General features: G+C 47.8%; 2 protein-coding genes across 3 annotated transcripts; both read right to left on the bottom strand.

Moving 5' to 3' along the window:
* Positions 1–9,931: 9,931 nt before the first annotated feature.
* On the bottom strand, positions 9,932–16,363 carry SOX7 (SRY-box transcription factor 7). The gene is made up of 2 exons (XM_079140497.1): positions 15,926–16,363; positions 9,932–12,551 (listed from the first exon to the last, which is right to left on the bottom strand). Exons 1-2 carry the CDS (start codon positions 16,161–16,163, stop codon positions 11,629–11,631), a joined length of 1,161 nt encoding a protein of 386 aa, XP_078996623.1. The 5' UTR covers positions 16,164–16,363; the 3' UTR covers positions 9,932–11,628.
* An 18,977-nt stretch (positions 16,364–35,340) lies between these two features.
* On the bottom strand, positions 35,341–101,488 carry PINX1 (PIN2 (TERF1) interacting telomerase inhibitor 1). Of its 2 annotated transcripts, none has more exons than XM_079139982.1 (7): positions 101,349–101,488; positions 95,919–96,028; positions 94,189–94,281; positions 93,060–93,138; positions 87,769–87,861; positions 81,970–82,046; positions 35,341–36,123 (listed from the first exon to the last, which is right to left on the bottom strand). In XM_079139982.1, the coding sequence occupies exons 1-7, from the start codon at positions 101,365–101,367 to the stop codon at positions 35,572–35,574; spliced, it is 1,023 nt and encodes a 340-aa protein (XP_078996108.1). In that variant the 5' UTR covers positions 101,368–101,488; the 3' UTR covers positions 35,341–35,571. The 2 variants fall into 2 exon arrangements, with proteins under 2 accessions (XP_078996108.1, XP_078996109.1); XM_079139983.1 differs by having other exon boundaries at positions 35,341–36,120.
* Positions 101,489–132,546: the final 31,058 nt, after the last annotated feature.

The following is a 132,546-nucleotide window of genomic DNA, read 5'->3' as shown; positions in this document are numbered from 1 at the left end:
GCTGGGAAGTGAGAAGGTCAGAATCACAGTGGTCCCCGGGCAGAGACACAGGACTCACTCTGTGGTAGGTGAGGGGTGTCTTCATTTGGGACACTGGGTTTCTCCCATAAACAGAGGTCTGGTGACATCGGGAGCCAAAAAGGGCCTAGTAGAGGGGCCACAGGCAAACGGCCAGATGCCACCACAAGGCACACAGGGACGCAGAAGGACATTCAGGCCACATGCTCACTCTTCTAAAACATAAGTTTACAAAACAATGTAATCCTAATTTTCTAAAAGAAATTTAAAATGGATGTTCTAAATATCTATGTGTACTATGTATCAGGGAGAAAGTTCTAGAAGCCACACAATGAAACATTAATAGAAGGTGGAATTAATAGAAAGGAATCTCCCTCTCCCTCCCTTTCTCTTTCTTTCTCTTGCCATGTCTCTGTACGTCCAAGTTTTCCACATTTATTTATATAACATATTTAAATAAAATAAACAATAAAAGATTTTTTAAGTGGGTCTGGAGAAGGCAACTCAGAACTTAGCATCCTATCATCAGCTCCATAGGGTGGTGAATCCTAATGCCAATCATTAGTGTCACCCCCAGGATCTGTTCCAAGGGGGTCAACAGGCCAGCAAGCTTCTGTGACATGTGAGTGTGCCAAACATGGCCCACATTTCCTTCCTCACAAAGCTCTGGTCAGGACGGTGTTACAAATCCTTCTCAGCTTGGGGGATGGATATAGCCTGGGTAGTGGCAGGGATCGGGAACAGAATTAAAGTTTTCTGGAATCATGGAGAAGGTACCATATTAGGACTTTAATCTCACCATTGACCAACTCCTGAGCTATTTCTGCTGCTTCTGTTTATGACATATATTGAAACCTCTGGCCGAAAACGAAGCCACTGGTCTAAGATTGAATCCTGAGCAGAGGGCACAAAAGTCCACACTGGAGCCCCGAGCAGCCATGCAGTCCTCCAGCAAGGTGATGGGACACCTACTATGTTCCCGCCACAGAACAAGCCCCATGGAACCAAGATCAATAAGATGCCTTTCTCAGATAAACATGTTCCCAGACTCGTGGGAGGAGAGAGACTTAAACCCAGAGAGATTACATCATCACATTAATAAATGCCTTGTGAGAATATGGTGGGAATACACAGAAAATGGGGTCCCAGTCAGCTTGGGGTGGGGACTGAGAGAGGGTAAGCTTGAGGGGGACACATGTGAGCTGGGTTCTTGGACATCATAGGAATTCACCAGGCGAGAATGTGCAAAGGTCCTGGACCAAGGGGGAAAGTCCTTTTTGCTATGGACACTGAGTCACATGAGGAGAAGTTGACCAGGTTGGTTGGGACTGGATCTAAAGACCCAACAGTATCTGTGAGAGGTTTGAGCATCACTTTGTTGATACCACGGGGTAAGCAAAACCTCAGGCAAAATCTGCCTTTTCAGATCCGTGGACCTATCTTTCTGGCTGGCTAGGCAGTGGAGAAGCCCAGGGTGGTGGAGAGCCAGGGAGTGACCAGGTGATGGCCCGGAGGCCCGACCCACAGGCCAGCAGCTCCAGTCACACAGGCCCTGCCTGGCAGGGAGGGCGCTCCTGGGTGCCAGGGTCAGGTGAGGATCTGCAGGCTGGGCTCAGATGACAGAGGCCTCTTGCTCCATCCTGTGCAGCCCAACTCCCGGGTGGGGAGCTGGTGGATCAGGCGATGTGGGCAAGGTGGGGCAGAGCTCCCGGGAGGTGGGGCTGGGGCTGCTGACGCACGGGAATGGGGCCAGGCCAGGTGTCCGGGGGCCTCATGCGCAGCCTGGTGACGGAAGGTTGGGCAGCAGCCCAGGGCAGCGGGGGCAGGAGGGGTGCTGCCATGGGAGGTGCTGGGTGTGGATGCAGCAGCAGCTGCTCCAGCCCAGCTGTGCACGGCTCCTGAGCCTCACCTGGCCGTGGCTCTGCCCGGCTCTCCAGGACCTCCGCCTCCTAGAGACCACCCACCCTGCTGGGGCGGACAGCAAGGCATCCCTCCCCATTCCTCACTCCCTTTTCAGGGCTCACCGAGCCAGGGTTCTGTCTCCTCATTTACCAAGGCCCAGAGTGGGAATATGACTGGTCCAAGGTCACACAGGGTACCAGTGGCTGAGCCAGCTGGAAAGAGCACTTGATATAAAGGCCTGGGCCCTTGTCTTCCTTCTTTTGTGGGCTTCTCCACACTCGGGGGACCCCAGGCAGCTCGCTGACCCTGTGCCACCAGCCCGATCTTACTGTGGGAATTCCCCGCCTTCCTCTCGCTGCCCACTGTCCAGGGCTCGCGGCTGGAGCAGGCCAGGAGAGCTGCTCTTCTAGTGCAGGGCCAGGAGTGGGGAGTGGGGCTCTGGCCTCCCACCCACCTGCTGTGAAGACCCCTGGAGCAAGGGCTGGCCTATGTTCTGCTCTGGACACGGTGTCCCCACCTATCCAGTGGTGTGCCCGCTGCCCCTAGGCCCCTCAGCGTCAGCTTTGTCCTGTGTCAGGAGGGCCATGCTGGGCACACGGAGCATCAGATGTGATGATGCTTAGGACAAACAGCGTTCCTGTGGCTTGGCTTCCCAAATGTGACCTCTGATAGTTGCTGAAGGGGACGCCAACGTGACCCCGGCGGGCCTGAGTGCATCTGTTCTGGGCAGCAAACAGCTCCTCGCAAACCTCTTATTACTAAGAGCTGGCGGCCTGCTGAGGGCCCCGGGCGGGGGTGGCTCTGCATGTAGGGAGGAGATGGGACCCTCCCGGGGTCTCGGGCATCACTCCAGCCAGCGGCCCTGGGAGAGCCGTCTGCAGGAAGTTGCCTGGGAACCAGCCTGGAGCCTCACGGTCCTGGTGGCAGTGGGCCTGTGGACATGACACTGAGTGCCCCTGCCCCCAGGGTCCTGTCCTTATTAACAAGAGGATGTCAACTGTTCTGAGCAGCACGGTCCCCTCCCACGGCAGCCCACCACCCTCCCTCTCTAGCTGTGCACAGCCACCCAGCCTGAAGCATGGCCTGGACCCTGGGGGTGGGAGACTGGCCTGTAGCAGAGAATTTTCCCAATGGGAAGAGGAGAGGGGAGGCCAGAGTGGGGTCAGTCCAAGATGGCTCCAACTCCAGTCACCTGCCCTTCCTTCTCCAGCAGGATGAGAATCCTGGGCTGCCCTTGGGAACAGCCCCCATCTCTGCTGACACTCAGCTCCAGTGGGGGCAGTGAATGAAGCTCAGTGGGGGCAGGAGCTCAGCCACACAGCCGTCAGAGGAGGCGGAGGTGGGATTGGAGCCTGTGGGTGACAGCCCTTGCCCTTCCCTCTGTGCCAGCCTCCTCCAAAGCCCCATCTCCTGGATGTCCCTCTGAGGTGGCCAGAGAGAGCACAGTAGGCAGGTGGGAAGAGGACGATCCACGGACTGACTGTGAACAAGGTGACCTGTTTCCCAAGCCCAACGGCAGTCACGGGCTGTGACAAACACGAAGAGTGGCAGTCCTGACATCCTTGGGAGGGAGAGGCTTCTGCTCCCCGGGGACTTGGAAGGTGGGGCCCTGAGACAGGCAGGAGCCCTGGGCTGGAGTCGGAGCGCGGCGACCGGACCTCTGGGCGTGCAGGCCTGGCCGTTTCCTGTGGGGAGGGAGGCGCAGCCTGGGCAGCTAATCTGGAGAAGTGATTTTCCTCCTCGGCCAGCCCTTCCCTGGGCAGGGCTCCCCCCGGCAGGCACGAAGGTGGGCCAGCCAGGGCTCCGTAGGGAGGGGCCGGCTTATCAGGCAGGAAACACTGGGCTCCGGCCACATCCTCCTGCTCCTGGTCACAGCAGCTCCCATGGCAGGAAAACGCTCAGCAGCAGACGGCTCCTCGCCCCCGGCCCCTCCTGAACTGGCCCTGCGTCCTGCCCTCCCCCACTGCAGGGGCCAGCGCTGTGTTCTGCCCCCCTGCTGGGGGCCCCCGGGGGTCTTTCCTAATCCTGCTCCCTGGTTACTGCGCCCCCAGCAAGGTGGGACCAATGGGATGCCGAAAACACAACCAAGGGGCATTGGCTGCCGGGTGTCAAAGCCGGCCCCTCGGGGCCAGCCCCCAGGTCTGCTCCTCTGACGGGCCTGCGTCCATGGTGGGCCTGAGGTACCCCTGGGGACTCGGGCTGCTTGGGAGTGTTGTTCCCAACCTTGGTCTCCTGAGCCAGCACCAGCCACACAAGCTGGACTCCAAGAGGCACAAGAAGACACCTCTTAAGAAGTCTCCCAAGACACTCGGGTCCTGTCTCCCCTCCCTCTGCACCTCCAGGCTCCTTCTTCCTGCTCCCCCTCCCTGTGCCTGAGCCACCAGCCCTGCCCACAGCCATCAGCTGAGACCCCTGAGGCAGCTGAGCTTGCAGAGGGCATCCCTGGGGGCTTCTCTCCACAGCCCTGTCCTCAGCTGCGGCCCTGAGGGGACCTGCCCCCACTCCCAAGGTCTCCACCCACAACCCTTCCCAGTTTTCATCTGCTCACTCTGAGCAGCAAGATCCCTTTGCTGCTCGGGACGTCCATTTCCTTTTTCAACCAACCTAAGGGTTGGCAGCGTAGTAACAATGACCTCTTCAAGCTCCACCGGTCAGGGATTCTTTTTCCTTTTTTTCACAGTTAGAGTTGGGCGGAGAATCACCTGGTTCCAAGCCACACACTCTGTTCAATAAAAATGCAACCCTCCTTCGCTGTGGATGTGACTGATCACAGACTGAAATATTTGGTGGAAAAATGTTACAGTGTTGCTGACGGGTGACCTGATTTAGGCCCAGGCCATGTGTCTGCACTGAACATGCATGGGCTTTGTTCTTGTCATTAGTCCTCAAAGGATACTGTTTAACAACTACTGACATAGCATTTACACCGTACTAGGTATGTGAAGTCATCTAGACATGATTTAAAGTATATGGGAGGATGTGCGCAGGTTCTGGGCCATTTTATAGAGGGGACTTGAGCATCCAGGGATTTGGGTGGCCACAGAGGTCCTGGAACCAACCACGCCATGGTGCCAAGGGACACCTGTGCTCCATCTACATTAGGACCCTCCAGCTGGACTGAGGGAGGGATGGTGGGGTGATCACCTCCCTCCTGCTCTTCCTGCTCATCTGGACATGTCGAACACATTCCCCCACCTGCCAGGCACTGAGATATGGGGTTGGTAGACAAAGGCCCAAAAGGAAAAGAAAGCCCTCCGACTTCCTGGGATTGGGATGGAGAAGGCTCAAGAGCCTCTGAGATACTCCCAGGGGAGAGACACAGTCAGGAACAAGCGGATGCCTCGGCCACCTGCCCTTGGCACAGCCTTGTGCCTGGGATGTGCCAGTCTCATCACAGGTCTCATCATGGCAACTCTAAGACCCAATGGGCGGCCTCCCTGAGCCCTTGGAGGCTGCAAAGACTATTCATGCTCAAGAAGCAGCCCCTTCTAGAAGGAATGCTTTCCAGGCGGTAAGGTCCCCCACTCATCTCATAGCCCCTGGGACAGAAGGAGATGAGTGACCTATGGAAGGGTAGTTAGCAGGGCTGGGGAAAGCTTAAATCTGACCCAATAGTGTGAACCTCTAAGAAATTACTATACCCAAGGCCATTCTGGAATGTTCCAGAAGAGGCCACAGAGAACACACTCCCCCCACTGGTGAAACCCTGCCTTCTCCCTGGTGGAGCCCTCTCTTGCAACGATAAGACCTTTCCCTCTTCCTGTTCCCATATCCACACAGCACCCCGGGTCTGGAGCAAACCACAGTCCCCATCCCAGTCTCCAACATGGTCCACCAAAGGGGAGGAGGGGAACACCACCCTTCAGGGATAGAGACCATTGGCCAAGATGGGGACACTTTTCTCTAAGTAGACATGGACTTAGACTGAAGCAGGAAAGATTTATATGAGGCAGAAGAAAGGAGTGTTTGATGATGGAGGACTAGTTTACAGATAGAAAAATCCCTTTTGGGGGGGAATTCTGAAATTGAACAAAACCCATCTGCCAAAAATGGTGAAGAGGCTGTCCTTCACAGAGGAAGAGAATGGACTAGAAAGGGATCCAATGGCCTCTTTTGATCCCAGCTCAGTGCCAAAAAAAGGAAAGCAGCACAGACCCTCCAGAACCTCCTTTCCCACACAGGCAGCCCCATCCTGAGGGTCACTGAACAAGTGGTCCCAGAGTTCCCACACTAGTATAGCCGTCAGGCCTAAAAGAACTCGAAATTGCCTGAAGAGCTCCAAAATAGACAAGAGCTCTTCTTCACACGCGCATGAAGCTTTGCAGGTTTTGAAGGACTCATGAGTCACTAACTGCCTCCTCAGGTGAGAAAGCAGGTGCAGAGATTTATCCAAGTACCCACCAAACTCCAGTGATAGGTAAGGCCCATCCCCAAGTGCTGCCTCTTCCAGATGCTGTCCCCAAGACAGACAGCTCCTTTGGGCCTGGAGTAGCTGGAGAACCCACTAGGTGTCCTGCTGATTGACAGGGCGGTTCCTCCCCACACAGGGAGTTGATGTTAAAGCTCCAGGTAAGAGTCACAGGTGTCCTGCTGCGAGTGGCCCTCACGGGCCAGACACCCATGCAGGAGCATCCTTCTCTGTGGGATGGGGGAAAGGATCACACCCGATGGGACAGTGGAAGCCACAAAGAATAGGTGAATCCTCAAGAAGAAGAAGGCACTGAGGAGCTGAGGTGCCTGAGCCTGGTCCAACTTGTCAGTAGCACATGGCCTGTGGCAGCTCTAGTCCATCCCAGCAAGAGTGAGCGAGTCCACCCTGGGAGGGAATCAAGTCCTTTTGTGCCTTGACCATCAACTGAGACCCCTGGGAAGCCAAGTGCACCAGGAAGCAAAGGCTGTAAACATACTGGTGTGCTTGGAACCCAGCCAAGGATGCAAACCAGGAAATGGCCACTGCACCATGATTTACAAATGCCAGAAAAGAAAACCAATCAGTTACCCAACAGCAAGAGGATGGGCAAGACAAATGAGCTACACCATTCACCAAAGTACCTCATGGTCATGGCAAAGCGTGAATGTAAAGAGAGACATCACCATGGTGCACTTTCCTCCTAGGACATGGAATGACCCAAGTTGATGACCTGCTGCATAAATGTCCACACTCCAGCAGTAGCATATGTGACTGTGAGCGTGTGGATGCGGGACAGGAGCCCAGCATTACAGAAATCAGTGTGTAATTTTTCTTAAAAAAAAAAAAAAAATTCACACTTGTTTTTCAAGTAGAAAGAAAACAACTTTAGCAGAAAAAATAAAGTTTAATGACATCAATAAAATGTTAATTTACTATAAATGAATAAAAATACGTATCATAAAAGACACATGAAAATGTATATCTAGTCCAAAAAATTTGATCAGTAGACTGGGGGTGCAGCTCAGTGGAAGAGCCTGTGCTGAGTGTGCACAAGGCTCAGGGTCTGATCCCCAGCACCAAAATCAAACAGACAAAAAGTCAGGATGGCAGATATTATTACCAGTAATATCTCTAAGTTGTGAACAAAAGATTACTTATTCTTTGCTTTATTTTTCCTAAGTTTTATTCAAAGATTATGTTTATATTGCAAATTAAAATTCAGCTAAGTAGAAAGAGGTACAGAGATAGGGGATGGATGGATGGATGAATGGATGGATGGATGGATGGATGGATGGATGGATGGATGGATGGATAGACGAAGAAAGAAAAAGAGAAAGGGAAGGAAAGAAGATAGACTGGATGGATGCACGGATGGAAAGACAGACAGATGAAGGACGGATGGCTGATAGATATCATCTCCCCTCCTTCTTCCCTTCCATCCAGTCTTTTGCACTGGGATGAAACGGGGAGCACAGCCTTCAGCCACAGCAGACCCTGCCACAGAGTCTGAGAAGGATACTGACAAAGGCTAGGGTCTTGGTTTCCAAAGAGATGGGAGGAAAATTAGGGGCCCAGAAAGGTTCAGCTTTACCAGCAAGCTGAACCCAACACCCACGGGACCCTTGGGTGCTCATTTATTGGTTCCTCCACTTACTTGTAGAGCAGCTGCTCGGGTCCTCCTGGCTGGAAGGGTGCACACGCTGGATGGTCCCAATGCCAGACAATCACTGCAGTCACCAAGGTGCACCCAAGTCCTGTGGGAGCCCAGGGAGGAGAGTGGCCAGGTCCTCTGCCAGGCAGGGTTGGAGATGTCTGAGCCCCACTTGGGCGGTAGGTGGGGTGTCACCAGACAGAATGGTAATGAGGTTCTCCAGGTCAGGAAATGGCATTGGCGCAGATGCTAAAGCATAGGAAAGAGGGGCATCTTCACAGGCCAACAGGCTTCCTTGGGGTGAGATGCAGTGAGGGACTCTATGCTAAACTTCTAGAAAGAAAAGGGTTAACCATAGGAAGCCACTCATATGGGGACCGAACCAGGGTTTATCAGCCTGAAGCTTGCATAGGACTTAAAAGAAAGAACAAAAAAGTCCCCTTCCTTTTGCAGAGTTTATGAAAACAGTGGTACAGCCTCTGCCCCTTGCGGGGAGTTCACCTCCGTACTGTGTGCTGCGGGGAACAAGCAGTTGCTGAAGGATCGAAAAGTAAGGACTGACGTGGGGACATCTGCACTTCAGAAAAATAACATTGCTGTGCATCGCCATCAAATCTCATTAGCCAAAGCAAAACAGTGCTCTGGTCCCCAGAGATACACCCTTCTGGGGTACTAAGCAGAGGCAGCTGAAAGTCTCAGAGACCCCTGGCTTTCAGGCACAGTTGTCTCACTGCTGTCTGCCCACCTCCTGTCCTCTCGGGAGGCAGGGAAAATGCCCACCCCATGGTGTGTCCTGGAATGAAATGTGTCATTTGGCAGTGCCAAGCAAGCACTGCAGGCAGCCAATCAACTTACACACTGCCATCATCAGCCGGTGGCAGGGACAGACCTTCAGTTTCATGACAGTCTGTCACCGAATTTCCTCTTGGTTCCTTCCCTGGGCTGAGATAGGTGGGGTCTGGAGGGCATATCATTCCATGCCATGGTGAAACGCTAAAATAAAGCCTGTTTGGTTCAAACGCTGCCAACTAACACGTCGAACAGATGCTGAAAACCTGGGGAACAGAGGGAGCCTCATGCCAGCTCCCACCCTGGACCTCGGTGTCCCTGGCTATGCCACGCGGGTGGGTGGATGATGGGCCCCACCTGGGGCTGTGGATGAGAAATGCCCATAAAACCTCCTGTAAAGCTCTGCACACCTATAAAGTGCTATTAAAGTAATGACTATAGCTCATGATCAAAACTGAAGGATGAACAGAGGCCCATTGGGGCCCTCCCAAGACCCACTCCTTGGCCCAGGGGGCCTGGGAAAGCACGAGGCTACCCTTGACTCGAACAAGTTACGACTGCTTTGCCATGGAGACAGGCCAGGCGGAGGTGACCTGCATGGCGCTGAGTAATCATCAGTGTTTCCAGGTACTTTTTGGCCAGAATCGTAGCCCTAAACCTCACCAGGTGCCACATCTGTGGACAGCCTTCTCCTCAGAGCGCCATGAGCCTCCAGAGCCCCGGGAGTGTGGCCATGTGGCCTCCACAATCAACAGAGGACAGGACAAGGGGGGTGCTTTTCAAGATTATTTCACAAAGAGGAAAATGGTGTGGGTGTCGCAAGGAAGCAAATAATCGGAGAAGACTCACTTTCTATCATCAGGTGGCCCCTAAGTGTGAAAGGTCCTCGCAAGGAGAAAACTCTTCTTCCTGTGGGCTGTGATTGGTACTTGCTGTCAATGTCACTGAGAGCACCATGGTTACCAGTGTGTGAATTGGGATTTCTCCCTTTGGTAGGATTCATGAAATAAAATAAACCACTCCGGCAAGATCCCAACCAAATAAAAGTTTGATGCAGAAAACTTCTTGACCAATGTTATGTAAGTAGCACTGGCAAAATATTCATGCCTCAATCTAAACCTTTTTCTTTTTGCAAAACTGTATTTCAAATGACAGAATGGTCACGGTACAAAAATGTTTATTTAAATTAAATATTTTCAGCAAACCAATATTCACAACTGTTGCAAGCATCTGTAGTTCTTACAAAAAATGGAACAGTTGAACTTAATGTCTGTGGTGCTATTTTACAGGATTATCAATACACATTCTCAACTGGGCTCCAGTCAATCATATCACCAATGATTTACTATTTATTACCAAATGGCATATACAGTCACAATATAAAGATTAATCTTATAAGTGATTTTACAATAAGATGTCTTGGAAGGAAGAAAAGCTGTCAGCAATACAAAATATAAGGTGAAAGTAATAGAAGAATATATAAAACACACTTCATACAGGCAATACGCTGCTGTCAAAAAACGAGCACGTGTCTGTCAGCTGACTGCTGGGTATGTTCCTTCAAGGAGGTCGGGCAGGGTGGGAACGTTTGGGTGGGCCCGGGCTCAGAGACATTTTCAGTCACAGTGAATTTCTGGTTTGGGAAGTGAACCTCAGGAAGGTGCCGCAAGGAAGCTGCTCCAAGACAAGCTGAGGAAGTGCATGTCTGGAACGTGAGGCAAACCAGTCCCTCACTGACAGAGGACTTGAGGACTCTCGCTTGGGCTTGTACTCAGGGGCTCTCTGAGTTAGGAACCAATTCAGGGGTGGAGGAAGAAACAGGGCGAGAGAAAGAAATGCCAGGAAGGGGAGAGAGGGAGCCCAGAGAGTGGGAAGTGCACGCCCAGAGGGGAAGGTGACGCCATGGTTTATTGCAACACTCTTTTAGGTCCCTGGCTCTCGGTCATTCAGAGCAGCCGGTGGGGACAAGCTGCCCTTGCTAAGAACATTGGAGTCAGGCTGTGCAGGTTTGTGTCTAAGGGTGTGCACAGGCGAGTCCCCCTCACACTGTACCTGGTCTTGAAGTGTGTGTAATAAAAAAGAATTTATCTAAAAAATAAAAAAAAAAAGTTTGAATTGAGTCTCATTTTCAGTGATGCAGTTAACCATACTGGTTAATTTCCCAAATCAGGATGAGTGGCTTCCTCAAATTGGAAGGCCCGTTGGGAGTCCTAGGGTGACTGAGAAAAGGAGCACGGGAAGCAGAGAGCCTGTGTCCTCGGGCTGGGCACGCTCAACGCTCCCAGGCTGCACATGAACGGGCTCGTGGAGGAGAAGCTTCCCTGCTTTCCTTCCATAAGCCTCGAGAAAATACTCAGAACACTGTGGAGCGGGGGACTTGTAATGAGGCCATCCTCACTTTCCAGGGGCAGAAGAGAGGCAAGAGAGGCAGGCTGCGTTTCACTGTGCAGCAGAACTGAGACGGAGCCAGGCTCTTCTCACCCTCATCTGGAGCACCTAGAGACCAGGCATGCTGTGTCAAAAACAGAGGGTCGAGCGCTGCCTGGATTCCCACCGTTGGTTGTAATGATGGGGATAGGAAGAGAGGGCAGGGAAATCCTACTGAAAGGGAGTCTCGGCAACTGGAGGCCCGCGCTCCTGGAATGTAGCCAATGAAGCTCATTTGAAGGAACAGAAGGGTCACTGAACCAGCAGAGCCTGTCCTGGCTTGGGAGAAAGCCGCTGGGGCCAGCAGTTCCGACCTCCTGGCAGCTGAGGGTCCAAGAGGAAAGCCAGTGGCACTGTGTGGTCTCTGCTCCACTTGGTGCACAGGAAGCACACAGGTGGCCAGGGCTGGGCCAGGCTCCTGCCTCTGACTCTAGGACACGCTGTAGCTGTTGTAGTAAGTGGCCGTTGCATCAGCCAGGACGGAGATGAGGCTGGTCTCTGTGGGGCCCGATGGGGTCACCTGGGAGAGTGGAGCATGGCCACTGAGGGCCCCAGCCCCAGCAGCAGAGTCCAGGTGACCAGGAGTGTTCAAATACTGGTCGAACTCATTGCGATCCATGTCCCCCAGAAGTTCCACCTGGCTCAGCTGATCCAGAGCATCGAAGCCAGGGTGCTCGGGAGGAGGGGAGAGTTGGCCCAGGTGGGCCTGGAGGTTGGAGTGGAGAGGGTGGTAGGTGGCAGGAGAGTAGTAGGCAGGAGATGGGGGGCAGCCAGGGACAGTGGACATCATAGAGACCCCGGAAGACTGGCCGAGGGCCAGAGGCCCCAGGGGGTGGCTGCAGTGGAGGGGACTGGGTGCCACCTCGGGGGAGTAAGGGGGCCCTGGCAGGTGGGGCAGGCGGTGGGGGTGGGCGTGCTCCTCCTGGCAGGGGGAGGAGAAGAAGGTCTGCTCCGGCTCCAGCACGTCCAGGGGAGACATCTCTGGGGGCGTGGGCAGCCCGTACGGATACGTGTCCACGCTGGCGGGGGCGCCGCCGCCAGCAGCCGGGCCCTCGTGGTAGCAGCCCCGGAGGCCGGGCAGGGCAGCGCCGGGGGAGTACTCACCCCTGCCCTCCTTCTCCCCCAGCGGCCCGCGGCTGCCGCTGCTCTTCTCCGGCAGGGCGTTCTGGTCTCGCGAGAGCGAGCTCAGGAGGAAGCCGGGGTCCACGCGCTTGCAGAGGCGCTTGGCCTGCTTCTTCCTGCGGGGCCGGTACTTGTAGTTGGGGTAGTCCTGCATGTGCTGCAGTCGCAGCCGCTCCGCCTCGTCCACGTAGGGCCTCTTCTGCGACAGCGTCAGTGCCTTCCACGACTTTCCTGCTCACACAAGCCAGAGAAGGCCACGCTCAGCATCTGCGCTGCTGGCGCTGCGGATGCACCTGCCCACACTCGCGCCTCCTCATCGCACATGCACGCGACCTCCGTCGCTCACTTGGCCGCCTTCTCTCGGCCTCTCTGCCTCTCCCTAGCCCGATCCCACACGCATCCGCGTCCGCGTCCGCCTGGTAAAGCCGAACTAAGCCCTCCTGCTTGTGTCCTGCAAAGCCACTTCACGCGGGTGCTCGCAAAGACCATCACCTCTCACACAAGACCAAACCTGACGACTGGAAAGTGTGGGATCACAGGGAAAGGGAAAGGCCCTCCGGACCATGTCACGGCAGGAAAAAAATCTAACGACCACTGTGACATGTATTGGGGCTCCTGTTACTCCTTGAGAGTCAATTCTAATCTTTTGTGCATTTTGATGAAAATTCCCAGTCTCTTAGAAAGTGACTTATGGCATAAATTTCTCAGCCCATATGTGAGGGAACCCAGGCTCAGCCAATGGTTTCACAGATGCAAGAAAATCCAGGTCTCACTAAGTTAACACATGGCTGTTCCTTACCTCTGAAGGTCAGTAGGACACTGCTGTACGAAGACCTGAGTGTGGCCAGAACGCTACATCTGCATGCAACACCACCAAGATGAAAGCTAGACTCTCAGCCAACCTTGACTCCCCTGAGTCTCTCCTGATGATAAAAATACTATGTGTACCCAACTCAAAACTGTGGTACCCAAACACTCGGCACTACCCAACACAGAGTTCTCTCTTTAAGAAACATCCCCCTCCTGTAACCCACTCACGCTTAAAAGCTGCCTGAACTTGTTTTCTATCTGTTGTTCCTTGCCTGTTGTTTTGCAAATCACTTTGTGTCTCTTCTCCATTTCTCAATGTACACTGTACACCCCTCTGGCTCCAGCCTTTTCTGAGGGTCTCTTCTAGACCCCTTGGATCCAATTCTCTCAGGGCTGGTTCAGAATTCTACAACTTTAACATGTTCCCCCACAACTCTAATATATTCTGAAGTCTGAGACCCACTAGCTGAGAGGTCAAGGTTCTGACTAAGCCCTGTAAGGAAAAAGACCTCGTCTTTCACCTGGCATAGTCAGCACAGGGCCAAGTACAGGGTCATGTGAATGGTAATCACCAGTGCCCAGGTTGGCTGCTCCCTGGGCCAGGCCCTCAAAGATTTTAGGCTGAGGGTTCAAGATGGGCAATTATTAAAGATGTTCTACCCCTTGGGTGAAAGTTTATAACTGTTACAGGGAGTTGTTAATTACTGTAATTAGCTGTCACTTAAAAAGGTGACCTGAAGAGTGTTATGAAGTCTAGATTCAGATCTAGACATTGGTTTCCAGCCTGCAGCTAAGGCCACAAAGCTCTTGCAAGAGGTCCATGATCCACACACAATCCAGACCCCATGATCTGAATATAAAATGCAACTCTAGTTTCTAAATGTACTTGAATGTTGTAGTATTAATAAAATACAGGTTTGTTTTTAAATGCTACAGATATCTAATTGTCATAACACACTAAAAATACTAGTGCTACTAGGTGATGTTTTTAAAAGTTTGGAAGGCCTAGATTGGAAAATGTTGGAACTCATGTTCAGGTCAGAAAAGGAAGGGCTGAGGAAGACCATAGTGTGGAAGGAGCTCATCCTGCTGCCCCTGGTTAACAAGTGCACAAAGACCCTATTTTAAAAAGCAACACTGTGCGGATTTCCCTCGCCCAGTTACACAGGCAGGAAGCTAAGCAGGAGTGAATTAGTGTCTTTCCTGCAAAATGAACTGTAACCTTTGGAAGCCTAGGTGCCAGTCCCAGACAGGGACCAGCTCACAGGAGGACTTCACCTCTTGCACCCCTTTGCTTGCCCCTTCTGGGGAGCAGGCGGTCTCAATCTGTAGGGCAGGTCTCCCCAGCCTTTTCTCTCCTCCCGTCTGCCTGCACCTGGTCACAACTAGGGGCTTTCTGTTGTAATTGGTCAATAGGACCCACAGGAGAAAAAAAAAAAAAATGCTTTCATTTATTTAAAAATATTTTAAAATATGAAGAAAATATAAAGTTTTAGGTCAAAGAAAAATTATCATATATATTAGTATATTTCTCATTTATGCTAACAGTACAAAATATACATTTTACTATCTATACAGAGAAAAGTGCACAGGAAGCACCCGCCCCACCGACACAATACCACACATCTAGCCTTAGTGCCAGGCCGTGGGCCAGGGCCTCCTGGAACCCAGCGCTCCACCAGCTGCAGGAGCATGGGACCCATCTTGCTGGCCTGCAACTTTGGCCAGCATAAAGCAGGGGTCAGTTCTTGCTCCACGGTTCTGCCAAAGGAAGGAGCCCGGCGTTCCTACGGAAAAAGGAAGGGCTACGTTCCAGGCGGGTGGGGTCGGGTGACCACTCATGTCCCTTCTCACAGGGCCTGACCCCACTGCAAGCACAATGTGCTTTGAAAGATTTTCATTGGTTAAAAGGAATAAAAACCAAGACGAAGGGCAAAGAGGTCAAGAGTAAGGTGGGGTTGGGAAGTGTTCATCTTTAGGCATATAAGAGAAAATAAATCCCAACACGAACACAGTTCTGTCCCCATATCCTCACTCGGTCCCAATATCTTCATGTCCTCCTATACTCATTCTGTGTTCCTCAGACCTGGACTCCAGGCCCCAGCCCCTGCCATGGCAGCACCGCAAGCAGAAACGGTGGGCTCCAGAACAGACCCTCACTAGCCGCCCTAAGCATCTGTTTCAAGTTACCTACACTCCTGCGACAGAAGCGTCACCAACCACGTCTATTTAGGTAGACCGTTTTTCCCTGCTGTTAGTTTAATAATTAAGTTAAAGCAGGGATTCGTCCCTGCTTAGCTTTATCCGTGACAATCTCCCTTTGATTGTCCCAATCCTACAGTGCAGGGAAAGATGGGTTTTCCCGCTTCGGTCTTCCCAGTAAATGCCGGTTCCACCCAACCTCGACGTTTCCGTTCTGGCAGTGTCTGTGCGCGCGGGTCCCTGTCGTTAGACTGCCCGGGCTTGGCCACTACCGTGTCGCTGCCTCCTATTGGGGCCCCGATCTCGACTCCAGTCCCAAGGATGGGCTTCCTCGGAAACCTGGGCTGGTCGCGCGGTTTCACTTTGGACCTCGCGGGCCAAGATGTCCAGGCTCCGATTCCCGGCACTACGCACACCCGGGCTGCACAGACGCCCAACCTCGCCGGCACAGCTAGCGCCTGAGTCCCCACGCGTCGGTGGTACGCACGCCCCGCGCGCCCGCACCGGCCAGACTCAGGCCTGCCGTTGCCCGCGCCCCTGGCCCGCTGACCTCCGGGTGCGCCCAGCCCGCGTGGGGCCGCACGATCACTCACCCAGCATCTTGCTGAGCTCGGCGTTGTGCAGGTCCGGGTTCTGCACCGCCAGCCGCTTCCTTTCGTCCTTGGCCCACACCATGAAGGCGTTCATGGGCCGCCGGATACGGCTCTCCGAGCCCTTGTCCCCTGGGGGGCGGGGGGCTGCCGGCGGCGACAGCCCATCAGACAGCTCAGCTTCCAGGGCGGGACACTCGAGCCCCTCGGGCCACGGGTAGGCTCCCAGCAGAGAGGCCATGGCCGCACGGGGGTTGCCTGACTTCTCCTTGCGGGACCGGCGCTGACCTGGCCCTCGCTCGGGCCGGGGCGTCCAACTTGGCCCGCTGCCTCCGCGCGGCCCCTTATTTATCAGCTTGGGCCGCCGGGTCCTCCAATGACTCTCCAAGGCGGCGCGGCCCCTCCCTCGGTCTTGGCGCGGCCCCCTCCCTGCGTCCCCGGCCGCCGCGTCCCGGCTCCGACCTGCCGGCGGGGTGTGGTGGAGGGAGGACCTCTCCCGCGCCCGCCCCCGGCCCGCCCCGCGGCCTCCCGCCCGTCCGGGGATCCGCGCCCCGCCTGCTCTCGGCCGCAGGTGCCTGGGCTCTAGAGGGAGTCAGGTCCAGCCCCCCACCCCGACGGACCGCGGCCTCAGAGGGCCAGACTCCACCAGCTCCTCCCGCAACGAAAACCGAACCCCAAAAGCTGTCACTGGATCTTCCAGGCGGCCGCGGGAGACGCTGGCCATGCAGCCCCACAGATCGGCCAGTGAGCCGTTCTTAAGCTTTTCTGAAATGACCGGGTTTTGGCCACCTCTCCCCAGACGCTGGCCTGGGCTGGGCTGGGGGCTGCTCCCGGCCTCACCACGCTGCGGGTGCCCGCTAGCTCTCGGGAGGTCATGTCTGTCGCCTCGGTTCCCTGCCGTCTGATTTTTTTCCTTCTTGTGCCCCACCTCAACCCCAACCCCGCCTCGGGGTGCGAGTCTCCAGCTCCCTCGCTTCTTCCTTCGCGGAATTCCGTTTTTTGTATTTTTTCTGACTCAGGCAAGATGCATCTCCTACGGCTTCAGTGTAACCCGTGAGCTTCCCGGGTTCCGCACGTCTCCTCATCTCATGGTAGAAGGGGTTGCAGGTTGGAAGCCCCTAGTGGTCTCTCCCTGGCAAGGACCACTACTCCCATGCCATGCTGCTGGGTTTGATAGGGCCGTTCCCACACCAGCAGTGCACACAGTAGGCGTTCAATAACTGCCAAATAAGGGAATGAATGAGTGAGCAAACATGGCTTAGTCACACCTTACTGTATAAAAAAAACCAGGGCAGGCGGACTAGATCCTGGAATTCAATCCACAAATATTTACGGAGCGCCACCCCTGTGCTGAATCTGCAGAGGTGACCCTGGAAGGAGGCAGCATTATCGTGGGAGGGTCGTGAAGTCTGGAGTCAGAACCAGCCTTAGTGTGTGGGTTACTGACTGCGTGACTCCGACGGAGGCATCTCCTGGCCCCCTTTCCTAATCCTGAAATGGGGATGGTAAGACTGACCTCACGGGACCAATGGTAAGGATTCTGCGAGATAAATACAGAGGAAGCTCACACTCTGCATGAGCAGGGATGTCCTGAAGTCCTTAGTCCCAGCGCACAGTGACAGAGTTCACAGAGGCCTCCCAGGCAACATGAACCGGGTCTTTGAATTGAGACTGTTCAAGGAGATGGAGAAGTGTAAATTCTCCGTTTTTCCGTCCTAATTTTAACCTCTAGAGCACCATATAATTCTCATCCGGGCACGCATTTTCGGAATAAAAAGATTGCTGGGGCTGCCCCTACCCTGGACCAGGATCCGGCGGCAGCGCGGTAAGCCCGCATGCCCAACCCGCTGCTCTCCAAGGCCTGGGTAAGGACTAGGCAAGGACTTGCGGCCCGGCGCGACAGTGTCTCACTGACCTGGAAGGGGCTGTCCCCAACCCGAAAAGCATCCTAAAACCTGACTCCCAGAAGTGCGTTGGCGGGTGTATCTGCCATCTAACCAATTGCCCTACCCCAGGAAGCCCAGGCCATTGTCAGTGCAATTCTTTGCAGTGAATTTGCAGGCTGCAAATTCTTCCAAGGAAACCACCTTAGGCCAGAATGCTTCTGGTCTGGATAGGGGGCTGCGCCTGCCAGGGAGGTTAGTTCTTTGAGCAGTGGGAACAGAGGGTCCCACCTGAGAATGGGAGCCACAAGGGAGCACCTTGGTCCCGACCCCTCTGACTCTACTGCCACGCTAGGATGCTGTCCCGCAAAGGCAGAGAACTCTTGGGAACAGCGCTGTCCTTCCATCTACCAGAATCCTCACTCAGGCCCAGGTCCCTGCCGCCCTTCCTGGGTAGCCCCTGAGCCGAGTGCGCATGCCCAGGGGTCTCGCCCAGACGCCAGGTTTGGGAGACACTCGCCCAGGGAGCGCAGAATACTCAAGTTGGACTCCAGAGATCGATGGTGAATACAGAGAAAACAACGGGGAGAGAGCAGAAGAAAACACACGCACGCACACAATCAAAAAACACAATCTGTGCTGTGAATGTTGTTTCCTTGTTCACGGTTTTGCACTGCTCTGGAGAGCGCTTGCAAGCCGGGGCTGTCCAGGAGCTGAGCCTTAGCCGCTCCCTCCGTCGCGCGGGCGCGGCCCGGAACCTGAGAGCTGCCTGCACGCCCAAACCCTGCTGGTTCGATCGCTCCATTCCTTTATTTTTGCATCAGTGCATTTATTCCCCTGGGCAACTGTGTCCAAGCGCGCCCTGCTGCGGACAGCGCCAAGGGACTCAGGGCCGCGAGAACCCCGCCGCCTCTGCAATCACTGCATCAGTCTTTACAGAGTTCCGCGGAAAGCGGGGGCTCCGAGGGCTGAGTTAGAGCACCTGAACTCGCGCCCTGAGTCAACCCGAGGCCTGTTATCGCCCGCGCCGGCCCAGGACAGACCACCGCTAAGCAGTTGAGGTTAGTGTGGTGAACCTTCAAGAACGAATCCTGGGCAACTGAACGCAGAAGAATCGAGGCTCAGGGGCTGCAGCGCCGGGTCCTGCGGGGGATCGGATAGCTTCGAGACACACTGGGCCAGCGTACCACGCTGGGGCATCATGCAGCTGACCTGTAGGTAGACTCCTACTCACCTGCGCGGAAATTAGCGTGATCGGCGCTTATCTCTTCAATGGCTTTCTTTTCTTTCCCTTTTTCTCATCCTTCCCTCCCCCTCCCCCTTCCTTCTTATTCACTCTCCCTCCCTCCCTCCCTCCCTCCTTTTTCTTCCTCCTGTCTCCCTCCTTCCTCCCCCACCCCTGCTTTGTTTATTTTTAGCTCTGTAGTTCTCTGAACTCTGGTTTATAGGAATGCAGGACCTGAAATCAGAAACCCCCAAGTCCAAGTTTGTTGCAACTTGCAGTGTGATAATTCATTTACCTGAATTCAGCCTCACTTGGTTTGCCACTAAAATGGGTATAATACAGGGTCACTGATAAGCCATCTGTGAAAACTCCTCACATGCTTAATAAACTGTGAAATGTAAAAATCATGAATGGGTGAATTTGAAAGTTAAAAGGGTCAGACCTTCAAAGCTTACCCCCCAGGAGCTTCCCTTATTCTGTTCCAAACAGGTATTTCAGTGGCTCCAGCAAGAGGAAAGGGAGAGGGAAAAAGGGGGGAATCTGGTACATTCCGCAGACTGCCCAGATGACCCTCCCCTCTGCTCAGAACGGCTATGGACTTAGCGCACTCAGCTTGCATCCAGTGTGGCCCTGATGAGGCTGTGGCATCACTGGCCAGGCCAAGGGACTGCCCTCAGGGTGGGGCCAGTGTCTGCTTTGGAGGACTGCAGCAGCACCCACACGGGCTGGAGGGAGTTGTTTCTTGTCTCTCCACCCAGGCTGGAGGTGGAAATCATGCTCGTCACCATCTCTGTTCACACTGGTTTGTCTGTGCTGATTGAGTCTTTTCAAAGCAAGTTCCTGCCTCCAAACAACCATCTGTGAAGGGGGCCAAGCAGAGACCCCGACTGGTATGTCAACCTCCAGACTTTGCAACTGGTTCCTGTGTGCCCAGGGGAAGGGAAGGGCTACTCACCAGCCACTGCCATTCCTCTTGCCCTTTGCCCCCTCCAATCTGGCCTCTAGGAGTTCCAGCAGCCCTTTCCCATCCTCATAATGAAGTCAGAGGCCACAGGTAGGTGCAGCTGGAGGATGGGGCACCTGGCCTCTCTCTCATCCCCTTAGTGATCCCTGCCCCTTGTGGCTAGTCTAGACTCAGCAGCCCTCATTTCCTTACAAGTCACTGCACTTGGAGTTCCTTATGTTAACCCACAGACATCTCTAAAGTCATTTAGGAGAATCCAGCAAAGCTCCTAATTTAGAGTAACTTTCCCGGGTGAAAACGAAGGGCAGGGACTTGAGTGCACCTGCAGGCCTCACTGAGCCGGTGAAGCAGGCAGAACTGGACAGAGCTCCTGAGGCTTTTGGGGTCCACAGCTCTTCAACATGGACCTAGGGGGAAAGCGGAAAGGAAGTGCGCTTGCGTACTAGACTGCTCCCGCACATGGCAGTGTGGATTCCTTATAACATCAGCATCCTTTGGTAAGAGTTGATTCATAGTAGCAAAATACTAAGTAGAGAAACCCAAGTTTTCTTGGGGTTCCCCAAATCAGACATCTGTGTCCCTGTAGCACAGGCCTGCCAGTTCTCCTGTCGTGTCTGACACATCCTGCCTCCCAGGGGGTGCCTGGAGACTCCTTGGTGGGAGGAAGCCTGACTGGGAGCCAGAACCCATGACCTGCCACTACTAGTGCACAAATCCTTCCAAGTCATTAAACGGTTAACTCCCAGGCCCAGAGCCTCGCGGAGGCCTTGTGAGGTGAAGGACTTGGCCTCTGCAGGGCAGACACGCCAACAGAGATCCTGTGCTATCAGCTCAGCGTTTGCTTCTCTGGAGCACGGAGGGGCAGGAGAGTTCCAAGTGAGCGACAAACTTTTTCTACCCTGATTTTCCTCCACTGCACCTGGAATGACTACCAGGTCCCCTCAAAGGGGTGTGGCCCAGATTACTGGACACCTATGATCTTTATTTAATTGGCCAGAAGCTAACCTTTCCAATTTCAATGACAAAATCAACAAAGGACAAGAAAATACAGTGGTTGGTTCCAAGGAGTGTATTTCTTTTTCTTGATCCCACTGCTTCCTTCACAATGCCTAGAGGAAGAAGGGCAAACGAGCAGGAAGCACCTATAATGATCCAAGTGGAAAAGAAGCTTTTGCCTCTGCAGTTGGTTCAGCCGTCCACCTATGGCTGAGGAGTGTCAGGGGGATGACAGGCCAGGAGACAGCCCTGCTGCAGTTTCAGAATCCTGTCTCCACTCACAACTCTCCTGTGAAAGGCGAGGACACTTCCTGTTTGTTTAGCTTATGAGATTGCTTTAAACTCGTGGTACTAGAACACTGGAGGTATGGTAGGGCCTACAGATCGGGAGCCAAAGGCCACTGAAAAGACAGGGTCCCTCACTGGGAAGGAGGCATGCTGCAGCAAGGGGTCAGGGGGAAGCCCTGGCGTCAGGCAGGAGGCCACGGGAGAAGCCGGCGGCAGGCAGGGCCTTGGCATGAAGGAATGGCCAGGCTCTGTAGAATGACTTCAGCAGGCCCTGGGGCCTTGGTGGTCTGGCATCTGGCCCTGGGGTGGTTAGGACAGGGGCACAGTGACCTGGAGAGAGCTCAACACAGGAGGCGGCTGAGGCTGGACTGGGGATCAGCTGGTTTGCATATGAAAGGTATGCTCACAGGTGAGTCCTTTCTTATCTTTAGGAATTGGCCAACTCCTCAGGGACAGTCCCCCAGGGTGTGCAAGGTCCCAGGGGTCAAAGCACCAGGATGCAGAAAATTGATGGCATAATACGCATCATCTTTGACCTAAGATAATGACTTGCACATCGAGGGCACTCAGAGAAAGGGGAAAGAAGGAAGGACAAAGGAAGCTACAGTGGGTGGCCAGCTGGGCAACAGGAGGGTGGCCTTGGATAGCCTCACTTCCCACCCGTGCTGTGATGAGGTGCCCAGTGCCCAGTGAGGAGTCAGAGAAATGGCTTCATTTTTTTCTTTTGTGCAGTGCTGGGGTCAAACCCAAGGTTTCCTGCATGCTAAGTAGGTGCTCTCTGGAGCTGCTGTATCCCCAGCCCAGATCAATGACTTATTTCAGTCCTGCTTGCTGGTGTGCAGGGACTGTCCAGCAGCTCCAGGATGAAGAGAGTCCGCTGTCTCCACGGTCCTCCATGGTGCCTTTCCCAGACTTCACGCTGAGAGACATGCCTTTCGTGCCACACGTCCATCCAGACCACCTGCCTCACCTGGTCCTTGAGCTGTGTGCTGCACCGTCCTTCTGTACCTGCCGGTGTTTTGGGAGCAGGCATGTCCCAGTTACCTGCTGCTGGGCAGCCCCCCCACCCCCACCCCTGTGCTGCAATCAGCCAGTATGCCCATTGGTTCCTGGGTCAGAAATTTGCATAGTGCCATTGGGGATAGCTTGTGGCTGTTTCCTGACATCAAAGGTCCCAGCTGGAAAGACATGAATGACTAGAAGTCACAAATGGCCATCTGGAGGCTTTTTCACCTACACATCTTGCACCGGGGCTGGGATGATGCCAGGCTGGGCTGAGCTAGAACCTCAGACTGCGGTGTCTGCTGCCTACACGCACCTTCTCCACGTGGGCTGCCTTCCTTATGGCATAGTGGCTTCAGAGTACATGGACTTCTTACATGTCAACTTGGGGCTCCAAGAATGTCCCCAAAGACAAGGCAAAAGTTGCAAGGCCTTTCATGAGGGCCCGGGAGGCGCCTAACAGCACCTACGGCCAGCATTCCATGGGTCAGAGTGGTCCCAGATGCTAGGTTCAGGGGAGAGAACACAGACCCCAACTCTCAGACAGCGAGTGTCCAGGAGCTGTGGACGCGTTTCAAAACCACCCTGAGCTGTGTGTAGAGGTAGAGTGAGGAAACCAGGGATATTTGCTGCACACAGCTTGGAAAGCAAAGTGCACTTTCTCACCTAAGGCCAGTTTAAGACAAAGACGCATGTCGCCCTCCTTCACCCTTCCTTTCACACATTGGTAAAAGAAATGCCACTCACTCGCTACTCCTTTAAAAGGGTTCTCAAAGTTCTTCTAAAACCTAATGAAAAGAGGACACGAGTAAGTTCATTTTAAGAAGGAAAACGTAAGGTACACAATGTCTTCAGAGCCAGAAGGCAACTTAAAGAACAGGCTGGGTCTGAGCACTGTTCAAAAACCCTGGACGAGTTATGGATATACGCTTGGTCTTGAAATTGATGGGACTTTACTGGAGGGCGTGTTGAGAGTATTTTGAAAACAACCTGAATGCAGGCAGAGGAAGCTTCCTAGGCCTCTCAGGTGGCTCTCAGCAGGAGCCACTCTGCGTGGCTGCTGACCTGAGCAGGTGCTCCTAACCATCCCCCCTTCTTGTTCTGAACGCTTCTAGAGTGAGCAGGAAGTGGACCTGAGCTGCATAGTCATGCAGATGAAAACCGGGGCATGGAAATCAGACAACAGTGAGCGAGAGGCAGAACTGCCGCCGTGCCTCCCTCAGGCCCGCTCCTGGACGTCACTCATGGCTGCTCCTTGCAGGACGTAGGGCCTGAATGAAATAACGCTGGAGTCAGAAGAACAGTGCCACATGTAAGGAAGAGACCCTTAAGTTAGAGAAGCAGCCCTCTGCCACGATGGATTGAGCCGCATTGCATTTACCGTCCTGCCTTAAATGACCATGAAACTGGACAGTGTGTCTGGCCCACGAGCTTCAGATGCTGTGCACCAGACAGTACAGGACAGCAATCCTGGAAGGGAAATGAGTGCGTGCCTCTGCCCACTGTGGAGGTTTCCAGGCCTCAGCACAGAGACCAGGGGCCTTACTGAGCTGCAGAGACAGAGTTCCAAGTCCAGGGAGGGCAAAGCAAGAGGAGGAGATGGCCCAGAGGGAGGGCATCAGAGATCTGGAGTGGGTGTCCTGGAAGTTTTGGCTGAGCTCTGATCCACACACACCAGGAGGAAAATACTAAGGCTCTGGAGAGAACCACTGGACAAGGCAGGTGGGACAGCCTCCAGAGCTCACGCAGGGCAGGGTTTCTGTGTCCCCCAGCCAGGCGGAAGGTCCTCCTAATACACAGGACATCAGGTAGTATCCTCGGAAGGCCACTGACTGGTGGAAAAAACAGGAACATACAACCCACAGCCAGGAAAACATCAATCACTAGAAACAACCCAAAATGACAGGGGTGATGGAACTGGAAGATAACATTAATAGTTATTTTAAATATACTCCACATGTTCTGGAAAGTACAAGAAAGCAAGAGCATGATGAAAGAGGAGGAAAAGCTCTAAAAAGGACCCAAGTAAAACTCTGAAAGACAGAATGTACAATATTGGAAATACAAAATACACGATACAGATTAACAGTAGATTAGAGGTTGTAGAAGAAAGTATTAGTGAACCTGAGACATGCCAATGTGACCTCTCCTAAGTGAAAAGCACTAGAAACAAACAAGAAGCAGCAGCCTGTGTGGCAACCTGAGCAGCCCAACTTTAAGTCTCAGGAAGAGCAATTAGAAAATTACACTTAAAGGAAATAGCTGGAGATTTTCCAAACTTAATGAAAACTATAAGCCCATAGACTAATAAGGCCCAACCATCCCCAACCAGAAGAAACACAAGAAGCCACACTAGGCACATCATAACAAAATGTGCCTGAAGAGAAACCAGGAGAAGGAAACATTAACACAAAGGAACAGAGATAAGAGTCATACTAGAACTTGTGTTTGAAACAATGTAATTCCGACGCCAATGGAATAACATTTTTAAGAGTCCTGAAAAGGAAAACAAAAAACCTCTTAACATAGAATTACATTCCCAGTGTCTCAGTGTCTCCTGGGTACTTGATTAAAAAAAAAAAAAAAAAAAAGAGGTCTATTCCAGTGGTCCAGAATAGAGACAAACCCACATAAGTACAGTTAAACTAGACAAAGCTGCCAAAAACATACAATGGAGAAAAGATAGCCTCTTCAACAAATGGTGCTGGAAATACTGAAAATTCATCTGTAGCAAAATGAAATTAGACCCCTAACTCTCACCATGCACAAAAATCAATTAAAAATGGATCAAGGACCTCAGCATTAGACCAGAGACCCTGCACCACTAGAATAAAAAGTAGACCCAGATCTTCATCATGTCAGCTTAGGAACCGACTTCCTCAACAAGACTCCTAAAGTGCAAATCAAGAATCAAGAAATGAGATGGTATCAACCAATAAGCTTCTTCACAGCAAAGAGAACAATTGAGAACGTGGAGAGCCTGCAGAATGGGAGAAAATCTTGGCTATCTGCACCTCAGATAGAGCGTTAATCTCCAGGATATACAAGGAACTAAAAAAACTTAACACCAAAAAACCAAACAACCCAATGAGTAATGGGCAAAGGAACTGAAGAGGCACTTCACAGAAGAAATACAAAATGATCAATAAATATATGAAACAATGTTCAACATCTCTAGCAATTAGAGAAATGCAAATTAAAACTACACTGAGATTTCATCACACGGGAGTCAGAATGGCAATTATCAAGAACACAAGTAACAATAAATGTTGGCGAGGATGTGGGGGAAAGTACACTCATACATTGCTGGTGGGACTGCAAATTGGTACAACCACTCTGGAAAGTGGTATGGAGATTCCTCAGAAAACTTGGAATGGAACCACCATTTGACCCAGTTATCCCACTCCTCAGTATATACCTGAGGGACTTAAAATCAGTATACCACAGTGAAACAACCACATCAATGTTTACAGAAGCTCAATTCACAATAGCTAAAGCTATGAAATCAACCTAGGTGCCCTCCAACATATGAAAGGATAAAGAAAATGTGGTACATATACATAATGGAATATTACTCAGCCATAAAGAAGAATGAAATTATGGCATTTGTTGGTAAATGGACGGAACTGGAGAACATCATGCTAAGTGAAATACACCAAAAACCAAAGACCAAATGTTCTCTCTGTAATGTGGATGCTAACTCACAATAAGACAGTAGGTAGGGAAGAACAGAAGTACTTTAGACAAAGGGGAATGAAGGGAAGGGAACGGGGATGGGAATGGGAAAGGCAGTAGAATGAATCGGACATCACTTTCCTATATATGAATACACCACCGGTGAAACTCCACGTCATGTACTACCAGAAGAATGGGAAGTTATACTCCATGCATGTATGAAATGTCAAAATACATTCTACTGTCATGTGTGTGAAACAAAAGAAAGAAAGAAAGAAAGAAAGAGAAAGAAGAAAGAAAGAAAGAAAGAAAGAAAGAAAGAAAGAAAGAAAGAAAGAAAGAAAGAAAGAAAGAAAGAAAGAAAGAAAAGAAAAGAGGTCTATTTGGGCTCATGGTTTTGAAGGCTGAAGAGTCAAGTTCAGGTAGCCACCTCTGGGAGGACCCCATGCTATGTCCTAACATGGCAGGTGGTATCACACAGTAGGTGTGCGTGAGAGTCACAAGCAACAGGTGCAGAGGAGGCCAAGCGCAGGGTGGCCTTAATCTGCGCCAGCTGGTTCTGGCAGTTATTGACACTCCGTGAGGGCACGAGGTGCCACCCCCACCATGTGATTACCTCCTGCAGGCCCTGCCCCCCCAGGTCCCATCACCTCTCAATACCTCATACTGGGGACAAATCACATTTGAACCATCACATCAGCAAGATCATCCCTTAAAATGAGCCCAGAGACAAGAGAGCGGGTGGACGGGGAGAGGCAGGCAGGCTTTGAAACAGAAAGGCTGCGTGAGTTCCTGGGCGGACCAGCATTATATTAAATGTGGAAGTCAGTCCCTCAGAGGAAGGCGCTGTGTTCTTTGGAAGGGAACGTGAATCAGTTGTAAAATGTACATCAGAAACTCGAGGGAAACCACTAAAAAAGTAAAAAAGAAGTGATTGATATGCTAAGAAAGAAGGAAAAAACGAATGAAAGCGTTCAGTTAAACCCATAGGAGGTAGAAAAAGAGTGGACGATAAAAACAGAAAAAAGAGAGGTCAGCAAATAGAGCGGTGGCGGACGCTGCCCACGCTCACCAGCTGCCAGGCCACCTTGCTGCATGGGGTGCTCCCGCCTGGGGGCCACTGTGAGCAGGCTGCCGTCAGCCTGGTCCTCACGGATCTGTCACGTCCTGCACTCACTGTACCCCTCATATTCCTAGAAGTGGCACTGGTAGGTCATGTGGCAAGGGCGTGAGATTTCTTAAGGAATTTCCTTACATTTCCACGGCTGCTCTGCCATGTCACTTCCCACCAAAGATACACAGGGTGACAGCTCTTCCTCACCCCAGCAACCCTCGCTGGGCATCTCTCCAGGAAGTCCCGGTGGGAACGCGTTTTCAGGTGCCTGCCGGCCCTCTGTGCTCGGGAGAGACGCCTCTGAAGCGGCGTGCCTCTTGGTCAGGCTTGGCGGTTGTTGATTAAGGGGTCTTTGTTCTTTCTGAGATGATGATACGTGCTTTCTCCTGGCCCGTGGGTCACTGCTGTCAATTTATTGCTCATGCTCTTTGATGCACAAAAGTGCTTTAATTTTGATGGATCCAAAATTCTTTTGTCACCTGTGCTTGTATTAACAAAGAAATCAGTGCCAAATCCATTGTCAAGAATTTTCCCCAGTTTTTGTCTAAGAGTTGTATAGTTTTAGAGGTTACATTTAGGTATTTCATCAATTCTGAGTTGATTTTTCATATGGTATAAGGCAAAAGTCAGACTTTTCTTCCCATTAATATCCAATTTCCCCAACACTGTTTGTTGAAAAGACTGTCTTTTTCTCATAGTATGGTCCCGTCATCCTTGTTGAACTTAATTTGACCACAGATGTGAGGGTTTTTATTTTTGGTCCCCAAACTGCTCTTTGGTCTAGGTATCTGTCTCCCTTTAAGCCAGTGGACATTGTTTTGGTTACCGTAGCTTTGCAGTAAGTTTTGAAAAGAGGAATTGGGAGACCTCAACCCTTGTTCTTCTTTTAAGATTGTTTTGGCTATTCAAGGACTCTTGACATTCCATATAAATTTTAAGGTGGATTTTTCTATTTCTGAAAAAAATAGTGTCATTGGGATTTTGATAGGGCTTACACTGCATCTATAGATCACTTTAGATAGTATGGACATGCTAACAATATTTTCTTCCAATCCATGAATATGTCTTTCTATTTAATAATTTTTTTAGGAACACTTTGTAGTTTTCAGGATACAATCTCCATCTTCTTGGTTAAATTCATTCCTATGAATCTTATTCTTTTGATGCTACTGTAAATGGAATTATTTTCTTAATTTCCTTCTAGGGTTGTCCATTGGTAGTGAACAGAATTGCAACTGATTTTTGTGTGACTTTGTATCCTGCAACTTTGCTAACGGTGGTTTTCTTATTGTGTGTAGAAAATTTTTATGGTCTCTCATATAGAAGATCATTTACCTGTAACCAGAGATAGCTCTTCTTCTTCCATTCCTATGTGGGTGCCTTTTCTTTTTCTTGCTTAATTGCTTTGGCTGCAAACTCGCAGTAATAGTAGTGAGAGTGAATAGCCTTGTCTTATTTCTCACCTTAGAGGAAAGCTTCCATTCTTTCACCATTTAATACTGATGCTGGCTACGGGGTTTTCACATGTGGCCTACAGTATATTGAGGCAGTTTCCCTCTATTCCTAGTTTGTCAAGGGCTTTATCATAAAAGAATATTAAATTTTATCAAATGCTTTTCTGTGTCAATTGAGATGATGATGTGCTTTTTCTCCTTCATCGTGTTTATGTGTTACATTGATTTTTATATGCTGATCTTTCCTTGTATTTCAGGAATAAATTCTATGTAGTCATGGCATCTAATCCTTTTAACAGCCCATTGAATTCAGTTTTCTAGCTGAGGATTCTGGCGTCCGTATTCATGAAGGATGCTAGTCTGTGGTTTCCTTTGTCTGCTTTTGGTATTGGGGTAATGTCAAACTTAAACAGAATGAGTTTGGAAATTTCTCTCCAGTTTTTAGAAGTTTGAGAAGGGCTGGTGTTAATTCTTTGAATTTTTGGTAATTCAATTTTCCTACTAATTACTTTATTCAGATTTTCTATTTCTTTGTGATTGAATCCTGGTAGGGCATGTTTTTCAGGATTTGTTCAGTTCATCTAGGTTATCCAATTTTTTGGTGTGCAATGATTTACAGTACTATCTTATATACTTTTATTTCTGTAAAATTCTCTTTTCTGTAAAATTCTCTTTCTGGTCATCTGAGCTTTTTTGCTTTTTTTCTTGGTCAATCTAGCTAAAAGGCATAGTAATTTTGTTGATTTTTTCTAAGAACCAATAATTAGTTTTTATTTTTCTACTGTTCTCCCTTATTTATTTGTTCTGAATCTTTTTTATTTCCTTCCATCTGCTTTCTTTGGTTTCAGTTTGTTCTTTTTCTAGGTTCATAAGGTATAGAATTAGATTACTGATTGGAGAATTTTCATTTTTTAATGTAACTGTTCACAGCTATTAATTTTCCTCTTAAAACTGCTTTTACTATATGGGATAAGTTTCAGTATGTTGGGTTTTCATTTTCATTTGTCTCAAGATATCTTATAATTTCCCTGATTTCTTCTTTCATCCACCAGTTGTTTATGAACATGCTATTAAAAGTGGAGTTCACATATTTGTAAAGTTTCTAGTCTTCCTTTTGTTTTGATTCATTCTATTGTGATAAAAAACTTGGCATGATTTTAATCTTTTAAAACTTATTAAGAATTATTATGTGACCTGAAACATGGTCTTTCCTGGAGAATGTTCCATGTGCACTTGAGAAAAATGCTCCCTCTGCCATTGTTGGGTTGAACAATCTGTATGTCTATTAGGACCTCTTGGTCCAGTGTCATTCAAGTTGTTTCCTTACCAATCTTCTGACCTAGTTGTTTTATCCATTATTAAAAGCAGGGCACAGAAATCTACTACGTACAGAGCTGTCTGCTTCTCCCTAATACTGTTTGCTTTCTATTTTGGGGCTCTGATGTTTGGTACACGGGTAAGTGTTGTGTCTTCTTGGTGAACCAACCTTTTATTATTATACTGTCCTTCTCTGTCTCCTATAAGGTGTTTGTAGGTCCACTACCTTTGATATTATTATCATCACCCTTACTCTCTTTTGGTACTATTTGCATGGGATATCTTTTTCTGGCCCTTCACTTTCAACCTGTGTGCCCAGTTCTAAAGCATGTCCCTTGCAGATAGCATATAACTGGAGTCTTTCTTTTAAAATCCATGTTGCCATTCTGCCTTTGAATTTACTCCATTTATATTTAAAGCAATTACTGATAAGGACTTAACTTCTGTCATTTTGTCATTTGTTTCTGTATGCCCCTTGTTTTCTTCATGACTGCTTTCCTTTGTGTTTAGTTGACTTTTTGTAGGGACATGTATTGATTATCTTCCCACTTCCTTTTGTGTATCCTATGGATATTTTCTTTGTAGTTATCCAAGGGAGATTAAATATAACATCCTAAAGCTAAGAAAGTCTATCTTAAATGGTTACCTACTTGATGTCAATCATACAAAAACAATTCCTTTTCAGCTCACATTGTTATTGGTGTCCTAACTCACATCTGTATGTACTACGTATCCATTAACATACACTTGTATCAATTTTAATGAATTTCTTTCAAATTCTGTAGAAAATTAAAAGTGGTATTACAAACCAAAATTAAAATAATATTCCTTTATACTGTCCATGAACTTACCTTTAAAGGAGAACTCTTTATCTCATACTGCTTTGAGTTGCCCTATGGCATTCTCATATTTCAGCGTGCAGGACTCTCTAGCATTTCTTGTGGGGCAGGTCTCAGGGTTGTGAACTAACACATGGCTCTCACAGGGCCGAAGTGCACAGGATCACACCTCAGCATGGATCGGAGGGATCTGGGCTCTTCCAGCTCTCTTCCAGCTCAGTTGACATCACTGGCTCATCTCAGATGGCAGTGCCTTGCCTCATCACGGCAGGGTTTTGCAACCTCTCCAGGCTAAATTGCAACAACTTGCTTGACTTGGGGCTGCCTAGGAGTCCCAGGCAAGGGCAGGATCCTGAAGCCTGTCACCTGAGAAGTCTGAGTCAATGTAAGCAAGCCTCAGCCCTGCCCCAGGGCCTGCTCACAGGTTACCATCTCTAGTGGCCAGCCCTAAGCCTTCCTGGGACTCTGTTGCCTTCAGGATGACCTGGCCACACCTTCCTGTGTGTCATCCTGAGCTCGTCAGTCCTGATACTCAGTGGCACACGCAGAGGAGGCTTGGGAGCCTTGGTGAGGCTCTGCAGCGCCCAGGACTGGCATGCCAGGCCCTCCTCACCTGAGGACGATGGTGGCCTTCCTATGATTGGTTTCCTAACTTCACGTCAGGAGCACTTTTTTAAAAAAAGGACTTCTCTTAAGAGTAGTTTTAACTTCACAGCAAAAATTACGAAGAAGGCACAAAAATCCCCCACATACTGCCTGCCCCACGCCCGTCTGGGTGAAGGCAGAAGGTAGCCGCAGAAGCCTCCGACAGCGGCCGTGGAGCATCTGGGTTGCTCACACTCCTTCCTCCAAGGTCTGATGGTGGAGTCGGGTCTTTACATAAATGTTCTAATACCTGTTTCTGTCCCCCCCAGGGGCACGTCAAGGGGAGTCCCTGGCAGGTGGGTGGAGTCAGGTCACTTCTCCGTTCCTCCCACACCCTCTCCCCTTGGTAGATGCTAGGGTGGGAGGCCTGGGAGCAGCGCTGTCTCAGGTGAAAGCCATTTCTCATGCACGGTGTGGTGGACTGCACACAGCACTTTCTGCCCATTGGTACCAGTCTGGGTTGCTGCTGATACAGGAGATTTTAGTGGGAAGTTGCTTCTCAGGTTGAAGTCAAATCAAGAGTTGGCAAAGACTTCTCACAGCTTACAGCACAGGTTGATGCCAAGGGAGAGGAGGCAAAGTCATACTGAGGTTGTTTCAGGTGGTCCATTCTAAATGACATGAATTATAGGACTTGGATGTGGGTAAATTCTGCAAAGGGTGATTCAATCTACCTTGGATTAGCCTATGACCCAAAGTTGGTGCTCAATGGACGTTTCTTAGAACAAACAACCACTTTTCAGTATGCATGTAGCTTTCTCAAAGGAAATCCGATACAGGAAATACAGAAAAATTCAGATTTAACTAATTACAAGATGCTTCCCTTAGCTTAAGAATTCAGTGAAGCTTTCCTAAAAAGTTCATTACTAACAAAAATTCAAGTCAGGGAGGAAGAAACAGCTGCCAGGCCTCTGCACTGGCCCACACGGTAACCATCCACTGTCCCCACCACTGCAGTGGCCCAAAAGCAACCCTGCCCCTGCCCACCCTCCTGTGAATGCTAGACCTTTCTCTCTGGTTTGTCCCTACTCTCATAGTTCCATGGAGGCTCTGTGTGCGTTCTTTGAGTATACTCGGTATTTCCTAAACAGAGTGTGTACTTTTATGCAAGGAGTTTAGTCACCCCCTTTATTAGGACACAGCGCTAATTTGCTCAATTAATAATTGAGCACCATAAAATTACAGAGCACCCGATCTGAACTCCTCAGCTCCACACGCCAGCACAACAGGCTCCGAACTGCAGTGGCTGCAGAAGCTGCCAGATAAACAGGGTGGCAGGTGGCGGGTAGCGAGGAGTTTCTTACTCAAATCTAAATCCAGCCGCTGCATGCCACCAAGGGCTGAGATCACTGAGCGAGATTGCGCCGAAACTCTTCTCTGATGCTGTTTCTTTATAAAAAAACAGGTCTCGGCCTGCTTCTGCCACTCGGAGCAGATGAGGAGGAGAGAAATGGGGAATGGCCCGTGCTAGGAAACAAATGCTCACTTGAGTCTTATCTTCCCAAAGCATCGATATTTCCTACAAATTACAAGGGTTCTTTCTTTCACAGACTTGCAAACAAGTTTTAAGAAGCTGACTTGCCTGATTTCCCACCAACCACTTGACCAAGTGAGGAAGGAGATTCCACTGAGAATGTCTAATATACAGGGCACCTGAAAACATTTTCCACCATGTGCATAATATCTGCACTAGAATTACTTGTAAAATCACCTCTGTGCAGTTTGCTAGCTGCTTCCAAACATTCCCATCTACAAGTAACACACGTGGAGGACACAAGCAACCAGAAACCTTGCCCAGGCGGGAGCAACTAATGTGGCAAGAGCAAGGGCCACAAGCAGAGCTGGGAGCTGTGACTGCAGTGGAGGGGACGTGGGGGGAGGGTCAGCGTCCAGGGTCCAAGGATCATCACAAATCTAGTTACAGAAATTGGAAGAGGTGCTTCTGTGAAGGGGATGAAAATAATGGTTGCCCACAGGGTTGTCTGGACTAAATGAGTTGATTTATTTAAGTGTCTGGAATAGGGCCAGGCACGTAAGACCTCATCTAGTAATTATAATCTATTAAAATTAATAGAAAAGGAAAGAAGGTTGCTGCAAGACAACATGGAGGAAGCTTTTCTTTCCTGGGAACCTACTTTTCCTCTTAAAACTGAAGAACACCAAGGAAAGCATTGATGAATATAAAAATTGTTTTTTTTTTTTTAACCTATGAGATGATTCAAGGTAAAAAACAGGATTTATATGCTGACTATTTAAAAAAAGTATCAGGGCTAAGAAATGCATTTCTCAGGGTTATTTATTTCATTGGTCTAACTCCCACTTAGATCTAGAAAACTAAGTGGCTTGAAAGAGGCACATGGAAAAAACAAAGCTGAGGACTTCTAGGGAAAGTGGTTTCTGTCTCTTCAAAGCAAATGGTCAAACTGTCCACTCCTTGCTAAGCACAGCCTTATCCTCAGGACACCGCTGACTGTGAAGTCATGCAGGAGTGCCTTCTGCACCTGTCAAGGTAATAACAACCTGTCCTATGTCCTCTCTGCAGAGCCACACATGTGGAAGTAGCCTCAACTGTGTGGACTTTCCGATCCCCAACAGGGCCTGCGCTCCAGCCCCTGCAGGTCCCTGGCCAGGTGGACCCAAGTGCCCCCCATCTGCCTCTCACACACACTCCCTACGTTGCATCCTCTTGCTGTTCCTGTGCATCTGTCAGGACAGTGCCTTTGGGTCTCCAACACCCCACTTCCTCCTGGGTCTACAGTTCACATATAAGACGGGACAAGCAGAGGTAACTTGTGAAGGAAGTAGGACTCTTGAAGGAAGGGAGAGATTCCAAAAAACAGACTGGTCCTCGTGGAGAGTCCACAGGAATCTGTGTGGCGGGGTGGGGGTGTCAGAGACCAACCTGAACACTCTCCGTGCATTTCCTCCGTTTCAGGGCAGGCTTCCTGTGTAACACTTGACCTTGAGAGCAGGGCACGCTCTCCTGGCTCTCAAGGGCAGGAGAGCGTGAGTTTTGGTTCTGCCACCAGCAGTGATCTGCAAATAAAGGGGAGAGGAACAGGAGCCCGAGCCTCCCTGCCACCCCCTTGGAAGCAGGGCCAGCAGCACGAGGCTGCCCTGGCAGGGCGGGAAGCAGGGCATGGGAAGGGGTTGGGAGAGCCTGGAGCCAAAACCAGAGGGCAAGAAAGAGGGAGCAAGAGCACACGAGGATGAAGAGGAGGAAGAGACAAGGAAACAGCAGGACTCCGGCCGGGGGAAAGGGCTGCGTCTTCACTGCCCACACCGGCACACTTTCTTCTGAGAGCCCACACAGGCGGAGATCAGCCAGGCACCCGGGAGCAGGCCAGCACGTGGCAGGAGGAAGGCAGACACACGGGGCACCCCCACAGTCTGCGCAGGGCTGAAGGTGGCTGACGGTGTACGAGACAGACACTCTGAAGAACTTCCACTTGGCAGTCCCAGCCTGGAGACACTGAAGGGACATCATTTCTTGGTCCTAGCCTCTCAGTCCTTTGACCCTTCTGAGGACCTCCTGATCGCTACACAGAGAGCAGAGTGATCCGTGCCCAAGGACACTGAGACAGACTGGTGGCTGACCCTACACTGAGCGTAGGAGTTGCCAGAGGCCTCCAATGAGAGCTGAAGGCTGGACTGTCTCAGTCAGTGTCACTGTGGGTGGAAGCCCTCAGCACACACAGCCATCACCATCAGAAGAGAGGAGCAGCTGCCCCACTAAAACCCAAGCCACAGCACAGCCAAACCCTCACTCGGGAATGCAGTCATGTCATTCCCACTTGGCAGAAATGTATGGCTGGCTACAGAACAGAAGGAGCTATCTGAATCCAAACCTCTGCTCTTAATCCCTTAATTAGACCAGGTCCTTCAGAAGGCAGCACTGGAGGAAATTGCTGGAGGAAATCAGAGCAAATGCAGACAGGACAGGGATGTGTGCACACGTGCACACATACACAACTGTGTGTGTTCATATGCATACACATAACCACTCATGGAAGGGCTCAGAGTTTAAAAACACGTTTATTTGTTGATGTAAAGAGCCATGATCTCGATCATGAAACAGCTCTCCCGGGAGGGACGATGACTTGGGGAATGTGGCGAAGGGCGAGACGCGGCAGTCCATAGGCATGTTAAAGATGTGCCCGAGCTGCGGTGCTCGCTGCTCTGACTGCAGGCCCGTCTGCCTGGCAGCATGACAGTGGAGTGGCCGGAAGGGCCCTGCTGGCGAGAGCTCACCTGGAAGCCACCTCCTCCTCCTCTTTCCTCCTCCTCTTCTTCTTCTGCCTTCTTCTTGCCACGGGTGCTTCGTTGTCCAGTGTGGCATCCGAAGCCACCTCTGCTGCTTTCTGCGGCCTGTCCTTTGCTCTCCTCTTTCGGGGTTTCGGGGCACCACCCTGGCCATCAGGAGGCTGCACGCAGCCCTCTGCGGCCTCGGCAGGGACCTTAGAACACTCGTCCCCACAGGGCCCTCTGGGCTGCCCCTCCGCGGGTACTCTCTTCTTGGCCACACGTCCCTGGCTCTCTTCCTCAGACTTCCCCTTTTTAGACCGCTTGGCCTTGGGGTGGGACCCTTCCTCGGGGTTGTCTGCTACCTCTTTCTCTTTCTTCTTCCCGCTTTTCCATTCCGCCCGGGTCTCCGGAAGGCTGGGCTGGGAAGCTGGGAGCCGCGGCCTGCTCTGGAGCTGGGCCATCCGCTGGGCAAAGTACTCCTGGATGGTGACGGTGCTGGTTGTGGTCATGGAGGCCTCGCTCCCATCTGGAGTGCAGGGGCTGGGACCGTCCTGCTGGGGAAGAGCGGAGAGGCGGTTAAGCTCAGCTGTTCACCCCGCACAGCAGCCAGGACTCCAAGGGAGCCATCACACTTGCACCTGGGGGGCGAGGCTGAGCAGGCTGCCTGTCTCCAGCTGCCTGCTGGACAGTGAGTGCAGGGCACAGCGCACACCAGGGGCAGGACGGACATGCTAACCTGCACACTGCCCACGCTTCCCCAGCAACAGTGCCACCATGGTGACTCAGCCCCCAGTCTCCCATAACACCAGGGACACTGCAGCTCTGGAGCTCTGGGATTTTGTTCGACAAGCTGACCTGTGTGCACATGAACCTCCTGAGGACAGGAGCCAACCTCAACCTGGACCGGCTTTTCGGGAACACCTTTCTTCTCCTGCCACGTAGAGCACGGCCACCTGGGGAGCACGTGCCAGTGTGGAGGCTGCCTGTGGCATGTCCTTCCCTTGGTGGGGTGGGGAGAGGGACACGCACCATCCCCACTCAGCCGCTCATGGCTGTCGTAGCCTCGTTCTTAAATTTGAGGAACTAGTCATAGCAGCTGAGATGAACTAAGGTTTACATTTCAATGTCAAATAAATCCACTTAGCAGGAAAGCTTGAGAAGGGAGAGAAAATGCCTAACACAAGAATTTGGGATAAGTAATAATCCCACACCATGTGGGCTCTGGCCAGCAGGCTGGCTGCTGGTGGTAGAAATCAATGTGTGAAAAGAAAAGTTAATATCTAGAAACTTCTGCCCATAGACACAGTTAAAATATCCAGTGATGAAACAGAAATGGAGTTGGCCCCTTCCTTCACTGCTGGGTGCCCTGCGAGGCAGAGGCAGGGCGGAGCTCTGAACAAAGGAAGCCATTTCCAGGCAGGACTCAACCCACTCCTCTGGTTGTGCTGTGACAGTCCCGCTCTGCCCGAATCATAAGCCAGCACACATAAACAGACCCCCTGTTTTTTTGCCATAATGGCTTCAAAAACCAGCTCAGTAGAATCAAAAATAATGTCCTTTGAAACTCCAGCAGGATCAATATTATATCCAGGGGAACGGGGCTCCAGTGGGACTGCCCCAAAGAGCCCTCACCAAGGGGTACCCCGGTTCTCACCACCACTTACCAAACCTACAGTAACCTCATTTTTTCTAGCCTCTGGACGAAAAAATTAAAATCATGTAGTCAGTTTTGAAATTTCACAAACAAAATGCAGAACAGTGGGGTAAATAACCAAGATTTGATCCATCAGCATTCACTTTTTTTTAGAAACGCACCAGGTACTTTTGAGAAAAATAAAACAGAGCTGCCCCAGGATACAAAACGAGGTCCTCGCCTTTCCGTGCCTTCATGCTGCTAGGGGCTGAAGTGCTGCGTGGCGCCACCCCACGCTGACAGAGGGGACCTCGTGGCCCATGGCAGTGCACACTCTGGGGCCACAGGTGGGTGCAGGAGGTGGCCGCTCAGGTGGCAGAGGCTCAGGATGGCCCGCTGCTCCAGGGCGGGTCTGTGAGTGACACACAGCTCACCTGCACACCAGACCCTCGGCTGCTGGTCCCGCCAGGCCATCACCCCTTCCTAATGCCTGGCTGAATAGGCTAGTGGGGACTGAGGGCTGGCATCAATCACGCCTAGAACATTCTGAGTCCATGTTGATGTCAGAGGGTCTCTGTAATCCCAGAACAGAGGTTCCTCCCTAAGCAGCTTCTTTGGTGACAGAGCTCCGGAGCGCTGGGCACTCACATCAGGCTCAGCGGGGCACAGGACGAGCTTCAGCGGTGCCAGCACAAGCTTTACGTGTCCCCGCATGTGGACAAATGACCTGCCGTGGATGCTGGTCAGTGCTGGGCAGTCATCTGCCTCCTACAGGGGTGGTAATGGCTTTCAAAACCCACAGACCCAAGTGAGGGGCACGCTGAACTCCAGCCCTGCAGGAGCCACATCCATGACCCACGCCACAGTCCTGAGCAGGACGCCCTTTCTCAGAGACCACACCTCAAGGTAACCGGTGGGAGGCGACAACCACTTTGGGAGCATTCTGAAACAGACAACTGGTGTCTTCACAAATGTTCATGAAACACACAACACAACCTCAAAAAACCATCTACTGTTTCAAAATGACTTCCTCGAGTTTGTTAACTTTGAGAATGTTCCAATTTGCTAATGGTGTTCTAAAAACTAGTGAAACATACTTCGAAAACATGAAAACCTCCAATTCCATTAAAAATACTACCAAGGGAGGTGCGTCTCACCAGTCACCTTGACAAACACTGACTTAAGTTGAGGGATTCATAAGAAAAATTCCAATTCCTGCTGTAAATTAATGTAAGTCCTTAAGATAAGTCCCACAACCTCTCTGGGCCTCAACTACTTCAAGAAAGGTTCAAAATAAGGTTAAATTAGGTGATTCCTGAGGTCCCTCGCAGGACTACAACACACTGGTCTCTGAAAAGACATGTGGGTGTGGCTCGATGGGGCCCAGAGGGAAGGTCTGGAGAGGCAGCGGCAGAGAAGAGCTCAGTCACAGAAATCGCCACCCAACGGCCAGGCCACACGAGAAGCGGCAGCAATGCAGCTGCACTGAAGCATGAGCAAACGTGTGCGCCGCTGGGAAGGGAGTGTTGGTCCAAACCTCACCTCCAGCACTAGTGCTCAGGAGAGCTCAGAGAACGAGACGCTATTTAGTATCAAATCAAAAGTAAGAATTCATTCCAAAGACCTGATACGAAGCAGAAGCTAAAATCAATAAAACAAAAAACTGAAGTAACTACTAACTAGAATCTATTTTAAACCTAAGTCCTAAGTCACAGAGCCTTGACCATTTAAAGCCAGAAGAACCACGTGGGACTGTATGCTCGATCACATGAGGAACTGCACCTGAAGTGGCCATCCCCAGGGGCCCTGAAGAAGGCAGCCACCTTCAAGGTGCCAGGCACTTAAAGGCATGTGGCCTCTTGAACAATTCACGGCAACCAGGAGAGGCATTCTTTCCACCTTAAAGGGTAGGAAGTGGGACTCAAGGAGCATCATTTGCAGGTCTTGCGGCCAGGGAGTGACAGGAGGGGGACTAGTCCCCAGGCTGCCAGGTGCAGTGCCCTGACTTTCAGCCCACATGGCAGAGACTCACCTGTCACCTTTCCTCCCTTCAGAAGCCATCCCAACACTAACATACATTACATCTGACTGTACAACCCAGGGACCAGCGTCCATGCTCAACTCTGAGGAGGAGAGGCTAAGAAAAAAGTTAACAGAGATACCACTTTTCAAGGAGACAAAAATAACTTATCTGTTTGTAATTCATAAAAATAAAAATATCCTCGAGTCAGGGTTAAGAGTGTCAAATTAGCATGTAGATTTACCTGAAAAAGTCTGACTGTTTTAAATCAGGAAGTAAAACCCAAGTCCAGCTTGCTGGGCAACTGCCACTTGGGAACTTCCAGTGCAGAGAGCTGGCTATGCGTGAGGTGGCTATTTTCGACCTAGTATACTCACTGGACATAGGTGATTCACGTGGTTCACGGTATAGAGGCAAGTGTCATGTCGAGAGCAGGAGAATCTTAAGGCCTGAGCCCGTCTCTGGCCACCTGGGACTGACAAAGACACATGAAAGCAAGCGGATGGCAGCAAAGGAAAGATAACCCTGCACAACAGGACCCCTGAGCCTGGACCACACACGTCGCGACCCTCTCGGGTCCCAGGAGGATATGTGAACCACAGATGCCAACTCTTCTCCAACATGTGCTTCTTCTAAGTGTTCCATCTGGAGGTGTGGGAGCTGGAAGCGTCGTCCGTAAAGGCTCTCTGGGCGGTAGAGCAATCTGCTCTTAATATGCAGACAGGGATGCTGAGATGGGTCAACAGTAACTGTCCAAATGGAGGAGACTCTCCTTATTCTCAGAAGAATGCTGTCAGTCTCTTCTGGGGCAAGGAAAGGACTCGACTGCACAGCGAGGCGCCGGGAGCAGATGCACCATACACAAAAGGCAAACCATTCACTGCAGCCATGTGGGTCCAGGGGCAGGTTTCAGAGGCAAGGCCTTTCTTAGCTGGCACTGCTGACCTGAAGGGGCAGGATGACACAAGCCTTCTGGTTTGCACAGTGAGACCCAGAGGGCTCACTGCAACAGTCATCCCTTCGATGAACTTCTCTCGATGAAAGAAACAAGTAGACGCCCAGAGCTCAAGGGTGGTGGACTGAGCAACTGGGCTACTGGCTCTGATGGTTACTGCCTGTGATGAGCAAATGCCTGCTTCCACTGCAGCCTGTCGTCACCAGCACTGGATCAGTCTGTGAAAAGTTAAGACAGCCTGGCAAGGGAGTAGCTTGCAAAAATGTTCTGAAAGTTTTCCAGCAGAACAGTTCTGACAGACCCAAATTACAGCTGGAAGGCAGAAATGGCACCCATCCATTTTAGGCAGATAAATCCAGGCATGAGGTGACCTTGTGACTCCCCAGGATGAAGGTGATGCAAAGACCACTAAGCGTGTGCTCTATACCCTTCTCCAACAGACGGGGCAGAATGTACTGATTCAACCACTCACTATGTTGGCCTAGAATGTTCTTTCAGGTCCCTCATTCACAGCCATGTAGATCACTTCTTGAAGTTTGACCACTTCCTTCACCAAGTCTGATCCCTTGTGGAGCGATCTCTCTTGTTTACTTCCCATGACTAGCAATTAGTTGCTCCTATCTTCTGTTTTGAATAATTTGCTTTGCAAGCATCTTCCAGAGGAAATAAGTTCCATGAGCAGGGAAATTATTCATTTATATCCAGGACTATTTCATGAGAGCACCATAATCAGACCCGACTGGATCAGGGCTGGAAAGAGCCCCTGCCACCACCCACTGAACCAGATGCTTTGTGTTTGTCATCACGGATCTGTCTGCACGTTAGGCAGGTTCAACGTCAAGAAGGGGTGTGGAGGGTAGGAAGTGAAGAGGAATCAGCAATTTGTAGAACCATCTTCCGAACCAGAGAAACCACTTACTTCTAATTGGAACCTTGCCTCAAGATGCAAACTGCTTCTCTCACTCTGTAAGGAATGCGTGAGTTCCACTTGGTGTGTCTACCAGTTTACTTCCCGGGGCCCTTAGCAGTACGTAAGAACTAGGCCAAATGATCTGTGTCTCCCTCTGGTCTATTATTCCACAAGTTACCATGGTCACCTTCTAGGGAACAAACCAACTGGGAAACAGTAAGGTGGCATGGGAACTGCCGTACTCCCATGGGATGGGCTGAACACAGCCAGTGCCAGCGTGGACTGGAGAGCAAGGGAGCTCCAGGGCAGGGGACAGCGGCAGTGGCAGCTCACCTGGAGAAGTCAAACAGCGGGAGGAAGCTCCACCAAAGCCCCTGACAGCAACCTGGGAAAAGCAGCCTACTTTGTGTCTTGGTCTGAAAATCCGAGCTCTGGTGGGAGGGAGTCATCGCAGACGTCCTGCTGCCGAAAGGCGGGTCGGCAGCGGGTCAGGGCTGGTGGCGGGAAGCAGGGATTGTGCTGCTACGTGCCCACTTCTTTTCCTGCTTTCCGTGTCACCTTCCTTTCATGGATTTCCTTCATGGTTTCCAAATCAGTGAAAACTCTCAGTGTTTTACTGAAAAAGAGCTACTTTTGCACTCCAGATATGAAAGCATGTACTTTTTTTTTTTTTTGAGTTGCCCCAGTCTTCACTGTTTTTCTTACCACTACTCAAGAATCCAGTTAAGTAACCTTGCTTACTTTTTAAAAACATTTTTAAAATTTGTTTCAATTAGTAAAACAAAAGACATGACAGTAAAATATACTTTGACACACACATAACGAGTATAATTTCTCATTCTTCTGGTTGTACTTGATGTAGAATCCCACCCGTCGTAGAGTTACATATGTACACGGGGTAATAATGTCTGATTCACTCCACTATCCTTCCTACCCCAACCCCTCCAATCCCTTCACACTCCCCTCTACCTAAAGTAACTATTCACCTAGCCACCCCCACTTTGTGAATTAGCATCTGCATATCAGAGAAAGTATTAGGCTTTTGGTTTTTTGGGACTGGCTTATTTGGCTTAGCATGACATTCCTCACTGACAACACAGTAAAAAAAAAGGTCAGAGAAGGAGTTTAGAATGTACATAGTTAAACTGATCTGTGAAGTGAAGGACAGTGTAAGGAGTGATGAAAATGAACGCGTGTAGACGCCCATCACTCACATCTGGAATTAGGTTAAAAACACCAAGTCTTAGTAACACCTAGCCTCTGGGAATGTGCCTGGGAAACACAATCACTTTTAGCATTAGCAAGTGTAGAGTCTAAATAAATAAGCAAATAAATCTCCACCAACTAAAGAGCAGTTTTGGTTTAAAGCCATATTAAAAATCAAAACCCCAACAACAGAATGAGAACAATGCTGCAACTGAACTGGGAAATGCAGCAGGACTGTGCGCATGCCCACATGCGAACAGGTGAGGACCACAGCACAGGCCAGACGACCACTCCCTGGAGGCCAGGAAGCCTCTCCCCCGAGCAGGACTGACGAACCACGGCTATGGGCTTTCTCTGGACACCCACGCACGAAGAGTAAGAGCCACAGGCTCCCGTGCCAACGCCCGCCCGGGCAATCCCTTCGTACTTCTTTCCTGATGGGTGTATTCATCAAAAGCTACATATTTTGCTTCAACCGGCTTTTTCTTCTCCTCCTATAAACTCCTGTCGATACCCTACTTTACTTGGAGAGTAATGGAGATGGTCTGTCACTTTCAGTCTATAAATTTGCTTAAGGTATGGTCAATAAAGCATTGATCATCATTTATTGGAAGCTAGTTTATACTCTGTAGAGTACAATGCACCTGTTTATTGGTTTTATTAGTTGAAGAATACAGGTATTATTTATGCAGATGGTTATCCTTTATAAATAAAAATTTAAAACTAAAATAAGAATTATTTTTACATTTCTAAATGGTTGGGGGAGGGATCAAAAGAATATTTTGTGACATATGAATATAATATGAATTAAGTTACCAGTGTCCCTAGTTTTGAATTTCATCAGTTAAAAAAAAATTGCAGAAATTTGTTTTCTATCTAATACAAGTACACCTAACAGGTACTAACACTAAATACTTGCTAAATAAATATATGTATTATAAAATGAAACACATCTGATTCTACAACCAGTTGGCTGAATAGCCACATAGTAAGAATTCCAAATCATTTTAAAATAGTTGTACACACCCAAAAAGATGTGTACAAAAAGAACTGGCCTCCTAACATCCTGAATCCATTTTATAATGATCAAGTTAATGATGTTTCTGTGACTACTTGTACACAGTGGGAAATAGGTAAATTTATTACAAAATATGATCTGCTTTTGTGAGAATTCGTATAGCTGACTTTGAACAGTGATGCTGGCAATTCAGATATGCAAAAAAAAAAAAAAAAAAAAAAAGCTGTAAGTGCATCCTTTGAGTGAAAAGGTAGAAGTTCTTGACTTAATAAGTAAGGAAAACAAGTCAGACGCTGAGGGTGCAAAGATGCAAAGCTCTACAGTGAAAATGAGCCTTGTACTGATGAATCATGGAGAAGAAAAAAGAAATTCATGCTAGTTTAACTGGAACACCTGAAACCGTATGTGGCAAGTACAGTATGTGGCAAGTACTTAGGGCAGGAAAGGCTTCAGGCGTCCACTGGGAGTCCCGGAACACACGTGCCTCTGTGAGGGGGCTACTGGAGGGCTTTGGGCTGGGACCAAGTCCTCATCTGCACCTCTTGCAGTGACAGAATGCCTCCTTGCTGAATAATGTCTCAGAACAGCAGAGGCTGCTGACTGCTGGTTTTCAAGAAGCAAGGGATAGGAGTCAAGGAAAGCGTTAGGTCACAAAGTGACCTGATACCAACTGGAACTCTCAGCGACCTGCTGGAGTATGCAGAGGTCCTTCTAATAATTAAGCATCAGAACTCTGCCTGGAATTCAAACTCAGACAGAGAAACCAGACATCTCCAGGAAGAGAATGGGAACCAGGAAGCACAGAACGTCTAGCTTCTCACTGGCCTTTGGGAGAGAAATAGGAGCAATGCCAGCTCCTCACAGGAACGCCAGGGTTATCAGAGCTCATCATCCTATTTCTTCTTCCCATCTGCCCAGTCAGCTGCCCCGCTCAGCACTCGCGACATGTTCTAGAGGGATGGTTCTGATGGCAACAGCCTCTCCAGGATCTGGCACCAGAACACCAAGGAGAGAAGCAGCCTTGGGGCGGCGGGGAGAGCGGCAAGCTTCCCGCCTCCCAGATTCCCGGGTGGAAAGCTGCAGCCGCTCACTGGGTGACATCTCACCAGGCCCCGGCCACCAGAAGACAAACGAGGTCCTCCAGAGCTAGGGAGGATCAATGTCACACAGGCACAACTTCCGGGACAAAGTCTAAAAATACTCCAGATCGACTCTACTTGATGATTCTAGGTCAGCTAGACGCTCTCCCCTGCTCTCCAGAGGCCTGCAGCTGACGGCTGACAGCGGCCTGCAGGTAGGAGGCGGCAGGAGGGCTCCTCCACCTTAGCACGGAAGGCTCGGCAGCCTGAAGAGCCGGGGCTCTCAGGGCGCAATCTTTTTAGATCACAGAGAAAAGATCTATTTCTGGAATGGCCTGTCAAGATTACTTTTAAGAAAAAGGTGAATTAATTTAGACTAATATAGTTGACATGCAAAACAGGTCCCCTCTCTCATTTTTAAATAATTTTCCCTTTTCCCCGCTCTTAATTCTCATCACTATGTAAGGCTATTATTTCCACACTCTTTGTAACTCACAAGAAATCAATGTAACAAATAAGGATATTTTAAGAATATTTTTAGAAGTAAATTTGGTAGGGGAAATTTATTCTTAAAGGGCATTGAAGTTAGTAACAGTGAATTAAATTATGAACTCAATGAGTCATGTTTAAATAGTAAATAGTATAAAAATGATATACTATTTCACGTTCAATGTTCTTATCACAACATAAAAATACATTGGGGCAATTCATGTTTAGAATAAACAGAAACTAAACAACAACAAAACAAACTATAAAAAAATTCAATTTAAGAAAAACCCCAATCCATTAAAATCAAGATTATAGTTCAAAGGAGATCATGAAAAAAAAGTTCCTGCTATTAAATATACAATCCTGTAACGACTGCTTCTCTTGGTTTTACAGAGCTATGATTTTTTAAATTTTATAAGCAAGAAAGATATTAAAACTTGAAGTGAAAAAGAACAAGAGATACTTTCTCCCTACCTGCTCAGAATCCAAAAAGATTCCTTAAAGCCAAAAGCCGTTTCTTGTATGTGACAAAGTGCGTCTGCCTTTCCTAAACAGTCAGCCCTGGTGGGATTAGTGCCCTGATCTTAGAGTCTCTCAAACTCCCAGGGGTGCGGGCTAAGGGCTGCCCTTTTTTTTTTTTTTCCACCTGCCTTTTTACATCTCTAATCCATCATGGGCCAAAATTTTTGTAAAAGACAAGAAAAAAAATCGGAATGGGAAAATAAACATTTACCAACACACAAAACACAAGTTCCCATTTATAAAAATGACTACCAGACACCTCTAAAAGTACTTAAATGCTTACTCTTAAGTCCTGCCCTTCCCCTGTCCTGGGCTGGTCTACACACCTGCTTCAGGTGGGTGCTGCTATGAACAGTAGCTCCTAACTAGGTGAGCAAGTCAAAAGATCCAGCCACATCTGACAGAAGGTCTGACCATGGACAAGTCCCTGGCCTCCCTGGGCCTCAGAGAGCACCACTGTCCAGCCATGGACACATGGCTACACACATTAGCCAAGCTAGCTTTAGTGCCACATACCTTTCTTCAGAGGACACCTTACACAGAAGACCAACAGGCATGACCCCTGCTGCGTCAGGACTGGTGCAGTCCAGAGCCCGTGTCCTAACCTGCTTTCCTCCCACGAGTCCCTCGTGAAGGCTCCCGAAGTTCCTAGAACTCTGTGGGACACAGCACAGCTGTACCTTTGTTTTGGTGGCACAGGGGATTGAACATAGGGCAACTCTACCCCTGAGCTCGATCCCAGTGAAACCTTTTATTTTAAGACAGGATCTTGCCAACACGCTGATGTCAGCCTTGAACTTGTGATCCTCCTACCTCAGCCTCCCCAGTCGCTGGAACTCCAGGAGTGCACCACCACACTGGCATGACAGATAGGCTTTGTAAGGTGTGCTGCGATTCTAGCATTCATTATGGCTAGATAATTTCACAGCACTCGGCAAGAGGGGACTAAGAACCTTCCGAGAATAAAACTGGGCCTTGACTGTCACACAATATATGTGATTCTTTAAGTTGTCATTCACTTTTGGACTTTGAACATTTTTCTGTCAGAATTCTCCAGCCCATGAAGAATCCAGAACTGACAACAAATATCAACCCCAGGCTCCCCAATACTGTAAAGTCTGAAGGTGCAAACCAGGACCTCCTGGGGTGCACAGTTGACAGGCAGAATCCCTGTCACGGTGGGGGACAGTGGTGCCCAGAGCCCGGGCTTCACCAGAGCTCCCCCACGCTCCTTCGGATGCAGGGCAAAAAGCGAGGCCCCTTCCCCAACCCCTCCCCACACTCCACACTCTCAAAGGAAGGTTCCTCTTCACCCCATTTTCATGACATCATGGGCTAAAAATCTGAGAGAGAATGTTATTTCCACTTTCCTGGCAGAAGGGAAGGACAGAAGGAAATGAGCCAGTATTTCACTCTTCTGCATGAGGCCATCTGGTGTCAATTCCTTATTATCACAAAAGCTCCTAAAACCAGTTGCCTGACCTGTCAACAAACAAAAAGCCAGATCTAATCCTTTCAGGCCAAATCTGTGTCCTGGCAAAACTCTAACCAAACAGCAGCACACACTGCCCAGGCGCCGGCCGCCCCTGCCCGCACCCTGCCTCTCCTCTTCCTAGGAGGGCCTTCCCCGAAGCCCATCTAGAGGACGAGGTGTATTTTCAGAGGTGCTAAACAACTTTCCAAACAGCAGCGACCCACTTTCTCCTACTCTGGCTCCTCTGGACAGTGAGGCAGGCCCAACCCTGTCTCAAGTCTGTGCTGTCAGGAGGTGGCCCGTTTATGTCTCTGGTTCTGGACAGGAAAAGGATGCACTCTCGGCACCGTGTGCTGGGGAGAGATAAGACCCGAGATTTCTGTCCTCGGTCTCTTATCAGCTCTTCCTGCAACCTTCCAGAGCAGACAGCACCAGGACCGGCAATAAACTAAATCAGCTTCGGGTGGGGGTGCTGAGTGGCTCAGCAGGAGCGAGGTGGGAGGCTACAGAAGGAGGAAAAGAGAAAGTTTCTGCACATCTTAAAGTGGTCTGGCCCAACTAGAACTGCTTTTTCTCCTTTTCTAAACGCAGAGTTTCCATCTGTCTGTTAAGGCTCAGCAACAGGGATGGCGGTTTTATACCTTCGGTTCTGGCCGGAAAGACCCCGCCTTCCTTGCTCTGAGCCCCGCCCCCAAGCCCTGAGCTACCAGTTCCTGGGGCCACTACACAAGGTAGGTCCGCCGCTGGGTCATCCAGCGGGTGTCTAGAAAGCCCCGGCTGCAGAGGAGAAACCTGCTACCGGGATGGGAGCGTCCATGCCGACAGCCCATTTTCTGGGGCCAGGACAATTCCAGTCCGTAGTGCAAAGGAACAAGGGAGGCCAAGATGCAGGAGGATGCTGCTGACGACTCGCGACCAGCCATTCCCTTGGCGCCAAGGGCCTACCTCTTTAGAAACACAGCCTGGCGGTCAGCGGCAGGAGCTGCTGCGGAAGAATCTAGACTAAGCAGGCAATCTAGGTAATCTGCGTAGTTCTCGAGATTGAATCATGCAATCAAATCTTACATTTACTCTGGTCCAAGAGGGTAGGCTCTTGCCAATGAATCATACATTTTATATAAAAATGGCAGAAGGACCATGGGAAGGGGCCGGTAGGCAGCCCACCATGACCCACCAGCTGCCGCGGTGCTCTGGGGAGAGGCAACACTTCCCAAGGTGTATCATTACTACAATGGGAATATCTGTTCAGGCTTACTCAGGAAAATCATTCTGGAACGGAAGGCAGCAGAGAAAGCACACCAAGTCTGAAGGCCTCCCCAGCCTGGCCAATCTTCAGGGCCAGTGCCAGCAGCAGAGGCTGCTCCGTCCAGCCAGCATGACCACTGTGAAGATGGAACATCTGGGAGTCAGGTTCCACCTGAACTCTGCCCCAAGTTTCAGCTACGGAGCAGCGAATAAATGTCTAATATAATCTAGAGAATAAAAATGGAGAACATAATCAGGAGTCAATAGGCATAGGACAAAATTAAACTTAAAAAAAGCAACTTCTAAAACTAAAATGAAACAAACATGGCTCTATAACCAATTGGTTGAATAGTCACACACAAAGAAATTAGTTTTAAAACAGTCATTTCTACATACCCCAAAGGATGAACCTTAAGGACAAAAAGAACCATGCCCCCATCTTCTCAATCCATTTTCTTTCTTTTTTGAGAACCAAGTTAATGGTATTATTTCTGAGACTAGTGTACATACAATCAAAGAAATAAACAATGAGTAATGTGATACAATATCTTGGAAATTCTTTTTTGATTTTTTTTTTTAGATATATGTAACAGTATAATTTGTTCTAATTAGGAGCCCATTCTTGTGGTTATACGTGATGTGGAGTTTCACTGGTGGTGTATTCATACATGAGCACAGGAAAGTAATATCCATTCTACTCCCATCCCCCACTCCTTTTCCTTCATTCCCCTTTGTCTAATCCAGTCAACTTCTATTCTTCCTTCTCCCCTTATTGTGTTAGCATCCACATATCAGAGAGAACATTTGGACTTTGTTTTTTAGGGACTGGCTTATTTCACTTAGCATGACAGTCTCCAGATTTATCCATCTAAGTCATAAAGTATTTCTTTTTTTGGCTGAGTAATATTCCATTGTGTAGATATACCACTTTCAAAAAAATCTATTCATATGTTAAAGGGTATCTAGGTTAGTTTTAGGGTGAACTATTGTGAATTGAACTGCTATGAACATTGATATGGCTGTATCACTGTAGTATGCTGATTTTAAGTCATTGGGTAAATACTGAGGAGTGGGATAACTAGGTCAACTGGTGGTTCCCATTCCAAGTTTTCTGAGGAATCTCTGTACTGCTTTCCAGAGTGGTTGTACCAATTTGCAGTCCCACCAGCAATGTATGAGTGTACCTTTTCCCCACATCCTCGCCAACATTTATTGTTACTTCTATTCTTAATAACTGACATTCTGAAATCTCAGTGTAGTTTTAATCTGCATTTCTCTAACTGCTAGACATGTTGAACATTTTTTCATGTATTTGTTGACCACTCATATTTCTTCTCCTGTGAAGTGCCTGTTGAGTTCCTTTGCCCATTTATTGGCTGGGTTGTTTGTATTTTTGGTGTTAAGTTTTTTGAATTCTTTATATATTCTGGAGATTAACGCTCTATCTGAGGTGCAGGTAGCCAAGATTTTCTCCCATTCTGTAGGCTCTCCATGTTCTTAATTGTTCTCTTTGCTGTGAAGAAGCTTTTTGGTTGATACCATCTCATTTCTTGATTTGTGCTTTAGGAGTCTTGTTGAGGAAGTCAGTTCCTAGGCTGACGTGCTATAGATTTGGGTCTACATTTTCTTCTATTAGGCACAAGGTCTCTGGCCTAATGCCTAGGTCATTAGACCACTTGGCATTGAGTTTTGTGCAGGGTGGTATCTTAGAAATTCTTAGTGTGGAAAAAGATAAAAGATGAGTAAGGGGAAGGCCTTCTGGTCCCGAATATGAATTGGCAATATAAGTATAAACTCATATATATTTTATCATTAAAAAAAGTTTTATCTATATAACAAGGAGTAGGAATAAGGATAACCTAGGAACAAATAAACAATCCTAATGCCTACATTGTGGTCTCCAAATACAATTCACCACGAAAGAGAAATCAGAGAAATGGGTGACTGTACGTCTGGGCAGCAAACGTACAGAGCAGGCCTGGAAACTCAGACCAGACCGGAAGGAAGCGGTCAAATACCACTTTGGGGTCATGTCAATAGCATTCGGGTTGCTATTTTTATATAGAAACACCACAAGGTTTTGTATGTTGATTTCGTAACCTGCAATCTTACTGAATTTATTTATTAATTCTAACCATTTTCTGGTAGAACCTTTGTGATTTTCTACATATAGGACTATGACATCTTCAAAAAGAAATAATTTTACTTCCTCCTTTCCAATTTGGAGACCTTTTCTTCCTTTGCTGTTCTGAGTGCTCTTGGTAGTACGTTTGTACTATGTGGGACAGAAGTGGCAGAAGTGGCAGAAGAAGGCATCCTGGCCTTGAACCAGGTCTCAGAGGAAAGCCCTCTAGTTTCTCTCCCAGTTAGCCGTAGGTTTTCCCTAAATGGCCCTTTTTATGTTGAGGAACATTGCTTGACACCTATACCCTACTGAGAGGAGTTAAACTGCTAAATGCCCTTCCCCTTGGATGGACACAGCCCCGCTGTGTGGCTTTGTCTCCATTAAGTCGTGACATATGTGTCATACTGGTTGATTTGCATATGCTCAATCAAGGTGCTGGTAAACTGGATTTCTGCATGCAAAAGAATAAAACTAAACACTTATCTTACACATACATGAAAATCAATTCATAATGGATTAACAGCCCTAAATGGAAGACCTGAAACCATAAAATTCCTAGAAGAAAATACAGGGTTTGGAAAGCTCCTCGATTTTGGCTTTGGCAATGTTTTCTTGGATATCGCACCAAAAGCTAAGACTACAAAAGCAAAAGTAAATAAATGCAATTATATTAAACTGAAGGCTTCTGCATAGGAAAGGACACAATTAAGAAAACGAAACAGCAACCTATGACTGGGAAAAAACACCTGCAAACCAAGTATCTTATGAGGTTAATATTAAAAATGCATAAAGAATGCACACAAATAAGAAAACATAACCAGATTAAAAATGGGCAAAGGATGTGAACAGAGACTTCTCAAAAGGAGACACACAGTCAACAAGTACATGAAAAGATGTTCAACGTCACTAATCACGAGGTAAATGCAAGTCAAAAACCATTATCAGAGATCATCTCACACCAGTCAGGATAGCTGTTACAAAAAAGACAAAAGATAACAGTGGTTATTAGTAAGGGCATAAAAAATCTGTATCCCCAATCATAGGAGCACAGATTGGCACAGCCATTATGGAAAACAATATGAAGGTTCTCAAAGAAATTAAAACTAGTTACCATTTGACCCAGCAACCTTCGGGCTACACAGCCGAGGAAATGAAATTACGGCCCTGTAAAGATAGCTGCACGCTCTTGTTCACTGCAGCATTACTTATAACAGCCAAGACACGGATAGTCTAGGTGTCACGGACAGATAAAAGAAGAAAGAAACTGTGTTGTGCACGCACACACACACAGGCAGATACAGAGTATTAGTCACCCAAGAGGAGAACCTGTTATTTGGCACATGGATGAATCTGAAGGAAATTATGCTAAGTGAAATAAGACAGAAAGAAAACTACTGCATCATATCCCTTGTATGTGGAATTAAAAAAAGAAAGTCAATAAAGAGTAAAATAATAGTTACCCAGGGTAAGGTGGGGAAAGGACATGGGGAGATGAAATGAATAAAATATTTATTCCGTCTTTCCTATATAAACAGGATCTCCAAGTTATTTAATAGTAGATATGTGGAAAAATTCTATTCCAAAAATCATTCTAAAAATGAAAAAGATATGGAGGGGGATCTCAAAAATCTAAAGAAACTTAAAAAATACTTGATCAACTGTTATGAGAAACCGTTGGTGATCCAAACAAAGAGACTGTAAAGAAAACCAGAATTCATGACTTCTGTGAAAACGGAAACTTGGACTGCTTACTACAGTAATGCACAATTATTATCAATTTTTATGGAGTATAATCATGGTGGTGGAATTACACATTTAAAAGAGTTTCTTAACTTTTAGGGAGAAATACTGAAGTGCTACAATATTAACGGAAGAAATGCTGGCTTCTGGGATGGAGGTGTTCTAAGTTCCAGAGAGCAGTGTCTGAGGTACCTGCCCTTTGTCCACAGATAGCCCCGCATCTCTGACCGCTGCTCCCCCAGAGGCCCTGCTTTCTCAGGTCTGGGCTGTGGCAGATACAGTCTTCCTCGCTCCCTGGAAGGCCTCTCTAAGAACACCCCAAAATGCTACCTTCCTCGACCTCTGCAAGCAGAATCCAGCATGGAATCATGCCTGGCTCCACTCAGGCCGGCACCTCAGGCCTCTGCTCCCGCTGGCTGTGCGTGTCCTGGACTTCCTACGCAGACTGTGAGTGGGGATCTTGGCTCACTCCTCTTACCATTTATCATGCGACAATGCTACTGGAATGACAAGGAAAAACATCTGACTTAAGTAGAAAGAGGAACTGGAAGGAGGGAAGGAACTAGATAAGAAGATGATGATTAAGGTAACATTAAAAGAAGAAATAACAAGAAATTATACCGAGACCACAGCTCTGTGTAAAGACTGAGTCAGCCGAGGCCCAATGCTATACTTTTAAAAACACACCGATTAGACAACAGGCTGGTCTGGCTCCTTGAAACTTAAGCTCACAGGCAGCTGATTTTACTCATTAATTTTAAGAAAGTGCACCCAAGGTATCAACCTGACAGTTATGGATCCTTTTAAGGATTGCTAAAATGGAGTCTAAAGTAAAAGGTGACCAATGATGATAATGTGCCCTGCATCATGAATAATCCAATTGCAAATTACCAAGGTCCACTGAAAACCAAACTGACAAGAAGCCTCGTTTCTGACCCCGTCGATTGCTCAACAGGGAGGGTGGGGTGGGACCAGAGTAAGCACACTCATCTAAGACTAAATGACTGACTGTTAACTTTATAAAGCATATATGAGTTTTTTAAGAGATCACAAAGTAAGCAGGCACACATGTTCCAATGTGAAACTTCTAACAATTTTGGAGTAAGAATCTGATAGCTATTTTCAAGCTCATACTCGGTTTACAAGTTTCAGTGATGCACAGAAATAAAAGTAACTGATTTCCATAGTCTATACAATTACCTGTAAAAGTTGCCTTCTTTTTAGAAGAGAGCTAACATTTAAATAGGCAAAGCGGCTGCCCCAGGTCAGCTTTTCTGCTTGTGGAAACAAGAAACCCCACAACAACTTCACTGAACACAGGATCTGAGTTCAGGTTCACAAAATGCTTCAAAGGCAGTCAAAGAAAACCCCGAAACTCCACGATGCTGAGAGTCAGAATGAGAATTACCCGAGGAGTCCTGGGTGCATATCAGGGACAGGCAACGGCAGGCCGGATGCCACCCCGCTCCTGCTTTGCTTGGAACGACTCTACTGGATGCAAGAAAGACGAAAATGTCAAAGAACAGATGACAAATCAAAGAAGCCCAGACCATTTCAGCTGGTGCTGTGTGGCAGGGAATGGCCACTGCTTCAAGAGACGAGGACTCTGAGTGAACTTCCTGGAGGCTCAGGCTGCCTCAGATAAGCAGGAGGGGACCGCCACAAAGGGGAAACCCAGCAGCACTCTGCCCGTGTAAACAGAAAGAACGGAGAACTAAAGTCAGGAGGGAACCAAAGCAAGCAAGGTTCTGCGAAGTTTTAGACTAACGACGGAGTTTTAAACAGAAATTTTGGGTTGTTATAAATTAGTTTCAATGGAATCACATAATTTCAAAGAATGCTGAGAATCAAAAAATATACTAATTTACACTTACACCTATCAGTGAGATCCTAATAATTGACTGCTTACTTTAAGCTGCTTCTTGCATTATTTTGTTGAAGCAAATTACCAAGTCAGAATCCTCCTTATTTTAATACTTTATTTTAGAACCAAAGTGTATAATAGACAAGATTCTTACATGCCATTCAGTAGTACCTGGTGGTAAATTATCTAAATGACTTAATTACAGTTTGAATCACAAATAACTCCTAAGGCAGAGTTTATTTAAATTATTTAAAAGCAATGTTTTCAGGTAGCATCAAGCAAGCCAGTGGCTCACTTATGTACAAACATTTGCTGTACTAATTACAATCAGTTCTTATAATAGCAATCCCTTTGGGACAGTTTAAACAATGAGTTGGGGTTGAAGCTGTTTTTTCCTTTAGAACAAAGATTTTTAAACCCCAAACCCAAATAAGAAAGAAAATCTTGAATAAAAATCCTTTTCCTAATAGTGAACTAACTAGTGTCCAGAGATCAATTCCAAGTCCTTGGTGTATGAGTGTGGCTGCTGTGTCGGCAGCTGTGTGCATGATACCCTCTGCCGTGCAAGGAAGGAGTCAAGCGCTGCGAAGGGACATCAGAGACCCCGAGAACATTCCTTCCTCCTTAGGTAGGTAACTGTTCAGGCCTGTTGCATCAAAACCAAATGAAAGATTAATTATTTCAGGACTGCAAGGGTTCTGGGCTGGGCGTACCACCCCCGGGCAGACCCAGGACACAGGAGCAGCTGGAGGAGGCATCTGTCACCACTAAAAGTGGCACAACTGACACAATCCCCATCCGTTTTTGTTTCCATCGACCCGAAGGCCTGTGACTCTGCAGAACTGTCCTTAATCATTTGCCTGTTTCTTTGTCAATGTTTAAAGGGTTATAGGAAGTTTTCTGATGGCCAGAGCAATTTCCGTGCTGCATTAGCTTCCATTTTGGTTTTGCTTTTTGCCGTCATTGATCATGTAAGTCTGTGGCAGTCAGGTGGGAGAGGAGGAAGGAACAGCTGGAAGGACAGCGGGCACGAGCCCACCGTGAAGCTAGCAGAGGAACGCACTCATCCTCTCCACTTCTGCACACCCTGAAAGTCCCCCATAACAAGCAGTGGCATGAAGTAACGTCCACCTGCTGGGCAGCACCAGGGCAGTTTCTGCCAAGTGAGAGTGGTCACTCACTAAGCGGCGAAGTGGAGCCGGGAGGCTCCTTTACCGTGAGGGAAATAACGACACGTGAGCTCCCACAGGAAAGCGGGCCAAGGGAAGCCAGCCCAGCAGAAAGGTGACCCACCTGTGCGCTGACTCAGACAGGAACAGAGGCAGCGGCAGTGTGCTTCCCTTATGAGGTCACACTGGCCACCGCGCCACTCTAATGTTAGAACAGGGTTTTTCCCTGAAAGAGTCACAATTCCTCTCCCCGGCAAAACAGGAACTGATCCTAACAGGAGTATTATGCAATACCAGGGAACGGAGGAGACTGGGAATGCAGGAGGGGAGAGCAGTGTGGCAGGATGAAGGCGGGGCTGGGATGGAAAAGCAGAGCCTCTCGGGAGCACGGGGTGGGGCAACCAGCCCTCCAGCTGCTCCACCCCACCCTCTCCAGACCCGAGCACCACCAGGAAGCCCCGGACATGAGGACAGAAACGGCCAAGGCCAACAGGGGGCTGACCTGCTGCGTGACTCCCTTCCTTTCTCCCCGACCCCGTGTCGTTGAGGAATAAGGGACAGATAAAATGTACACACGTTTAAGGTCACGCATCTTTGGATGCGTGTATACATTGGGAAGCAAGCTAGTACACTCATCACCTCACGGAGGGAGGTGGGTGTGTATGTGGTGGTGACACATAACATCTCAGCAAATTCTGAGGCGGCACATTCTTATTTACACAGTGGGCCTCCGGAAGTTCCTTGCCTGGTAGCTGCAAGTTGGTACACCCTGACAGAACGGGAGCTCCTTCCACTGCAGAGGGTGCACTGGCCAAGTGAGGAGCATTTCAGGGACATTTCCAATAGCATGGGACCACAAGCCACATACGGCAGGCTCAGCAGCAGAGCTCCGAACTGAACCCAAGAGACAGAACACATGCAACGCAGCCTAAGCACTGTGACCCGACTGCGGACAGACGTGAAGAGACACACGGCTACCACTCACCCACGCCCCGCCATGGGCCAGGCTTCCTGCAGCATCTCTAGTTGTGCCCAGGATGGTTTGTTTGTTCCTTTTTCCTAATGCATGTTCATAGCTCATAATTTTTCAAGAGGGGTCATTTATTGCTTTCATGACAACATTAATTGAATAAAAGCACACAGCAAAAAAACCCCTACAAACTCAGGGCAGAGCAATTCTCTCCCCTAGGACAGTCACATTTAGGAGGTCAGCCTGCTGCCTTGACCAGTGACAGGTGCTGGCCAGTCCCTGGCCAGACACGGATGCCAACTCCCTCTGTCACACATGCTCTCCCTCAACTGTTCCAGCTCCAGAAGGTCTCAAGACCTCCCTCGGGGTCCTTCCTGGGTTAAGACTCATAGTCTTTGTCTGCAGGTAGTCTGGCAAAGTCCAGTCAAAGAGCCTTCCAGCACAGCCCAGGACAGACAGGGCGGGGCAGCCAAATGAGACCAGGAGACTCATCAGGAAGACGTGACACAGTGGGAGACAATCTGTCAGATGGGTATGCGAGAGAATACAAGGGAAAACCTCGAAGCACCAGCTGGAATATGGGAGAAATGAGCTGACAGCAGTGTGAGGACAGCAGCACGGGCACAGGGAGGGGAGTGAGGCCAGGGCGTGGCCCCAGGTGGCCTCTCACCTACAACCTGCCCAGCCCTCACAGCTCTCCCACGGTCCAGCACTCTGCAGCACCAGCCCAATGCCCCCTACCCACAGCCCAGCTGCTCCTCTCTCCAGCTGCGCCAGGACCCCGGCTCAGACTTCCCCTGCCTCTCTGGAATCTTCCTCTGCTTCTTAACTGGACTGACGACTCCAGTCTTATCTTCCCACTCTTTCTCACTGTCCTATCTCCTGCAGCCACGATGATCTCCCTAAGATGCGCAAACGACCTGCCTTCCTGTGCTTCAATCCCTCCATAGCTCTCAACTACATGCAAAGAACGACGCCAAGCTCCCGGCATGTGTTCAACAGAGCTCTCTGGGAGAAACCCCCCTTTGGAGACGAGGCTCATTTTGCACCACCTACCCCCAAAGTCAAAACTAATTTATAAGACTTTCTTTTCTTTGAACACCAAAATGCCCCACAAGAACCTGAAGCTGGCAGTGATCTCCTGCCCTCCTCAGGGAAGGCACACACACAGATACCGTGTACAGCCTCCAAGGGCAGCTGCTTGCAGCTGGTTCCTGTGGCGGTGGGAGGTGACCAGCCAGGGGCAACAGGGGCTCAACCCAGCCAGTCACCCTGAAGGACTGGTGGATCAATATCTCGGCACACCTACAACCCTCTCATGATGCACCAGCTGGTAAACGAGGCCCAAGAAAAGCAGGTGACTGGAGAAACATGCTTGCAAAGCTAGTTAGAATTTAGGCTTCAGTGCAAAGTCGGAAGTGTAACTATGTTCTCTGAAAAGGCCTGGCAGGTGACTGCTGTCTGGGGGCTCTCTCTGTCTGTGTAGCTGTAGCTGAAGTGCTTACAGACCTGCTGGCCCCATGTGACTGTGGGAAGAGCTTGACTGTGCTTCAGTGTCAGCCCTGGTAAGGGTGTGCACGTGGCGGCCCAAGGCAAAGAACGCACACTTGGCCTTGGGTGCTGCGGCTTCTGTGGAAATCCTGTCCTCCCTCTAGGCTGACCAGAAGAAAGAATGTAGTTTTCGGAAGCCCTGTGGCTCTCAGGACCACCTATTCCCACCTCCTCTCTGCCACAGAAAGCCCTTTACACCCTGGCATGGCAAGAGGCTCTGAACTCGCTGCACTGGCCCCGACCACCCCTTCCTCCCACTGGCACTCAGAGCCAGGGGCAGCGCGGGCTTGTTTACGTCTGCTCATGCTCCAGCAGTCCAAGCCTCTGGTCAAGGTCTGCTTACTGAAGGGCCTAGAAATCAGACTGCAGCCAGATGGGAAGTGCCTGGGCACTGCAGACCGGTGGCCCCAGACTCCAGAGCCCTCTCCTGGTGCTCTGCACCTTACAGCTGCCTGCAGGTTCCTCTTGGCATCTTCCCGCTCCCTGTCTGCACAGGTTTTACTTTGCTTGAATGCCCTTCCTGCTACTTCTCTTCCTGACCCGCTGTCCCTTCCAGATCACCTAGGACGATGTTCCTGTAAGAAGGCAGAAGCCCTCATAAGGGCCAGTGGCCCCACAGCTGTGTGCACAGCCCCAGAACAGCAGTTACCAAACTGCATCCAGATGATCTGCCATCGTTCTCTTCCATGGTGCTGAGACCCTGGCAATGGAGCCTACCTGTCCTCACAGTTAGAGCTCAGACGAGTTCCTGGCACACGGCAGATGTTCAGGAGCTGGTCACAGGATGAATGGATGACGGAAAGCAGATTCACCATGAGGAAATGCCCTTAGTGACTGAGTGCCCGAGAGATTTCAAATGACATGACACACACAGCCCAGAGGGACTCCAGTAAGGTTTACTAACGATATTTTTAGGATCGTGAGACTATCAGTTGTATCTACCAGTGAATTTAATAGGTCGAGAACGTTAGAGGGATAGGATGTGGTGCGGGCTGGCCGGCAGGCCCTGGACTGCTGGCAATGAGTGGCTCCAGGCTGCGGGAACCACTTATCCTCATGATGTGCACCACACGTGACTCAATGCTGCAACAGGGCCACACAGGGTCACACGCGTGTTCGCCCATCCTGATTGGAGATGCCCCATCAGCACATCCCTCCACTCCCAGGTGGAGGCTGACTGCGCTGTGCCCCAGCCTGCCCTAGACTGACTCGCCCCCAGGTGTGCCAAACGGCTTCCCTAGAGGGGCTTCGCAGGGCTTTCCCCCAACGCTCCCAGCACACGTGCCCTGCGCTCCTAGAGGCAGACAAAATGATGACGATCAAAGCCTGATCTTTGCCCTTGAGAAGCTTCTAGAGGCATAAGCTTGAGTTGTTCCTGCCCTTAAATCTGCATCTCCTACAGCTTGCATTATGTTTTAATGAGCATAGTATCTACATAACCCTCCATTAGCTGGTCTGCAAAAAAATTTCATTATTTGCATTATTTACATTAAGGTATTCCAAGCCAAGAGTTGGGTTCCTGGCTCAGTTTGCTCAAATATTTTAACCTAGACCATTATTTTTCTACCAACAAGCTTCAAATGAGCTAATGTTAAAGAAAGGACACACATGTCCGTTGGCATGAAGACATTTGTTTACATTTCAACTAGGAAAGGTCATCAATTTCAGAGCCAAACAAAAACTCTACTTTTAAAAATAAAAGGTATTAGTGAGTTTACAAGTCATTTTGCCTCAGGATCTCTGTCAAAGCAGCAACATGAGCACATGAGTTAATGTTGTTATAATACATCATGACATGAGTCACTTAGGAGCGTTTTAATATATTTCTTATTACCTGTACAGATTTAACTTGAGATAAACCTAAAACAAATATTATTGCAATGAATATCTATTAATAGATCCAAACAAGAGGCAAACGAACTCAGGGTCTGTGAAAGCTGTAAGAGAATAGCTACATCCAAAGATTTAGGAATGGTTTTAAATTTGTTGAATTGCTTAGCAGTTGTCTATCATTGATATAGTAACTCTTCACTGATTTTACCTTCAAAAATGAGAGGTATGGAATGGCGATGAGGGACATTTTTAGGAATGGGCTGCTAACAACGAAAGTATGAATGCTCAATCATGGTTAATTTATCATAATTAAAAATTTTAATTATGAGCTGGTGTTGTGGCTAAGTGGTAGAGCGCTTGCTTAGCATGTGTGAGGCACTGGGGTCAATCAATTTATAAATAAATAAAATGAAGGTACTATGTCCATCTATAACTAAAAATATTTTTAAAAAATGTTTAATAACAACTTTATTTTGAAATATATAGATCCTATAAATAGTCCCACAAATATCTCCTTCAGCCTAGACAAAAAACAAAATTTTGGTTTATTTACAAAAAGTGCTGACTTATGGCTAAAATAGTATTTAAAGGTAGAAAGGAAACAAATGCTTTGCTTGTTATTAGTTCTAAATGGGAAGATGCCTTCAAACTGGACTTTTAAGATTTCAAACTAATACATGTCAGTGTATAAACATTAACAAGATAACATTTTGCTTTTAGTGACATCAGATATAGTAAGTGCTCTGAAGCCCTCCCAAGAACAAAAAGACCATTCATCTACTGTACTTATTTAGAGCAAGTTTCCTCTTCGTGTTCGCTTGGGAACTGTAGCATTACTAAGGAAGAGAGATGGTGATAAAGGAGGGAGAAGCTAGAAATAAGCAAATTTCACGGTTCCAAATACTCAGAGGGTAAATGTTACGGCCACCTAGAAAGTGAATAGTCAGAGAATCAAAAATAGGTTCAAAAGCTTTTTGACTTTATAAAGGCAAAATTCTAAGATTAATTCTCTTAATATAAAAGTCACCTGGGCAGGCGAAAACACTAATGTTAAAGTGAGAAAACTCATCTAATCTGTAGGGCGAAAGGTTATCAAACCTTCACCTTAGCTAATAAGTTCACAGAAATTTCTCTGGCCTGGCTACAAACAGAACTTGGCTCTTCCCTGGGCTGTCTCTTTTTTCTTCTGGTACTGAGGATTGAACCCAGGGGTGCCCAACTGCTGAGCCACATCCCCAGCCCTTATTTTTTATATTTAGAGACACGGTATCACTGAGTTGCTTAGGGCCTCCCAAGTTGTTGAGGCTGGCTTTGAATTTGTGATCCTCCTGCCTCAGCCTCTGGAGCCACGGGGATTACAGGCATGCACCACCCTGCACGGCACTCCAGGCTGTCTTTCTTAGCTCCCAAGAGCAATGAAGTAGAAAGGGTTCTACCTAAAGGAATGAGCAAAAATCTCCAACACCACCTCACCTAAAAAGTAAGTCTCTCACTTGTACCTCATGACTTACTTTTTACACTCAACTGCTTAAAAAAAAAAAAAAAAAAAGACTCTCAGAGTACACTGTATTGCCTAAATAGGTAGAATTAAAATAAAATAATCTCACTTTTTTAGCTGAAATCTACTGTTAGAGAATGCCATATGACAGTCACCCAAACAACAAAAACAAAAGTCCTTATTCACAAATATCACTTGAATTTTTTTCACAATGCCTAAGTTTCTGTCCCATCTACCTGAACAAAGGATTTGTATGGATGAACAAGACAGAGTACCTGTTTTAACTGCCTAACGGTAGTTTAAGAAGAACCATTATAGTCACAGAGGAGATGACAGGTGTCCATAAGAAGACAGCTGGGTGACTCTGATGCCAAGGGGTAGCAGTTTAGAGACTTGGAGGTCCAGTGGGTTCAAATGAGAAAGATGGAGGATTTCCAAAGGAGCAGATACTGAGGTCAGAACAGCACATTCCCCGGCTGCAGGATGCATGGAGGTAGCCTAGGGAGAACTTCAATGCAGAGTCAAAGACCCTCCGCACACAGAAGGCACAGGTTAAACAGAGTGTAAAAGAATTTTAATTTGGTTAATTTTAACCACAGTGGAGGTAATCTGCAAAAAATCTTATGGGAATTCTGTATTTTCTGTCTTGTAGTCCAGACTTTATCAAAATACACACTTGGCCCTCAGACCACCTTCCAGAGAACAGATTGGGAAAAGGAATGATAATTCTCTGCTACACAATGACCTCGATAGCTAGGGATGCCTTCCAGAAGCTGTTATAAAATGTATTTTCCTTAAAACATCTCCAACAGCCTCCTTTTCTGTCATTTCAGTTTCCATGGTTTCTGAGGTCAACGTTGACATGGCCCAAAAACAGTAGATAGAATATTGCAGAACTAAACAATACACATTTCAAGCTGTACACAGTTCTGGGTAGTGTGATGAGATCTTGCACCATCCTGCCTGAAACACGAATTAGCCCTTTGTCCAGAGTACCCACACTGTACACGCTACCCGCCTGCTGGTCATGTCACAGCTACCTCCTTTATCGGATCGGCTGGTGGAGCTGTGTGTGTGCTCAAGTAGCCTCATTCTGCTTAATGATGGCCCCCAAGTGCACGAGTAGCGATGCAGAGGAGGAACCAGGGCACAAAGCACAGGTGGACAGACGAGCTCTGGGAACACTGGCGAGCCTGGAGGGTACTCGGGAAAATCCAGTGTCTTCTGTATGGGGCTTGGTGTGTCCCATGCTGCAGGCCCTCGCTGTGGGGTCGCTGAAATGGGCAGGACATGCAGGCCTTAGAAAATGAACTAGCTCATTCTAGGCAGGTTAGGAAAACCCATTATTCTGCCTGTATTATAAGTCAGGGATTTCTTCCCTTAATGACCCAGAACATCTTTCCTCAATTCTCTAGGAGCCATAAAATGAGGGTTCCACAGTCAAACCAGTAACAGAAGTTTAGAAAGGTGTCGCGCTCAATACCATAGAAAAAAGGCTCTAAGACGGAAGCAACAGAAACCTTGTTGAATAATTACATGTTTCATTTGGTGTCTCCCAGATAAATGTGAGCCCGTGACATGACAACCATCCCCCCAGCCCATCCGTTAGCAACATCTATCATTCCGGGGAACACACTTGGGGAAACCCTGACTTACAGCAACACTGACAGTAAGAACCAACCAAAAGAAAAAACCACGGCTTAAACTGAAGCTGATCTGATCTGGTCCCCACTCCCCGCCGCTCCTGCCACAGCACAGCAGTCTGCAGCCTACTCCGGGGGTGGCAGAACGCTGCTGCTGAGTCTGAGCACTGCTCTTGACACTCGCGGGTGAGTCTTCAACCGAGTTACTTTAACCTGCGCCAGCTTCCTCCTGTTGAATCCCACACCGCCTACCTCTTAGGGTGGAGTGTCTAAAGGACCTGGGAGGAGACAATGTTGGAACTGTACTCTCCAACTGAAAAGCTCCATGAGTGATGAGACTTCTGACTACCATTGAGCCGCCTGCTAACAAGGGCAGATTCCACACTCTCCACCTTCTGCATCATGAGGGTCAAACCTACGGGGCAGAGCCCAAGCTGACCCATGGTCTTCTCTACCGATCTCAGTTTTAGGTCTGAACAAATGCAGTGTTAAACCAACCAACCAGACAACCCAACAAATTCTAAAAACGGTGTATGTCAAGTGGATTACTACAATTTGAGGAGCATTAGTAAACTATTATTTTATTCAAAATAAAAAAAGAAAGCCTGAAACACAGATTTAGAAGAAACCTAACTAAGGGGCACCAGCAATTTACTTTTATTTTCTGGGCTTCATCATTATGACCAAAAAATCCCCACACCATCTTTGCCTATTTTCAAATAATTTGGAGAAAAAGAAAGCTAGCAACATATCTTCAGTCACAGAAACATAACCATTATTTCTTTCAACATCTAATTTGAAAATGGTACAAAAGCAACCAATATCTACTCTGCATCTGATGGAGAGGACACGTGCACTGACACAGCCAGGTCAGGAAATCTCAGTCACCCTAAAGCAGTCAAGCACTAAGTCCTAAATGACGAATGTAACAACTACTACTTTAATGGAAATTAAAAACAAGTACTATTAAGTAAAGAAAATATAAGGTGTTTCTGGGCATGTTGTGACACACCTGTAATCCTTGAGGCTCAGGAGACTGAGGCAGGAGGAATGCAAGTTCAAAGCCAGCCTCAGCAACTAAGCAAGACCCTGTCTCAAAATAAAAAAAAACGGGCTGGTGATGTAGCTCCGTGGTTAAGTGCCCCTGAGTTCAATCCCTGGTACAAAAAAGGAAGTGTTAGGTACTGAGCTAATTTTTCAGGTGTAAAAGCTATTCTGGAAGTGAAGAACAGGGGGAGGTAGAGCCTGTTCCAGATATGCCCTACCAACACATGTGTCTCTGGGCGTGTGTGACAGGAGTAGGCCTTCTTTGGGTAAACTGGTCAGTCAAAATTTGGGAAAACGTAATTGAATTTCTCCTAGAGCACATCATCTGACCTGCGTAAAGTTTTTTAAATGCCAACTCAAGTGACAGAGAGAGAGACAGTGCACCTATGTGCCCGCGCTGACCTTCCACTCCGGCCAAATCCATTTTCCCCAACCATAACTGGAAACAAATCACAACAGGTACTGTGAACACATGTTGCTTTTTATCAGTTTTTAACCAGCATAGGTTAAAAAAGAAAAAGTCAATATGAAGACATATTTTCACTCAACACATATAAAACGTCACAATGGAAATTATTAAAAAGAAAAAAACAATTCGCCTAGGACTCCTGAGTAAAAAGAGTCACAAGGCAACTCAAAAGCACACTGGTGGGTATCTGGGAGCACCCCCTGGCAGTGACCTGTGAACCTAAATCCTTCCACTTCTCCATCAACCGAACCACTCTTGAAACTTTCTAAAACGGAAGTCACCTTTTCTAAACTCAGGAGAGGCAAATTCTTTTGAGTCTAATAGCCTAGTCCATGTTTTTGAAGTCAACATCACAGTTACCTGAGAGTTCGTTAAAGAGGCCAACCTCAGGAGTCTCCAGCCAGCGCCTGGAGGAAGGCCGCCAGCTGATTCTTCAGCAACTGAAGACTGCAGGCAGCAGCTGCAGTCCTGCTCAGTAACACCTCCTGGTGCCAGCTCTTCAGAAGACAGTTTCCCCCAAGCGTGCACAGAAGAAACCATCTGCATTAGACCAACAGTCGTCACCAAACCATCAGGGACAGTGGTCAGAACAGAGGCCAGCTGCTTGTCCTCTGGAGGAGAACCCTCTCTCATTTTATGGCCTATGTGGCTGGGGACCATCCATGATGCTGAAGTCACCCACCTGCTTGAATGCTCTTCTGCTATCTGCAAGGAAAGCTGTCCCTCCCTTACATGAATTCCAAGAAAGTTTGTGCCCAAATAAACTTTTACAGAAAAAAATTAGAAATTTCTGCTTTCTTAGAAACCGATAAGCTATAGCATATTCAATTTTTATTTCAATAAAACACTTGGAGAAAGAGGTCCTACTTAATTTGTTTTAAGTTTCAATTTGGAATCCATTCTGCTCTATTTGGACAGAAGAAATAACTGCAAAAATGGTAAACATAAAAAAAAATTAAAAAAAATAAAGATATTAACTTAAAAAAAAAAAAAGAAAAAAGAAAAAGGTAGGTAGACCAGTCACATGTTTCCTCACAAGCCTCCTTATGTTTGATGCTAGTCACTCTACAGAGCGTGACATCAGTGTGAGGACTTGAAGAACTGAGACATAACCGACTTCTGGTGCTGCACTCTTGGAGCCCAGAGGCCTGGTAGTTGCTGGGCAGATGGAGACATGTCTGCTTCAGTGTCCACCTTTTCTCTGCCTGGTTCTGCTCTGCACCTAACTCTGCAATCTGTACCTGCCATAAATGACTCCAGTTCAACCACTCCCCTAAACCTGGTTGGCTTTTACAGGTGTGAAATATCAGGTGAGTAGCCAGACCAGGAGAAAGCACTCAGACCTACCCAAGTAAATGACCATCACACAGATCCTACCACAGCCTCTCTCTCATCTGGGATGCAGCAGACAACACCATGACCCCCGTCTAAGGATGCAGATCCACATCTATTAGACAAGAGTTAACTGGCAAGAAGTCAAGGGAGGAGTGTGTTTGGATCTTAGGTATATCGTTGGGCAAAGAAGGCTTTTTCCCAGTTAGGACAACTTCCCATAAGCTGAGCTGGGTTCATTGCTTGTTCTGAGTGAGGGTCTGGATCAGCCATTGCTAGGTTGTCACGTCTGATGACTGAGACTCTGAAAGACTAAGGTCATATGACTGGAAGGCCAGAGGCCAGAGCTGCATGCAACCAGGTGTGGATCGTGAGCCTCTGCTCCTCCCACTACATGGCACCATTTCTGTATGTGTTACTTTGGTTTATCAAGTCCTTTCCCTTCTCAGTTTTGATTTAAATTACTTTGTTCTACCTCCACTGTCAAGCCCACAATATCTAACGAGGTCTGATGTACAGAGTTTGGTACTATTCCTAGGTGTTAGTGAATGCAAACACTGCAATGTATGAATGAACCTGTCCTACTTAAGAGCCACTCTGCTGCTACACTGCACTGATGAAATCAGAAGTTACCACAGGGTTCATACAAAGTCAGTGATAATTATTTTGTGGTTCTTTTACTGAAAGTGCTGTTGTAATTTGGCTTCTCTTGGTCATGCTGAACTAAAACATCAGAATGGAGCTAATCTACATGATCTGACTGAGTCTAAAGCACAAGTTCTTCATGTCACACTAGCCTCAAGAGAAAAAGCACACCACTCTCTTCCTTTCCTACAGCCTCAAGACACAGCACTGGAGCTGGGTGCTCAGCTCTGCAAGTTGGGGGTGGGGGAACAAACCTGGCTCAAGCTGAGGTCAGCCTAAGATGACTGCTTCTGGAGGAATCCCTAGCAGTCTCTCCCGCTCCAGGTTTTACTATCATAAGCACAGCAAGGCTGAGATAAACATACTTTATGCATACACCGCTGCTGAACAATGGGATCACAGCACAAACACTTGGGTGACCTCCTAGTATGGTGGTCGAATGGAGCCTTGACTGAGGAAGGCAGTCAGGCGGGAGTAAGCCAAGGAATGGGATGGATTCCAGGGAGGGCTTGCACTGTCAGACCTCAAACTCCAGTCCTCATCTCTTAAAGGAGGAAGACTATGAACACAACCCATGTATTTTCTTGTACTGGAAAAGTAAAGTGACTCTTCACTTGACATTATGCCTTAAAGAATCCCAAAGTGCTTTCATACGTCTCAGCAATTATGATGTCAGCTTGGGTCTTCATCCGTCTTTTCCCAAGTGAAAAAGGAGAAGCTCAGAGCAGGTCAGTGACTGTAAATGGTGTATTACTCTCATCCAGAAGCTAGCCTGGAATTCTCTGGGCCCAGGCACTTTAGCACGGAGTCACACCCCCCACTCTTTATTTTTTTCACCATCTCACTAAGTTGCTGAGGCTCGCTTAGAACTTGCCATCCTCCCGAGTCATGGATTACAGGCGTGCGCTGCTGTGCCTGGAAACAATCAGTTCTCACAAAAGTGTACCAAGTCACCTCTAATGAAAAAGAAATTCTGGTGTCAGCGGAACCTGACTCCTTGAAGTTTTGAACTTGTGATTAACAGCTCAAGATTCCTGACTGCTGGAAGAACAAGTCTGTCTAAAGATAAGGCTCCTGTGTCACTTGCCATGGATGTGCTGGTCACAGAGACAAAGAAAAAGTCATATACACAAGAGCACCAAAATGTAACAAACTGAGCATATTGTTCCTTCGACATGAAAGGGAAGTAAAAGACATGTATGAGTCACAGCTGCATCCTACGGATAAACTGAAAAATGCACACAAAAGCAAAGAACCCAAGACTTCAAAGCAATGAACAAATAAAAAGGCACCAGGGTTGGATGCAGAGACACCCTCTGGACAGGCCTGCAGCACACATCTCCAGGGGACCCCTGCTCTGGAACAGGCATACAATTCAAGATGAGGGTCACAGGGCTGGCCACACATGTTCGCCTGGCCCACGGATAAAGTGCTGTGAGCGAAGCATACACTAAAGACACCAGGTGCCACAGCCCAGAGAAGGGCAAACCTGAGAGGTACCAGTGGCAACAAAACTTGGATGCTCCAGACGCAGAACAGCTGCTGCACCCCACCTCTCCACCCCAAGACTTCCTCCTGTCTCTGCCACAGCTCAAACAACACCTAACTCCCTCGTAGGGCAGGGGTTGTGGCTCAGTGGTAGAGCACTTGCCTGGCATGTGTGAGGCACTGGGTTCAATCCTCAGCACCACATATAAATAAATTAAATAAATAAATAAAGATCCACTGACAACTAAAAAATTAAGACAAAAACAAAAACGAAAGAAACTCCCTCTTAGCTACCCTGCAGTCCTGAGCCTTCAGAGCTGCTGCTGCTCCCAGCTGTGCCTTCCCGAGCAGCCATGAGAAGAGAGATGACAGCGAGTCCAGGAAGGCCAGTTCCCACGCCTCACTCTGTCCCATGTGGCCAGGCTCTGCAGACCTCTAGGATGGGAGGAGATTCAAAGCATCAGGCACGACACTCCACCAAAGAACCAAGATAGCCCTCTTTCCTCCGCCTCTGCCCTCCTGCTGGCTTCCACCCCTGAGATCTCTTAACTTTATCATACACAACAAGGAGACTGACTGAGGAGTAAACCAGGACAAAAATTAGTTGGGCACTAGCAACCCTGCGCCTGAAGGATGATCATGACCTTCTGAACTTACCACACAGAATGATTAAACCATCCTCCGGTGAAGCTAAAAAAGTGTGAAATAACATGTCATTCATTAGTTGATGCCTTAAAAAGAAATTTATTGTGAAAATCTGCAAATAAAAAAATTCGTGTATTCCAACATTTCTTTCAACAACTAATAAAGTTCTGCCACAGTGTTATGTCCTTTCCTTGTTCTATGCTTCAGTATTTTAAAACAAACCCCAGACTTAAGTCCCTGATCCTTCCATGTATGTCATTAAAAAGTATGGAAATGTCCTTACTTAATCACAGTGCCATTAGCACACCTAGTTCCCTGGTACCCTCTAATACACACCCACCAGATTTCAGCTCTCGTGCGTTTGCTTCCACAGGTCCCAAACAAGGCCCATGACGTCTGGCTACTCGCCTCACTTAGGGTCGAGCACAGCACTCCATCTGCCCCACGAGGCCCTTTCTTCATGCCACCAACTTCCTGAAGAGACTGGGTCAGCTGTCCTGACCTAGGCCCCACATTTGGATTGGTCTGCTTCCTTCTGTGGTCATTAAGCTTGCAAGTCCACACGTCTTCTGTGACTGCAGATCACTTCTGGCTCAGGATTCATTCCTCTGCCCACCTCAGCAGGGGGTGAGGCCCGCCTCTCCTGGAGGCCACTTGGGAGAAGTGAGCCACCGCCTGCTGTGACACCCCCACCCCGCCCTGTGTGTGCTTGGAGGAAGCGCACAGCAGGGCAGCCCGCGGCACGGGGGTCCCACAGGAAGCTTCCGCGGGGGCAGCAGGCATTCCGGGTCATCCCGCGTGTGGTCCCTGCTTTCCGTGGTCCCCTACTCCTTGCTGCTGCCCTGGCAGGTGACAATCTCGTCATCCCTCCCCCTAGTTTAAAGACCAGGCAATGGCTGCACGGAGATCTGAGCACTCGCCCAGCAGCTCACTGACAGCAGCCGCCAGAGCTGGCACATCAACCCAGGCAGCGCGACCGGAACCCAGACAACTTTACCTCTGACGGAAGCCAGGAAAGGTGAATTTCTTAGGTTATTTTGGGGGAAAAAACCCTGATTTTTACATACTGATAAGCCCAGAGAGTCAACACCAATCTGTGTAACAGACATGAATAAGTAGAAAGCATTTATTTTCTCATATCTAAAATCCTATATTTTTCTATCAACAACACAAAAATGCAGCCTAAACAGCAAGAGCAGCAGAAAAGAAAAAGTTGGAAAAAAATTACGGTCACACAAACTGTAGTTAAAAAATGACTAAGTTTCCTTGATATATGAATTTGTTGGAAAACCATTTATCAACAGCCTGTTTCTCTCTAGCAGAGTCCCTCAAGCCGAGAGCCATGTCATTCCCCTTTGACTGATTAATTAGCCAATCAGGGAACATTTTTCATTGTGAGGCATGATGGTTTATTTCAGCTAATGTTTGGTCTCTAATGGCGACATATTAAAGCCAGCTCGGCTATTTTAGCCCTGAGGAGTGACCAAAAGGAAAGGACAGAAGATAAATCAAAAGAGCTCCCTTCAGTTTCCCTTCAGTACTTAACAAAACCCCCAAGGAGCAGTGGCTGGAGGAAAGATCCTCTCCCGATAAAGAGGAGGCGCAGACAGAAGAAAGGAGAATGCTTCAAGTAGAAGCTGTCCTCGCTGCTTCTGGAGAGCGACGATTCATCCTGCTGATGAGCAGGCCACTGGCAGCACAGGCACTGAGAAGTCAGTTCCCTCTGCTTCCTTTTATCCAAAGCTGTGCTCACTAGGAAACCCAGCCCGTGATGCTTCCCACTCAGGGGAATGGCCTCGCCGGCGCTGGACTGGGACTGGGCCAGCGGGCACTCTGTTGCCCCGCGCCTCACGCACAAAACCAATCCGGTCGGGTAGCAGCCCACTGGGCTGCGAGCCCCCGAGGCTTCAACTAAAATGGGAGGAGGACAGGCACGGGTGGTCACACACCACAGAGGCAGCACAAGCCACAAGATGGATCCAGGTGGCTGCACTTCACTGTGCAGTTCCACACTTAAGAACTTCTCGCCTCCAAATAAGCCAGAGGTCATAAACTGGCCGTGCGTGTCAGAGGTCCCAGGCATGTTCTGCTTGCTGTCATCCCAATCACTGACATCATTTCGTGACTCCTGGAAGCCTTCAGAGAGGACAGCGCGGTCTCCTGTCCCCACCGGCTCTCACACTCACAGCTGCTCACGAGGACCCGCTGACATCTGAGTGAGAGGCCAGGACCGTGGCATTCACGGTGCTTGTGCTTGTCCACGCCTCTTGGCTCCGCAGAGCCCTGTCTTCCTGGCCTGCGCGCCCACATTGTTGAAAGCACATTCCAACGACTGGAGTCGAGGCAGCAACGACGCAACCCAGAACCTGCTCCACGCCAGGCGAGGTTCTGGAGGCCGGGAAGTACAGACGTACTGCCCTCACGGGGCTCCAGCCGACCGAGGGAAGGCAGCAAGGAGCACATGACTGGGCGCAGCTGATGGCTGCTACTGTACCCGTGTGCGAGAGCATCGAGGGCGTTGCTGTTTGCTTATCAGTTAAACAGGGTAAATGAGGAAGGCCAAGCGAGATGACACTTGATCAGAGACGTGAAGGAGGCAGGGGTGGGCCGCTCCCTGGGGAACCAAGCACCCACACCTGAGGCAGAAGCAGCAACAGCAGGAAGGCGGGGACAGTGGCAGAGCAGCAACTGCGTGGGCTGGAAGGGGCTGGGCTCTGCAGGGCTTCAGATCATTGCCATGAGGTGGCTTTTACTCTGAGTGTGACAGGGAGAAGCAGGAGGGTTTGGGGCAAAGTAATGACACATCTCAATCATATTCTCAAAAGATCCCTCAAGTTGCCGTGGGAACACGCTACAGAAGAGCCTGTCAGACGCTGCTGCAGGCTGAAGGTATCTGTGCACCGACCTCCTCTAGCTGGGGACCGTGGTGCCTTGAGGGGCCAACTCCTCCTGTCCTTGCTTCAGAGTGACGACTGGCACACACTGGGCACACACTCACACTGCTTATGGAAGGACAGAAAATGGAAGTGTGCACGCCCGTGCCGGGAGCAGCTCTGACACCTGGTACCAGAGTCTTGGTGCAGCAGGTAGACACATGTTGGCCCACACTCACTGTCCTGGGTGACTGTCACTGCTGTCTGAGTTTCCATAGCCCCAAAGCCCCAGCACTGCCCAGACAGACTTCAGCACAAGGAAAGGGAAGGCTGACAGTCTGGTGCCCCCAAAAGGACGGCACAGGAGTCTTCCAGGGCACTTGCTGCCAGTGGTGAACATCTCCAGAAGGGAAATGTTTGGTGAGCTCTCCGGGTAATCTCAAGTCTGCTCCCTCTTTAAATAAGAACATTTTTATGTGACTTCCTCTGGAAATGCACATTCACCGTCTGTTTTCCCTGTCTCTTGTCAATGGAGCTAGACTACTTTCCAGCACGATGAGAGAAGTAGTCCTTCTTGGTACAGGGCATGCACTAGGTGACTCTAAGAGACTGTCCTTGGGATCCTGCTACTTTACATAAACACCCTAAGGACGCCAAGACACTATAAATCTTTGGGAAGGGCATCTGATGACTTTGAAAAACTACACTTTGTTGTCCCCTCCAGGACACTCAATGAAATATTTAAAAAACCTCTATGACACTTAATAAATGCTGCTGCTGTTAAAGGACTTCTGCCCCAGTTTTCTTTCACGTTTAAAGCAATTCATCCGAACGTCCATGCTACCCCACATTGAGGAGGACATCATATTAGAAGGAAGACTGTTGCCTTGGGCGTTACTTATCTTCAATGTTAATGAAAACACCCAATGTGTCCAACCTGCTGTAATGTCCACACGGCCCAAAAGCCACTGTGCCAGAGGACTGAGAACGGGAGGGCTCGCCAGCCACGAGTGAGCCCCCTCACTGCTCAGCCCATGACCACACACACGCATGTGCGCTCCAACTGTCCCACTGCTAACTGTGTTTCAGTGAAGTCACTGCCCGCCACCTGGAATGCGGGTGTGTGAGCAGGGCTGACGATGGTGGTGACGAGATGCACTGGGCACTTGAGTGCACGTGGGCCCTTTGCTGAGAGCCTCACGTGGCACATCACTTATCACCTACTATCCTCACAAATGAAGGGGCCGAGGCTCAGAGAGCTGACCGCTTTCTCCAGATCAGTCCTGAGACCACTCAAGGGCTCAAATGCAGCCAGGGAAGACCCTCCAGTGCTACTCACAATCCCTTCGTCCATGGAACAAGTCCCTTCTAGAAGGAACAAGAGAAGACCTCATTAGGTGACATGCCTTCTTCATTACAATGGTTCTGCGAGGCTCACCATCAATGCCCAGTCACAGAACCGTGGGATGATGAATACCTAGAGAGTCATAGTTATCTGTGTAAGAACTCTCCCCAAGAGCCAGGCATAGTGACATATGCCTGTGATGTTAGCAACTCAGGAGGCTGAGGCAGGAGGATAACCAGTTGGAGGCCAGCCTCAGCAACTTAGAAGACCCTGTCTCGAAATAAAAAAGAACTGAGGATGTAGCTCAGCGGTAAAGCACCCCTGGGTTCAATCCCAGCATAAAAACAAAAACAAAACAAAAACACCCTAAAACTTAAAACGATCACACCTCTCACCCTATTTCTGTGGATGAACAGCTGAGAAAGGCTTGACCATCCAGGTCTCTCTAATGGAATTCTTGTCTAAAGGTGTTCACAGCTGGCAAAGGAGAGGCTGGCCTGGAACCCCTCTCTGTGGGACCTCTGGCCACCTGGCATACCCCACACGAGTATGGTCTTTCCACACGGGCCAGTCTGGGTGTTGGGCTTTCTCACAGCCTGGGGGTGCAGGGCAGCTGGACTACCCACCTCGAGAGCGCAGGGCCTTCTACCTCATGAGCCCTTATAAACCCCAGAGTACGTCCACGGCGAGATTCTACCAAGTACAAGCCAGCCACAGGTTGCCCAGGTGGAGGGAGTGGAACTGGATTCCGTGTCCTGAAGGGAAAGTGACATGATCAATCCAGAAGAGCATGTGGGACAGGAGGTATCACCAAGGTTTGGAAAACAGAATCTGCTACGAGAACACACAATTCAGCACTCTCCTTCCATGGGAAAGTGAGCCAACAGATCCTAGAGGAGCAGCCAGGAAGGCTACCTTCCCTCAACCTCTCGAGCACCTCACTTGAGGCCTGAGTCTGCTAAGACAGATGACTTGCTCTCATACTTCAACATCACTGATTTCTGGCTTGAACACACCAAAGACCTCGCACATTCATCTCCCAGGTAAACAACTTCAGTAGAAAAAGCCAAAATTGACCTGGAATGTGAGTCAAGAAGAATCCAAGTAATGTTCTTTCCTTGTGGTCAGGGAAAAGTGAGACCTGAGGGCGAGCCTGGAACACAGCAGCACTTCACACAGGCCTTCTCCACTCTGGAATCAGACAGGCAGCGCCAGAGGGGCTCCCAGGCCTTCGGCCGATGCCTACCGGTCCAGAGGCGCCCCCAAGTGCGCCCTCTAGCGGCCAGCTCCACCAACCCAGGCTGCTTTCCTTCCTGAGGGATCCTTCTGGAGTTTCCTCTGCTAGTATTGGGGCTTTCTTTTTCCTAACGGCTTGTCTGCCAAACATACCCGAGTTCTTTTACCTGTTCCAGTACACAACAAGCTTTCCAGAAACCTCTGTTTCTGAATGTGCCTCTGAACAGGTTCCTTTAAAATAGGGTGCCCAGGTCAAACAGAACAGGTCAAACCCTGTTCCAGGACAGAACCAAAAAGCCTGCTGCTTTCATGTGGGCACCACCTGTCCAGGGGGCCCAGCCTGTGCTCCGCAGGTGCCGCACCGCATGCTTTGGCTCGCGTTAAATCGTGGTCAGGTTACTGGTCCTACACCCAACCAAATCTTCATTTAACAGGTACCAAATTAGACATTTCCAGGATTAAATGAAACTTCACAGAACTTCATAAAATTTCACCCCAAAGAGATATAAGAGTTTTGTACAAATATCCCAGCTTAGAAATTGTTTTTTAATCTTGATTTTGTTTTCAATGGTCAAATGATGACAAGAATTAAAGTCAACACTGCTGGAAAAAAATAGATTTTAGATGTACATGGATGATTACATGAATGGTGTGAATCTACATGGTGCACAACCATAGAAATGAAAAGGTGTACTCCATGTGTGTACAATGAATCAAAATGCAGTCTGTAAAAATAAAAACAAACAAAAAAATAGGTGTTAGGGCTCAAGTATATCACGTGGCATGCTTACAGGCTGAGCTCTCTCTACCCAATAGGCTCTTCACAAGGTTACTTTAACAACAACGGGCTAGGAAAGCCACCTATCCTTGGAGCGCTGGTACCTGGCCCAGCAGTGGGGACAGACGGGGCAGTGACAGGCTGCGGGACGGGGAAAACACCTATGAAGCTCAACCTAGCTCACTGATGTAGGTGATAAGCATGAAAATCCAGAACAACAGGAATAACAGCCTGCAATTCAAAGACAGTTTGGGTAAAAATTAATTTAAAAAAGGATTCTTCTTTATACAATGACCTTCCCTATGAGGTACTTATGGCATTGAATCCAACCAAAAGGAAGAATGGTTCAAAATACCCATGAATCCAACCAAACAGAAGAGAAGAGTCTGCTTGGAAGTAGTTTTCAGATCAAATAACCAGCAAGACATAGGAAAAGGGGGATTCGGGGTAAGAGATGAGAAAGGTACACAGACTGCAAAGGTCCACTCTGAGTGAAACAGCTGCAACCACCAGCAGACTGCACGGAGGTGATCAGTAACCGCGCACCGCACCCGGGAGGACGAGAAACACTCAGGCCTCTACCTCAGTCGGGTCACAGGTGAAGAAATGGACAAGTACTCTGCAATTACTCTGCCAGCAGCCCACGCCAGAGGCCTGCTGTTCAGAGAAACAAGTGAGATGTCAGTAACAGGTCCTCAATCCTCGATACGGTGTAGGGGTATTTTCTCTAGTGATAACACTGAATCAGGAAACAAACTGGAGAGAGGAAGGAAACTGGAAGGTGGGGGAGAGAAAAAATGAGAGGGAAAAAAAAATAGGAATATCAGGAAGTTCAACCAGATAGTAACTACTGGAATTTGTTTTTCAGTGTCTCCTACTTCAACTTGTAAACCAAGGGAGAAACACACACATGCATACAGTACAACACAGTGCTCGGGAAGGCATGAGCCAGCACAAGTACCTGCTGCGGGTCTCGAGAGGGCTGAATAATTTCAATTCAATACACTGGATCACATCTTTGTCTCACAGAAAGTGAAGACAGCTCCAATTTAGGGGCCCTCCACTCCAGAGCACTGTCTTCCAATTAACACCACAAAAAGATGGCAGGGAAAGGAAAGACTTGGAAATGAGACATGTGCAGCCAGCCACTCCCTCTCAGCATGTTTATTAAGTTTTCAGAGTAACTGGCAATTTGCAACGACCCTTTGCTCTTTAAGTAAGAACATCTGAACAGCAGGCTCGACAAGGAACCAGTATCTCCCAAGAGCCCAGTGGATGCCAAAAGCACTAAGACCAATGAAGGCAGAGCAGAGCTCCCGACGTGCACGAGTGCCTAACTCCTATAGCAGCAACCAACGTCGAACCTATGAAGACTATTCTAGCCTGAGAAATGGTGCCTGCAGGTCAACTTTTGGCAAACTGGATGGACGCTTTAAAACACAAAACAGCACGGGCCCACGCTCAGGATCCTCTCGTAAGAATCTACGTCGGGCACAGTAATCTAGTGTAGGAAGCAGAATGATGGATATTTCCCACTCTTGGAGAAAGCTTTTTATACTTATCTATCAAAACCTTCCAAAAGGAAAAGACACTTTGAATATTAACTCTGAAGCTACATAAACCATGATTTTTAAGATATGAAACAATGAAGACCTTTTTGAAAAAAAGAAGCACAATGAGGTTTTGATTTGCTGAGTCCCTTCATGTGCCACACCCGGGATCAAGCAATGCCTGGGACCCAGGATGGGCGGCAGCACCAGTCCTCCGCTGAAGCCGTCTGCTGCCCAGCGTACGCGACTGAAGAACAAGTCCATGTGTAAAACACGGTGGCTCCATCTCTCCAATCAGACACGCAAAGTTGGAAACAGGATGGAAGGCAGGACTTAAACTCCATCAACACGTCATGCACTTCCTGTTTTAGCTTGGATTGTTGTTTGGATGTCATTTTCTTTTATTGCTACATCACAGTCAAAATAATTAAGAGATCAGACTCTTGGTCTGGCACAGTTTGTAAATTCTCACCCAGAAAATTTACCTTTTAAGTGGTTTTATTCAGAGGATGGGAATGGAGAAGTGACATTTTTATGCAGTCCTACATTTATTTTTCTTTCCTATTTTTCAACTTTTTTATTTGTTTTAATTAGTTATACATGACAGTAGAATGTACCTTGATACATCAAATATAATGGAGTATAATTTCTCATTCTTCTGGTTATACATGATGCAGAATCCCACTGGTCGTATAGTTATATACGTACATGGGGTAATAATGTCTGATTTTCTACTATCCTTCCTATTCTCGTACCCCTCCCCTCCCTTCACTCCCCTGTACCTAATCTAAAGTAACTCTAATCTTACCTAGACTCCCCCTCATTGTGAATTAGCATCCGCATATCAGAGAAAACATTCAGCTTTTGGTTTGGGGGGATTAGCTTATTTCACTTAACATGATATTCTCCAGCTCCATCCATTCACTGGCAAATGCCATAATTTCATTCTTCTTTAAGGCAGAGTGATATTCCATCCTAGATTTTAAAGCTTCATTTTGGATCAAGGATTCCTTTGAAAAGCCAATGAAAACTCTGGACTGCACATCTCCATGTATTGCACAAAGGTTCACAAACAAACCATGCATGACATTTAAAGGTTCCCAAGCTCCCTGTAACGAGGGTACCCTGAGACACTGTCTAGAGAGCTCTCTCACATCAACACAGTGCAGATGACCAGGCTGCACCCTGGATGTGCACATTACTTTATAGTGTGGAATGCTTCTGAACTTGGTAAACAAGTTAATTGACAGGCCTGGACTTTTAACAATGTCAAATGATCTGAGTTCCACAAGGAGTTCTCTAGAGACCCAAAAGACAGAAGGCAGAAAATATAAAATGAATAAGCAGAGGAGGTAGGTCACCAGAGCACAATCACTCGTGACCTCTGCACTGACCACAGGGAACTGAGCAGATTTAGCTCCAAGCTGTGAGAGCAAAATGGCCTATGCATGTGATGCTCTCTTTCTAATCAGTCAATTCTGCTGGCAGCGCTGGGTGACTCGGGTTAGGGTAAGTGGCATGACTATAATCAGGGATAGCAAGAGGGAGACCTACGTGGTGAGGACAGTTCAGTACCCTAGCTGAGACAGTGGATGCGGTCTCCAGTCTCCACAGGGCTATACACCCAGGCTGCAACAATACCCACTGCCTGGTTCTATCTCTTACCACCACTATTATAATGGCTAATTTGAATTGTCCAGTTGATAGGATTAAGACGTGCCCATTGAGGCTTCTGGGTATGTCGATGAGGTTGTGTCTAGGAATGACTGGCATGTGGGATAGTGAATTCAAGTGGAGACCCTCCCTAAGTGTGGGCAACACCACCCCATAGGATGGTGGTTTGGATGGAATAAAAGTTGGAAGAACAAGGAAGCAGCAGCAGATGCAAGCTCCATTCTTCCACAATGGGTTTTTGATTGCTGCTGCGATCCCCTGAGGATATAAGATTCCCGCTCCTTCACTCTTTCTTTTTTTTTTTTTTTTAATACGTTTTAGATGTTGATAGACCTTTATTCTATTCATTTATTTATATGTGGTGCTGAGTATCAAATCCAGTGTCTCACACATGCTAGGCAAGCGCTCTACCACTGAGCTATAACCCCAGTCCTCCTTAGCTGTTTCAAAGAGAACTTTGCCAGTGATTCTCCAGGAAGTTTCCAGAAACTTTTGGTCTTGTACTGGTGTAGCATCACTGATCCCTCTTGTACTGAGGCATAAGCATCTTGGACTGTGCGGCTACTGGTTCCTCCAGCTCTCCAGCCTGCAGTTGGCCATTGTGGACTATCCAGCTTTTGACTGTATAAGCCAATCTAATAAATCCCTTTTTTAGAATCATACCTCTTGTTGATTCCGTTTCTCTAGAGAACCCTGTCTAGTAAAATTATACAAGGTGCAACAAGTGGGGAGGTGGGGAAGGGAAGGGTGCCTAGGACCCCTCTGTACTGGCTCTGTAATTTCCTGTGAAGCTGTACCATTTCAAAATAAAAATTTTCAAAAAGCAAATCCCCTATCACCACTAAGCAAGGGTTGCTGATTTTTTTGGATATAAATATAATCAGATCCACCAACTCATTTGAGAGCCCAGAAAAGACACAAGTAACCCAGCACGTGTGCTCCAGCAGCTCAAGCCTGCTCTTTCCTAATTGGCCTCCAGGTTCCAAGGCCAGCCATTCTGTCACATGCTTCTGACCTTTAAGAGTTCACCTCTGAACTCCATAGCCAGAGAAGTTCTGAAATTTAAACCACTGTTTTTCACAAAATGGGAACAGCCAAACATTTTCCCCCCAAAGTTATGATAGAGTAACTTGTGGCGTCTCCGACAAAAATGTCAAAGAAAACTGATGAAACATACCTTAATAAGCCGAAGGTGGACTTTTTTTTTTTTTTTTAAATGCAAAAAAGTTCATCAACAGTAGGAATAGTGTGATGGGAGAACACGGAGCGTGGGGCCCGAGGGCCCACTCATGTCACTTTGTGACATTTCTGAGCCCGTTTCTTCACTGCCAAGAAGGAGGTGCTAATGTTTACTTTAGGAGACTGTAGCGAGGATAAATAAGATAACATTACGGTGTCTAGCACAGTGTTTGCACAAAGATGCTAAATGAGGCTGTAACTTCTATAAGACTCAGAGGCTGTAGAAATTAACAAAGTAGGTCTGGCCAGCTGGGAGAGACCATGAGCCAGTCACAGACATGCTCCTACCAAGGTCTTGCCCCTCTAGGTGCTGAAGACAGAGCGGGCTGGCCCTTTCCCAGGGGGCCTCACACCCTTCACATTCAGCAGGATCACAGGCTCAGGCTCTTGAGGCCCCTGACCCCCAGCAGCACCGAGGCCTTCACAGTGCCAATACTCATTTCAGCTGCGGCTGTCAAGGGAGGAAAACTAGCGGTATTCCTTCCAACTGCAAACGGGAGCCAAGAGGTTGTATTTTCCAACAAAACTCATTAAAAGTTTGCCCCTGTCTGTCAGGGCTGCTGTAACTAACATGGTAGGGTTTCCCAGCAACACTTTATCCAAAGGCACAGTGCACCTCAATGAAAGGAAACATATGAAAACCCACATGTATTTAAAGATAAATTTAGGGGCTGGGGCTCAGTGGTAATAGCACTTGCCTAGCACATGTGAGGCACTGAGTTCAATTCTCAGCACCACATAAAAATAAATAAATAAAATAAAGGTACTGGGTCCATCCACAACTAAAAAAATACTTAAAAAATAAAAAAATTTAGAAGGGACTCTGCTTTATGGACTTTTTATTTATTGCCTTGAAAGTGATCACATTTAAGTTGACTTCATTTTCAAAATCCAGGCAGTACACAACCAGGCCCAGCTCCCCAGCAGGCTGCACAGGCCGGCAGCACCTGCGGCGCCAGAGTGCAGGTTCTCGGGCCCCAGTCCATACCTGCAGCCAGGACCCTTGGGTCAGCAAGCTCCCGGGTGAAGGTTGGCGAAGCCCCTCTGCAGCCACACCGGTGAGACCAGAGCCAGAGCTCCTCCCGCGTGGTTGCGCTTCAGGGCTTCCCTGGGTTCTCGAGCCTCTCCCCTGCCACACAGGGGTCCTCATCAGCACTAGCAGGTTCACTTGTATCCTTTTTCTTTTAAGAAGATTGGTGCTGAGGTGCTAAGCCCTGGTTTGGACTTAACTGGTCTGGAGGGGAAGCCTGACCCCAGGGTCCGCTGGAAACTCCCTGTGAGAATAGGCAGCAGACTCAAAGCTCAACTGACGGAAGCCAAGCAGTCGGCAGCCCACACACATCAGCAGCAAATACAGCCCAGAGATGGGGACGGCGCTGCACAGAAACCGTGCTCCAAGCACAGCACACCACCAAGGGGACAACAGCCCGCCAACTGGAAAAAGAGCACCTCTTCTCTGGCGCACGCTCAGGAACACCTCCACCACAGGGAGCCTCGTGCCTTGTCATGACCCTATCCAGCAACACTGGGGAACGTGGACAAACCTCCCGGAACTGACACCCAAGTCCTCCAACCGGAGCCCGACAGAGGACAAGGGGCCTCAGCTCTTCTGCAAAGAGCAGCTTCAGCACTTAGCACACCAAACCACATCATGTCCTCCTCTGAGCAGCTCAGCAGAAATTTCAAAGGCTGCGGAGAAGAGGAGGGTTGGGTGACAGGGAGAGAGAGGAGCAAGGTCGGGAAGACGAGAACGCGCTGCAGAGCTGCAGGTGTGCTTTACACCGTGGGGCGCTGCACGGGCAGTGGTGACCGGGCATGAGGGCACAAGGCCAGGTTCTCCAAAGGATACGGACACTGTGAGGACAGCCAGAGAGGCTGAGAGAAGGCTGGGGCAAGGCAGGTGCAGAGTCCTCAAGGAACGAGAGAGTGGTTGCACCACCAGATGGGCAGAGATGTGACCACAGTGAGCCTGCAGATGACCACTGAGCCTCCGAGCAGCCCTGTGAAGGAACACCCAAGGTGGCTGATGTCAGAGCACCTCCTTCCTGAGGGCCAGCTGCCTTCCACCAACCTGGCACAACCAGGACCCTGGCAGGCCACCAGGAGCCAGGCCTGCCCTGGGGGACCTGCTTCCTCCATCCTCACTCTGCTAGAGGTGGAGCGGGAAGGTGCCGGAGGACCTAGAGGCTCAATGCCAGCCCAAGAAGGAGTCACCTGACAAAACGCTCACCTTGGGTAATCCACGAGTTTCTAAGCATCATGGGAACTAATATCTACTACCCTCAAAAAGACACCTGTCCGTCTGGAAAAATGCCAGAGAAAAATCAAACTAGACTTCTTTCTCTTCTTCCAGGAAGCAAGCAGGACACAGCAGATCAGCAGAGCAACAGCTGCAGTGCCACATATTCCAGGTTTTCTTAGACAACAAAAATTTTAATTATTTCATCCCATCATCTCCAGAAATCTATAGCTCAAAAATTCTATTTTGAAATGAAAACGAGGTACGGGGCTGTCTGTTACATTTGGAAATGGTGCAGCTGATGTGTGCGTCATACCCCAGGGTCCTCGGCAGAACCACAGACCAGCAGGCAGTGAGGTCACCTGTCTCGCCTTCCAGTTTGACACGAGTAGTAAAGTATGAGGGAGGACACGCCATGGCCCCTCCCCAGGACGTGCTGTCCACGTGCTCTCCAGATTGAAGGGTGGTAAGAGAGCACATACAGGACACTCTTCCTGCCCATGGCCCACTTCGAACAGAGAGGGCAGTCTGGGCAAAGCAGCAAAACCCTCTGCACACGCCTCCTCTCCCCTGGAGACAGGAGGTACCTTCCCCTGTGACTACACAGGCAACAGGTTTTCTTCCCTGAGTTTAACCTCGTCCTCACCCCTCAGAACAAAAATCAAAAGGCAAAGACCAGTGAGCACACGTCCTCTCAGGAGATGCCTTGTAAAGCTTAGCGACCAGCTACTGTTATTAAGGGGATCACATTTAACTTTTGTATGAAGTGTCTAAAGTGTCTCTGCTTTTGTTTTTTTGGGGGTAACTGTGGTCTAGTAACAGACACAGAAAAGCCCCACACCCCCTGGAAAGCCAAGCAGCAAGGAACACCTCGCCCCCACTGTCTTGCTCAGTACCTCAGCAGTCTTCTTGCTCTGCCTTTTCCCAAAAATGCAGTCAAGATCCGTGCTGCTCCGAGAGGACAGATCCTTCCCTAGAAAACAACACAGTGCTGCTCAGTAAGCCAGTCTGAAACAAGGCAACACAACTTACACAACTCCAGGAAGGAAAATGGTTTGTGGAAAAGAAAAACACAATTTTATAACTACTGACCTTCTGTCCTACTTCACAGGTCACAACTTTTCAATTAGTAATATTAATTAAATCTAAAAACCAGCTAACCGTCTTAGAACCAGAACTCCTGTAGGAACACCCTGGAGCACACCGGCCGCGAGACCTAAGTGCCAAGGCTGGCCCCACAACCTGTATGCCTTCAAGGTGCCACTTCCAGGTCACTTCAAAAAGACACCACCATTTACACAGGATCATGGATGCACAATAAAAAAACTGCTTCCTATACAGTTTCAAACATTTTAAATTTATACTTGTTCAGTTAATAACTGACACAGGATCTCAAGTTGTTAACTGAATGAGTGAAAACTATAAAGATTAAATGCAAATTAAAATTCAAACTTTTCTTTTAAAATGTTTTCCACCATAATAGCTATTATCACCTTTAAATAAAAGATCACAGAATGAGAGCTGAAATTAAATGGCTCTGGGAAAAACAGTGCCCTAAAGGTCTATGATTCTTATTTTGTTTGTTTGTTTTTTACAGACTGCATTCTGATTCATTGTACACATGGGGTACAACTTTTCATTTCAAAGGTCGTACACAGTGTAGACTCATACCTTTCCTGCAATATGATTCTTATTTTTAAAACTAAACTCAAACTTAATTTCAAACCCACAGCCAACTAACCTAAGGCGCGCTTCCTTGGCATTTCCACGCCTAACTCCACCCTGCGAGCACTGGGCAGGCACGTCCCCCGTCCCCATTTGTCAACTTCGTGGCAAGTGCACTTAAAATGCGCTCCACTCCTCGCCAAGCCTGGTGGCTCTGGTGCGAGGGACGGGGGGTTGGGAGGTGGGGATGGGGGCTGGGACAGGCGTGGGGATCTGCATTTCGAGGGGGAAGCCAAGTTCCATGTCAGGGATGCACTAGTCCTCCTGGGTTCCTGCAGCAAACTGACTTGGCAGAGCAACGCATGACCTGGAGGGTTCTGGTTCACTATCACTGGGGCTTCAAATACGACACTTCTGGGTCACTCCATGAAATTAAAACACAAAACTCCCTCAATGTAATGCAAGACACAGAGCCAGAACCAGTTTCAGAGGCGGCAGCACCAGATGAAAGGGTGCAGGCAGTACGACCTGTCCTGTTGGGAGAGCCCTTCCCGCCGGGCTCTGCGCACTGCTCTCCCGTCAAACCTGAGCAACACGTGCTCTGGGTTCTGACATTAAACAGAACCTCTACAAAAGACCCCAAGGAAAGCCCAGCAGCTGAAGCTCAGGAAACACGCCAGGAAAGTGGGGAAGGCAACCAGCCGTGGAGCCGCAAGGTGGACGGACTCTGAGGAGGCACAGAGATCTACACTCAGCTGTCACCAGCAAGACCCCTCTACCACTGCCACGTGGGTGTGGCAGTTTCCACTTCAGAAAAGGAAGCGAGCACTTGGTTCAAAATGTGCACTGCCCGCTGTCCCCAACCTCTCTCCCAGAAGGGAAGAGAAACCCTCAAGGGAAATGCAGGAAGACCTCTCTCAGCATCTGACTGAAAGAAAAGCCGGAGGATCTAAGAAGGGACGGCACGAGGGAGAGCATAAGCCTAGAACGAGACGTCAGAACAGGAACACACGAGATGAAAATGAATCCAAGCCTCAACGGGAAACTGCCAAGGAAGGCACAAGTGTTCTAACGTGTTGGTCACAGGTTCTTGATCAGAACGCTCTATCCTCTAGCAAGTTCACTGAGCAAAGGTAGAAGCCAGGACTGTCAAAGGCCTTGCCCTGATTTGATCTGGAAAACAAGAACACAGAGAAGAGACAAGTGTCAGACGGGTGGAAGGAACCTAGAGGTGGGTGGAAATGTAACGATGGAAGTGATTTTGAGACCATTATTAATGGTCCTGGTTGAACAGTTTGTAAACATGATAAAGTCAGGACCACTTCTGAATAAAATATACACATTAAAAGTGAATTTTGAGGGCTGGAACTGTAGCTGAGTGGCAGAGTGCTTATCTGGCACATGTGAGGCACTGGGTTTGATTCTCTGCAACGCATAAAAATAAACAAATAAAAATGCTGTCCATCTACAACCACAATTTTTTTAAAATGTGACTAAAAAAAAATCAATGAATTTTGAAAGTTCATTAGCCTCAGTTCTGAACTATCGTGAAGTCATAGCAAACAGTGTTGACAAACTTAGATCTTAGAGAAAACAGTAACTACAAGGTGAACAGGACACATGCTGCCCATCTGGGTTTGGTTCATCTGTCAGTCAGCTTTCAACTGGCCACGACACTTTGAGAACTGGGAAGAAAGGCTTCTTAAGAATACATAAACTGATGTAACAACGTCCATGCACGGTCACAACGTGACAAGGAGCACTGCACCCAGGGTCACTTCAGCTGTTTGCCTAATAATCAGTTATGAGGCTGTCCAAACAAGCAGAGTGGCCAATGGAAGGAGGGACATTACTGCTACAGCCATACCCCGATGTCCGAGGGCCGCAAAGGCAACTCCAACAGAAAAACAGAAAACAGGACTGAGGCATCACAATGGTTGGGAACCACTTAGTTTAAGAGCAGAAGCAATAACTCAGTAGCTGCAGACAACACCGAATTATAATCGAGGCTTAAAAAAGTGCATAGAAAAGTAGAGTTTGCTCAGAGTACAAAGGGACAAGGGCAAAGAAATACAGGTTTTAGAAATATATTTATTAAATAAAAACATTTAAGGCTTATGTAGTTGCTTAAATTACTTAAAGAACTCACTGCATTCTTAAACTAAGAGTAAATTAACACTGTATGTTGGTTTCCCTTGTGATGCAATGTAGGGGAATGACAGCCTGGGAGCAGGAAGGAGACAAGGGCGACTTTACCACAAAGGACACTGGGAAGCCACGAGTCTGAAAGAACCAGGTGGGTGAATGACCGACCGGGACCGGGACCTGAATAAGCCGTCAGGAGACAGTGCACTTTTCACAAGGCCAAAGTGGTGCTTTTTGTATTTAAAATCTGAAGAGCAAGACAAGAACAAGGGTCCTTCCTGTCAGCGTCCAACTCTGGGAGGAGTCAGCCACTCTGTGCACCTGCAAAATACCTGGAAAGCACGTCACCAGTGAGAAGCATATGAGTGGGCAAGGAGGGCTGGCGTAATGACAGTGACGAGTAGTAACAGCCCAGCTAATGCAGCCCTGCACGCACCCATGTACAACTGAGGAGGAAGAGCGACGCTCTCCTGACAGTTTCCCACTCTGCAGATAAAAAAACCCTTAAAAACAGTTTTGAATAAATTGATATTTTCCCCTTTCAGAGGTGGCCTCACCATTTTTCAAATTAAAAGACACCACATTGGAGTTAGGTTTTAAACAAATACGGATGAAAGTAACTTAAAATTATAGAATAAGTTATTTCAAATAAAAAATGTACAATTTGGGGCTAGAAGAATAATTATGTAAGAGAACTTAATGATATAGTTGATATTCAGGCAGTAGCAAATTTTCCAACACCACTTGCTAGGGGGTAAAATGTTTATCTTCACCCTCAACAAGCTATATACAAAGCCTGCAATCCCAATTACTTAGCAAGCTGAGTTCAAGGCCAGCCCGGGCAACATGGTGAGACTCAAAAAAATAAAAAAGCCACTTTCCTACATTTTAGTTTTCTGGACCACAGATGGAGTCGCAGTGTGAATCCTCCTCCTCAATAAGTGAATTAGTAACTTCGTTCTGAGCACACCTGTGGGCACTGGACTCCCTCGTATTCACAATGCTGAAGAGCACAAGTTCCACAAAAGAAGCCATCGCTCACAAATCATAAAACAGAACCTAGCTGAGAGCTTCACAGGGCCTTTCCTTGTTTTACAAGAAGAAACTGAGTCTGGAAGATGGAAAATGGTTCAGTGACGAGTCTAAGAGTGACGGCTAGGAGAGGCCTGAGGTTTCTCATTCTCACCAGTGACAACATGACTCCAGAGGAGATCCGGAGACTTTAAAAAGCTTTCACTGGGATGGTGGAGATGGAGGGTAAATTATCATTTCTTCATCGCCGGGATTTCTGCTTCCTTCTCATCTTTTCTATTGACTTCCAGTCTGCATGACCTCCATTTCTCAATCTCCTCTTCAACCTCTCTAACAACATTTCTTGGACTCTTTTCTTTTCTGCATACCCATGTCCCTTCTCCCCAGGTGAGGATAATGAACATGCAAGCCTCATTTTAAGAGAGAAAATGAAGGCACAATGCACAAGCTGACAGGGTCACCAGCACGGGAGTGGCTTAGCTAGAAATAGAAAGCAGGTGCTCCCAGCACTGAGCAGCTTAGTGCAGATTAGAGTACATCCCCGCTGGGCAGAGGCTCCAGATGAAGCGAGGCATGCAGTCAGCCACCAGGGGACTGGAGAAGACTCCACCGCAGGGCGAGCTTAAACGGCTGCCATGCCACACAAGAGCTGCGGTCGCTTCGTGTCACTCTTGTGCTCCGCAACAGCACCGCTCGGGGCATGGCCATTTTTTCTACTGGGGCTGATGAAAAGACGAGGGCCACTGAAGGGACTGGATGTGAAAGGACCACTCCTGCCCCTCAGGAGGACGGAGGGGCCAACCGAGTCGGTCTCTGTCCTGCAGTAGGCTGAAGAGGGGACAGAACCCTGGCTAGACGTCACCCAGGCTAACAACTAAGTGACTGCCTGGAAGAAAATGGGATGCCACCTGGAGCAACTCCAAACACACCTGCTGGGAGAGGCAGAGACGCCTCGGCCCCCGCGCCCAGTTCGGTCATTCCGCCCCGATGCCCTCAGCTCCGCACAGCCTCTCCTTTAAACCAAACACAGCTCTACCCTTTGGGGTCTTGGACCAGAGCCTCCCCAGTCCAGTCATCAAGTTCAAAGCAAGGGATGCCTCTTCTGGCATATCAAGGTAGAAATACATCCGGTCTCACAGGGAAGAAGATCCGATGGTGACTGGATCGTCTGCGTCAGTCAGCACACTCCAAGTACATCACATAAAAACAGGCGGTGTGGCTGTTCTCAGGGTAACATCTGGGAGTTGATTAGCTCCAGGTAAGGTTTCTCACCAGGACAAGATCAACACCTGGTGGCTACAGGGCACAACTGCACCATGAACAACTGGGGCACAGGGGCTGCGAAGGGTACGGAGTTGGGAAGATAGGATTCACCGCCTGTTCTCCAACACCCCCCGTGAAGGTCCTGGGATGCCCACATTAACGTTCCATGAGACGGAGAGACCAGAAGGTTACAAGGGTCAACGTGGGCATGCAATTTTTACTGACGAGCTCTCCATGTGGACCAGGATTCTCTGAATGGGCTTGTTAGGAGTCGTTCAACACCAACATTCAATTCTGCAAACATGAAAATGTGGCTAAAAAGGTTGAATGATTCAATTATTTTCTGACCTAGCCACATAATGTTCCTTTTCTCCTTGAAGCAGCATGCTGACTTCCATTTTTGGCTTTGTCACGGGACCTGGAACCTCAGGTGGGCCTCTCACTCCACAAGCCGAGTCTGCGTTTTAACAAGTCCAGGCTTCCCCACTTAGCACACACGGCAAGTCACCCCTGCTGGCCAAACGCTGAGAATGCTTCAGGAATCTCGGCTTCCACACAGACTTCAACAGCAGACAGAGACTGTAGCTTACCTTTCGTGAATTTCATGTAATGGACCCGGTTTTTAGAGATTTTAGACTTTTCCTCAAGGTGAAAAGATTTCTTTTCCTTGTTGTCTGAAGAATCTTAAAAAAGATGAAAAACATTACATTAAAATCTATGTAATCCATTCTAATTTATTCTCTTACAATCAATGGTCATATTTAAATAAGATTACGAGGAGCCCCATCATTTATTTTTGAGCTCTAATCAAATGATTTGGACTATTTTTCCAACTGTGCCCTATGCATCAGGCAAGTTTACCCTCCTGGTGTATAAAGTCCTTGAGGGTAATAAATGAAAACTTGTTTTCACACACGATCTATACACAAGTGCTCCTATTAACCTTATAAATGCTGGCTACACAATGCGAAGAGAGAACCTACAGAGTGGGAGAATATCTTTGCCACTCATACTTCAGATAGAGCACTAATTTCCAGAATCTATAAAGAACTCAAAAAACTCTACACGAAGAATACAAATAACCCAATTAACAAATGGGCTAAGGATATGAACAGATGCTTCACAGAAGATCTACAAGCAATCAACAAACATATGAAAAAATGTTCACCATCTTTAGTAATAAGAGAAATGCAAACCAAAACTACCCTAAGATTCCATCTCACCCCAATTAGAATGGCGATTATCAAGAATACAAGCAACAGTAGGTGTTGGAGAGGATGTGGGGAAAAAGGTACACTCATACATTGCTGGTGGGGCTGCAAATTAGTGCAGCCACTCTGGAAAGCAGTGTGGAGATTCCTTAGAAAACTTGGAATGTACCCACCATTTGACCCAGCTATCCCACTCCTTGGCCTATACCCAAAGGACTTAAAATCAGCATACTACAGGGATACAGCCACATCAATGTTCATAGCTGCTCAATTCACAATAGCCAGACTGTGGAACCAACCTAGATGCCCTTCAATTGATGAATGGATGAAGAAACTGTGGTATATATATACAATGGAATATTACTCAGCTATAAAGAATAATAAAATTATGGCATTTGCAGGCAAATGGATGAAATTGGAGAATATCATGCTAAGTGAGATAAGCCAATCTCCAAAATCCAAAAGGCAAATGATCTCACTGATAAGCTGATGATGACACATAATGGGGGGTGGGAGGGGGGCAAGAATGGAGGAAGGAGGGACTGTACAGAGGGAAAAGAGGGATGGGAGGGATGGGGGGAGGAAAAAATAACAGAATGAATCAAACATCGTTACCCTATGTAATGTATTACTACGCAAATGATGTGCTGTTACTCCACGTACAAACAGAAACGACATGTATCCCATTTGTTTACAATAAAAATAAATTAAAATTAAAAAAAAAAAAAAAATGCTGGCTATAACCCCAAAGTCCTTCAACAGGTAAATGAATGGCTGAGTCAACTCTGGCACATCCTCACAGGAACTGTCACTCTACAACAGAGTGGGCTGAGCTGTTGGTGCACGTCAACCTAGATGGACCTCTAGGGCACCTGTTCAGTGAGGAAGGTCGATCTAAAAAGGGTACCTACTGAATGATTCCATTTATATAACATTCTCATACTGCAACACTATATGAATGGAGAATAGACTGGCAGTTTCCAGGGACAGAGATGAAAGTGTGGTGCTGAAAGCTGACAGGGTGCAAGGTGGTTATGAATACAAGCCCCTCCTTGTGATGGTGGAACAGTTGATCTTGCATCTTGATCAAGGTGGGACTGTGTGGGTCTACACTTGGGATAAAACTGCACATGAAAATGAATGAAACCTGAAAAATGGAAAGAAGTGAAAAAGGTCTGTGGTCTACATAACAGTAACACCAAGTGTCAATTTCCTGGCTGCAAAATGTTAAAGCACTGTAAGATGCCCCCTATTCCTTTTTTTTTTTTTTTTTGCGGTACTGGGGATCGAACTCAGGGCCTTGTGCTTGCGAGGCAAGCACTCTACCAGCTGAGCTATCTCCCCAGCAAGATGCCCCCTAAAGGAAGAAATTTGAAAGAATTTTTAGAAATGAAATTTTAAAGAATATGAAGATAGAACGAAATGTCTGCTTAGTAAAAAGTCAAATGGTATGAATTTCTATGATCTTAAGGAAATAAAAATATTGCAGAAAAGAAATTACTAGGTTATTATGATTTACAACTTTAATACATGTAATATGTGACTGTGACCAGAATATCACTTGGATGAAGACACTATTTCCTGAAGACAGCATGGCAAGAAAATAACATGTTAGCTGTCCATGTCAGTTCCTTGGGACAGGTTTTTCCTGAATGGAATCTTGTAAAGGATCTCTTCAGTCCGGGGATGGTCACGAGGGAGGGCTGGTCTGGACTGTACTGAGCTAGAGATATAAGCACCTCCCACTGCAGGATCACTGCCATCGGGCTACCAGCTCCCTCTAGTGGTCTGGAGGTGGAATTTACCTACAGACTAATAACAGCAGCTTTCAGATTATCTCAAACACTTTCAGGTTTTAGGCAGAAAGGGAAGATTAACCCTACGCAGATGAACCGCTGAAGGAGGCTGTGCAAGGACAAGGCACCACCTCTTGAAATCTGTTAGACACTCACAGCCTTCCTGACGATAACAAGGGCTCCACTGAGTCCCTTGAAACAGCCCCCTTGCCTGCAACATGCCAGGAGGGACCGCTGCAGGGACCAGCCCCAGCGCTCAGTCCCAGCCATCAGTCTAGGATAAGGAGGACCTAAGTCAGGGTCCCCAGAACTGCTGCAATGGCATCTCTCACTTAGAATGCAGTAATCTTAATACCATCACTAGAAGAAAGTCACTCCCCAACGATCACCATCAAAGTTCAAAAGCAAACTGCTGAAAAATCTGCTTTCTCTTCTCCCTATCCATAAAACTGAACCTCATAGCTCCTTTCTTTATGGGATCTTGCAGCAGATCATTTCTCGGCATTCCTTTGGCCTGAAAAGTTACAGAGTATTCTCAAGTACTAAGTAAAAAAGCTATAATACAAAAGTTCAAATATGACCGTTTCCCTGTTTCGGGATGGCATGTGGATGCCTCTGAGAAAAGGATCCCAGACTCAGAGAACTTCACTTCTATGAGTACAGTGGTGGCAAGGCACCTCAAAGCTGAGTGACACACAAGTCATGACACCAAACTTGTTTAGGAAAAGTGACTCTCATTTTACTGGATATTCATTGAGGTAGAAGTCGATCCCTGATATTCAAACTGCTGGGCCTATTACTGTCTGGTAACTCTCATTGTAGCCTATTGTTATAACATCAACAACACAGGCTATTTCACCTTAAGTCTACCAAAAAGAGACCCAGCAATTTTATCATGGGTCTCAAGTAACCAGATGACACACCATAATACAGATGTATTTAAAAATCTGTACCGTCAAGTGAAGAACACCCCTTCGCAACCACCTCCAGAACTAGAAAAAAGGCACTACCAGTATTCAGAAGTATCCAGAAGCATCCAGCACCCATGCGCCCCTTCTCATTTTCTGCTGCTTCTTCCTGGCTCAGTTTCAACCTCTGCACTACTGACACTCTGAGCATAGTAATTAGTTGTCCGTCTGTGGTGGTAATGGACAGCTGTCTTGTGTCCTGCAGGATGTTTAGCCACATCTCTGACCTTTTCCAGAGATGCCAATAACACCTCGCTGACTGTGACATTCAAAAATATCCCTAGACATCGCCAGATGTCCTGTGGGTGGCAATATTGCTGCCAGGTGAGAAGCACCATCTTAGGGTAACCACTATCTCATTTTTTTGCAATAATCCTTGCTCCCACCCCCTTGTTTTTATTTTAACTACTTCTTTTATTTTTCTTTCTTTTTTCGGGGGTGCCAAAGGTGCATATGTTCACAAGTATCTGTAACTACCAGCTAGGTCAAGCAGCAGGACACTGGCGTCACCCCAGAAGGCAATGCCTCAGGAGCCCCTTCCCAAAGACGTGTTATCATGATCTCCACAGTACACTACACGTTTTGGTTTTTAACATAATTTTACCACCAGTATGGCACCTCGATGCCAAAGTTCTGCCTGCTAGCTGAAGTTATAGAAGTAGAATCACACTGGATACACCTCTGTCCATCTTCTTTGGTCAACACCAAGTGAATGAGTCTTCGATCATATGACAAAACTATAGCTGTGGGCCAAATCCAATCAGTCACCTGTTTTTGTAAATAAAGTTTTATGGGAAAGCCACTTTCATTTACATGTGGTCTACTGTGGCTTTCACACTCCAACATACCAGTGGAGTCGTTTTGACAGAGGTTTTTGTGGTCTATAAAATATTTCTCTAGCCCCTGACATAAATCGTTTGCCAACCCTGTTGCGCACGTTTGCATAAAACTCTAATATGCTTCTCTGCATTCACAAAGGTGGCATGGGAGTGCACGTATCCATTCTATCACTGGTGGGCATCTGGGCTATTATGAGTCTGTGGGTACTGCAAACAATGCCATCCGTGCTCCTATGCATGTTTCCCAGGCCCCAAGCACAGGCATCTGTTAGGCAGGGTAAAGACGGTTATACAGATCTTCCACTCTGTAAATAATTCCAAACTGATCCAGATGTTCATGTCCACCTACACACCATGGAATTCCCACTACTCCACATTTTCAGCTACTTGCCATTGTCTGACTCCTTCCAGTGGGTGGGCAGTGGCATCATGCTGTGGCTTTATTCTGCACTTTCTTGAAGGCTAATGTGGCCACGTGCCCTGTCACATATTTACTGGCCACTGGATGTCCTTGTTGTAAGATACCTGATGCTGACTGGTGCTCGGCCAGGTGGGTGGTGCACACCTGCAGACCCAGCCACCTGGGAGACTGAGGCAAGGGGACTGCTTGAGCCTAGGAGTTTGAACTGGAAAAAATTTACAAACCCGAGCAATCCAAACTCTTAGATGAATTACAAGATAAAACAAACACCATAGCAAAGGCTTCTCTATGGAGCCTCTGCTGGTGTCTGTTTATGGTCTCGACTGGTATTTCCTGCTTGTATTTTAAAAATATCTTTTCTGTGTACTCAGCTTCCCTGTAAAGCTAACTTTACTATTTCAGATGTAACCCGAAAGGATTTATCTTATCATCCTCAAACTCTGAATGGGGGAAAAGTGTGTGCTGATGGCTACAGGGTCATTCAATGAAAGCACCAGAATAATGAAAACAGAACCAAGTATCTACATAGCTTCAGTCAACTGGCTTTCAGATATACAGTGCTTATAGTAAAGAACTGACAAGACTCTTTCACAACGAGACGACACCGCCTGTAGGTCTGAAGGTCAAGGATGCTACAGTCCCCTACCTGCTGTTTCCTGCCCGTGGCAAGTGTTCAGTTCAGCCAGAAGCTGGTTAAAATCATCCTGATGAGCAATCCAGTTGTCCTGAAAATACCAAAAACCTGAGTGAGAGGCAAGTAAGAAATATTTCAGAAGCAAGGGAATCTGGCAGTTAATATGAAATTTTAAACCTTTCATCAAAATATTATTTGAGGTGGGTGTGGTGGCACATGCCTGTAATCCCAGTGGCTCAGGAGGCTGAGACAGGAGGATCGCGAGTTCAAAGTCAGCCTCAGCAACAGCAAGGTACTAACCAACTTGGTGAGACTCTGTCTCTAAATAAAATATAAAATGGGGCTGGGGATGTGGCTCAGTGGTCAAGTGCCCCTGAGTTTGATCCCTGGTAACCTCCCCACCCTTACCCCCCCTCAAAAAAAAAAAAAAAGAAGAAAAAAAAAAAAACCCAGACAGACTCTTTCTTAAGTGGCTGAAAATTTTAGCTATTCCAATCTTCTACTCAGAGCCACTGAAGTAATCAAAATAATTCAGTTTACATAACTAAAAAGTCATTCTCTCAATTTTCTCCCAGATTCTGTTGGCTGCAAGAACTTAGGAAAAAAGTTTTCATCCTAGATACTTTCTAAAGAAAACAGATACTGAGTGTGGAAGGCATGATAAGCTGCTGGATTTAATCACAGTGCCAACGTGTGAGCAAATGTGCCCCCGCCCCCCACCAGCTGCTGAATGCAGAAGAGTGAGAAAGGGAAAGAACACAATTTGCAGAATTTCCTACACTAAATGCCAACTTTTAACAATATAAACTAATATCAGAACACGAGTACAGATACAAAATCCATCCTCTCCTGAAAAGAACACTTCTATGAAATAAAGACTTTCTGCAGTTTATCAATACAACCCATTTAGACCTCTTGGGCATAAGCAGGTAAATGACCCCAGGAGGACAAGGAAGCACGGTGGTGAAGGGCAGGGCACAGGATGGAAGGCCAGCTAGCCATAGCCCTTCCCTTGCCCAAAACAGAGATACTACACATGAGCAGTTGAAAGCGTTAGCCAACTTGACTGCATTAGAATTTTCATATGTACAAAACTGAAGTCCATTATGCAAAGAGAACCCCAAGGCACACTCTTGCTCACTTCATTGTTAATGGTAGCTCCAAGTCCCAGGTGGTTATTTTTAACTTGAACTTTAATATGATCTGTGGCTCCTTGCTCCTGAGCCCCCAAACCCTGTGGAGAATAAACACAGAGTTAGCACTTTTATTAAGTGGAGAGGTAGTCTCTTTCTTCCCACATCAACGGTTCAATTAATGACTGAACTCTAGGGTGAGACATTATCCTCACCCTCAAAGGCAACACAGCCTCTCAGGAGACAATGTCTGCCACATCAAGGATTCCCTTATAATAATGAATGTCAATTCTTCTACCTGAGTCCAGATATAAGACCACATAGACACTGGGTAACACTCTCCTTGCTGATGCTCAAAAGCAGAGGTCTGCTACAAACAGAAGCCCCCGGAAGCTGGTGGGAGTCTATGGCTCTACTATATAATATATGTGAGGAAAGCAAATGCAAAACCCCTTAGCTGGGCACAGCCTGGTGCTCTAGAGAACCTGAACAACACCCAGAGTGCTTCAGCCAAGTAAGCCAAGAGAACGTAAGATGCCAGCAAGGGGCTAGACCTAACAGGATCTCGCAAGTCACAGTAGAAATGTGGATTTGATTTTAAAAACCCCTGGAAACCAATGGAATATCAAGCAAGGGAATAACATGATCTAATTTCTGCATCTTTAAAGGTCATGGTGGCTACTGTAGGACAAAATGGATCCAGGAGGAAAAGGGAGTGGGGAGGCATGGGGAGAGTGTTGAGGGGATCGGGACAGGCAGTGACAGTGGCTGGACCAGGGCAGTGGTCTATGTACCCAGAAAGGACAGGGTGTGGGAACTGAAGGTTTCAGGCTCAAGTGCACAGGTAGATGGTACTATTTTCAAAAATCAAGACAACCTGGAAAGGAAAAGACAGTGTGGAGAGGTCAAGAGGTTTATAATTAAAATGACATCCTTGAAGTGCTTACTCAAGCAGAAAAGCCAATGCACAAATGAACTTGCAAATCTGCAGCAGAGAGGACAGACCTGGACTAGAAACAGCAAAGTGACTAGTCGTAGACTTTACATAATTCAGAGCATGGCATGGCAAGGAATGATGTCACCTGAGCGATACAGAAAAGGGCCTGGAGCTGGACCAGAGGAGCTCCAAAGTTCAAGTCTAGAGGAAGAAAAATAACAACAAATTAAGAAGTGGCTGGTGAGGTCATAGAAAAACCAGGGGAAGGAGTGGTACTGTGGATGCCAAGACATGAACGTCTTGCGGAGGGAACATCGGTCGTGTCCAATGCTGCTACAGGGCTACGTAATGTGATAACAAAATAGGACCCAACGGACTTGACAAGAGTCCCACAGACCTTGACGAGAACCAGTTAGTGTGAAGATACAACAGGAGCCCTACTAGAGTCAGGAATAAATGGAATGTGTGAACACCCATGTGCTCTAGCTACAGCGGGGGAACAAATGTGCCTCTGAAGCACAGTCTGAAGCTGGGAAGGTTAAGTATGATTCCAGGTAACTAATTAAAATGTGATGTCTAAGAAAGATGCTTATCATAGCAGCTTAAATGATAAAGGGAGCTGATGTTTACAGTCCATTCTAATTTTATCAACATCTAATAACATAATTTATCTCTCCAAAATCACTTATCGATCCAAAACATAAATTTCTCTCCGACTTCTAAGAAGAATGTTTTCTCCTGACTCATGATCTCTTGGCACAGCTTAGTTTGTTTTGTTTTGGTTCCTTTTCCCCAAAATACCTTTCCTTTAGACCACCCCATCTTCTCCAGCATCCTCTGGCCAAACTTGGAATCATCATTACTCCACGCAGTGTTTCTTGGGTCCACAGCCCATTTCTGCTTCCGCCGACCTATAAATGAAAAAGTGTCTCTTCAACAACTTACGTTCAAACCAGAGGGACATGAGGACACACCTGCACACAAGGACCGTGCTGGGCTTCCGTGCCTACAGACGCAGACTCAATGCCCAGTGGAATGGCAACGACTGGGTCATTGCGCCTGGTCCCCATTAATATACAAGTTGACTAAGAGCTCGCTGTCCCCTCTCACTGTGACGCACCACAACAAGCACTCGACATGCAAGTCAGGCCTTCCACCTTCAGCATGGGCAGCGTTGTCACACAGGCACAGCAGCAGGGGCCCTTGTCACGCTCTCACTGCCCCATGTGATGTGCCAAATGCTGGACACGAACCAGGTCCTATGTTCATGGCAATCCAATGAAGGGAGGTATTCTTATCTGGACCTTTCAGATGATAAGATCTGAGACAGAAAGAAACTGCTAATATCCCCAGACAAAAACCAAATCCCTTCTGAAACGTTAAGGTCCTACTGACGTCAAAGCCTGTGCTCTGAATCCGCAGTTCACCACAGGTGTCGTGGTCCTGGGGCTGTCTGCTGTGCCCCCGCACGCGTGACTCAAGACTCAAGACCGTACCCTCTCTCCCTTCCCACTGGAATGCCTGCTAGGCTGTGATTTATTCACGGAACTCTGATAGAAATCATGTCTCTTTTGGCACTGAATTATATTCTACTGCATTATAGTTATTTATATATATCTTTTATGTTTCTTATTGCACTATAGTCTTAAGAGTAATATTCATTTTTTATCTTTCTTATATTTCATTGCAAGAAGTAAAAATAGAAAAATACTTTGCTCACACTGGGCACTCAATAAATATGTGAATAAATGCATGAATAAACAAGAAAGAAAAGGGAAAAAAAGAAGGAAAGAACAAAACAATTAAGGGAATTGCTTTGAGTCTCATCAAAGTATTCTGTTAAAAGCATACAAATAATCAACCCCTAGAAATTGTTTACCTCCTGCATCAATCCAATACATTAACTCTCAACAGCAGCCTCTGACCTTGGCAGTTTAAAAACACGATTTAGAACAACCTCCAGTCAAAGGGGCACATTGTGCTGCATGAAAAATCAATAGAGACCTTTAACTACGCACCCTAGCAAAAGAAACCCATTAAAGCATGTAAGCAGAAAAGAGTTCACTTACAAAGCAAAATAAGTTGGACTCAAATTTATAGCGTTCTACAAGAAAAAGGTGACCCAAAAAATGTTCCCTAGCTAAGTTACCACTTGACTTACCTAGGAAAACATTCAGCATAACATTGTCTCTGCTAATGAACAGCAAACCAGAGATAAGCCTTATTAGCCAGCATCTACTACGTACCCTGGTTACTGGTGTGTTGGAGTTCATATTTCTGCGCCACACTTGCCAGGGTCTCTGACTGAGGCCTGGATGGAGGAGACAGCCCTGAGAATGACTGAGCCCACACTCTAGGGAAATGCCTCTAGTTCATATTGCTTGTTTATATACAGTGAACTACCATGCTACACAGAGATCAGCCGCCAAAGATCAGCTCCTCTTCCCCTGGGAAGGGCAGGTATACTCAACCAAGGGGGATAAAGTGGTGTTTACAAAGCAAAGATATAAAAGAGGTGGAGTGGGAAGCAGGTGGAAGTGGCACTTCCTATTAAAATAAAAAATAATAATAATACTGGATTAAAGAAAATTTAACTGAAGAATTTCTCAAAATATTTTAAATGCAAATGTGCAGATTCTATGAAAGGGGATAGAGTAGACATGACATGTTTCCCAAACTTATTTGACCTGAACCATATTTCCCTGCAACGTTTCCTCAATCCAGCTTTGTACAAGTTTGCAGGTTTGAGAAATCCTAGCCAGAAGACTGTCTCCATCCTAGTATGTACACAAGACCCTTGATTCCATTCTCAGCACCACTGGGAAGGAAGGAGGGAGAGACGGGGCGCGGGAGAAGAGAGAGAAGAGAGGAGAGACTGTCTCTGGCCTGATCTGACTGACTCACTTTTATCACTCTTGCCCCGGCCCCATCTGCTCTGTGCTGATGTCAGCCTTGCTAGGACTGTGTGCAAAGGTAAGAGCAGGCCTGACCGCTGCCCTCTGAAAGCCTGGCTGACAAGGGTGGTCTCTGGCTGGGACCTGGATTTCAGGAGGGTTCCCATGAGTCTTAGGACTTGTACAAGTGGCTCACTGTTATATAGATGATGTGGTTTTTGCTGGACACCTGCTTTCCTTCTGAGAGACTTCCTTGTTCAAAGAATTAAGCTTGTCATGATGAGCCCACCAGGAGACGACTTGACAGCCTGTGCCTCCTTCTCCTGGACTTTGCCTGTGCATCTCTTCCTTTTCCTTCTTTGCTTAGTATCCTTCAGCTCTTATTAATTGGAATCATATGACTATGTGCTGGATCACCTCTCTGAATCCCAGAGACTACTAATCTGGGGGTGGGCTTGAGGACCCCTGAGACAACCTAGAACAGCAGTGTAAGGGACAGCATTAGGCCTCAGGCAGAGTGGACTGAATCTGCTGAATCACTATTTGGGATGATGTATTCAACCATTCTCTAGCAGGAGCTCCTCTTATTTGGAGATCTAACTCCAAGATGTTTCAGATCACCCCAATAAACAACCGGATGTTTCAGGTCACTCCATACAAGAGGTGCAAATGGACTTCACTTTCAGTCACTCATGCCTGATACCACATGGCTCATGTCAGCACCAAGGCTTAGTATAAAAGAGTGCATTGAGTCCCAACAGCCAGGATCAGAAGTTCTGCCTTTTTTATTTTTCCAAAAACACTTTAAGATATTCAAGAGCTCAAAATACACTCCCCATGTATTTTTGTTAAAAAGTTATTCAAGACATATTCATGATTGAGAAAACTGCATATAAAATTCTAATGCGATGAATGTTAAAATCCATTAACTATAGTATTATAATTATAAAACATAATGACTACAGGTCAAAAATTGGTCTTAGCCAGGCACAGTGGCACTCATCTGTAACCCCAGCAGATCAGGAGGCTAAGGCAGGAAGATTCCAAGTTCAAAGTTAGTCTCAGCAACTTAACAAGGTCCTAAGCAACTCAGTGAGACCCTGTCTCAAAATAAAATATAAAAAAGGACTGGGGATGTGGCTCAGTGGTTAAGCGCCCCTGGGTTCATATAACTAACTAAATAAATAGGTCTTGGAAAGAAAAGCATCTATGAAAAAAGTAATATCTTGATAAATAACCTGAGCCTAAAGCTGCAAATTATATGAAGACTGAAAAGTGGAGTAATAAAATATTTGTCTTACATGAGGGAGACCAAGAGGATAGTATCTGATAATTAGAGAAACAAAGGCTGAAGATTTCTTTTTTCTTTTTTTGCAGTGCTAGGGATTGGGCACCAGGAATTGAACCCAGAGGGGCTTAACCATATCCCAAGTCCTTTTCATTATTATTATTATTATTATTATTATTATTATTATTATTATTTTGAGACAGGGTCTTACTAAGTTGCTTAGGGTCTCACTAAATTGCTGAGACCCTAATTGGCTTTGAACTTGTGAATTTCCTGCCTTAGCCTCCCGAGTTGCTGGGATTACAGGTGTGTGCCACTGCACCCAGCTGAAGAATGTTTTTGAGAAATTAAAAAAAAAAAAAAAAACTAGTAAATCTTAAAAATAGAATAAATGCAAATACTAAAAAAAAAAAAAAAAAAAAAACACTAAATATAGTCCATACAGCAAGAAGTAATGGAAATACATTTTAATGAAGTGAAAATATTCACTACCTTATGTTAGGGACAAAAAGTAGGATATAAAACTGAACCTATAGGATGATCCCATTTTTATAAACTATCAGGAAAAAAAAATTGCTAGATAATGAAATTATGGGATTGGGACTTTTCTATGCTTCTACTTTTTCATTTCTAAAATGAGAACACTAATCCTAAGTATCTTACCACAGGAAATGACATAAACTTTAACTCAGCAAATTATGAAAAAAGACAAAAAATGTTATATATTATCATGACAAACGTGAAAATTTGGAGTATTGGAGGGGAGAGGAGAACTGAAAATATTCTCTTGAAATCATGTAGTCTGAATCACTGATACCTCCAAATAGTACTTTAAACCTATATGCCATTTACAACACTTCAAAGTGTTTTCACATCACCATCTCATGAACTTTTAAACTGACCTAGTGAGAAGAATTTTTTAAGACTCAGAACCTAATCAAGGAAACACGCATAAGCAAATAGCAGAGCCAGGACCAGTGTCCCCAGGTCCATGCTGACTTAAGCATTCATCAAAGACTGAGAACCAGAAAAGATCTTAGCAGTCTAGGTTCTAATTTTCACATGTCATCATTACAGGAGAATAAGAAAGAAATTTCTTTCTATGAATTGTTATTTAAAAATAATAGAAAACTCCTGCTCTTAGTAGCAAAATTGTAAAGACACAGAGACCACCAAATCAACTCTGTTGCTTTCTAGCTCAGTGAATTGGAAGATATTATTTTCCTCTGAACCTGGATTTCTGCCCCTGTAAAATAGGGACGGTGCCTGACCCATTTTGTTTGGTGCTCCTAATCCTTCAATGATCTCTTAGATACAGAAAGTTGACAGCATTTATTCTGCAAAATCCCTGTCCAGCGGCTGTCGGTCTGTTAAATAAGCTGTTTCTCTCTGCTCATTGCTCAGCCAGCACACAACGTCCAAGTTAAGGACCAGCTGTTCATGAATGGCACGACCGCCACCTGGTGGCAAGCAATCCTAGCTACACGTCCCATCCAGAAGTTGGTTTCTCCAGGGAAGAGGTACTAATGGACTTCACTCCCCAGAAAGTAAATGTCTAAAGCGCAGCAGCCAACACTCCAGTGATGGAATAACTCCAACTAACAAGGTCTCAGACATACTCCTTAGCCTTGCACCCCGACCCCCAAGGGCTGACTCCCTACGCTTGATGCTTCCAACCCTTTGGCCTTTCTTCTGTGGGTCCGGTACATCTTCGACAAGACCTCACAGCCTGAAGAGATCCTCCTGACCCACTTCCTCTTTGCTGGGGAAACTGAAGGCCTGGGAAGTGAGGGAACCGGCCCGAGCCCCGCGTCACGGTGTCCTGCCTCCCCTTCCAACGCGCTGCGTGCGTCCACGTCGGAGGGTGGCACTCGCGGCCTCTCACTAGCAGACCGGCCGCTAACTTTCAAAACAGGCAGGGCTGGGACACCTCTGCGGCCGACCCGGCGAGCTGTGCCCTGCTCCCCGGCGCGATCGCCCCCGCCCCACTGAGCGCCGGCCCGCACCTTCCCCTGGCGCCGGGCTCGGGCCTCCACGTCTGACACTCACGCTCGGCCAGCATCGACATGTTGTATGCAGCGCGCGGGCTTCCGGACTTGGCCACAGCAGAACCAGGCGGCCGGCGAGCCGACAAGTTGGAAGCACGGGGCTAGCACGCTAGCGGACCGCAGCGGCGGGGCGCGTGCTGCTGACGTCACAGCGCGCGACTCGCTCCCGACCCCAGGATGGCGGGGCGGGGCCACCGCGTGTGGGCGGGCCCACTGCCTGTGGGCGGGGTCATCGGGGCGGGGCTTGAGCGCGCGGAATTGCGGACCCGCTCTCTGCCCTCCAGCCGCTCCTAGTCTTAGGAAGGAAATATGTGAACCACAGGCCTTAGGGTCTTGTGGTGTGAACGGTGTGCAGGAGGAGTTGGAGAAACGTGGCTGGAGGGAAGGCGTGGCCCCACCTGTGCTCCCCGGGCCAGGTAGCCGGAGATGCGACGTCTGCGTGGACGGGAGCGCATCTTTCTGTCGATCTCCCAGTGGGATCCCAGGTTAAGCCGACTGCAGAGTTTGGGGAAGCCTTTGTGTCTCTTTGAAGTGATGCCTCCACAGGGCCAAGGCTTTGCTTTATTTTCTCCACTACAACACAAGCCTTGGAACTTGGCCTTTATTACATCCATGCCTATATCCATACCAGCACGGAGGAGAACAATTTGAGTATGGCAGGGACTTCGTGGATGTTCAAATTTTTTTATTAATGTGCCTGTGTCGAAAAGTAAGCGATTACAGCTTCAGGCAGACTGGAAATGTTTTTGGACAGTTGACTCCAGTGAGCTTCAGGCTACTGTGCGGAGGAAGCCTTACTCACTCAAGTGGAAGATGAAGACAGTACCACCCAGGTGCCAGGGGACCCTGTGTGAAGCTTGTCTAAATGAAACTCATCTTTTAACTAGGACTCCTAGACAGGCAAGGTAAAGTCTTTAGTTTCACAAATGTTAGCAAGAAGAAAGGCCAAAGGATATCTATAGCAATCACTGAGTACCCAGGAAGTGAGGGAGAGGAGAGGGTGCAAGTCAATGAATTTTCACAGCACAGGTATCTTGTGGGGGAGAGGACAAGATTGCAAGAAGGGATTGAGACTTAGGAAGGCAGGATCATGAAAACCTTAGGATAATTAGGAGATAGTTTTAATTATAGGAAAGTACTTCTCACCTCTGTGCTGCTGTTCTTCATCTGTAAAATACGAAGAATAGTGCCTACCATGTGAGCTTGATGCAGAGTAATGAGTGCTAGCAATGGCATTTTGCACATAGTGAACACTCGATAGGTATAATATTAGGTAAAATGGAAATTAGGATGATTATTTCAACAAATATTTATTGTTTCAGGCAGGTACTAGGAGCTAGAGTTACAAAGATGGACAGAAACAATCATGGCCACTACCCTCACTGAGTTTGCTTTCTAGCAGGGAAGATGGACACAGATCAAATAACTACATAAATAAGAGTGGAACTGTAATAAATGCTACAAAAGAGAGGTTCACAAGGCCAGAAAATGTAAGCTAAAGGAATCATGTGAGTCAGAGCCATGAGCCCTGATGTGTGCATACAGAAACAAAGTGTGTTACAGAAGCTCAGAGGGGGAAAGCACTCCAAGCCAAGACCAGTGAGAACAGAAGCCTCTGTGTGCTTCTTGGTCCAGGGATGCCTTCTGGTTTCCCAGCAGCAATGCTTACCTGGGATTCCTCCTCTGTGCCTGTCAAATTTTATGACATTAAGCTGTAGCCATCACAAAAGGGCCATGAGAATCTTCAAAGCTCAATCATCAAGACTCATGCCTAGAGATTCAGATTAACATTATGATGTCAGCAGAGCAATCCGATGCCCTTGTTACCTTAAAACTTTTATTTATTGTTCTAACTTAGCCTCCCCCAGCCTTTCAGTGAGATAGTGGCAATTTAGTGTTTTGTATTCTGAGGTGCATTCAGGGGCAGCTGGTGGGAGAGAGGAAGATGGTGGAGGTGGAGACAGGGAGATGCTTGCAAAGGAAAAGAGCAGAAGCAGATGGAGGGCCAGTGAGGGCAGTAGAAGTGGGATGGTGACTGATTGAGTTACCCACTTTAAGTTTCCAGGCCTGCGCTGCTAACAGAGAACCCCTGACCTGAGAGTGAGAAAGCGTCATGTCAGGCAGGGCCTCCACCAGGCAGGGAGGAGTGGACACTGGAATCATCTGAGGAAGTTGCTGGGCCTCACTGTGGGCTCCCATGAGCCCCTCTGTAAGCCTTCTCTCCTGCTTAAGCTGCTTGCTGGGTAAGCAGCCCACAGCCCATGGAGCTCTGCTGCTGTGGTCTGGATTCCTGGGTGTGGTAATTAGCACAATGAGCTCCAAGCTAAGGTTCCGATATTGCTATGACACCTGTGGTTGTGTCGCCTCTCGTCTACCATTCTAGGGCATTGCTGTGAGGATTCCCAGAGACAACTCAAGGATGCCTTTAGAGCTGCAGCACTCTACTGGTGCATGTGACCACTGCTTGGGGCCTAATCCACTCCATGCCTATTCTCCATGTTGCAGATCCACCTTCCTCTGCCACTTACCAACTCTTGAGCCTAGGAATGTTACTAAATTTCCTCTGTCTTGTTTTTTCATCCACATGAGGAAATATACATGCTATAGATTGAATATTTGTGACCTCCCTGAAATTCATCAGTTAAAATCCAACCCCCAGTGCCCACATGAGGAATTCGTGACCTTATAAAAGAGACCTCAGAGAGCTCCTCCCACTTCCACCACGTGAGGATGCAGTGAGAAGCTGGCTGTCTGAACGAGGAAGTGGGCCCTCGCCAGACCCATAATTGGCCAGCACCTTGATCTTAGACTTCCCGGCCTCCAGACTGTAATACATTTCTGGTGTTTATAAGACAGTTTATCCAGTCTATGGCATTTTGTTATAGCAACCCACACTGCTGGCTGAATGAAGAGATACATACAGATCAGGACAGCACTTGGCATAGAGAAGGGCTCAGAGAATGGAGTGCCTGTGTCTGAGTGCACAGTTTTGTATTGTGTACCTATTCACCAGGGCCACTGTCCTGATCTGTCCACTAATGAAATCAGTAGAATAATAGACGAGAGAGAGTCTCAGGGGGTATCTTTGGATGTAGAACTCTTCAGAATCGTAACCCTGTTAAGTCACTAGCTGGGGAGGTTGTTGATTGACAGGGTGGTAAGGAGGAGGCCATATTTTTGGAGTCCAATTAAGGAGCATCAGGGACTACTTTAAGGAAATCCCCATAAGTCATGTAGGATATTTATGATTTATAGAGTTAATTTATATATAGCCCCCTAACAAACTTTATCACAAGAAATATTGTTAAGTAAATAAAGCAATTTGCAAAACTATAGGTACTCCATTTTTAAAAAGTGTGTATAACAGTCTACACACACATACAAATACGCTTGGTATATGCATACCAGTTTGTGTGGAAAAGATGCACTGGTCTTTTCAGCAGAGTAAGCAATGGAATTGCAGTGTTTACAGCATGCATTTCTAGGTTGTTGGAACTTCTAATTAATAAAAATACCTGTTTCTTCACTATGTGAGAATAATTTAAATATATCCCTTTTACCTATTAATGTGTGAAAAGACATGCTCCTTGGAAAGTGTGCCCTGTCTGTGGTCATGATTTCAGCCACCCCTGCCTCCGTGTGCTTCCCAGGAGGGCTTCTGGCTCTGGATGTCAGCTTCCTTCACATCCTCTGTGGGTGTGGGCCTGCCTCAGCACTGACCAGGCCTTTCTGCCTCACAAGCTGCTTTCCCAGCATATGTTTTAGAACTGGTACATCCATCCTTAACTGAACCCAGCAGGGTTCCATGTAAACCGGGATGTAGTTAAAGAGTCCTTTTTTGCTCCTAGGAGGGGACATGCTGGGAGGGTAAACCAGGGGTCTGATGGAGTTGACTGGCAGTGATGGGGACTGAGTATAGGTCTGGGGCCCTACAGCCCTGGGAACCAGGCACGATTATGCCACTCATCAGACAAAGAGTTGGACCTGCCTCTCTGAGGCTTCACTTCCCTGACTGTAAGACAGAGAGGCAGATGGCACCTGGCCCAGAGAACTGTGCGCTTGACTGAACTGTAAGTGACAAAGAAGAGAGAGCAGACGTGACAGTGTGCCTAGGAGTCTGGGTCACCCCGGTCATGCACTGGAGCACTTGGGCGTAATTCAGATCTCTTCCATCATCCCTTTTCCCTGGCCAGTGTCCTTGTCTCTATCGCAAAGCCCAGATGAGTATTGAGCCTCAGAAGAGGAGGCCCTGGGTGAGTATGTCCTCAGTCGTGTCTGTTCAGGGCTGAAACGAGGGGACAGAGGGACAGGGGCTTCCAGGTGGCCTCACAATCCTCCTTGGATGCTCGTTAGAGAACAAAGATCCCAGGAGCCTCGGTCTGAACTTCCACTCACCACTTGTGAAAATGTTCTGTGGTGTTAAAATCTCAATTCCTGGTCTCAGCAGAACTCCAGACCAGTTCCCAGGTGAGAGGATTACACCACCTGTCTCTATTAGTGCTGGCTGATGGCACTGCAGACCCCCATGCGCAGCCTGAACTTGACAGCCAGGGGATGACCCTCGGTGCTGCTCCCAGGAAGAGACTTGGCTGCCCTGTGGGCACGGAGCTCCTGGCTCAAGGTGCTTATTTAAATACCAAAGGTAAGAAGTAAAGCTGTCGCACCTCAAAAAACAAACCAGAGAACGAGAAGGTGGCACCGAGGAAGGAAAGGCTCAACTGCTTCTCTTGACATCAGGAAAGTGTGTCTAAACAGGCCTCCTCTGGGGTGCTTCATTAGATGGCTGGGCCGGGGTCCCCTGAGAGTGTGTGTGTGTGTGTGTGTGTGTGTGTGTGTGTGTGTGTGTAAGGCAATGGCAGCGGTTCACCCGGGAGCCCATCACAGTACTCTCTCCACAACCTCTGCTGCCAGGGAACAAGGAAGTCCAAGCTTCTCTTTATACCTCACAGAGAAAAGAAGCCCGCCATCTTCCAAATGCTTATGTTCCCCTCCAAATTCAAGCACTGACGTTCTAATGATGGTATGAGGAGGTGGGGCCTTTGGGAGGTGACGAGGTCATGAGGGTGGAGCCCTTGTGGCTGGGATTAGGTCCTATAAATGAAACACAAGCAGCTGGCTCTGTCTCCTCCACGTGTGAAGACACAGCAGCATGTCGCCCCTGAACCAGGAAGTGGCCCTCACCAGAACCCACACCTGGCAGAATTCGATCTTGGACTCTGAGCCCCCAGAACTGTGAGAAGAATTTGTGATGTTTATAACACACGGTCAAGGATATTCTGTGGTAGCAGTCCAGATTGACTGAGACAAGTGCCACTGGGCACAGGGCAAGAATCAGAGCAGGGTTTTCTAGAATTGCCTTTGTTGAAGACGTTTAGTGAAGTAACTGCACTCAACGCAGGAAGGATTTTAGTTCAGGATATCAGTAGTAGTCTCCTACATCTTTTTTCAGAACCCAAACCCTCGGTAAAGGATTGAGTTCCTACAACCTAAATAGCACCCATCAGTTTAATGAGAGTTTTGAGGAAGAGTGGAGTATTAGGTGGTTAAATGCTATGGTTAAAAAAGAAGGCAGAGGAAGGTGATGGGAGATGAGAGGTGAGAGTGTCTGTTCTCAAAAGGGCGCTCAGGGCGGCCCTCACACACGCAGGGGTGGCATTGTACGTGTTGGGGACGTGGGGGCGTGGATGTGGGGGGGTGGGCAGTTTCTAGGGTGCCCCAATGACCACAGCCTCCTGGGATTAACACCCTTAGGTGACCCCCTCTCATTCAGTGTGTGCTGGACCCAGCGATTCTCCTCTAGGTAGAAAATGCCAAGAGCGGTGAGGTGTCACTTTTTGAGGTTAGGTTACGGAGGACTGTGGCTAGATCCTTGGCACCCTCTTTCTTGACTGTGTGCTGTGACAGCAGCCAGCTGCCACATGGGGAGCTGCTTAGGAGAGGCACACTGGCAGGAACTGGCATCTCAGGCCAACATGCAGCAGGGACCTGAGGCTGCCAGGGCCACATGAGTGAGTTTGGATGTGGATCCTCTGCCAGGCAAGCTTCCAGACGAGACCACAGCCCCCACTTCCAGCTGGATCTCAACCTCCTGGGTCAAAAGCACCCAGCCAAGCTGCACCCAGACTTCTGACCCACAGGAAGGAAGAGAAGAAGGAAGGAAGGGAGGAAGACTTTTATCTTTAGGACTCCACACAGTCACCTCCTGGGTTCCAAGTTGCAATCGCAGAGGCCCCTGGACAGCCACGCCGAAGCACAGGGCTCTGTGGCCCTGCGGGCAACCGTAAGCTGTGGACAGAGCTCTGGCTCTCTTGTTAAACTGCCCCTCGGCATCTGCTGACTCCAGGGTGGCCGTGCTGAGCCGTGAGAGAGCCTGAGTGGAAGTCACCTGGGGACAGAGTGGCCGTGTCCCACTGTGATGGCCCCATAACTTCTTTGAGATGGGCTACATGGCCTGCACAGACCCCGTAACTTCTTTGGAGAAGAAAACGACAATTGTAAGGCCCTGGCAGCTCCCTTTGGGAAGACCAGCCACAAGTGTCAGCTGAGAGATGCTAGAGCCCAGAGAGGTTCGCTGTGCAGGTGAAGCACAGCTAGGGGAGGTGGCAGGGCTGAGGTCACAAACTGAAGAGTTCAGATGCCCCAGAGCCTCGTGACCTAGCACCCGAGCCTTGGAAATCAGTTAAGGGGCTGCGGTGCTCAGACAGGCCCAGGGATGAACATGGAGAGCCTCGGACAGTATGGACGCTGGAATCAAGGACAGGAGAAAGGAACGGATTGTTCCGTCTGCTCACTTGGCACCAGTGCTTTTCTGTCCTGGTTAAGGAGCTCAGATACCCAACAGCTGTGTGAACATCCTCCCAGGGTCTGGCCCCTCTGTGGCTGAGGACAGGGAAGGATAACCTAGAGACAGAGGTCAGTCCCTCACCGGTCCCTGGCTATGCGTCCTTGTCATGTCACTAGTCTCTCCAGTTCTCTGTTTCCCTGCCAGTCAAATGTGAGTACAGTCACATAACAATGTTTCCATCAACATTTGACCCCATAAACGATGGTGGTCCCCTAAGATTATATCACCCATTGACATTAGAGTCATCTTAGTTTATTAGCGCATTCTATGATGTTTGCAAACAGCAAAATTTCCTAAAGAGGTAATTCTTAGAAGTATCTCTGCCCTTCAATAAGGCATAACTGTAAATGTGCTCTCATTAACTAGGGACAGTCCTCAAAAGAGCAAAATCACAATGCGTGAGTCTAGGTGGCTTGGTCAACTGTAGGCTGAAAGGAGAGTGATCAGGATAATCTCATGGGTCCTTCTATCTGGGTTCAAACGCTTAAGAAACCTGTTCCAAGGAGCGGGACTGGCCTCAAAGCTGAAGCACAGAGCAGCAGCCACATGGCTTATCTGCACAGCACCAGGAGAGCAGGGCTCCAGCCCAGGAGGACCAGCCAGCAGCGTCCAGCTATAGTTAAAACCCAGCCGAGTCTCCTGAGCAGGAAGTGTTGGGGAGGGACTAGATCAGAGCAAGAGGCAAGACCAAGGTGCCTGGACCTTCAACTCTACAGGGATCCCACATGAGTTACTATGTCTCGATTTGTCCTTAATAGTCACAGCTGCAGACCCACCTTGGATCTGGGCAGAAGTAGGCCATGTTGGCCTCATGGCCATGACCAAGAAAACTTGAGTTTAGGAAAGGATGGGGAAAAGATAAATAGAAAGAGGAGATTTTGGGGCAGACAAGTGACTCTGTGTGATACTCTGATGTGTTGGATCTGTGTCGTTATGCATTTGTCTACACCCATAGAATGTGAAACACCAAGTGTGAACTCTAATGTGAACTCTGGACTTTGGGTGCTAATGAATGAAAAGCCTTTATTTCGTAAAAAAAAAAAAAAAAAAAAAAAAAAAAAAAAAAAAAAAAAAAAAACAAAAAAGAGTGGATCAGAGAGGGCTTTCCGTCTCTTCCCTGGGGATGCGCCCCCCCCAATTTTCCCCTTCATAGGACTAAAGAGCCATTTATTTTATCTAACTGGCAATTGATTCATTTCTAAAGAACTGAATCAGGACTTAAAATGTCATAATCAGTTCCCCATCCAGGGTCTTGGAAGAAGAGATGAAAGATGGGCAGGGGATTCAGGAAGCAAAGGCAGGTACACCCTGCACTAGAGGGGAGTGTGGGAAGGAAAAAAGGCACAAAAAGTTAGACTTTTAAAATTTTTGTGGGGAGCTTCCGGGGAGAATGAACATTCAGAGAGATGGGTCGGATGTGCCACCTCTTCTTCCAGAGTCCTGGACTCTTTCATCTGATAAAAACTCTCCCCTGCCAAAGGAGTTGTTGGGGTAAGCTTCGGTGGAAGAGGATGTGCTGATCCCAATATGAATTCCTTTCAAGTAGCGTTCCCCCACTTTTCCCCCAGATGGCACAGTTAGAAAATGAAATATGTTCAGGTAAACAGAAAATAGTTCAGAACAACATCCACGACTGGTAAGATCGCCACCTGTTTATCATGCATGCTTTGAAAACGATCAAACTGAAGCCCCTCCTCCACCCTCTGCCCTCCCTCCTTGCTTCCAGCTGCCCACCCGCCCCCACCTTCCACCCACCACCAATTACCGTCCAAGTGGTATGATTGTGTTCACGTTTGCATTTCTCCTAACACAGCAACAGGAAACAAGCTTAATGGAACGTAAAGACCTTTCTTGCTGGAAGTCCCTGGGGCTTTGCTCCAGGGATTCATTTGCAGGATTTCTATCATAAGGCATTGGAGGGAAGCTGTTATATCTAGAAAACACTGCCCGGAGCTTTTCTGTCTCAACCCTCAGACGCCCATTTTCAGTGCTGAGTTCTCCTCTCTAGCTTCTCTACATCTTAGCTTCTCCAGGCTTCCCCTCCTGGAGCCCTCTTTTGACCTCTGATTGCCAGCCTGCCTTGTGGCTTATGAGTAAGCAGTTCCACTGCAGGCGAGGCATGGCCTTCCTGGGTGGGGACCCGGGGTACATGCACTGTCTATCAAGAGGCAGGTGATGCCTGGAGACCCACCCACTTACCTCCTCACTTCCCCTTACCATCTCCTCCTCTCCTGGGGCCAGCTGTGTCCAACTTCCAGGTGCAAGAAGCCTTGGGCCCAGCCAGAGGTCACCCTCTGCTCACACTGATGCCAGTTAGCAACCAGTTCTCCACCCCATGTATATTTGTCCCTCCCCAACTGTGCACAAAGGAAAAGGCACACACACACACATGTTATTAAAATGAACTGTTTATATTATCTCAGTTGAGTCAATACATTATAATGTATTAAAATGGAAAGGTACAAAATTGAAATAAATACTTTCTGATTCATGTATAAATCTTTTTTTTTTTTTGTCAAGATGACTTTTATCGTCAGTACATGTCACAAGAAAACATTTAAAATGACACCGAAACAATCATTGAAATCATGGTGCATGGAGGAAAAAGGTAAAGAAAACAACTGTTGGCTTGTTTTGGCATGAGACCTTGATACAATTTGGGTTCCCCAAAACCATGTGAAGGGTGGTAAAATAGAAATGCTCAAAACTGACCTAAAAAAATAAACAGGCTTTACAAAAACCCTCTTTTTCTTAACCCAGCCGCTTCTCTACATGGTCTGCACTTACAATAGATACATTCATTATTGTCCAAGGGAAGATAGCAACTGCCTTTCGTTTAAAGAGCTTGGTGGAGAGGCTGAAGGAATATGCTGCAGCTGAAGGTGAGTAGAATGTTCCAGAGAACAAAAAAGTCTAGATGGTCTTCAGGAACAGCACTGAGCATGATGGGGGTGGAGGGTCTCTGGGCGAGAGGTGGAGGTGGAGGAGAGGGCGGAGTCCAGATCTGAAGCAGTGGAGACAGAAGGATGGAGTTGAGTTGTTGGTGGTCACAAGGGGCCTGGGGATCTCTCCACCTGAGCAGTCCTGGGTTTTTCCTCAGCCTGGGAACATTGCTCTGTCAACAAGAGGCAACCGTGGGCTTTGAAGGTGGGGCTTGGACTCTTCGCGCACAGTCTGGGGAGATGGGCAGGCTCCTGCCCAATGCCGTGGGTGGGGCTTCTCTCCTGGTTCTGACTGCTTTTTAGGTGGTCATTAAGGCAGTAAGGACATTAGCAAACTAGAAATTAAGGGCAGCTAGGTTCAGCCAGATTGAAAGTAAACAACAGGGAGAGAGAGTCCCTTTCTCCTCAGCTACTTTTCCCCAAGCACAGGAGGCCTCAGCTCCCGAAGCACTGAATTTACAGTACACAGTGGCAGAGGGCTTGCCCTTTGGAAGGCTCCATGGAAAGAAGCTCATCCCTGACTTGGGGCAACTTAATTGAAGTTTCCACTCTCCAGACTCTTCCCTGCAGTTACCCTCAGCTCACTGGAGTGGAAGTCGGACGCACCAGGGGTCATGAGGAAATTGGGTCAAGACCTGTGCTAGAATCATGGGGCCCATCCCAGTGGTCTTCACCTCCTTTGTCCCAGAAAGCCAGGCTGGATGCTTGCGTGCCCCATGAGACCTATGCTCAGCTGGAGAAGAGGACAAGGCTTTCAGGGTTCAGGAAAGTCCCCCCTCCAACAGATGAAAGGACAACTAAGGGTGAGGGAAGCAAGGTCCTGGGTGGTTTCTAGGAAGCGAAAGGAGTGCCTTTGGTTTGAATCCACTCACAGGAAAATGGGCAACAGACAGAAAAGGACCAACAGAAGAACTAGTTCCTTCCTCTGTGCTCTGGAGTGAGGGGGATGGACAGTTACCTTGGAATGCTGGGGGGAAGGGGAGTGTGGAGAGCTGTCTGCTGTTCTGAGCCAACTTCTGTCAGGGGGCTGGACGATTTGACTGCTGAGGCCCTGTACTTGAAGAACTGACTCTTGGGCCATTGCTGCCAAAGTATACAATGAGCTACCCCTTTAAGTGATTGACACGAGTCCTCGGTAAGCCAGATGGAAACCCCCTCTGTCCTCCAGCAAGAGACAGCAGGCTAGAAAGGATCTCTCTGTGAGGTGGCTCGGGATCTGAAGATGCAGCAGCATGGAGACACTTCACTCTAACTACTCAGGACCACCTCAGTGGGACATCCATGGGGACGAGATATGTGCAAGAAGAAACATCAGTCACGATGGCCAGCCTGTCTGGGAACCAGTTCCCTCCCTGGCCTTTCTCTGGTGGAAGCCATCTTGTTTTGTTCCTAAGAAAAATGGGCAACATCTTAACCAGGAACCTAAGAGCTATAATAATAAAAATGTGATAATCAAGCTGTGGGGATATGACAAAACCAAATTGGCCATGAGTTAGTGGTCATTGTTAGAGTTGATTGATAGATCCATGGGACTTCCTTGTATAATTCTACTCTAATGTGTGTTTAAATATATGTTGTGAATTATCCATGATACAAACAAGCCCTCTTGGAGAGTAGCAAGCTTAATCCTGGGTAGGTTCCAAAGTCACCCAGGGCTCACTAGAGACAGTACTAGGAACCAGTTGTCTTTCTGCAGGGATCAGGACCCTGTGGTAGGACTTACAGTCTTAAATCAGTCAGCTCTGCTCATTCATGTTGAGAAGCAGGCAGTGATCTTTACTCCCCCTCCAGTGAGCCTTAGGAACACTTAACCATGGTGAGGACCCTGTATTGCTTTGCTGGCCTTGGGGACACCACCTGGGAGCCAGCAGAGCTCAGGAGCCAGCAGCCTTGGGCTTGGCTGTTTGTACGGGCAGCAAGGTTTTGTGTTCATTTGTCCTGCCTATTTTTAGATAAAATCTAAGACTACGAAGGACACAGGAGCCCTACTGACTAAGAGTTCAGAAAACAAACTGTAATGCACAAAAGTGAAAGTTTGCTCTGTCTGCAAAAGTAGCACGAGATGACTGGAACACGCACGTGTCGGGTGGGCACGTGGAAGGCTCGTGACCAGAAGACTCAGGATAGAGGGATCCTGAAACAACACGCTTCCAAATTCTATCATGTTTTTAGTTTTAAAAGAGGACATGATAATTATAATCGTTACTATCAATAACAAGCAAATTAGCCTCAGGGCCCATGGTCCTAACTGGGGTGGTAGCCTAGCTCCTTTTCTTGGCAGAGCTGGTGGGCCACATGGCTAACTGGCCAATTCTGGATGCTCCCTTCTCTCCTGCGGCCACGGCACAGGGCGGGGTTGGGGGGCACTCTTCTGATCCAACATGCTGAGCGGAGACCCCCCGCCCCTGAGACTATATGCAAGACAAAGCATTTCCGACATGGGCGGCCCCTTCTCAGGGGAAGCCCTACAGGACAAGGACCCCACGCGCCTTTCTGGCTATGGCACAGGCTGCTCTGCAGCCTGACTGGGAGCCTGCGGGGAGGAGGGAGTGTCACACTTGGGGATGGTGGAGGCGGAAGTGAAAGGCTGGGATACTTCTCTTTTGAAGAATAAATAATCCCCTTTAAAAGGCTTCAATTCTTTCAAAAAATAGTCCCACAATCTAATTAGAATCAAAGACATTTCTCCACTTTAGAGACTTCAGAACTGGAGCCCAGGGGGAGGGAGGCAGGACTCAGGGTCTTCTCTGTGGTGATACAAGAGGAATCAAGTGGCCTCGGTCATAAACTGTGTCCCAAAAATTCCAATGAAAGATGCATTCAGATTAGATCTTTGTAAGCCTTGGGGGACAAACCTCAAGGAGTCCTCTCAGAGGAAAACGGACCAGAGAAGCCAGGCAGTTCCGAGGTCCTTGACGAGGGAATGTGAGGCCTGGAGGCCGGCAGCCCCGAGGAAGAGTGCCTTGGCTTCTGGAGGTTCAGTGGAGGTACAAGCTAGCGGGGAGGGGTGCATAAAAAACAAACCAAGAAACAAACAAACAGAAGGGACTTGTGGTAAATATCATGAAGACTTGCTTGGGTGACAAATTTGTGGGTTTCCTGAAATAGGTTGCTGAGTGGGGTGGGTGATGTGCTCTTCCCGGCGTGACCAGGAGCCTCAGGGGTGGCAACATCCAGGAAGGGAGGAGTGAAAACAGCAAGGGAAGGTGGGAGGATTGAGTGAGGGAAGGGGGACATGGCTGGACCTGGACCACTCTGATTGGCTAGAAAAATCTGTTTCAGCAGGAGATTTAGGAAGGGCCAGTTACAGATTTAGATCTTCTTTTTTCTTGTTCTAATTGTTCTTCCTTGTCCCTCAAAAACATAGGTAAATAAGACATTAGTGCACTTTCGGTCCCACTCGACAACCTCCTTGGCTTACGCAGGGCCAGTGCCAGAGAACCGACTGAGCACATATGCGCTCACTCACTGTAGTCACCAAGAAAATAAGTCCTTCTCTTTTCTTTCCCAGGGATTTATATCTAGCACAATGGTTGGGGAAATATTATCTGAATTTCACAAATTAAAAGAAGGACTCTGAGCTAGTGTTATCAGTCAGAAGAGGGACAAACAGCCCTGGGCAGCAGGGTCTGATGGTGCGCTACTCAGTTCTAGCTGTGATGCTGTGGGCACATCTGGGCTTCTCTCTGGGCTTTGCTTTTCTCGTCCATGAAGGAAGGAGGTTGGGCCACATGAGTTGCTGGGCTCTGAAAGGTGCTGCCAGCCTGGAATAAGTCCAAGCTAGGAGCTGACTTCCAGGATCATAAAGGTCCCTGCGGCCTCTCATCCAAGAGCGCTCACTCTGCTCCTGGGGAGTGGCGAGCACACTTCCTAACAGGTTCCCTGAGACTCCTGACCAATGTCAGCATGTTCCCACAGCTCCCTCTGAGTTCTAGCATGGAAGAGTCAACAAGAGAGGAACGCTGTCCCTTTTGGCCAACCTTGGCTCTGAAGAAAGTAGGAATGCAATCAAATCTCATGAAAATCTCAATGTATTTTGAAAGATGTCCATGAGCACCAGGCAGAAATGTGATCCATGCTCGGTCACCACCTAAGTCACAAGGAGCGAAGTGCTCAAAAGAAGATGCGTGTGAAGTGTTTGAGCTCTGAGCGCTAAACCTTGGAGAGGGGGAACAGCAAAGACATCCCTGCACTGGCCTCCACTCAACTGGCCCTCAGGTGCAGAGCCAGTAAGCCCAAGGCCCTCAAGGACTGGCTGTGACCCCAGCTCCAGGAGGAGGGAAAGAGCCATTTGCAGAAAGGTACACTGCTCTGCTAGAAGCCCAGTGTCTGAGAAACACAGGTCCTGGAAATACCTACCTAGCTGCTTCTAATACCGACTGTACATGTTGCTACCTAGCGTTGGCCAGGGGTCGGGTGCAGTCTATCAGAGTTTGGGGTGGGAAAAATATAAAACTGCAAACTCCTAACATGTGCAGGGGGAAAGCAAGCCCATGGATTCTGCCTCAGCTAGAGAAAAGATCAGATTCTGGGGCAGGGACTGGACTCCGCTGACTGGAGACATTGTCTCCTGATTCCATCTCCTGCCAAGCTGTGCGGCAGCTGCCCAGCTGAAGAGATGACAGTGCAGCCCGGCCAGGGCTCTGCCCTGAGCAGGTTCTGATATTCAGAGGACGGAGGGGCTGTTGTGAGTGCACAGCACACTGCAGCTCCATCCCTTGGGCTTTAACGTCTGCTGAAGTTTCAAGAAAATGCAGCTGCCTCTCTCCAAACACTGCCCTCCTTAATCTTATACACAATGAAACTGAGGCACAAAGAAGCCACTGATTTTTCTGCAGTCCTGTGTGGATCCAGTGACTCCCCTGGCAGGAGAGCCTGGGATCCGTTTCCTGAACCCTTGAACATCTTCTATCACCTTTCTCTGAATTCACATTTAAAGTCTGCCTGCCTACCTATAACCCATTATGTGCTAATACGTATAAAATATAAACAATTCTTAGATTCCTGCTTACCTTCCTGTCTTTTTCTTCTCCTTTATGTAAATAGGATTGCATAAAAAGAAAACCAACAACAACAAAAAAAGGATGTTCCATGACAAGGGAAAAACCACGGTACTGCTCAAGGAGGGAGACAGCCTGTCCATGGGGAGGAGGTGCTTCAGATCTGGACTGTACAGCACTTAGATGAGACAATTCAACAGAAATCAGCGATGGAGACACCTGTGCTGGATGGAGTGAACATCCACAACCTGGTTTTAAGGAACAATAAATACAATAGAGATAGATAGATACGCTATGTTGAATCTTGAGTACTGAAACAAGTCATAAATAGAGTTATGCTAAATCAAAGAAGACGGACATCATTGGGAATAGTCTGGTCAACAACCAATCACCGTTAGAATCAAAAAGTAAACCGGCCTTTTCACTGAGTACCTCCACGACATTTCTCAATGCACTAAGTACATTTTAACCATGCAAAAATACACAAACATCTTAACTAGGTTGGTTTTTTTTTTTTGTAAAAAAAAAAAAAAAAATCAAACACCAACATTATGCATTTTTGTTAATTATATTAGTTAAAGTAACAGCCACTGGCTGCCAAATATCAGATACATCATATACATATTTTTATACAGAATCTGGACAACACAACATTACACATCAGAGAGAGAAAGAGAGAAAAAGAGAAAAGATTATTTGTTCCTTTGTGGGTTTGTCGTTGTTGTTGTTCAGTAAAAAAATAAAGTAAAATATGAGAAGCAAAGCTAAGAAGGAAAACACTTCAACAGTTAGGAATACATAGGGAGAATTGCTAATCAGAAATACAGGAGGAAAAGAGTTCATATTTCGGTCTGTTTCTAGAATTTTCTTCACTAAGGAACCAAGGAGCACAACAGGTGTGTTGGTCTGGAAAAGCAGAAAGAGCGATAACATCATGCTGCCTGTTTCCCAGCACGTTTCCAGCAAGAAGGAAAAATCGTAATCACAAATTAATTTCACAAGTTTTGTTTTCACAAATGTCCTCCCTTACCCAGGAAGCTGGACAACGCAGGGGTGGGGGCAGCTCAGTCGCGAGAGTCCTTGGCAAAGGTTTGGCCAAAACCGTTGGCCTTAAGTTAGTTGGAGATGTGAGCTGTCGCACAATGGAATGGGAGGTCAGCTTGCTCCCTCTAGGCAAGAGTTCCCGTTGCCAGCCAGCGACCTGGCCAGGGAAACGACCCCTGACAAGTCCTGCTAGCCAGGCCCCAGTCCTGTCCCTTAAACTTCTGGTGTCAACACAATCTTAAGAATTCAACCTGGAAAGAAAACAGGACCTTGAACACAAACTACGGAAGCACTAGCGTGGTCACGGTCGGGTACAAAAACGTGAAAATTCAGATGTAATCAAAAATACAAAACCAGTTTCAATAAGATCTGCTTTTTTTTTTTAAACCATTACAGTGCAAGGTTTTTCAAATTACAGTAAAAGTTATGTGTCTGCTTACAGTAACTAGAGTAAGTCGCTGATTTTGTTCTCCTAGAATCAGAGGTCCCTGATAAGTGAGAATGCACCAGTCGGAAATCAACCCCACACAGGAAATGGACAGCTTCACAGAAGGGAGCTCCCCACGCCTCTGCCCCTCCAAACACTAACAAACGAAGTGTGTTGTTTGCCCAAGTCACCAGCGTGAGGCTCTCCCACATTAAAAAAAAAAAAGAAAACAAATACGTGGTATTAAAATTCCACCAAGAAAGAGACTAGAACACAGAGGCTGATGGCCCAAGGATCCAAAGGGAGTTTCCCACATCACTGAGCTTGCCTTGTTGCACTTCGTGTTTTAAGAATGTTTAGCATGGGCTTCCAGGGCAATGCTGCTCAGCCCTGAGCTCCCCGTGCCAGGCTGTTGGGAGGGAGAGTGGCATCACGGCTGGATGGGAGGAAAGCACACGGGGTCAGGCCTATTGCACCATCAAGAATCGCCCCCCAGAAAAGGAAAACAGAACAAAATGAGAGGTGGAAGGTCGGAGCAGGGGGAACGAGGAGCCCTGGCTGGCCAGCGGACAGCCCTTGCCAAGGCCATCTTGCCTCTCAGTCTCCTGTTCGGAAAAGAAAGAAAGGCGAAGAAGAGTCAGAACCCAAAAGAAGGGCATCTGAGAACAGGCCTTGGAGAAGAGGCTGAAAGAGAACAAGGGACTACAGGAAGTGACCGGTGACTGTCTCCACATTCACGCAGTAGGGCAAGAGGAGAGCCAAGGGGCTATGGGAAAGTCAAGCACTCCTTGGAATTTGTACTGCCAGTTAGTCTGGGATGGGCTAGGAGGTGGGGACAGGCTGCAGAGCCTCAGGGACCAAGAGGAGGGTCAGACATTTGGTGCCTGGGGCACAGGCGGCAGGTCAGGGGTCATTCCTGTCGGGGATTGGCCTCCCTCAGTCCCTCTCAACCTTCTCCTGGAACCCACACCCAAGAAAAACACTCCTGATCCATCCAATCAGCCTCTTTCTACTTCCCTAAGTACCTTCTAACTCTGCGAGGTGAGCTCTTCCCAGGTTTGCTGCATTTTGAAAGCAGCAAGAGGCTGCTATTTAGGGTGTGGGACTGGCCGGTCCTAAGTGGGAGGAGCGGCACCCACTGGTGTCTCCCCTAGGGTGTGGCTGGTGGTTTGATCCACTGCTTCTTACCACTGACCTGCGTGCTATGTGTAGGGGAGTGAACCCGTTACTCAAGCCTATCACCCCAAGAAAGGAAAGAAATACCATCTCCTCTGCCACATTAGGACATTTTGACTTTTGAAAAAAAGTGTGAGTTGGTGCGGTGAGCGCAGGAAGCATGCAGTAATTTCGTTAAGACCTGGTCATGGGAGGAAGTTTGAGCTTCCTTTGAGAACTTTGCTACATTCCTCGAGAAGGAAAGAATGTTCTCCGAGACCCAACAGTGTCGCCGCTGCGCTGGGTCCTGGTCTCACAGGTGGAGGTGGAAGCCATGCTTCCAATACCAATTGCACTGTAGTTTGTCCCAGGAGTCACAGGAGCTGGCAGAGCCTGTGTGCCTGTCCTGATGTTGGTATATGCAGTTCCCTCTTGCTCACCCTTTGACCAGAGAGGTCCTGCCTTCCTAAGCACCTGCATCCCCTTTCTTGCCAAGCATGCCCAGTGTTCACCATGCACCAATGGCTATTTTAGATGGAAACATGCTCTGTGCTGCTTCAGCTCTGACCTAAAATACAGCCCACAGCCTGGTCCTCTGCTTACTGCTCTAATGCCACCAAGTGGTTGGTCCCCACAAGCCCACTGAGGTCTACAGGGGCTGCTGACCATGGTTCTCTCATTGGATGGAGGATTTTCACAAGAAGGTTGGCCTGAACAGCCTTTTTAAATACCTGTTGGAGGCTTTGCTGATAAAGCCTGAGTTCTGCCTGGTAAGATCCAATTCCTTTGAAAGATGTGCTTCTAATGTGGTGGTCTGTGGTTGAAGTAACATTTAAGGATCTGTGATCACAGATGTATTTACATAGGCAAAGGAACAGAATATAGGGTATGGGATGGGATATAATGCTGCTTGATTAATGGCTCAAGAAATGCTTCAAGTCTGGAAGATGCCTCATGATGGACGAGGCAGGGATGTCCCACCCTAGGTGTGCTGGATTATTTTGTATCATTTTCTTCAAGTTATGGAGCTTCCCGTAGCTGAAAGCCATTCCCAGGAACAGTGTTTGAGAAGGGACACCATCGGCACTGGCGGTGGCGGGGTAGGTGGCCTACACTCTTCCATCTCTCAAGAGAAGGGCTTGCACATCACCACCTGGGGCATGGAATTCTTGCTTGTTGGTGGTACGTGATCTTGGGCAGATTATCTTCTTTGACCTTCAGACTCCTCATCTGCGTGTCGGATAAGTCGTCGCTTTATTCACAGTTGGAGGATGCTGTGAGAGACTGTGTGGAAAGCATGTCACAGGCGCAGCAGAGAGTCTCATTCACTGCGCTCAATGCACACTCCTTCCCCTGAAGAAGGCTCAATAATTTCCTATACCAAAGCACATTCTTGGTGAGATGGTGATCAGTCATCAGCTCTAGGTGGACTTATAAAGGGCCATAGAGGATTTACAGGATTGTTTTTTGCTTGGTTTTGTTTGGTCAATAATCTTTGCAGATCCAACGTGGCCAATTCCCATCTTGTTACAAGTTAATGTTCTGGACTTCCCCCCTATATACTTTAAACTGCTTGACATCAACCACAAACAGGGGATTGGAGGAAGCAAGTGTTTTTAATCTTCAAGGTAACAATTTTGAGTTTTTTAATTGGGTGGTGAGAAGGTGACTTCATTTTATTTTTTCAAATCAAGAGAAAAGTATAGTTGAATTGATTTAGGAGATATTTACCATTGATTTAGGGAGGACCACTCTGGGTTCCTATGCTCATACACATTGAGATGGGTTGGGAGGGAAAAAATCCCTTTCTCACTTGCTGGATGAGTAGATGTGTTGATAATAAATTCTACGATGGGAAAGGACCTTAGAGAGTGTCCTCATCATCTGGAAGAGAAAACTGCTGGGTTAGATGTTAGCCCCGTGGTGAATTCCATCCCCTGGCTGCTGTACTTGGATGTAGAGAGTCGAGATCTTGCTTGGAGGGGAGGAATTCTAAAGAAGAATTGGTGACAATATTTCACTGGTCTAAAGGGGCATTGGCATAGGGCTTCTTATCTCACTGGGAATCTTTGAAGGTTAGTTGACCAATAACAGGCCTGTGTTAAGCCTTGTATCATGCTATTGTGTCCTATGTCTCTCTTGTCTGTTCCTAAGAGAATATCCTTTTTAATCCATAAAACTTAGCATACTGCTTAACCTGATCTCTAAATCCATAGGGATCAGGAGGGGGGCATGTGGCTGTGGACATGAAGACATAATGGCTAGACCGATAGATGCAATGGTGCAGGGATGTTGGGTTTCAGGTCTTTCATTTCTCCTGGAGGTGAAATGGTGTAGAGGCCCATTCTTTAGTCTCCAGATGGAGGCTAACATGATTGTGTGAGACCACTCCCTAGAGCAGTCTGTCTTGGGGAAAGAAGAATCTTATCTCACTCTCCCCTCTCTTTGCTGCTTCTCTCTGCCTAAGCCATCTTCCCCAAGAGAGTGCTGCTTTGGAGATGGGCTCTTGATGATCTTGCAGGAAGCATCCTCTACAAACGGTGCTGCATAAAGATGATATATTGATGCACATGGGGGCTACTTTTAGGGAAATGGGGGGAAGATGAGGGGATACCTTGTGGTCATTGTTTCCTCATCAGCTCCAGGATGGGCCACCCATGGGGAGTGCTCAGTTGCCCTTCATCCTGCCCCATGTCATCTCTGTCTCTCTGCTCAGTGCTGCTGTCTTTCTTCCCTTCCTTCAAACTCCATCACTTTCAGCCTTGCCCTTCAGTGCAGGAGCTCCCCACCATGCTGAATTATTTGGCTGAGGTCTAGTCAAGTGCCTGGGATCTCTGCTAGGTGAGTGATGAGTAAGTAAGATGACTAGTGAATGGAAAGAATCAGCTGTGCTCAAGGCCTCTTGGTTCCCAAGAGAAGAAATCTCTCCCATTAACTTTAGGGAAGATGGCTGCCAGTTTTAGCATCAGACAAAGTCAAGGTCTTGGTGAGCTTCCAGAAGCAGGGTAAGAGCCCAGTTCCTCAGGATGGCCAATTCAGAAGTAGCAACTCTGATGAAGTTCAGAGCTTCATTGCTCAGTTTCTTTTTAGCAGTTTGGGCTCCAAAAGATAATGGTGCTACCACTTAAAACCCCAATACCTTCTCTGCCATGTGCAGCAATCCTGCCAAAGGCCAAAGAAGCCTCCTGAGAAGATCAGGAGAAAACCAGTTGACTTCAAAAGTAGGTTTTCAAAGGATCTATGCCAGGCAATTTTTTGGAGAAGATTTTTTCGAAATAAGAGAAAGGCTTTCTTTTCCACACATCAGACTCAGGCTGAAGCCTCAGGGCCCTACTCTCAGCCACCTCAAGGTGACTTGTTTCTACATAGGTAAAGCCACCCTCGGCTGCTGTGAGCCCAGGTAGGATGTATCATGACAGAAGCAAAACCTCTAAGTTCAACTGGTGATGGGAAGAGAAGGTAAGAGACCGCAGCAAAGGAGCAGGGTGTGCTCAGGGGTGTGGTGGAGGGACAAGTGGCTTCGGTCCAGCACCAGGGCCCAAAAAGTGGGAAGGGCAGTCACCCGAATCTCTTTTTCCTCATCTGGAAAACAAAGCTGTATGTTATCCCCGTAGATAAAAGGGTCACTGCCAAGAATAACTTAGGTGAACTAATAAAAACGCTTAACGAATTGTCATGAAGCAAAGGTTCCATCAATAAGAGTTGAGTCTGAGATGAGTGACAGTTTGGACAACACATGCCTGACAGAAGGTAAGGTGTGCAAGCCCATGGGAGCCAGCGAGGGTCTGCGTGTCACCCTTGGTGTCACACGGGTGGTCAGGCTCACCTCACTGGAGCCCCAGCTGGCGGGCGGTAAAGGGAATCATCCAGATTTAAAGTCTTGAGGCTCAGAGTTTAAAATGACTTGTGCAAAGTAGAAGTCCACCTTTTCAGAATGGGGGCTGGGCTGACACAATTGCTCCATCAGCTCCAGGACCAGAGATGGGCACCATCCTACTCATGCTGGAAAGATCCTGGGCCATGGATTGGCAATATTATTTCCTAAGGGCTAAATAGAGAATAACTATAAGAAGCCAGACTAAGAGAACTCAGGGAATTCTGAGGCTGTTTGTTTTGCTAACAAGTGCTAAGGTGCAAGAGCCGTGTGGTGGCACATGCCTATAATCCCAGTGGCTCAGGAGGCTGGGGCAGGAGGATTGTGAGTTCAAAGTCAGCCTCAGCAATTTAGTGAGGTGCTAAGCAACACAGCAAGACACTGTCTCCAAATAAAAATAATAATAATAATAAAAATAAGTGCTAAGGTCCAGAATTACCATTCCCTGCATCTCCACTTCAGTGTGCTGGGATTTGAGACCCACATTGGAGGCAAGGCCAGATTGAATGGCAAAGACCAATTCGGAGAACAGGTCTGTATGGGAGGTTTTCCTGCTGCTCGATTCTTCATGTCTTCACATCTCTCATCCAATGTCTGAGTCCTTTGTTTTTGCATTTTTCTAATCTTCAGAACATGAAATCATGTTGAACAAAGTGTGAGGGAAACTATATGCAGGGCGAGAAAATTGGGGGCCATTGCAGAACAGGTAAAAAAAAAAAATCTTTCTTGGTCCCCTCTTCTTGTGATATCTGGAAAGGCCCAGAACTATGGTACAGATTATAGGAGAAAATGGGTCTTACCCCAAATCTCAAAAACCTAGTGTCTTATTAGGAGATGCTGTAACCACTACTACCACTGCTGTAGTTATACAGTGGGACCCTGGCGTTGATCAGGGTCTGCATGGCTGGGCTGGCTCTGGGAAGCTGCAGTGGTCTCAAATGCTCCGGTACTCTGGGCTGGCCAGGGTAGAACTGAAACCTTATTAAGAAACAGAAGCTGGCTCTTCTCTGTCTCTTGAGAGGCTTGGGCGTTAAGAAATTTCATTCACTGTTCAGATGCCATCCCTTTGACCTTAGCAACTCAGTGGTCCCAGAAATCAAATGTAGAGTGGTTGATTCAAACCTTCCAGTCTTCTGACGTCCCCTCACTGGTGGACACAAGCAAGACCCCACTTCGGGCCTCGTTCCTCCTGGCCTCTACCAAGTGTGGAGGACCAGAGGGATAGGTTTCAGACACACCAAGGCCACAGTGCACTGAACTTTGAGCCACAGCATGCATATATGAGCACCATGGGATACACACTGGACACATATGAGCACCACAGCATGCACACTGGACACATGAGCACCTGCAAGCCCAGCTCTTGGGGTCATCCTTGACGCCTTTGAAGAGGGAATGTGATCATCCACAAGGGGAGCCATTTCCTGGATCATGTTTCCAACCCAGAGTCAGCCCAGCAGCAGCTAAAGGACTGTTCTTTCAGAAGGTTGAGTGAACATGCGCTGACAGTGAGAGACACAGCATGCGATGGACATGCAGTGCTGGGAACTCATCAGAAAGCCAACAACGCCTTCCACGAACGAGTGCAGGACAGGCCTGTGGGCACAGCTGCCCTATGTGTCCACTTCTGCACAGCCCACCGATCCTTCCGCCCTGACCCAATGCCAGGATTTTCGAGGTCTTCCCTTGTACATCTGCTTGGAAGTATCTTCTCGTTTTGGATGCCCATCGCACCTTATCCCGCTCAGTGGGTGCTATTTTTCATTGTATTATGGTTACTTAAATACACTTCTTATCTCTTCTATTACATTCCTTGAAGTTTGTTTCCCCCTTAGAACTGCCAGGGTTCCAGCCCTGTGCTTGGCATAGCAAGTGTTCAATAAATACTTGGTAGTCAATTGACTGTTCTGGCAGGGAAGTTCCTAAAAGGTAAAATTGACTTATTATCTGTCACCTTGCCCTTGTGCAACGCCTTGAATTCAGGGTAAAAGAAAGCCCGGCACCAGTTGCAACACACCATTGACATGCACCTGCTGCCTCAATTCCACTGAGTCCAAGTTTCTCAGGCCTAGAAGTCATTCTTGTTCACAGGCAGCAGTCAGAAATCAGCTGCAGCGTCAGAAGTGACCAACCCGGAGATTTAAGAGCAACTACTATCCATTAACAGAACCAAAAGCTCCTCTGTCCAGAAGGACAGCTTCCTGGGACACTGTCTTCTCCCCATCCAGGGGCAAAGAGGTGCCCAGACCAGTGACAAGGAACAAACATCTTCATCCTCAGCAGCGCAGGAAATTTCCACAACAACCCAACAACAGTGATCAAGCCCAAGGACTACCTGACCTGTGAGGCAGGTCTAGATGGAAACGGCAGTGGAGAGAAGGAAAGACTTTTCTAGAGAGTGTCAAAGCTTGACTTCCTGTCCCCTTTCCCAGGTTGTTCTTCCATGCAGGCTTCCCTCCAACCCAGGGAGCTTTGCCCACAGGGGCACGAAGTCAGTGCAGGAGCAGCATGGTCACCTGGACAGGAGTCCTGTCCGTGCCCTCACCTCGGGTGAACATTTGGACCTCTCCTCTAAAAGAAATAGGTTACGCCTCATGCTTTTAGTCACCAACTCGTGGCTTTAAAGGTCTCTGCCGGATGGAGGAAGACCCTCCTGCCCAAAGTCTGACCTTCGCGTCATCTGTGACCTGGGTACAATGGGTATGGCCACAAGGAGGTGGCTGCAAGAGTGAGGCCACCCAGTATTCAAACTCGGAAGGCTCTGCAGCCGGCAAACCCTGCCTGAGGGACGGCTGGGGAACGGAGGTGTGCGGAAAGGTGGAGGCAAGGAGGCCGGGGCAGTGTGTCTGCCCGTGATTTCTCTTGACACTGGCAGGATGGAGGGAGAGGAACAGGAAAGGACCCAACAAAAACCCACCTAAGAATAGGCTCCTCCAACTCCACCAGAGCTATGTCACCCAAAAAGTAGGGAATAGTAAGAATCGTGCTTTCCAGTAAAAGGAAAAAAAAAAAAAAAAAAGGAAAAAGGAAAAAGAAGAAGAAAGAAAGAAAAATGAAAATGGAAAAATAACCCATAGCAAACATTTCTCAAACGTTTCATGATTTCAAGGAAATCTTGAAATTTTGGGAAGCTCAGTGAGGTAGCAAATCCCTTAGAATCAAAAACCAGCTTTGGAAGCATATTGTCATCATGCCTGTGTGTGTGTGTGTGTGTGTGTGTGTGTGTGTGTGTGTGTGTGTGAGAATATATCATATATTCCCACTCACCTACTTCCACATATGTATACATACATATAAATATATATTTATCATTATATTTTCCCTCCAAATCAACACCAGTGTGTTCCACCTTCAGTTTACATTTTATCTGCATTTCAATTCATAGACAGACCATTATACCATAAAAAGAGAAATAGGGAGAACAGGAAAAGCATAACCAAGCCAGAGTTGTTTTAAATGCCAGTTCAGCATTGTTAAAGAACAAAGCAAACCTCTCCAAATACAAATTAAAATGTCAATTATCAATGCACATCAGCAATTCTTTATGATTTAAAGAAAAGAAATGAACATATTATGAAATTGAATCTCATGTATTCATTTTCTGTAGCATTGTATGTGCTTTATGGGAAAAGTATCTATTTGTGGAAATGATTTTCCTCCTTTCAATTACTGTTTTGCCGTAACTCCTTGAAGCTCAGAAATAATAAAACACTTTGAGAGTTTGACAGAAGGGTCATTTTTAAGGATATGTTACTCTAACTTACAGATCTTTCTTTATCCCATTTAAAACATATTAAATGAAGTTGAGAAAAGCCTTACATATTTTTGGCCAAAGACAGAAAACAAGGATTGTTGAACCATACAAATTACGGAGGGCTCACGGTCTAGGTGTGCTTAGCTAAAGGAAAGGAATTCTGTCCAAACACCTAGATAAGGAGAATCAACTGCAGACAATCCACCTTCTATGCAAGATCCCATGAGCCAGTCCCAGAATCGGTCAGGACTCTTCTGAAAAACTTGAGTCTTTATGGCATCGCTGGCTTGTAGACTACAAATATTTCCAGAGCACCGTCCCTCTTAATGCGTGGTATGAAAGAGAGTTCTGGAAGGTTTAGAGAAGAGGTGGGGGCTGGGCATAGCATAGTTTACCACCAAATAGCACAACACACAAAATCAACCTAGAGAAAAATGGCAAAGTCAAAAAGTTGAAAACAGCCAAATTAGTCAAGAATAGTTGGAAGGCCATGAGTACCGGATTCCATGCCAAGGAACTGAAGTCGGACATAAGTAAATGTCAAAAGCTGCAGAATGTTAAAGCCAAACCAATGTTTCCTTTTTCCCCCTAAGCACAAACCTTTCCTTCTGAACCCAAAGCGCAACGATGTTGAGATGGGTCATTTTATCTGGAAGATTCAAGTCTGCAGAGACACTTCCCTCTGATCACTTGAGTCCACAGAAATAAAGCACCTTTGAAACCAAGAGTTATTCAAGAATCCTAGTGTCTTATTCATGTGTCCAAAAAGTACAGTTAAAATAATTAGGATAATTCATCAAAAATGACAAACGTAACAATATTGACTCTAGTGGATAGGCGGAAGGGCTCCCGAGGACAGTCCCCAACTAAGAAGTAGAGCACAATGAAAGGCTATGACGTTTCAGGAATATTCTGTGTTATAGCTTTGAACTTTATTGCAAAGCAAAAAATATATATTTTTATATATATATATTTTTATCTACATTTCACCTCTGACATTGTACACAACACGAAAGCACAGGAAACCAAAAAAATCATAATGAGGTAGATACATAACACTTACAGATGGAGGAGACTAAAGATTTTAAATTTGGCTTAATACTGTGGTCACCAATGTCTGCGTTTTTAACACAGCAGCAAGCGTTAATTCATGGGGCAAGAAGCCCAGGGATCACAAATCCAAAAGTAAGCCCCACTAAAAAATACCTGCTTCAAAGTGATTTTTTTTTTTTTTTCTTTTAAAGTTAGGGTTTCAAACATATTCAATTGAAAGCCCTGGTGAAAATAAGGGGAAAAAAAGTAATTTTGCTTTTGGGTCCAGGAAGAAAAAACAAAAAAGGAATTTTCCCTTATCTAGTCAGGAGTAACCGGTCCCGCAGGGCTGTTCAAGGTGTTCTCATGGGTGGGACTCACCTGGTGGGTTCAGCAGCCAGGTGCTGATGGAAAAGCCAAGGTTTCTTCCTTCTCCCCAGAGCAGCCCTCACCGCAGAAGCTGTGGAGACCAAGACCACGGGCCTCAGGGTCTGGGAACACCCTGGCTGGAAATCAACTTGGCTGTGAGGTCTCTGGCAAGCTTCTCCTCTGTGGGATCAGCTTCTCTCAGAATGGGTAGAGAAAGGGGCTCTATCAGTTGGGGACCCTGGAACAGTCCTTCTCCCTTTATTATTTCTACTACCAATCTTTGAATGAAGAACTTAACAGGTGGCCACCAATCTTCCATCTTTGTGTTTAACTCTAAGTGCATCTTCACTGTCAAATGCACCGTCAGGTGGTGGTCCCTCCCTATCCTCTGTGTCCTGGAAGATTCCTGGGGTCCTGAAGATGACTGGGCGGGTGAGGGGAGGGAGCAGGAGAGGGGGACCCTTGGCTGGCTGGGACAGGGTTAGAACAGAGCCATGGAACAGCCAACCAAGGAAGGGTCAGCTCAGGCCAGTGGACATCTGTGGCTTGAACCCGATAGCCAAGAAGTAACTATTGGCTTTGTCCTAGGTGACTGGAAGGCTCTAGAGACTCTAGAGGAAAATGTGGAGAGAGCAAGGCTCAGATCCGTCTGCCGGGCTCGAATGGAATCAAGTTTCCTAGGATGGTTTAACAGCTATTGTCACTCATGATGCCACCCTGCTTTGGGCGAGATTCCTCTACAGAGAAACAATTGGGAACAAACAGTTGCAGGCCAGGTCAGCCTTTGACCAGGAGAATACCAAAGGGTCCTGATAGAATGCCTGGTTCCTTAGGGGAGGATGAGAGAGGGCAGTGATGGGAGAGGGCACCACCCCCGGATGAGAAGACTGGGCACAAGCAGGGAGCACCCTGGGCAGCATGAAGTTGGGCTCTGTGGGCAGGATCACCCTGTTCTCCAGGAAGCCAGGGAGCCAGTGCTGATCAGACTCTCCCATGCATGTACTTGGTTCCCCCAGCAGGACTGTGAGTACCCTGAGGAGGCCCCTTATCCCAATCTCAGCATGTCCTCGGCCCAGCACAGGCAGCTTCTGGCTGGGTCATTCCTGAGGCCAGGCAGCGGCCACCATCTCCAAAAACCTACTTAAAACTGGCCCAGAGAAGCTTAAATTTCTTAATTTGTTCTAATTCCAACTCTCTCTTGTCATGAATCCTTAGAAAAATAGTCTATTTATCTGGAAGTCATCTCTTGAGATCATGGAAAACAAAAACAAACAAACAAAAGGAGGCCTGGAGGTACTAAGGCCAGGTAGGATGGAGCCCTGGGGGACACACAGGACATCCCAGGAGCCCGGATCATGAGACCATGCTCGGAGTTACCTGTGGAAGACAAGCCCTTCCCCCCAGAAGGCCATGCTCCATGAATTATTACTAAGGTTCCCTACTCCTTCCTGGCATCTGCAACCGCCCCAGCAGACAGGATGCCCAGGCTTCCTGGTGTCTGCCTCGAGTAGTCCCTGTGGACCATCAGCAGCCTTGGTCTTGGTGAATCCTTGGGAGAGGGGTGAGGAGGAGAGGCCTTAGAAGGGAGAGGACCCTGAGGTGCAAGGAAAGCCTCCAGTTCTGACCTCCAGCTGCCTCCCTGACTCACTCTGCAAGTCAGGGGCACTCCTCGAGCCTCAGTTTTCCTGTTTGTAAATGGGTGGGCTTCCTTGCCTCACAAGGATCCGGGAGGGGTGATCTGTGTGAGGACACTGGCCCCACTCTTCACTGCCATCCCTCAGTGTCAGCACAATCTAAGTTCTCCTGTTTCCAGAGGGGCACAGCTGCAGCTGGCTGATGTTACTGCCCAGGTTGCACCTGGCTTATTTGGACACCTGACGTTCCTGGGCCTGCAGTAATCCGAAGTACTTCTCTTCTTGCAGGAAATGTCCCCTGCTCCCACCAGAGGAAGCACAACATCCCTGACCAGATTCCTTCCTCAGGAGCAGCCAGCTTGGGTGGGCTCTGGACACACCTGACTTTTCTGGCCCTGGCATTTGGAACTGTGCTTCTGTGGGCCCCACAGGGTCTCGGCTGCCAGTGGATGGCAAGAGCCCACAGAGCGGGCAGTGCAATTCTGCAGCAGGATGCAGCCACGAGATGGGAAGCCTCCTCAGCAAAGCTCATCTGTGCTACCAATGAGCCGTCAGTCAGGATCTGGGCAGGCAAGTCCCTGGGTCTAGATCTGTGGCAATGCTTGACACTGACACAGCAAGAGGCAGACATGTCCCTTCCAGAGCAGCAGGTGGTCACAACCCTAAGCTGAAAAGTCCATTTTGGCCTGCATGAGGAATGTGGTGTCTAGACACTTCTACCCTGTCATCCCTCTTTGTTTAGCCCCAAAGCCTTAGCCTCTTGGAAAACCTGGAGACTTTGTGTCTCAGAGGCCAGAGATGAGGGATGTCACAGAGCAGGACCTTGGTCACCTCTGAGAGACCCCCCAACCAGGGTTTGGGAAATTTCACAAGGCCTAGAACTGATCCCCACAGAACTTTGGCTCCTGGGAAAGATGTCTGGGGCTGCTTATGCAAGGCTCCACCTTGCGATAGACCTAGGTCTCCAGAACACTACCTCACAAGAGAAAGAGGACCCCCTTTCTGGGAGAAAAGAACAAGGGAGAAATTCCTGGGATGGGTCTCAGGTGTGGTGTGTGGGCAGGACAAAAGCAGATGAACAGCACTTCACTTAGATCCCCTGAGCAGCTGAGAGACGGCGGGAGACGGAGGGGAGGGGAGCTAGAGACCGTGTCTCTCCCAGGGGACCGCTTCCTTCTTCATCCTGAAGGGACTCCCTCGGAGCCCCGCCGGCCGTGCTGTGGGAGCGTGTTGTGCTAGAACAGTTAGGCAGTGTCTGAATTTATCTTTTAAAAACTGTCTGGGATGGCTTGGCCACCTTGTGCAAGATTTGTAAACCATGAGCAAAACTCAGACTTGTGCAGAGTCTCAACCAAAAAAGTCGAGAAGCTGCCTTCTGTGTGCAGGGCTCCCCCTGCCTAGTTGTGCTTTGTGTAACCCCCATCCTCTCTTCTTCCCTGAAACTGCTTTTGCAAACCTGGAGAAGGCATGCCAATTCAGCTGAATTGGCCTCGTGGTAGTTTGTGAGTGTGCTAGAATCCTCTGCACTCCCAGCAGCTATGGGTTAAGTTCCCAAGATGCCTCCAAGTGGGTGTGGTCTGAGGGCTGGCTTCCTGAGCGTCCCACATCAGGCTCCCGAAGGTCCCCCTTTTACCTACATCTCAGAATGCAAGCAGAGGCACTAACCCCATGGGTCAAGTTGCCATGGTGGCTGGCAGGGGGCGGGGGTTTGGCAAGGGCAGGAAAGTGGGATTTGGCACTGGGTGTAGTGCATAGACTGGGAGAGCAGCTGGGAAGGGTGTTGTGGGTCGAAAGATAAGGCGGAATAGTCTAGCTGACCCTCTGGGGACAGGTTACTCCATAGAGATGACCACAAATAAGGAAAGAAAAAATACCAAATAGGCTAGGTCCTTCCCAGAGTACACCAGCTCCCTGCCACACCTTCATTCAGGGCCAGGGTGCAGGTGTACGCTACCCCACCCCCACCCAGAGGTCACATGCTCATTGTGCCACTTAAGCCAAATTTTTTTTTCTTGCCTTAAGTCAACACATCCCCAAAACATTTACTAGAAAAAGTAGACACTCTATAAAGAAAATATATATTTCAAACCAATAAGAGGAGTGAAAACGAGTTGTAAACATGTAACCTAAACAGACAATACATACTCTTTCACTTACAGAACCAAACGGGGTTACATTGAGTCATTTCAAATGAAAGAAAGGGAAACTTTTGTTGTTGTTAGCTCTTACATTTTGGAAAAGAATCGCTGTAGCATGCTCACCTTGAACCAGGGATTGGGTATTGTGGTTCGTGGACAAAGGAAAAATCTGTGAACGACATGGAAGAGTTGGGAGATCTGAGGTGAAGGAGGGAGGGGGAGGATCTGGAAGATTGCATAGTTGTGAAACAGTGGCTTCTCGTCAAGGCGGACAAGTGCATCATTTGATAAAATAGCATTTGACCTATTTTTTTCGGTTCATTTCTGTTGGCGGTATTTTGTTCTCTGTCCACCAGACATTTCCTACACTGAAACATATATACAGTACACACACGCGCGCATGCTAGCACTAAACACATGAAGCACACAGCCAGCCTGTAAGAGGACCCCTGGCCGCTCGTCCCGCAAAGTTTGGATTCAGCAACACACTTTTCCTGCATCCCACCCCACTTCTTGTCCAAAGTCATCTCAGATTCTTGCTTTTAGTAGCGACTAAAGGTGGGGGTGGGGGGGTGAGGGCATGAAAGAAAGCACCAAAAATGGTTGGATTTTCTTGTTGAACTTCTGTGGAAATGCCCCACATTTTGGTTGGGGAGGGGTCACTGTTTTTTAAGAGATGGGAGAAAAAAACAACACTTTTTTTTTTTTTTTCAGCTTTCTCGAGGTAATCACAATTTGTTAACATCCTAGGCAGTGGCCATTTGACAGTGCTGCCGAGAAGACAGTGCTTCAAATGAGAAGAAACAACACTGAAGTGTAACATCGATGCTTAGGACATTTGAAAGCACATTTGTATTTTAATTTATTTCCCCTTCCTCTTGTTCAGCCCACTCATAAGAACACATGTAACAAAATGGAAGTATGAATCATTCCTTATCGCACCGGGCATCCCTCATCCACTCCCCACTATAAACCTCTCTTGCACA

Source organism: Sciurus vulgaris, assembly GCF_902686455.1.
Source record: "Sciurus vulgaris genome assembly, chromosome: 5".
Lineage (NCBI taxonomy): Eukaryota > Metazoa > Chordata > Mammalia > Rodentia > Sciuridae > Sciurus > Sciurus vulgaris.
The sequence above is the reverse complement of the archived record's forward strand: the minus strand, read 5'-3'. Positions and strand labels throughout refer to the sequence as shown.

Excerpts from the sequence above, each read along its gene's own strand:
- PINX1 (XM_079139982.1), bottom strand. Across the intron at positions 94,282-95,918 it reads TGGGGTGGTCTAAAGGAAAG|GGTTTGGGGGCTCAGGAGCA; the intron begins GTATTTTGGGGA and ends TATTCTCCACAG. Across the intron at positions 87,862-93,059 it reads CCACGGGCAGGAAACAGCAG|ATTCTTCAGACAACAAGGAA; the intron begins GTAGGGGACTGT and ends ATCTTTTTTAAG.
- SOX7 (XM_079140497.1), bottom strand. The coding sequence starts at position 16,163 with ATGGCCTCTCTGCTGGGAGCCTACCCGTGGCCCGAGGGGCTCGAGTGT. Across the intron at positions 12,552-15,925 it reads CGAGCTCAGCAAGATGCTGG|GAAAGTCGTGGAAGGCACTG; the intron begins GTGAGTGATCGT and ends TTGTGTGAGCAG.